This window comes from Larus michahellis, chromosome 1 (genome assembly GCF_964199755.1).
Source record: "Larus michahellis chromosome 1, bLarMic1.1, whole genome shotgun sequence".
Taxonomy (NCBI): Eukaryota; Metazoa; Chordata; class Aves; order Charadriiformes; family Laridae; genus Larus; species Larus michahellis.
In genome coordinates this window covers 192,720,224-192,862,987 of record NC_133896.1, presented here as the reverse complement: position 1 = coordinate 192,862,987, position 142,764 = coordinate 192,720,224, and the positions used below count along the sequence as shown (strand labels likewise).

Below are 142,764 nucleotides of genomic sequence, written 5' to 3'. Positions count from 1 at the left end.
CAAGGCTCGAGAGAGACATCAGTTCAGTATATCTTGGTTCTCAGCTTGAGCATCTGTTTTGGGAACAGGTAAATATTTATTCTCCATCAACTGCAATGGCAGTGGAGGACGCTGAGCCCCCCAAAGGAGGTATCGGTAGTCCCTGTTACCAGGACTGGCCAGACCTTGCCGTCACTCTGATTCTTGGTCTACACACATGCGTTTATTTAGTTAGTGCAACTGTGCTTAAAAGCAGGTCACTTCCATTTGCTTTAAAGTGTGATTTCAAAGTGGAATAAATTGACTCTCGCCACTGTTGAACTGATTTAAGATGTAACCAAACCTCCTTAAATATTTAGAAATAGGTTAAGTTAAATTGATACATTTTTGTACGTAAAATTTTAGGTGGTCAGCTAATAGATCTTTTCCATCTCTGACTTTTATTATTCTAGTTAGCTGTGTTTAAGCGCTGGCATATGAGAGGATCTGGAATAGATTTTATGCTGCATTTAAGATTAATTTATTCCATCTGTCCCAGGGAGGGAAAAAAGAAACATTCGAAGGAAATATATAATTAAGATAGTAAGTAAAGCTACCACAAACTCTAGGCTCTCTTATTTATATATTTGCCTCATTTAACTCTGTTTTATTCTGCTCTTTCACATAATTATGGTGAAAAGGAGACTTCTCTGCATTAAATTCCAAGAATTTCAGAGATTTTAATGAATGAGGTGTTAAGTCTTGGCCTTTATTTAGATTTTCTCTGTTACCTGAGATTCACATTAGCTCCTCTGTAGGGTTTGCTGAAGAGAGAAGGTAAGTTTTAATTACTTTCTTATACTTATGAGGCTGTGATACTGGTTTACAGATAAGGCTATAGTGAAAATATTCCTAGGATAAATTTCCCCAAATTTCAAGCCTTTAACTAAATAGCATTTAATAGCAGTGGTCACAAAGACTGTCAGACACAAAAGTATCAGGAGACATCTTCAAAGAAGTCAAACAAGTAAGCCGCTCTGTTGTCAAAACCAAACTAACGCTAGGACATGAAACTAATGCTAGTTCTGCGGGGAGTTCTCTCACTTCTAGTTGTCTAGGGCCAGATCTAAAGTAGGACTTAAGAAGAGGATGTAAAGTGAATTTTTATGACTGTTTTCAAACCTGTTAGCCTGATAAGTCCTACACGGCAGATAATTAGGAGGTGTCTACCTTCCAAAGGAAGCTTTACATGTGCCTGGTGCTGTACGTCCAGATTGTGTACAAGGTCAACCTTCTCAGCTCCTATCAGCAAGGTTAAGCACCCACCTCACTGCAGCCTCCAGCTGCTATAACCTCTGTCCTCGCAGAAGGAAATGCGGGCAGCAGGACCTCCTCCTCGTCCCTCACACAATGGTCTTAGTACCTGAGAACACGGGGCAGGAGGGTGATAGCTGCAGCCTCCAGCTGAAGAAAGGCAGAGTGGAAAGCTGAAAGCTGAACCGCATTGGATCATACATGTGCTAAAACAGAAGAGGAAAGAGAAGCATCGATCTCCCCGATGAATACACTCCTGGGTTCAAATTTCAATCTCTCTTCTGCTCCCTGAGTTCTGCCTGCTGGGCTATCATCTTTCCCGCACCAGCTGCGAGGAGGGGGTATGAGCAGAAGAGTGTGAGTCTGGCTCTCCAGCCCGAAGAGGAGTAAGCGAAAAGAAGTAGCTGTTTTGATCATTGCCCCCATGTGAACGTCCTACCGATTCTGGTATCACTTACGGGATATTTCTAGCCTCTCCCCTGTATTTCTTTCTATACAGTGGCGGAGCTTCACTGTAGGGTAGGGAGAGAGGAGGGAAATGTGTCCCTTTTCATGCAGCCGAAATTCTGGTGGTGGTAAGGTTGTGGTGCTGGGAAAAAAAAAAGTACTCAGTTCAGTTCTTTTCATGCAGCGTTTTGGATCTCTCCCTCTTTCTGCGCAATTCCAAAAGAAAAGGGGACAGATGCCACTGCAATTCCTTTTTGGCATTATACTGTAAGTGAAAGAGTCCTTCCAGTTTTTGAGGCAGAACATGAACCCAGCTTAGCAGAGGTTCAGGACTGCAGATGAAGAACAGACAAAGACATTAAAGGATGGGATTTTTTATTCTCGACTAAAACTTTGCAAAATGGACTATAATCATGCTGTCTCCATCCTCTGCTACCTGAGTCTGGAGGCAGAATCTCACCCCTAATAAGGGGTTCTGGATTCCATTCCTGGCACTTCCTGTCCCACTCTAGGTGTTGCAGTGATGAACTTCTCGGTTTACAGGATCTGGCATTTATAGAAAAGGTTCTCTCTTTTAGTGGTCCCGGAGGAAATTAGCACTCTGCAGGTCAAGACTTTGTTAACATTCACTACTGGACTTAAGACGCTGGGTTGTGGATTAAAAAAAATTGGAGACAATTGCAGTTTTGGAAGGAGGAGGGGAGTTACGGCTTGGCATGTGGTTCACTCTTCATGCTAGGTCAGCCCTAAAAGGCTGACTTTCAGACTGGTTAATGTTGCCAAAATATTTGTGGCAGTTTCTCACATAGACTGTTGGGTTGTTGGGGTTTTTTACGGGTTATGATGAGGTCAGCTTCATTTGTGGTAGGTCTCAAGCCAGACACCCAACCTCCTAAAATTCTACAATTTTGAGGTAAAATACAACTATGCAATAAAAAGCTGTTTCTTCAAAGCACTGAGGCGAGGGTTTTCAGTGGAGTTTCAAGGAGTTTGGTTCCCAGGTCCCACTCTTTTAAGTTTCATTTGAAAACCCGAGCATGCACAGTCCTACCAAAGTTCATGGTGCAGTGCAGCAAATATGTATTTTATAAGCAGATTGCTCTTTTTTACTTGAATTCTAGTATATTAAATTTTTTATTGAAAACTTCTAGCACTCAGTAACAACTGCTATAAAAACTTGAGTATTTGGAGTCCCTTTCTGTATCATCCTGAAGCCCTCAACTCAATGGGAGTACAAGGGGGAGCAGAGCTGCACACGATCTCTGTGCCACCATCTGGTTGGAGGCTCGACTAAGATGAGTGATGGAAAGCTCTTCTCAGGGGATGTGAAGTCAAGGTAACTCTGAAGGAATTCCTGTTGCCTTCACATTGCAAATGATCCCATTCACCCAGATCTTTTCAGCGGATGTGATCAATGAGTTTGCTGCCTGTAGGTGCCAGGATCAGCCCCCAGGCTTGGACTTTAGGACAATGGCTCTGTGCCAGTCAATAAGGAATCAATCCCCAGGCTCTGTGAGTGGACTGATAGGTACTTACATCCCAATTAAAGCACAAGAGGTGAGCCTTTGCTCCAAATCTTGACCTGGCCCTCACTGGTGTGAGGGAACCTAGAAGAGCTTAGCAGCAGTTTAGACAGACCTAAATGTGGAAAGACTGGTGTACGAGGGCTACATGCCGCAGTTATGTGAAGGGATGTGGAGGTCATGCAGGTGAATTCTCCTTTTTCTGGTCACCAGCTGCTGGTGTTACACTGCACCTCTCCTTTGGTGCCCTGCAAGAGCGAGTGCAACCAGCACAATCCAAACAATGCCATCTGGGACTCCATTGGGACTGGAGAGGTGCTTTCAAGGTCTTGGTGCCTGGATGGAGATCTGCAAATTTGCGTATATTTCCAGATACTTTTAGCCCACTTGGCTAGAGGCTACTCTGATCTGTGCTGGCTGATGGATGCAGAACGTAGTTGTCTTTTGTGGACTTGTTGAGTTGGGGAGGCAATGCTTGAGCCAGAGTGGGTGCTAGGTGATGCTGAAGTGTTTGCTTGGTTTCTCCCTTGATGGAAGTGTTAAGAGTGTATTGGCACAGATCCATTAAGCACAGTGGAAATGTTTCGATTGACACTTTAGGAGTGCTAGCAAGTGTCTTGTGGTGCCACCTGTGTGAAAAGTTTAACAGGAAAGCAAGTAACAGACTTGGTGTCACTTTTATGAGGTCAGTGAGACGGTTCTGGCTTCTGGTAAGCATCCCGAGCCCTTCGCATACACTCAGTGAATGATCATCATACTCACAAAAGCACTCCTATGACGGTAACCATGGCAACTCCTATTAAATTAAGTTTTTCATGAAATAGTGTGCTTTACAAGGAAGAGGAAACATTTATTTTCAAGGAACAATCCTGTACCCACTGGTGTTCAAAGAGGAACTCCTATGGCAGCAGCAGTAAACATTATAGCAGCTTTAATGTGTAGACTCTTCAGAAGGGGAAAAGGGCCTTCAGTTTTTTTCCTTTGCAGCTGGTCGTGACAGTAAAACATTTTACTCTGGAAAGCAGCTACCTTTAAAACACTGTTGGATCTCAAAGGGAGATTTTGTTTCTTAATTGTTCTACCACATTTTTTAAAATCCAGTTTTGAATTACCTGTGATATAATTTTTTAATCATAAGATTGACAGTCAGATGGTCCTATTAGGTTTAAATGTTTTTACTAAAAATCTTCATCCAGTAGTTGTGAGTTTTAGCAACGGATTTATCAAGCAAACAGCAGGAATGCCTGTTCTATGCATAATCTAACCCATGGTAAACATAGTGAAGTAGATCATAGAAATAAAACTTAAATATTTTTTGCTAGAAGAAATTTGATTCTGTTTCCACTTCTGATATCTGTAAACTAGAGCAGATTTACCGGTGTAGAGGGAGATGTTAATGTCCCATTTACTCTGGCTGGTGTAGAAACTCCTACGTAGAGTAGGTTTGTGCAGCCTTCCTTTCCCCTCCCTCGTTAGACTGAGGCTATATCTACTCCTTTTACTGATATGATGAGAGAAGAAAAGTTAAAATATCCCTTCTCTCATGTCAGGAGCGACCCTGTATACATGATGTCTCTGCCTGTGCTGAGAATGCTGGGAGGCAATGATTGCCAGTGAATTGTGAATCAAGAGTGTTTTGCTTCAGAGGCGTCACTGCTGATGATCAGCACGGGGAGAGGCGGATGCGAGACAGAAATTGTACTTGATATAAACGTGTGCTTCTGTTAAAAAATTGGCAAGGAATGAAAGCAGAGTCTGGTACAGGAACCACAGAAAGAACATCACTGGGACTTAAAAGGTGGAGAAACACTCTGCCCCGACATATGGGCCAGGCGGTTCTTTAATGTCCTCTCACAGCAGGCAAATTGCCGAAAGAATGTAAACCATCCCAGTTTTCTGGTTGATCCATTTGTACCAGGGTGGCCTCTTCTGAGAGCTTATGGATCAAATTAAAGGTCTCAACTAAACCTGCGAACTGCATCATCCAATGACCTGCAGAAGCAGGGTGTCTCATACTTTTGCTAGCAGCAGAGCTCCTCAGCGGCTAATACTCAGCTAACACGAGGCCGCAAATTCTGCCCTTCTCTCCTGTCCCTGACCATGCATGTCCACCTCCTCATCTCCGCACTACCTGGAGAATTTGAAGGAGCTGATCTGCCTGAAAACCAGCCCAGAGCAAGAAAGAAGCAGTCTGTCTTCAGCCAAATTAGTTTCCTGGAAAGATTCACCTTCTGCTTGCACAAATTCCAGCATCAAGAAAACACAGAGGGACAAAACAGCATGGCTGGCAGTGCCTGGATCCTCCAGGGCAGACGACAGGACCACAGCAGCCCAGATTCAATTTAACTTCAGCTGCTGTTCTCAAACTGCACTGAAAAAGCTGCAAAGCTGTAACTGGGCTATATAAAAGTATGAAGGGCAGAAACTTGGCCCAAAAATCCATTAGCCAGAAAGGATTATTAGGAAAAAGATTTGGATGCTATTTCTGTGGTCTGCAAGTTTTAACTGAAAATTACATAACTTCTTTTGGCTTGTGTAAATCAACTTTAAGAAAACAGCTTTGAAGTTTAAGAAGCTCAGACATGTAATAGCTGGCTCTGGCATTTTGTGAGAAGTTCATAAAATGGCTCGAGACCATTAGTATTTGTTGTTGTGAACTCGTTCTGTAGCTTGGGAGCCATCTGCTTATCTCCGGAGTTTATTGCCATCCATCTACCTTAGCGTTCTGGATGGCTGCCCATCACTGGAGCGTGTGAGTGCCTTCCCTTCGAACAGCAGTGCCTCCTGGAATCCCTGGCTGCTCTGCAGTCTTCTTTTGTTAGAGACTATAAGAATGGTTGTCCTAGCTCATGTCCAAGATCCATCTAGCCCAGTATCTGTCTCATTTAGTGGCCAAAAGCAGATGTTTAAGAAAAGCATAAGGACAAGGCAACTTCCCTGATTTATCTCAAGATGCAGCTTTGATATTTAAAAGGGCCAGGGATCATAGGAGCGTACAAAGCGGATCAGAGCAAAGGTACGCTTAGCCCACCTCTGTCTGGCTGTGGTAACAGTTTGACTACGAGAACATGCGTCTGATTTTGCGAACGCCACACATTCTAGTAGCATCCCATAGCTAGTGATGGGGAAAAAAGTCTTAATGAAACAGGAAAGCTGTCTTGGCAGCAGTTACACTCTAATTTAATTCTCCCTGGAAAGCGGCACCGTGTAGGTGACAGAGCATCTACTGGTTGTTGTCCTCAGCTCTGCTATGCCTCAGTCAGAGTTTTGTGATGTAGGAAAAGCTTCTTGGTGAATCTGCCAAAACCCCCACACTAGTGGCTGGCAGCACTACGGCCTGGAGCTGGCCTCTCGTGGTTTATAGGTTATCATCCTGCGCACAGCTGGGTGGTTATATCCTCTCTGAGTATGTTGGTTGGATTTGATGGGCATGGATTTGGTTTGCATGCCATGCAAAGCCAATAGAGGGGAAAAGGATTGTCTGGAAGAATAAAGGTAACAGTATCGATTATCATGGAAGACATGTCAAGAGATAATGTCCATCTATCAAAGTTGCTAATTGCACCTCTTAGCTCCAAGCTATTTGGTGCACAAATCAAAGCCCAGCTGCTCGCAAGTGCAAAGAAACCCAGCTGGATTTAAACATTCTGCCCTTCAGGAAGAAGAAGGTCCTGTTCATGACAATGAGCTTGAAATATATCTTCTCTCTGTCATGCTACAGCATTTGGCCTGGCCAAGCACAGCCCTACCTGGTCCCACTGGGCCTCTGCCTTGTTTCCCTTGGGCCACAGCTGGAATAATGGCATCAATCTGGCTTCTCTGTTGTGACAGAGGGGAGGAGGGGGGTCTAAACCCTCATTTCCCTCCTCCCCATTAATTTTACTCCTTCCCATAAAGTTCCACGTGGCCGATGTGCTGGCTGCACAGGGGCTGTGTGACTCAGGGCGGGAGGGGTGCGCTGCAGGAGGAAGCCCCATACCCCAGGAGAAAGCAGGAGCAAGCAAGCTGTCTTTAAACTTTAAGAACCCAACAGCTCTCAAAGATGAAAGGAAAAGGCCTAACTGCTATTGTACCCGCTGTTATACCTATTGTAAGAGATCTCTTGGGAAAACAGTCACTGCCATAGTATAGCAGGTAAAAACTTTATAGGATAAACCTAGAAATAATTATGCAAATAAAAGCATTTACTCTAGTGGCCGGGATCAGGTTTTGCAATGCAGATGGAAATGAAATGGAAACATTTCCTTCAAAACCTACTCTTTTTCTCTGTTGATTGCTGGATTTCCCCCCAGATTTGGGCCCATGCAGCTCACTGGCAAATAGATCCTTTCGAAGAGCCCAGATGGGCAATAAAAGGACCACTTGAGAAGAAGGTTTCCAAGAGCTATTCTCAAGGCACCTAACATGCAGCAGCTAAAAGAAAGACGATAACATGTGCAAGACACTCTTAATCCAAATCCCAGTAATGGAGTTACACGATAGGCTGCAGCCTCTTGCCTCTTAATAAAGGATCAAGTGGTATTAGAGCCAGTCAGCTATGCATCATAAAGTGCTCATCACAGCACGCTAGCGTGTAAAAAAATGCCACTCCACAGAGAATGGGGAAAAAATTCATCATTTCTCCTTTAACTAGCTATTCAAGGAAGCTGATCAGCATGTTCTTGCCTGTGAGTGAGGAATGTTGTTTATGCTCAAAGAAATGGTGTGTGACTTTCATGAAACTGTTTAGATACGGATTCTGGGCAAAACAGAAATGCGTGAAACCAATGAAACAGTTACATTCATTTTCTGAAAATGCACTGTTAATCTTAACTCTAAGGCAACACGATTCATTATTTTTATCTGTTCAGCTAATGGCACTACTATGTAAAAATGTTACATTTCATTTTGGATGTGTACATCCTTTATACCCTTAAAATTGTGTGTGCATGTCGGCATTTTTGGGACTATTTACTATGGCCTATTACTTTATAGTATAATATGGATCTACACAGTCTTTTTGGAATATGTACTGTGGGCAGTATTCTGTATTTGCAGGACTGATCTCATAAATAGTTCCTTTTCAGCTATTTTCCACAATAATGCTATAGCTATAACAGCCACAAAAACTCTTAAGAAAAACTTAAGAGAAAAAAAAAAGTCTAAAAACTTGTAAAAATTTTATTCCAAGGCTGTCAAAGCAAGAAGCAAAATACATGATTTTAAGCACTTGTCTTTCCTCAAAGAATGTGAAAAGAAGTTTTACAAGTTACTACTTCTTGCCCAGAAGTTGCTCCCATAACTGCTCTCCAGAAGTTCTGTGCATGGAGTAATGATTCAGATGCCAAGTTTATTCACCTGGGATTTATCAAATAAAAAAGTCATCCTACATTTAGACAATCACTTTCAAGCCTATCCATTTAAAGTTAGGTATCTACATCTGTGTTTAGATTCCTACATAAAACTGACAAGGTTTTTAGAGCTTACTGTCCATGGAAAATGCAGATACACACTCTTCAAAATCTACCTCTCTGTTGTTGCTCTGAATATGAGCCATTAGTTCAAATGTTGGTTGCAGAGGGTAAGGAAGCTCTCAAGCACGTAAGAAAGGGATGGAGTGATTAATAGAAAAGCAGAGGATCCTCTTATCCCATCCAAGGTTACACCATCCCTTTATTTTGTTCCGATTTTTGTATAAATTGCCATCTTCCATCCTTTCTTTTTGGCTCATGTACCTAAGGGGATTATTTTTTTTTTTACAAGTATCTTTTTTTAAACTGCCATGGCTGGACCTCCTTTAGCTCATCTTCAGGGTCCCTACCCTATTTCTTTGTCTTGCTCAAAAGTCCACTTTTTTCCTGCTGCTGTCAGGAAACCACAGTGAAAATGCCTCTTACTATTAAGTTCCAGGATCTGCCTATTGTCCTTAGACAGTCAGCTAAGTTTGGAGAATATTTAGGATAAGGCAGTGCTGGAATACAGGAAGATCTGTACTACTATAAACAACGGCTATGTCATCTTCTCCTTCCACTCTCACTCTACACAAGTCTGCACTGAACATATGAGAGAAACAGATTTTTTGCCCTGAGAACTCAGTAGTGCTAACTTCTAGGTAAAAAAAGCCAGAGGCATTAGTCACCGGCCCCGAGTACAGGCGCAGGATAGAGGAAAAGTCTCCACTTGGGGAAAAGTTTAAAGGAAATTATTTGCCTGAAAGAAGAATTGAAAGAGAATAATGGAGATTGGCTATGCGTGAAAGCAGGGAGCAGTTCGTTGAGTGAAGACCTGTGTGCAGCTCCATTTTGTCTTCCAGGGGAACGGTGAGCATACCAAACAGGTATCGGACAGAATGAATTTTCCTTAATATTAGGCACTCTTCTGAGCAGTGTTCCGTGAGGAGCTTTGCTGACCTAGTCATCTGCCTGCCTTAGTCCATGGAAAAAGACAGGCATCCTCAGGGTGATTCACATTGCATGGTGTCTCTCTTCATTGTTAAAGAAGAAGCCTACACGTGGGTGGTAGGGAAACTGTGTCCAGGCTTATGATAGTATTCTCCTCTATAGACAGATGCCTCCAAATTCCTCATTCTTGAAGGAGCTTTGTGATACTAACCAATAAACTGCAGATAATGTAACTGTCTCAGTGTACTGCCTATTTCTGCTAGACAAACATTTCTTGTGGGATAAGATCATTTATCTGGGGTAGAAAAGTTTCTTTTAGTAACTATTATAGTTACTGTGGTTGCTGTATCGTGAGATCACCCACATGAAGAAAATGTTTATTGGATTGTTTGAGTGATTGCTTCCTTTCTTGCATTTTTGGCAAAGCTTTTGGGCACTGGAAGAAGTAAATGGACCAAAAAAGTCTTATTCACCTCCCCACCCACATTGTCAGCCATGATTATATCAGCCATGATATAATAACATATGTTTAAACATTCTGTAAGTAAGGAAGAATTTTAATGGGTGATAATAGTGGAAGCTTATGGTATAGCTTGTGACTAACTTTGCAATGGCTGTGGAAAGGGTTTTAGGTGGCTCAGGGAACTGAGTGTGGGCTCTGGATCATTTCACCAGCCAACAAAAAATAGCAGTGGTTTATAGTCCAATAGCTGTATGGTGATGTATCTGCTGCAGGTTTCTCTTCTCGTGGGAGTGACAGAAGACCGCAGCCATATCTAGCCAGCTTGTAGGGGAGGCAAATGGTTGGACACATAGAGAAGCCAGCCTTCCCACAGAGCAGGTGTCTGGTTAAAGCTTGGTCTTGCTGGGCTATTGAGAAGATGTGGGGGTTTGTTGAGGTATATGCCTAGATAGGGTTTACACCTTACTGTGTGCTATGAAGATGTGAAGTGCTGTAAGAGTTTTGTCTTTGTTGTTTTGCATATGTTAGTAAATATAAAAGGCTATGAATCCTGCTGCTAATCTGATCTCTTTATTTGCCAAGTGCAAGCTGAACTTTCAACAGCATCCTCAGTAGCATAATATTTATTTAGTCTGGAACAGAGAGGCTTTGCTATTTGCTTTTCTCACTATTTGTACAGATCTGGTTATAAGAGGAAACCTTTCCGTGATATTCATCACACTGTTTTTTGAACTAATTTTAGGGCTGCTCCTCAATTACAGCTTGGCTTTCTCTTCTTTTTCCACGCAGTTAAGAAGTGTGCGAGGACCAGCCCTCACCCCTTTGCATTGCAGGTTAGCAAAAAACCCTTGCACAGAAGGGAGCTGCCCTGATTTTGAGTGCGCTGCCTAGGAGACAGGGGTTGGGGTGTCACTACAGCTGTTGCAGTAAGGTCCTTGTCATGAACTGCCTGTCTGCTGCCCTCCACAGCACTGGGGACATTGTGCTGGAGGACTGTGGCTGTGCTCCAGGAGATGTCCCTCGCTCCCACGTAGGAAAGGTTCTTGCAGAAGATTCATGAGCAAGTGGTCCAGCTGCTGAAGCTGCTGAAGTTTAGACACCCAGGCTGGGAAACTTATCTCTCTGGACTCCTTTCAAAGCCAATGAAGAGAAATAGGTCACTTCCAGAGGAATTTGTTTTCTTCAAAGTACTAGGCAGCACACTTTTCGCATGTAGACAAACACCTACTTAAATGCCTAATTTCACTTATTTCGTCAATACCCCATGTATGTACCTGCAAGGGGATTTTGTGCCCTTGTCTGACCTCTCCCCATCCATCTCTGTGGAAGTGAGATGTCAGAAGGGATGTCCGTACCGGGGAATGGCGCGCAATACTGAGATTCCCCAAATGGGGATGCTCCCAAGCCGTGCAGACTTGACAGTTCATGTCCCAAACCACGCTGACTGAATTCACAGAATGGTGCATGTGGGACAAGGGCTGTGAAACTGGGTGCAGTGCCATGTGAACACAGACTGCTTTGGGACCTGAGCGGTGTCGTAGACAGGTACCTTCCTTACACCTCCACAGCGCTTCTGGTTTGTATTAAGGGGTCCTCTCCAGGCATCGCTAGCACCTTTAAAGCTCTGGTTGACTTTTTATCATGCTTATGCAGCATAGGACATCCCTAACAGACTGGATAATCTGGCACTCAGGGCCAGGGAGAAATCAGAGTCTGACCCTTGCATGGGTGGTTGCATGATGATCATTCATCTGACTAATGAGAATGTTCCATCTAATCTGCTCTGCGTTTTCTAGTCCCTCCTAGTCACCTCCTTTTCCACATTAGACAAGAACAGGATTGTGACTGAGAGTTTCTTGTTCGGTTGGTTGGTTTTGGTTTTTTTCTGCGTAGAAAATAAAAATCTAGAACCAGTCTATAAATAAGAAAAATCTGACTGCCCTAATGAAAGTAGGCTTCATGTCTCTACAAACTAGGCTCTTTTTCAATAATACTTAGTAATAGTTTCCATATAGTCCACAGGTAAGTCCACATGACAGAGGGTATTGTTCAAGGCGGAAATTGCCTGTATCTACACCTCTGCAGAAGAGAAACAGTTGTGGGAGGAGTGTATAGATGTGACATCAAACTTGGCATCTTTGGTCTTGATCACAAACTTGAAAAGTGAGTAAGGTAAGCCATTATGTAGCCAGAACAATGGGCAAGGAGGACAGTACGCCACTCATTCCAGTATTGACTTTGTACAGCTGACCTAAAACACAACTTGGAAGCAGGCTGATAGGAACTAGGAAAGAAACGCCACAAAAATGAAGGCAAGGAGCAGGAAGAAAATGGGCAGAAAAATCCTATACTTGGGAAGCTGCTGCAAGAAGCTTAACAAGTTAGGGGCTTTTCTAGGGCTGTTCAAGTAATTTGAGATGAATTCTCGCTTGCAGAGAGACCTCGTTCTGATCTCTCCTTATGTTCCCATGCTACTGCCTACATGAGGAGCACAGCAGTTCACATCTTTCACTAGACCAAGTTGTTGGAGGCTTTTTTTTTTTTGTGAAAAGTTCTCTGTCCCTGCCCAGGAAAAACTACTGAAATTTCTAGGAAGTGGGAGTACTTTGTAGGACAGCTGCCTACGGGCGTGAGAATGCGAGGAGAGCCTGACAGTTTTTATTTCTAGAAAGATCCTTCTAGCCACTATTGTCAGTGCTGTTATCTTCTCTTTGACAGCAAGGGCAAATATGACCGTGGCTCTGACTCGTGGACAGAAAGCACTCTGCCTGCATCTCCACACTTCACTGGCTTCACGCCATTAACCTAATTGTGTCAGACATCAGAACCGGTGCAGCCTTTGACTTATATCTCTGACTAGTAAAACTACATTAAACTCCGTAAAATTGAGCAATCCAAAAAAGTTTTCTGTGGAGACCTTTATTAGTAATTAGATTAAGGAACAGATTGTGAATCTACTGAATTCGGTGAACGTGTAGGCAGCAGCTGGCTCATTAAAGGAAGAAAAGTTTTAAGCAGTTTGGCCCATAAAATGAACATTCACATGATTGTGTTATAACTATAGATTAAAATAAAACTCAAATCAAATATTAATTCAAATTTTAGCCATCAGACTGGGATTCTCACCTCTTCCTATAAAGCAGGGTCCACTCTGTGTATGTGCTTTTTCTCCTTGCAAAACCCGAGGCACCTGCAAATCACAGAAATCTGAAAATTATTAATATTAGAAAAAGGTGCTATTTATAGAAGCTTACCACATATTTATTATTTACAGTTTTTCTTTCAATAAACACAAGCTCTACCACAGAAGGCAGTGATGAAACACAATGACATTGTCCTTCATTTCAGGCCGATATCAATGAGACTTTTGCTTCTTTTCTCCAAATGGCTTTCACATTAAATGGCACTTCTTAAAGGGACACTGGCCACCTGAAATGTATTTGGTTTCAGAAACAAATTCAAAGTATTTTCAGATAGTACAGCCATTCCTGATTCCTGCTACCTGGTGCTTTTGTTGTTTTGGTTTTTTTGCATTCAACTGTACCTTCTTCCCTTTTTCATTACTACATAGGAGATGCATACAAGCTGAATATTGTTAGTTCAGGTTGTCATCCTGTAATGTTAAAGTTGAGGTGAGCTTAACCAGAAACTCCAGCTGGTACAGGACCATGCTGTAGCCCATGTTGTATGCTCCACCAGGACTGAAGAGGAATGTGTACACAAAAAAACCATGCCCAAGCCCAAGATTTTCTGTTCCTTTCAATTACAATAATCTCCAGTGTTACTTGTGGTAACACCAAACAAACAATTTTCCAGGAAAAGTAGATTTTTTACAGCATCTTTTTGAAGTTCAGACGCACTACATTTAGACTTTTAAGTAGTTTGTCCCACTGAGATAATATGTATATGGTGTGGACTAGCTCATACACATAAGGCATAACCCTTTTTGTAAACAGCAATAGAATTGCATGCTACGATGCAATTGCTTCACAGGGATGGTACATCTTCCCCTTCCCACCCCAATCCACAACAAAACACACCCAATGAAACCAAGCAGGACTAAGAAACAGATTGCTTCAAATGAACAGAAGGGACTAATGACATCCAGAGCAATGACAGCACAATCCTAACCCCAAGCAGAGCCTGAGAGAAAAGAGCTGCCTTTGAAACCCATCACAGCCTTGGGTTTGCTATCTGTGTTCCAAGAAAAGCATTTGCAATGGCAAATAGCAATGTGAAATTCAATGATGAAAACAAACCTATAGATTTTTTTTCCTAACCTGTACTGATCTGTGATAGTGTATGCCAAATTCTTGACCACACTGAATGTGTGTAAGTCCATTGAATTAGTTTATCTATACCAGCTCAGGGCCTAGACTTTAAGATCTATGCTTATCCCAGTAGATGAAACAGGTCCACGGTGCCATGGATTCATGACTAGCCTGCAATTGTCCACGCTGGCTACATGCTTTTCAGCCGTTTTAGCTTGTATCATCTAGCCCTCCATAAAACACTGCCCATCACAATTTGGGCAACAGCACGGACTAAAGATCTTTCTCTCTGGTATTAAAGACAAACCCAGATATTCTGGGGGAAAAAGAGAACTTATTTAGGTAGACATAATCCATGCTATGTCTGTTGCCCTCAGAGCCAGAGGAATGACTTTTCACTATCTGTCGTACCTGTGCAGATGTAGCCTCACGTGTCACTTGTCACGTACACCATCTAATCTACACTGTCCTGCAGTTTAGTATCACTACAGAAATAACAGTTGCAGTGCGAGCGTGAAAGCGTGAGAACAACCGCAGGGATGAACAGCAAGATTACATCAGATTTTTGCACTATTACTCAAAAAGTAGTTGAAGAGCAAGCAACAAGGAACTGCACCCAAAAGGCAAAAGCCCCTGGAGCTTGCTATTGGCTTATAAAAGTAAGGACTAAAGATGCATGAGCATCAGAAATTCTCTTCAGGAATAGCCTTCTGAGTTTCTAAGCAAATTTTTATAAACTGTGTTTCCTGTTTGCTTTGTCTAAGTATTGAAATGAATTTGCTGTCTGCTGAAACAGTAGAGTTCTCAGCATCTGACTTGGCGCTCGGGAGCAGAAATATCTCCCATTGATCTCACTGGTGTTGGCTAACAGCCAACATGAGTTTTCTTCAAAAGCAAATTCTGAGCTCATAATCGTGAGTATTCATCAGTTCGTATCCCATTACTAAGAGCTACCAACCCAGTCAGAGAATGATCCCTTGAGAGCCATATGTCCTAAACACCTTGAATGCTGAACATAAAAATTCACAGGATACCGCTCGGAAATAAGATGTAAAAAATATTCATTCACAGGAAGTATTTGGTGAGTAATTTCTTATAGTAAAAACTGAAAACTCATGTGGTGCTTGCAACTAGAAATGCTGTAGGAAACTCAGACTATGTAGCCACTCTTTATGCTACTGAGGTCCTGGGACCTCAGTACTGTGCTGGGGAGCTTGGTGCTGCTGAAGGGAATAGCCTTCAACAGGCTTTGCAAGCCCAACGATATACCACCAGTGACTACCCCCTGTGCTGAGACTGGTGGGAGGCAGCAAATCCCACTGTTTTCCCCTTTCTTACCCGTGGCCGATGCAATCTAGCTCCATATCATTAGTAAAGATTTACATAGCCCTAATAGTCTCTGCATTTTTATCTGAGGGTGCCACCACACCTGGGAGGGTTAATACGGTTTTATACCTTCCATGTACGAATCAGCTACAGAAATGCCAAAGCCCAGCGAATTGTTACCTAAATATCTGACTCAGTGCAGATCAACAGCTCACCAAGAAGCTCGGCTGTGCAATTGGATGGTCAGGAATCTAACGGAGTAACTCTGGAGGTCAAGGCTTCCATCTAGTGGTAAAACTTAAAGGTGCAAAAGGAACAGATCACGGGAATGGGGATGGCTGAGGTCCTTGCGAGCATCCTTCTTGTTCCAAACTGTATCTGACTGAGGAGAAGAGCAAGAAAATGAAAGGAGGAAAAAATACAAAAAGCCGTCAGGTAAACCACAACATCTCCGAGGTATGGGAGGAGCAATGTAGTACAGGCGAGGAGGGAATAGAGTTCACTGGGGTGGGTGTTGTCCTTTACCTAAAGCCAGGCGTGACATTCTGCAGACATACTAGCAGTAGTTGGGTGTGCTGCGTGAGCTGTGAGCCCAACCCAGGGCCTCAGGCATGGCAGAAAGCGTAGCCTGGTCTCTGCACCGTAATCTGTATTTTCACATTTCATTATTTTCAGAAAAAAAAAAAAGTGACTGTTATGGAGCATGAGGAGAATGACATTTTCCAGGTTGTGATCATCCTGTCAAGAGGTCTGGATAATCTTTTTTCTCTCACATGGTTTAGAACTGTAATCTGGCTCATTGTCACTTCTGCAAGGTTATGTCGAAGAGGTGGAGCAAACAGAGCCCTTCTTGGAAACTGTAATGACATTACAGTCTCTGCAACAACAGTGAACTCTGTAAAGAACGAGGTCTGTGACCTTGTGGAAGTTGCTTTTGCAAGATTAGCCTACCTCTTTTCCCCCCTACCCCAACCCCCAAAAAACCCAAAACAAACCCCAAACCAAACACCCAGCTACCGCAGATCAATTCTTGATATCCACAGGCACAAATCCAGACACACTGTGAAGGAATCTAAGTACATATTTCATAAGTACATCAATAGCCATAACCATATTCACTATGCAAAAAATGAAGAATGGTGACACTTGAGTGATAAAAGATAGTGTTCTGCATACTGTCGAAGTCAATAAGGTGAACTGAAGTGAATTAAATTGAAATATCAACTCAGTTTGCGCTGCCTCATGTTTTCAGACAATTGGATTTCTCTTGGTGCAGGAAGAATTATGGTTGATAGATAGCAGCTCATTTCCACTGTAGCAAATTCTTACGGATGGTCCTGTTGTGTCTGCTTAGCTCCAGTGGATGTGTGGAAGATCCTCCATGGAGTCCTTGCTGACTGTGTTTTGACTCAGAAATGCAGTGACCTTTGCTTGCGGCCAGCTGTGGCCACAATTTGATCTGTTATTTTGGCTTGTGCACTTCTGTAACTACCACAGTTTCCTGGAGACACATTTTCTTAATAACGGCTTTAAAAAAAGTCACAAGAGGAATGCTGGCTACCTCAATCCTTTCCATTCTGACGGTCCCTTTCAGTTTGTGCTGATGCCCAGATTACAGGCCTGTAAGACTCAGCTATTTCAGTTCACCAGAGTTCCCATAAATATTTCCTTCCGTTTCAGTTAACCTAGCTTCGCTTCCCTCTTACCTGACCTGGAGGTCTCAGACAAAAATGTATTTAGCACCTCTGTATTTTGTCCACCTTGGGTCAAAGGTATATGTTCTGCCCGAATTCAGGGTGCAGACGTAAATCCCCATGTTCCTTTGAGCCCAGCCTAACCTGACTTGCAAACTTTGTGAATTTAATGAGTACTTTAGCCTGGAAAGTGTCATTTGGCTTTGCAGATTACTGCAAACATCTTGCTAAGCTGCAAACCCAGTTCAGCATACATGCCCACCTGCACCTATGTCTCCTTGTGTTTTTTCTGACCTGACTGAAGTCTTACCCAGGTACCTTTCCCGGGATTTTTCAGGTTGCTCTAAGAACATTGAGTAACATTTAGTTATTTTTGTCTTACTTCCTTTACTGTTGTTAGTGAGCCATCTCCAAGTTTCTTAAAACTTCTAAACCCACTGCAAGCAGTGTCTGTTCCAGGGACACCTTGTGTCCACCTTTGCAAGTTGCCAAAGGGCTTCATGCGGCCTTTTTGAATCCAGATATTCCAGCAGCAGCTACACTGTGCCCTACAGGCTGATGGCAGATCTCTTTACAACTTCTGTGCAGCCACTGCGTTAGAACGATATTTTTTTTCCTTCTGTTTAGATCCCACATAGGTCAGCTATTATGGAGGGTGACGTTAATTAGTTGAAAATTCCCGTGAGGATGTAAATGAACTCTCTTTGCCTCTGCAAATAGCCACAGCTCTAAGGAATGGAGGATTTGTCAGTTCACAGTGGTATAGGGGAAATGCTTTTTGAAGTTTGGCTTGAAAGCGGTAGGCAAGGCTGGATAGCCACTTTTTCCTCTCCTTCCCCCATCCTTTAGATGTGCCTTATTGAAAACAGACTAGCAGGACTTCTTTACAAGGGTAGTGGGAGGGTAGGTGGGAAGTGAGTAGAGGCAGAAGATCAAACTAGCCTAGGAGAAAGAATTAATGTTTATCAGCAGCAGTGTTTTCTGTTAAAACTGGTGAATGAGCAAGGACAATGTGGAATCTGAATTCCCTCGCTTCTTTACTGACCACTCAGGCAACAAAAACCACTCCTGCCAATCCTGGTTAATAATCATCCTGCGTATTTTGGTTGCTCCCCTTCAGAGACCTACTTGTTATCAGTAAAAACCGTTTCCATTCCAACAGCGCATGGAGTGATAACAGCGGTTGTTGGAGCAGACAGCTGGCAGCGTGCCCTCCTAGTAGTGATGGTATTGTAGGGCTCAGTCCTTGCAGGGTGTCGTTGCAGGTGCAGCTGGTGTGTGCTGAAAGGGTCCTGACTGGCTCCTTGTATTCCTTTGCATGACCAGAGTTCCTCCAACTGGAAACTGCTTTTGCAGGTGCTGAAGGAGATATGATCAAGAAATAGGTAGGAAAGAGAATAATTCCTTTTTATTAGTTATGTCGTGGCAGCAGGGTCAGGGTCAGGGCAGGACCATTGTGTGTTAGGCTGTATACAGATATCTTTTTCCCCAGACACATTGTGGTCTGAGCAGAACAATAGTTACTATGCTCAAAAACACTACGGGGAAGTGCTCAAGATGTATTTCTTCTGTTTCTTTCCATCCTCCCTAGTGCTCATATCTCATTTGCACTGAGTCTCTCCTTCTCAGATATCCCAGCCAAACTGCTCCTTCTTTGCTGCTCCGGTTTAACTAGTCTTTGCCTGTTTCACTGGGTTAGGAGAACCCAGATAGAGATAGAAATGGGAGGTAGGGATCCAAGGGTGCTGCTGAAAACGTCTCTAGGTATTGTGAGTGGGCCTTGCCTGGATATGACTGATATAGTTTGACAACTCTGTGACTTACCAAAAGATCCGGACTGTCCCCTCTCATAAATCCTCCTATGGGCTTCCTTTGTGGGAAGGATAAATAATGTATTAGAATTTAATTGGAATGAGAAACAGATGATCCGATTAAAGACTAAGACAGACAAGTCATTTAAATGTTTGTCTTACATAAACTAATTTGAAGAACTGCTGCTTGCAACATCCATTCCTCATTGAGCTATCATGACAGAATCTTAGCTATTTATCACATTTTCCTGGCAAAGACTTTATCAATGGGTGATGGATGTGACAGGCAACAAGCTAGACATCACGATAATTCTTCAGCCATCTTTGGAACAAAAGACTCAAGAGGCAAGACAATAACTAATTCAACAAAGACTAACAAAGCTTTGAAAGATCCTAACAATGTTTCTACTAAAAGAACATGAATTCTTCCAATGAAACAAGCAAGGCCAACTGGTTGTCCCTTGACCCTGTGTGACAGAAGACAAGACAAAGTTCCCTTGTCAAGCTTGTCACAGAGATGGAGTTTTTAATGACAGCAGGGTTATGTGAGGAAACAAAGGGAAAGAGGAGGCTAGATGCAGCAGGGGACAAGTGTGGTAACCTCTCACCCTCTGAAAATGCTGCCAGGCAACAGCTCTGGCTCTAAAGCAGGGGGCGTTTCACTAGAGTGCATTTTATTGCTTTGTCATAGGATGCACACAAAACTTTTCCCAACAGTGATGTCAGGGTAACAAATAAAAAAAATAAAAATTGTCTGATATCACATTTGTGTAATCGTTTCCTAAGCATTTCTCTGTGCATGAATGGCATTTCTTTATCTTCTCATGCCTGATAGGAATGTAGTCACTGCTTTGGTTGGTTGTAATCAGTGCTTATGCTGCAACAAAACCTACTCAATGAATGCAAATTTTGCATGTGGTAAAAATTTATGGAGAATATGCAGGGTCTAAGTCAAATGGAGATACTTAGATTCACATTTAGATTAGATGGAAAGATGATGCTCCACATTTACAAAAAATTCTATTCATCCTCTGACAGGAGCCTTGATTTCCTGACTCAGCTGCTTTTGCACGTCGGTGTTGCCTGGGTGACAGCACGACTCAAGCATGCACCCTTAAAAAAAAAGATCACTGTTAAATCTGACATGGGCAACACATCTTGATTCACTGCATTTACATCTAAATCAGTTCAAATGAAAATCTTTATCTTCATTCTTGGGAAACTGATTTCTCCCATTTCATGCCTCAGAGAAGCAATCGTAGCTATTTCAAATGCATAGTATTAGAATTGCTCTCCTTTCCCATATTTTGAGAACTTCCTGAAAGAGGAAGAATATCAAGCAGTTGCTCATAGCAGTTGTGGGGATGCAGAACTCCTCCAGGCTGTTGCCTTCATAGGCTGAAAGAGAAGAAACAACCATTCCTGAGGATTATTCTTTGATTGATAACAAGGTCCATTCTTCTACCATCTTTTAGTCAATAAAAGGTAGGTGTCCTGTGGTATTTCATCTCTAATAGTGGATATTTCTTGCCACTCACCAAAAGCACTGACATTCAGCACCTGATCTATGAGTTGGGAATGCCCCACCATCTAATCTCTTCAAGTATGTATGGCCTTTGAAATGGTGTCATGATAACAGTGTCATGATAACAGCGTCGTGATAAGTGTCATGAGCTGACAGTATGCACTTGCAGCCCAGAAGCTCAACTGTATCCTGGGCTGCATCAAAATAAGCCTGGCCAGCAGGTTGAGGGAGGTGATTCTGCCCCTCTACTCCACTCTGATGAGACCCCACCTGGAGTACTGCGTCCAGCTCTGGAGCCCTCAGCACCGGAAAGACATGGACCTGTTGGAGTAGGTCCAGAGGAGAGCCACAAAAATGATGGGAGGGCTGGAGCACCTCTCCTGTGAGGACGGGTTGAGAGAGTTGGGGTTGTTCATCCTGGAGAAGAGAAGGCTTCAGGGAAACCTTATTACAGCCTTTCAGTACTAAAAGCAAGCCTACAGGAAAGGTGGGGACAAACTTTTTGTCAGGGTCTGTTGTGATAGGACAAGGGGTAATGGTTTTAAACTGAAAGAGGTAAGATTTAGACTAGATATAAGGAAGAAATTGATTACAATGAGGGTGGCAAAATACTGGAATAGGTTTCCCAGGGAGGTAGTACATGCACCACTCCTGGAAACATTCAAGGTCAGGTTGGATGGGGCTCTGAGCAACCTGATCTAGTTGAAGGTGCATCGCAGGGTAGGTTGGACTAGATGACCTTTGAAGGTCCCTTCCAACCTGAACTGTTCTAAGATTCTATGATAATCACCATAAACAGGTATCAAACCTTGGGTTGTTATTTTTCTTTAGTGTTGAGCTGTGGCTTCAGCATTCCTGCATTTTTTTGAATTTCTGTTAAATCTGCAGGAGATTGTGTATTTGTGTGTGTGTCTTTGCAGAACTTCAAGTGACTATATGAAAAGGTAAATAGTAAGAGACTAGGGACCAAAGTATAGATACAGTAGAAACCTGTTGAGGTGAATGGTTTGCTCTGTTTTCCTTTGTTTTGTACTGTTTCAATTATTTCTCTCCAAACAATATACTCTTTTATGTAGCTATATAGACATAGCAGAGTTCAACAGAGATTGACAACTGCACTTTAGTTTCTGAATTATCTGAAATAATAGAAGGCTCAATGACTTTACTATCCACTTGCATAATTTATGTGTGGATTTTTTTCTTTAAAAGCAGAGAATTATATATGTATATATATATGTATTATATATATATAAAAAAATGAAATATATTATCCTGAAGAGATAAAACAGCGTGATAACTTTATGATACAGCTTGGTACAAATTTATCATAAAGAAAGAATACCTTGTCATCTGCAGTCTGTCAAAGGTTTTCTTCCTTGGCATCAGAGCCTTACTTTGTTTCAAGGATTTGACATTTCTTTCTATCAGTGTTATCACTCGGGTGAAATATAGCGATCAAGTAGAGAGATTTGTATGCATGATATCATGTTATTCCAGAGATAACAATCCATTTTGACAAATAAGTTAATTTGAAAAAATTAAAAGATGTGTGATTTTCTATTAATTGTATTTATCTAGAAATTTGATTTTATGGGGTTTTGTTCAACTGTATACTTAATATAGTTAAAGAGAACACATACCTTGGATTTTCTAACTTGGTTTTCCTACCCAGTCATGATGGCTCAGGAATTAGCAGAAGGCCAGGGCTAGATAACAAAATCAGTTTTGCGAGTGATTGAGTGGTTGTCTATGGAGCTTAGAACATTCTGCTAACTACAAAGGAAACAGTAACATTGAAAGCAGTAATAGTAATAGAAAAAAAAAGTCGCATAAAATAAAAAATACTGAGTAAGCGATGTCAGATTCAAGTAGCCAAATGAACAAACAAGGTGTGAGCATTGCCTTGTCAAAGTTAGTAATCTTAGATGCCGTTAAATATTTAGTGTGGTCTATTTGATTAGTGTGGTCTATTTGATCTGCTTCTCACAAGCTCCTTCTTTGGGAGGTCTTTATTTATGATTTAAGAGCCGCCCGTGAATTTGGTACTTTGAATTAACAAACTAAATATTCTTCTTCAACCATATTTGCCATTTGATGAGTGTCTTTGTGCAGAAGGAAATCATTCTTGAATAAGACCCTGGTTTTTAATTACCAGCCATCTTAGGAAACGGTAGCATATTCAGTCCCCGGCAGTAACACTGGGGAAAAGACCTGTGGTCTGTGGTGGCTGAATTATAATTGCCCTGCTATTTACTTAAATGGGGACACTTACAGGTACAAGGAGACCAGAATTAGACGATAAATAAATACAGCACTATTCAGGAAACATGTTTCAATGCAAATGCCTTATAGGAAAATATTTTGAAAAGACATAGGGCATTCCTCTTCTCACAAAACACACTAGAGACATATGTGACCTTTAAATATATCCATTATTTTGTCCTTTCTAAATCCATGAAGCTGTTTAAATTACAGTGGGTACTCTGAAGCAAACAAATTATTATTAATTTTTACAATAGGAGAGGAAGACCGTGTATTCCCACTGCCCATAACCAATGCATAGAAAAAATATTTTTGTCTGATATAATTGTAAATGACCCTTTATTACACCAAATGAAATCCTGGTATGTAATGCAGCTACTTTATTGTCTCACGTCTTTATTAATCCTTCCTTATTTGAACACCACCATGAACAATGGGAATCACATATATGTTGGCACAGAATGACTGTGGCCCAGCAAGCTTTATTAAAAATTAGGAAATAACATGCTTGAAATTGAGAACCCTCTTAGGAGCTTGAAAGCTTTTTTAAAATCGGTGAGATGTCAGCATATGTTTTAAGTACTTAATTGAAGCAGGGTAAGAAAATCTATGGCCCATATGAAATGTTTTTCAAATCACAGTGTATATCATCAGATTTACTCTTAACAGGTATATCTTTTTCTGTGGTTTCATGAACAGAATCTTGGTGTTTGGTGGGGGGGTTTTTTGTGTGTTTTTTTTTTGTTTGTTTTGCCTTTTTTTTTCTTTACCCTGTAGCTCTTTGTAAGTCCAGATGAGCTTAGAAATCAAGCTGGTATTGAAAGGTAATGTCTGATCATATAAGCAGTTGGTCAGTGAAGTTCCTGTTGACCTTGCTGACTCAAGTCTTTGTCAATAATTCCTTGAGCTCCCACTGATTTTCTTGAATCACATGTTTTGTGACTATGAGGTCACTTAGAGTGCCTCTCGAGGCTCACTGGTTTTATATCATGTCTATAACCAAAGACCAGTATCCCATGTAGCAAATCTAAGTAATTTTTAATAGGATTACTCTGGAACAATCTCACTTTCATAACTTACTTAGTGACTAGAATGACTATGACAGATATTTACCTCACTCATTCAGGACAATAAATTAAAATCCCCTTGCAGCCTTTTGCTTTGAAAATCAAATCAATCTGTAGATGGAATTATTATTATTCTATGCTTGTGTTGTTAAGCAGAAACTTTCTCCATCTGAGACATGTAATTATGGGGAGAGATCTCATCTTTTTTTCATAGTTCTAATGGTTTATGCTAGCATAGCTGTGAGATTGAATAGGACTTTGGAGATAATCAATAATGGAATACCTCTATACAGGTACTAGATCTCAAGCAGCTGTTTCAGAACGATCTCTAGGCTGCTCTCAGCTGCAGTGGGAATCATGTCTATGACAGTATTAGAAAGCTGAACAAGTGGCAAAAAAATGTAGTTTGTCACAATTTTTATTTATAAGGACATTTCAACTTTAGCTATAAGTAAAAGGAACAAAATGCATGTTTTAAGATGGTTGTAGTATATGTTTAGTATCCAGTAAATCAGAGTTACTGAGGGAATGGATGCAAATTTATATTAGAACCTATCTTTCTTGTGGAGATCCTACAGCTCTTAGGATGCCTAAACCTTCAACTGGCACTTCCAGTGGCAAGAGCATAAATTTGCTCAGTGGAGCCTGCAGGGTGATATCCATGGGCTTTCAAAAGAATTATCTTCTCAAGGACTCAATGCTTGAGCAGGGTGAATTGTGAAAACTCTTTTGAATATGGTAAATCTGGACATTCCTACTTGCTTTTAAAAAGTTGTTGACTGTCTTAGTGGTGAGAACTGACCAAATTCGCTATCTACTTATCTATAAAGTATGTATTATGTTGTCACACAGTCACAAATACTAAAAATGCTCAAATATGCCAATAATAGTCAATGTTCTCAGTAGCTCTCAGCTAAAAAACAGTCATCAAAACCACTGTATTAAATGTTCTTGCATTAATCTATAAGAACTACTGTGGAAAGATACAAATGCATTAGTTTCTGTCTGCTATGTTTTGCCAGATGAGTACTTTGGAAGAGTGTTTTATTTTACAGCATCCCTTACACAGGGCATCTTTGTACTGAGTGTAACAGAGCCTGACATCTGAATCGGCTTTGTTCCTAGTAGTGCCGTGGTATCGGGTAGCTGTAGCCATCTCCTGGTTACCGTCGGGTGAAACCCAGAGCGACTTCTTTCAGCAGCTGAACTCCACCCGACAGAAACTATTCTCCCCACTCAGACTTTTGTCCCTGTCGAGGCTGATCTCAACCAGCTCTTCCCCAAAAAAAGCATCCGGCAGAGGCCTGCGGGGCTGCCGGCCCTCGCCCCGGGGAAGCGGGTGGATGCCGGCTGGAGAGCGGGAGAGGTTCAGCACCACGGTCAGCGCCCGGGCGGCGGCGGCGGGGCCCGCGGGGGCGGCACGGCGGGGACAGAGCAGCGCGGGGGAGGAAGCGCGGGAGAGGGAACTTCTGCCTCCATGCTGATGTTTTTTGGGGGGAGCGGCAGTCAAGTAAAAGGTCAAAGCATGGTACTGGACGTCCTGTGCTCTATTTTAAACGGAGGAAAGGAGAAAGCTATTTCCCTGACACAAATGGAGTAGAAAACACGCTTCTGCGATACCATCATCTTCTTCACAATGTGTTAGGCTGAAAGCAATTTTTGCAGCAATAGGGGCTTTTTTACTGCTCATTACAGTAAGTGGCAAAATTTTCCAACTGTCGAGGGCAAGAGTAACAGCTGCCGATTACCAGATCTAGGGTTAAATTAAGGACCTGAAAGAGAAAAGGTATAAAGGGGAGGAAGTGACACACTATGTTCAAAAAGATCCATTCTATATTTCACCCTAACTCCCACCGAAGAAATGTGACAGATGACATCCCTTACTGTGATGGCACAGGTTCTGCAGTGAGATTGATCCGCAGCACTTCTATGTACGTCCTTGGAGGTGAGCAGGAAAAAGTTAGTGAACCACTAAAAAAATGCAAAAGTACAACCAGCATCGACTCTTGTTTCCAGCCAAAAGAGGAGGACAGAGACTGGATGTACTCTAAGACTCAGGACTGCTTGAAGTACTTACAGGATCTGTTAGCCTTGAGGAAAAAATATCTTGACAACATCAATAACTTGAAATCGATGCATATGGCTGCAGATTCCCCAATGTCCACAAAATCATCCAAAACTGGAAAGAAGTCATTTCTTCCACCTCCTTCCAAAGAGTCTTCTAAGGTAATTCCTAAGAGCTTTTGCCATGTGCTTGGTCTTAAGCCATGAAGCAATTAACTGTATGACCTATGTTGTTTTTCTGCTTTATTGGTCTCAGCTGGTTGTCTTTTTACTGTTAGATCATTTGAAATGCTGCTACATACCTTAAGATTCTTTCTGAGTGGTGTGAAATTAACTGTGAATGACTGCTCATGGAAAGAAATGTATATATCTATGTTTGTGTGGGGGGAGAGAAAATAGGAGAAGGAAAGAGGTATAAGAGTATGGGAAGTATCTAAAAACATGTTATGAAAGAGAGCGCTGTTCTCAGTACTCTGACAGGCTACTTAAGGGCCTCAGAATTCTCCACTATGGTTAATTATAGCTGTTAATGACTGACAAGCACAGTAATCTCCAGATTTACTGGCAGCCTTTTTATAGGCATAAAATTACTTACACAAAATAACTGTAAATTCATTGAAACAAATAGCATTTTTTCTGACTGGTCAGATAGCTTGTCAGTGCTACATTTAGCAAGCTCTACTGATAGGATGTAGAGCATGAGGAATTCTTAAGTGTTCCTTTCTCTGTTAATTAATAAGTTGGCAGGTCATTTTGAGGCAGTAAAATTCCTCACCCTTTACTGTAATAATACCACAAAAATAAAATTGAAATATCATCTTTGGTGCAGACTATTTCTATGTATCCTAGAGAGAAAAACATTGCAAAGCTTCCTCCTGGTTGCAGTTTATAGATTGCATGTCACTAGAAGTTCAGTCATTAATATGACTTTAGGCTTGATTCAGAGAGGATAAAGGAAAGGATTGCAGCAGGTGGGGGGATCCGTTTAGGTAACTTGACCACGAACATGAATTTGACAGCAGACTCACAGATTACCCAGTGGAGTCTTTAAACTGGATACTAATGGGCATGGTGGGAAGAAGGGATGTATGGCTGACTTACTGATTAGGCCAGGTAGACTTTACCAAAAAAGTTATTGCCACATTTGGATATTCTGTCACAGCAGAATGTCAATGGCTGAAGCTGAGCTCTGTTGCAGGCATTGCGTAACCAAAGGACAAGGCTCACGTGTTTAGGACTAGATACCACATTTTCTAATTTTACATTTTGACGCAATACCCATTCAGTCAGTGGGAATTTTTCATTTGCTTTTATTGGGCTTTATGTTGTCTTTTTAAGGCTTTGAATGGTGACTCTCAGAAGCTAGGAGTAATAGTAGGAAACAATACTCAGCTCAGTGGGCTGGAGAAGATAGATTTTATAAAGACATTACTATTTAAGGCCAGGGAAACATCCAAAGGGAATAACTTAGGTATAGGAGAGTGGCCTGGTGGTGCCAGGTGCCAGGAGATGAATCTCAACACTATAGATACAGTCTGTGAACTGACTTTGTGCACCGTCACACCAGGATTGGCTTGAGGCAGGGGAGATTTACAGCAGAGCAGTACACGACTAACCATTATCAGGTTGGAAAAAATGAATGCAAAAGGGTACTAAGACCATGGACCAGGAGGGTGGGAGATAGATTCTGCACAACTAGGCTTCGTGTAGAGTTGTGAATTTCTGAGATTTGCCACTGAAAATACTGCTTAAGAAAAATGCCAAAAGCTCAACTTAGGTTTGGCAAACAAGTCAATCTCCCACAGGCTGAGGCTAAGAGTGCTGTCATCTGACTGTGGCCAGCTAGGTCTTATGTATGAACAGCCCTGGTACTGGCTGGCATGCTATCTCCACAAGCCATTGTCCCCTCAGGAGCAGGCAGGAATGTCAGCAGGATATGCCACCCGTATGAGTCATTCTTGCCGACACAAATGGCAGGGTCACAGCCGCACAGCCCTGGCTTTGCAAAAATTAAGGAGAGGACAAGAAGACTTCTAGAATAGCCAGAATACTCTGCTTCCTAACTACAAATTTTATGTTCACAGATTGCAGGGTTCGTCTTATCACCAGGCTTGAATGGTTTTGTCCCTAACTACCCATTTGTGTTAAATTATCTGTCAGTGGAAATTCACTTCTTTCTCCTACCTGCTGCATGATTAATGGGAAGGTACTTTGTCCAGGCAACCCTGTCCCCATGGGAGGTTTAATCCAAAGATCCCTAGGACCTGGACTACATGTTGATTGTGGATTCAAAATTTGCCAGTTGGGTCTAGTGAGAGAAAAGAGAGGCGTGTCAGATGCTGGAAGTACACAGGCATTTCTTTAAAACGCCTTTTAACCAATAAGGGCTTAGTCATGATAGCAATCATTATTTTCAGTAGATGTGTGGTAGCAGCTATCCTTTAGCACACTTCGGAGGATGTCAGTCAACCCATAATGTCAGGAGGGGGATAAGCTAGCTCATCTCTCTGCCTCCACAGAACAGGGAGCAAGCCGGTCCTTCAGAGGTGTGGTACAGCATGTATCCTTTGCTTGCACGTTTGAAACCCAAGGTAGCAATTTTCTGACTTGGTATTGCTGCCTGGCAATACACCTAGCTTGGACTGGCAGGGAGAATATATGGCCCTTTATTAGGTAGAGCCTGGCAGGAAGTATTCATCCCACATGGACCTACAGAATTGCTCACCGAGGCTTTATGACTGCTTCAGCATTTATAGACAGGCATTTGCTTTTTTATCAAGACAGGCTCCTAATTTTAAACCCTGTGGCTTTCCTGTGGGAATTATCACAGTGTTGAATGACTCATATTTTAGCACACACAGTCCTTTTCCATTTCAAAAAGACTTCAGCAATTTAGATTTGGATTCGTTTCACCTAACCTAGGCATTTTAATAAGATGCTTAAATTAGTAACCGAGTTACCCCACAATCCCTCTTCAGCTAAGAGAAAGAGCTGCCTGCAGAGGGGAATTCAGCCTACCTAGGGTCTGACTCATCTTCTGAAGGTACTGGAGCCCTGCATTAATTACAGAAGGAACCCCTCATGACTACATTTCTAATGTGCGTCTCATTAGGTGCCTACTGCTAGGTAGAATAAATTTGAGTACAAAGCCCAGCTGTCACTTAGCCACCTAATTAAATGGCCTGATACAGGGATTCTGAGGGATTTTATAATACCTGGCTAGCAGTGCCCAAGCGGAAGATGTTTGGTGTTGAGCATGTAACAAGATGGATGTTTGTTAGACTGCTGTCCTGCTTTCTTTGACGACTGCAAACTGTGGAGTCGTCTGGACCTGTGTCCTTTTCTGACAGCTTGAATTATGGAATCAAATACAATTTTTGCAGCTTCCTTACACAGTTTGTTCATTAAGAAGTCATTGTGCCCACCCCCTCGCTAACTCCTTTTTCCCCCTATCTGATCAACAGGCATCCATGGAGAGAAAAGGCCCACAGTCCAGTTCAGACGTAAGAGAAGCAATAGCTTACTTCGACTCAATTATTGCGGACCTGGATTCAGAGAGGTGGCGGAGAGTTCCTGATGTGGATCTGCCAAATGTGGATGTTGATTTTGATGGTGCAGTATAAACCAGCCAAAATATGATTATTTTTGGTGTGCAGAGGATAGAGGGAGGAGTGGCATTGTAAGAATGTGTTTGTTTATTTAATGGGCACAGTTTTCCTCCAAGTTTTGCTTCCCAAATCTAGGACCATTACATGCAATATGTGAAACTACAGTAATACATTGCTTGTTCCCCATTGAAAGGATGCAACTATTTTATGCGTGGCCATTACATGAGCAAATGTAGCGTGTGTTGTGCTGGAATAGTGGTTGCCTTCTGCTCAGAGCTGAATTTTACCCTTTCATCCCTACCACGAACTGTATTTGGAGAACTGTAAAAAATATAAAGATATTTTTTTCTTCATCTGTTTTTCATTTTTCTCATTGAGAAATAGCTGGATGTTTTCTCTCCAACCAGAAAAAAAGAAGTCATTTAGAGATTAGGCTAAATAATGGTATGTTTCCACCAGAATGGATGGGATTGCACAACTAAATGAAGATGTGCCCATCTGAGCTCATCATTTATCCTGTATAATCGGTGGAGAGAAATAGACATTTCTCTTCTTTGGTTTAGGCTAAGGTGGATACCTGAAACAGGTGAAATTAGCTGTGCCTTAAAAGTGTGTATAAAGGGACTAGCTCTGACATATGTATTTACACTGCAGGCATTGAAATACTAGATAAGATAAATCCCATCCCAGGCAACATCCTGCAGAGAAACCACATTGGTTTCTCAGCATTACCTCCAGGAAGGACCCAGCAGGAACCCTGTTCTCTCACTGTGCGTGTAAAAATATCATTGGCAAACTGTTAACACCAGATTATCTTCTGTCTTTCAGTTGCTACCAGCACAAGTGAACACAGTTTGCATTCAAACTGGATCCTTCGTGCTCCCCGGAGATACTCACAAGACACTGCCCAATCAGCAAAGGCTGCAAACCAGTCTCAAAGAAACAGCCAGCGGAGAACCACTGGCTCTAGGAAGAGGTTGGAAAGACATCCCATGTACTTGCCCAAAGCTGTGGAAGGGGCATATAGCACTTTAAAATTTAAGCCCAAAACACGTAAGAAAGAATATTGAAAGAATATTCCCTCTTCAGCTGAAGACAGGATGTATGAAATAAGGAATGTAAGACTTGCTTTTTTTTTTACCTCTGACCCATCTGTCACACTCTGGAAATGACATGTGCAGTCACTGAAGGTTCTTTGTGTCGGACATATTTTGAGCCATGGCTATTCCAATGTTGGACTCTTAACTCATTGAGTTCATTGTGCCTAACAATACTGCTTTGTCATTCAGCTTGGGGGGGAACTCCAACTTGACAAGCCTTTCTTCTAGTGCTGTTATTGAAAGCAATGATTCAGATATTGCCTGGTGCAGTAATTTTTCTTCTGACTCCAGCACTACAAAGTAATTCGGGCTGTTCAGCTAATACGGTGGAGCTTTTTGTACCAGTGCTTCAACTTGGGAGCAGTGAAACAGAATTTTCTCATTTTTTTGGTTGTGAAAATTTGTGTGTGCCATCACTGTCACTGTGATCTGAGAGTAAACAGCAGCACTGAGGTACAAGCAGGCTGCGGTACAAGCACATAAAGCCGCAATGAAGGAATCAGCATTAGAAACCTCTGTTTTGAGGAATTGCTGCAGTGTGTTTTGAAAAAACAAACTTATCTTGTACTCTGCTTGCTAATGGGAATGGTTCTGTTCTGGGATACAACATCAAGAGACTCACTGAATGCAAAAACGTATCCAATTTTTTTTATATGGTTACACCGCCTGCTAGTTTTCATCTATTTTAACACCCAGTTGCCGAATCTAGACATCCCAGTGTACATTAGGAAAGCTTAATGTATTGGAGTAGAACGCGTCATGAATGAATTGGAGCAAAGGTTGTTCTCAAGGGCAGAAGGCAATTAGCAGACAAATCCACTGCATCAGCATTAGATTATACCTAGTATTTGGAATTCTGCTACTTCATCGTTAAAGACTACATATTACGAAGAACAGAGCCTAGAAGTGCTCTTAGAGGTGATATGCTTTCCAGGTGATACTTGGAATGGCTAAGACCCATACTCTGACTGTTTCCCACTTGTACAGCAACGTAAAAGTGCATAGAAAGTGACAAGAAGCTAGCACCCTGTGGAAATACTAGCCTATGGCCCTTCAGATAGGGCAATATAATTTTGTGTCACAGCCATCAGTCTGAGTCACATCTCCCAGCTCATGCTGTGTCTTAAGAATTTGCGAAGATGTTTGGGATCAAGCCTTTGCTTTCTCTGATTGTTTTCATCTGGTGTTCCATCAGTGGTTCACCGTGACAGGTGGATCACGGAAGCACTGGTATAACCAGCTGGTGATTCACTGGTGGTTTCTCGTTTCTGTGTTCAGTAGTTTTTGTGTCCACAGGCTTGGATAAATTTCCTAAGGCACTGGCCATCAGTATAACCCGTCTGATATATCATAACCTCCATGAGCCTTGTGCCCACAACACAGAACATTTGACGGGTGGCAATTCTTGCTGATTTGTGTTCCTAGTCTTTGGGACTGAGTTATTCCATTTCTGTCACGAGGTGGAAGTACCTCTCTCAGATCTCACTGATCCAGGACACTCTGTCATGAGATAGGAGAGTGCCAAAACCCCCATATGTTCCTCCATTCAGAGCTGGCATCTCCTGTTTGATTAAAACATTTTGTTTCTTTTTCTAGTGGTGTTCCTGAAGGGGAGGGAAGAATTGTTTCTGTAGCACTTTAATTCTGGAGGTGCTTTGCCACTCTTCGTCTCGGCTGTATCCTCTTGAAAATGACCAGTTTAACCGACATCATTGGTACATCTTCCTGAAGAGTTTAAATTAAGGTCTAGGTTTTGCTTCCCTGCTGTTGGTGCTTCTCACAATTAATCTGTATTCTGTATACAGACAGTGTTGCTGCCTTTGTACCTCCGCAGTCCTGTCCTGACTGGCCTGATCTGAACATCCTGTCTTTAAAACTGCTCTGCCTTTGACTTATCATCATTTAAGGCCAAAACCTGCACATTTTTGGCAACTGTGTCACCTTGAAACCCCTCTCCAAGCAGAATCTCACGCTGAAGTTGCCGAGGAACACTTTTCCTGATTGTGTGGTCACCTTTTTACTACTAGAACCTGCAACATGGATGGATGCTGGCAGAAAACCTCACCGTCTTTTTCAGTTACTATACCAGAATTAGGCTTGTGCATAATTAAAATACTGATGAAAGAAGAAGAAAAGAATTCCAACGGTGTTCTACGCTGGGCTGTGCTTCATGTTCATAGTGCCAAGGTTTTCCTTATTGGAGTAATTGAGCTTTTTGCTGTTGTTTTGAGCATGCACCGTGATGTGCAGAACCAGACTGCTTCAGCGTGTTTGACCTTCCCTGTGACTTCTTGTCTGTCTTGTAAAATGGAGATACCTCTGGTCATCTGCTGTGACAGAGGGTAAGGGTCCCCCTGCTGTCCAGCACACAAACTCCAATGTGAAATATGTGCTTGCTTTTATGAGTAAGAGACAGAGGTTGGAAAAAAAGCTTTGTAATTTTGGTATGGGTTCTGTGATTTATTTTTTCCCCCTGTTCTTAAAGTTCATTTCAAGCCTGTTATCATCTTAGGAAATTTTAATTAAGCAAGTGAAATAAAGCAGTTTTTCTCTGAGAACATTTTCTATCTCCTATCCCATAAATGCAGGCATCTTCCTTCTCCTAGCATATTAGCCCTTGTGAGCTCCTCACTGGACACGGCTCAGGTCCAACAGAGCTATGGCGAGTGGCCCAGCATCTTAGGGCGCTCTCTGGGGAGATGGGAGCTGAGTGTTCAAGCTCAAAAGCTGGGTGTTGTGCTACCTGTGCCAGAACAGGGCAGTTGAGCAGAAAGGGAGCAGGAGACAGGAAAGGGAAGCATTTCCACCCCCTCTGTTGGCTGCCTCCTCAGAGAAGGGTTTAGTATGGATGGCAGCACACTCTATATTGCCCCGAGACAGAAGCGTGCCCCTGCCTAACACCGACTCACTCTAGGCAGCTTTCCTCGCAGTTTCCAGAAGCGGTTGGTTGCCCTACAAAGGTGCTCCTTGGCTGCTCTGAATTATTCCCCCAAGGCCTTTGGAGGCAGAGCTCTCTGCACTGACGCTAAAGGGACTCTATCTGCTTTGGGTAGGCCCTCTAAATGACCTTGCTGCACCATGCAGTTATTTTCAGGCATTGCAATGTTGAAATTATGCACCTACAATAGGTGCTCTGACAATGCAAATCGTACAGAAGAATTATTCATGACGAGCAGAGCTCTGTATGACCTAGATCCCTTGCAGAGATTATTAGTGAGCTCTCCCAGTCATGTCCCCAGGCCCTGATAATGAAGTGCGTCAACTAGGAGATCTATCAATCAAGGCTGCTGTGTGCGAGCGTTCCCCGCAGCACTGATCCCCAAAAACTCTTTTCCAGAGTGCACTGGATTAATAGGGAGGACTTTCAGGAGAGCACCTGTTATTTTGTTGTTTCGACTCTGGCTCAGCTGACGTACCGGGGCATTTCAAGTTCCTTTAGCGAGTGTCATTGCTGAGCACTAGCTCTGATGGGGCTCTGGCTATTAATTTCTGTGCTGTCACATCCACAGCTGTCCATGAGAAACTAAAGACACTGTACAAGAATCCAGTAACCAAAGAGAGATGAAGTCCATTGAAGAAATCATGTCCCGGGGGACTCAAAATCATTTTGTCCTTTTACGTTGAGCACCTCGGTGTAATCATGATGCACAAAAGTGAGCTGAAATTGTAAGCATCTTTAGCAGAAACAGAAGAAATATAGGCAGCTAATGGAAAGTTGGCAGCTGGACAAGGCGTTCACTCTGGTTTGAATCTTCCAGTGCCATAAAGTTAGAATGAAGGCAGCAGGTGTCAGCACCGCATTAAGTAATGCAGGAAGTCCCCCAAGGTAATGCATAGCAAAGATATATAGTTACCTGCTGCTTTGGATTGAATGGGGTGTATGAAAAATATTCAATTAGCACCAGTGGTTGTCTTCAAAATTTTCACAGGGGTAGGGACAGTTTGTAGCTCTGCTTGGGCAAATTCAGGAGAGCATCTGTTGTGCTTTTGTGGCAGAGCAGGTCCACAAGGAGACGAAAGCAGCGTGAAGCTGGCCAGTCACAGCAGGCTGTGTTTAGGGGACTTTTGCCACCTTTTGGCCCTATAGCTCTGGGTTATGCCCATGATAAAGTGGAACCAAGTTGCATCAAGTTAGTGGAATGACTCTTGACTTATTTTGAGTTTAATGGCTAGAAAATCGTGTTGTTCTGAAAGAATTTGAGGTCGAATCAGAACGTATGAACCCAGCTGCTTTAGAACGGCCTGAGAAGGCAGAGGGTAAAGTCTGTTACTTGATTAGCAGTAATTTAGTGCATGGTAAAAAGTATTCTACTAACAGGCTTGTCATATTAAAAAATCAGCCATCTTTTTAAAGGCAAGACCAGGCATCATCACCTCAATGGCTCATGCTGATTATGATACCCTGACCCCTTTCAGAAGATGAGGTGACCTGCTAGAGAAAATATGAAAAAAAACCTTATGGAATGAAAAGTGATGTGTTCCACCCTTTTATTAAAGTGAGGCTGAGAAGGGAGCAAGACCTCACCAAGAAGCCTACGGCCACTGCTAGTGAGGCGCTGCAAGTGCCACCAAAGTGAAATGTGTGAGTGAGCAGAAAACTTTCACGAGTAAGTGATGGGGACTGTCACATAGAGCAACAGCTCTTGAAGGAGATTTCTAGAAAGGTAGCTAAAACTGTCCCTTGGCCACACGGTGGCAGTTCATTCCTAGCTATTCTGCAGCCCTCCTATTTCTCTGATGAGCAAAAGAGAACTGAGGATAAAAGGGAAAGGGAAGTGTTTTGTCCTGCTTCATCAACAGACGGTCAGTCTGTGTGTGTATCTTTTATCCACTTCTAGGGTCCTTAATTCACAAGCATTTTTTTGGAAGTTTCCAATTAACATTAGTTATTTAAATGAGTTTATTCTTCCAGGGAGATTATTTCCTTAGGAAATAAATAACCGTGACATCATAGGAGACACTGAGACCTCGGTAAATCGTGTCTGAGACGCTGACCACTTGCCTCTGACTATGTCTGGAAACAAATGGACAAAGTATTGTCATCGCCAGAAACAATACACTCTTAGGCACAGAAAATACGAAGATGTATTAAAAATAATAAGCAGAGGATCTGAAGATTCAGAAGTTCAATCTTGAGATAGGCCTGAGCTAAGAGTTTCTGACCTGATTCTGAAGTTCCTTCCAAGGCCCAGGAGAATCAATATATGAGATTTCCAGCTTCTTGGGGCCTGTAATGCTGTTATTCCAGAATTTGCTAATCTAACCAGCTCAGTTAGTCAAAAAATAACCTACTCCTGCATCAGCTGCTCCTGTGTCTTCCAGGGGTATGTTTATATTTAGTGCATGCACACTAAACTTCTTGGGTTTTTTTTTCCTTTGTTTTATGCCAAAATACTCATTTACAGAAAAAAAAAAAAAGGAATATGTCTTTGCACTGGTTATGACTACACATCAGCAACAGGCGCTTGCATTAATTCAGATGATTGTATGGTCCCAAAGTGTTCAGATTCATGAGGTTCTCTGCATTAATAAGGCCCAGGTATAACATCAGCGCTGGGACTGCTCAAATGCAGGCTCTTAGTCTGGGCTTGTTTGTGGTTTGATATATGACACTGTGTCCTTGTTAACTGACCAATGCAGTACTGTTGTCTTCAGAGACTTACATGGGGAACAGCAAAGGGAGAGGAGGGTTGATCAACAATAAAATACTCCGTGCTGTTCCTAAGTTAGAGCTAGCTTTAGTATCACTTCACTGTAGAGAACTGATTCATCACATTCTTACCCTTCAATAGATTCACTTTTCAGTTTCCAATATGCAGAATTAATTTTTGCCCCCCTCATCTCAACCCTATAGGCCTTTGCTGTGCCAGGAAAGTGAGCAGTTCAGTGGAAGGGCTCCAGTGTGAGCAGAGCTGACCCATAATTACAGCTGAATAAACTGAAGCGAGCATACTCAGGGCCAGATTTGCAGTCGCCCTTAGTGGGATTTTCAAAAGGCACGTAACTAGCATCAGTGGGAGTTAGGTGAGTCTGACAATTGCACTGGTGCCTGACTGCTTTTGGAAAAGATGGTCTGGAGCCAAGCTTGAGCAGACACAGCTCCATTTCTAAGAATTAAATTAAACTCACAAGAAGGCCAGAATCAGCCCATTCTGGCTGCTTCTGAGCCCACCAATGTTAAATCCTTGAGTGGTGTAATTCTGAAAGAAAGGGTTGTCCCACACCTCTGTCAGGTTTCTGCAGCCCTTGCCGCTGTCTTCCTGCAGGGCTGCTGGTGGTTACTGATGCTCCCATGTGACTCGGGCCCTGAGGATTTGTTGATAATGTTCCTGGAAGTGCAATTACTCACAAAACCAGAATTTCTATGCATGCTGTGTGAATACGAGAAATGCTGCTGCTGTCATATTCACACAAGTATGTCCCAAGGCTCGTGCAAAAGTGCCCCTCTGCCAGGGGATACTTGCACATGACAACATGACATTTTCCGCAGACAAGCTCTTACGGCAACATCCCACCACACTTACCGTTCCTCAGGAGAAGATTTCAGACTTGTTCTACTCTGAAGTGAGATATGAAAGATCAGAGTCTGATCTGCTTCACTATGGTGGATCTGGAGCTCGTCTGTCGAATTCAAGGGGCTGAAGGGGAACAGAAGGTGGGAAGAAATGAAATAACCTAGGCGTGAACCCAGGACGAAAAGATTCAGTGCAAGTATTGTCTTTTTAAATACAGTATTTTGTCTTTCTACTTCTTGTATGTTATGATGGCAGGACTTGCCAGGTGCAGTTGGTATGCAACTTGTGGACAGTATGTGGGCAGCTGAGAGGCTGGTCAGGCAATGGACTGCACTTGGCTGGCTAGACATACCCTGGGACACCTACAGATGGACGGCATCTGAGCTGGCTTAACAGCAGCACTCAAAGAAGTCAGCAGTCTACTCCCAGAATCTGTAGATTTCAAAACTGAGGCTACTCTACCAGAAATATCCCCCCCCACCTCCCCACCCTCACCTCCCATCTCCTGTGCAACTTCACGTTTTCTCCTTGAAACACTCCGATTCAGACTCAGGCTGACAAAAATACTTTTCTCTTTCTTTTCTTCAGAGCAGTGTGCCCCGCTCTCCTGGGAAAGGATATATAGAAAAGCAAACGCTGGGGCTTACATTTGGGTCTCAGTCCTGTGTACCATGGCTTCTAGACATTCAAAACTGATGTACTATAAAAAAAGAAACGAAGAAGAAAAGAAACTCACAGTTGGTGTGCCAGAACAGCAACAAGCAGGAGCAACTTGGTTGCTGCAAAGAGACAAGAGCACCTGCCTTGCAGAAGCTGTAAGCAGACAGCCAAACATGGTAAGCTTCTTTCAGTATCACTGTTTAAAATGAAAATATGCGGCGAGAGAACACTTTAAAAAAAAATTCAATAGCAAGCTTTATAAGTCAGATTTAAATGCCAATTGCTGCGTGGTTTTCCCAAACAAAACAGTTGCCTTTCACTCAAGGATATGAGTGAATGGATATGAGATCCATTAATTTCCCTTCTTTATTCTGTCAATAGTTTAGCCGTATTAGTTCTAAAAGGATTCAGATTACCCAGAGATGATTTTCTTGTTACTGTCTTTAATTACACTCTGGCTTCAAAATTTACTATGTTTTCTTTATCGAAACTTGAATTACTGATGTGAAGAATTCAGGACCAGGGGTCAAAATGAGCAGAGCTATTAAAAAACCAAATATACACAAAATAAGGGCATTGTTGTTTTCTTTAGAGGCTTGCTATTACATCTTAACTAGCATTTTGAGAGCTCTATTTTTCCCCTTTTATTCCATGAGGTATAATATGTTAATGTTTTTCCTCCCTTTAGTACGTATTTATCAATTCCTGTCTGAAATCTCTTACTATAGAGAATTTTGGTAGAGACCTGCGAAAAAACTAGAGTAGGTATTTTATTCTCTAGAAGAGGAGTACTGGTTGTGGTTGGGGACTTTTGCAATGGGGCCGAAGGGGGTTAAAATCTGATTGCGTGGTGAGGAGGATTATCAATAGAATTGAGGCCCCCATAGCTCTGCGCCTCACCATTATAATTAATGCTGAGCAGCCTGTGCCAAAATTCCGTGCTGAGTCATATCCCTGTAGAAGTTGTGTGGCTTGTGCTCAGTGCAAATCAGGAAACAACTCAGAAAAGGCAAAGGCATCCCACATCAGCAGTGGCAGATGCATTTGCCTGTGAGATTAATAATGCCTTTACCTATTGCCAGGTTCATCTTTCCCCTCTGGGATTTCATTTGTTGCGTATCATAAACCAGACTCCTTCCTTTGGACCCGCTCCTTTGCAACATGCATTAGAAAGCGCTGAATGGCTAACAGAGGCCCTCTTGGCTCGCTGGTGACCCACCACCCCTCTCTTGGCTGGAGGAGAACAGCGAGCCAAGGCCATACCAAATCCCAACGACCCTTTCAAAGGAGGTGGCCGTTGACTGGAAGGATTTCCTGACCCAGTGAAGGGGCCTCTGTGCAAATAACCCCGCGCTGGCGTGTGGGCTGGGAAAACCTCCATTGGAGGAAACTCATGCAACTTGCCTCTCCGTGGCCCTGTTTCATTAAGAGGAAGGATGATTTTGTTAACAGACCACAGAAAGTACATTTACAGCTCAAAAAAACCTCATAAATTTCACAGCATGCTATTAACCAAGCCCATTACTTTTTGGGCATGGTCTTGTTCAGCAGAAATTTTAAATAACAGGCGCATGGCAATGGACGACTTAGAAATGCCAATACTTATGGAAAAATGTGTAGTGAGCTCTCTCACTAGTAATTTTTGAAACAACGGTTTCAGCGGCTGCTGGGTGGCTTGCATGGCACACAGCTCTGTTCCTCAGGAAAGAATTTCCATCCCAATCTGCATTGCTTGCCTTAATTATTAATATGAAGACTAAACACAGACAGATGGCAAAATAAACTCTGTTAGGTTGGTGTGAATCTGAAGTTCCTTCCACCAACATAACTGGGAGCAGATCTTGAGCCAAAACATATAGAAAGCTCTTGATGTGAGTCTGAGATGTCACAGTTCGCACAAAAAAGATCCGAGAGTCAAGTTCTTGGCCTCTGGGGCCCGTATATCAACCCAGAGTGGATGGTGACATTTGTAGAGATTTTCTGGCTCTCTTCAGCATGCACACACATGCTTAGGTTGGGCCTCACACTCATTTTTGTCTGGATCTGGCAGCTTGCTTTCTATGCTGAGCCGATAGTAGTTTTGTCTTTCAGATGTTTACGTGTGTTGTGCCTGCAAGCACGCCAGAAACACTCAGGCTGTTCTGCCTGGGCTCTGATTTTCTGCTCTCAGCCTCTGAAATGGGTTTGCACACAGTGTGTCGTATTCCTCCTTTTCCCCCCAGTATAACTGCATTTCTTCGGTAGTACCTTATTGCATTAATGTCAGGAGAACAGGAAGAAAAATTTAATGATAGATGTAGCCACAATACAAGAGGATACAGGGAAAGGGGACTGACTGATTTAAGCATTTGCTATTAGATATAAAGAAATGCACACATGTGAACACCCTGGACAGGGTGCATACGCTCATATTCAATCTGTATAACTCTAGCTGGGATGATTCTTACCAGCTGAAGTCTTATGCATCTAGTATAAGCCATGCCTTGGCTCCCTGCACGGTCACCAGAGGCTGACAGCCGTTCATCCAGGCTATTCCTCTCGGGGGTAGGATGGGTAGGATGAATCACCTTCTGAAAATACCTTTCTCTCACAGCCTGTAAAAGGCCTCCAGGTAATTAGCCCCTGACTACATGCATGACTTTTAGCAATTCAAAGGCAGGTGAAATGAATCACGAATCTTTTCTTTGCAACATGTATGACATCTTAGAGCAATGTGCCATTCAGCCTGCCTGCTACCCAGAGCTGCTCAAATCCAGTGCTCTTGATTGTAGGTGGAAAGGAGTCATATACTTAAGCACACTGTGGGTAGCCTGAATATACCTCTGTCCCTTCCTCTGCAGTTTTTTATGCTGCTTTGATGATGCTTACAGGGCCATCAGAAAAGAATTGCAAATTAGATCAACCTCAGTAGCTGCACCGGGAAGATATTTGAATTTACTACTGTCTGCTTTATGCCGTTAGCATCTCAGATCTAGAAAGCAATCATGACAGGACCTGTCTCTATCAGGAATTTCACTAGGTAGGTAAGAGTGACATTTAATGTAGGGAAGGGCACTAAGAGATGAGCATTCAATCTTGAATGTTCCTTGTGTAGAGGGAAATATTGCCTATCATAATAGAGAGGGAAATATTGCCTATCATAATGGAGTAAGTCAAGGTTTTCCAAAACTTGTAGTGATTTTAGGTGTTCAGCTTAAAATAGAATCATAAAATCATAGAATGGTTTAGGCTAGAAGAGACCTTAAAGATCATCTAGTTCCATCTGCCCATGGGCAGGGACACGTCCCACTAGACCAGGCTGCTCAAAGCCCCATCCAGCCTGGCCTTGAACACTTCCAGGGACGGGGCATTGACAACCTCTCTGTGCAACCTGTTCTACTGTGTCACCACCCTCATAGTGAAACATCTCTTCCTGAACATACCAAAATATACCAAATACTTCGTGGACACATCCTTTGAAGTATTTCAAACTAGGTATCCAAAAACTACTTTTGAAGCCTTGGTGGTAGCCACTCCTCTAAACTGATGCCATCTTTCTTTCTTTCTTTCTCAGTCTTTCCCTGCTCCCACTGGGCCAGAGATTCTTTCTTATGCAGGTTTTTGTAGCATCTGACACACGAGGACCAGGGTCTTGTCTGTGACCTCTGGAAGTTGCCCAAGTACAGAAGATGCAGAGGGAAGCAGGCTACACACACACTCTGAGGAACAATTGTTTGTGGCCTTCTGGCTAATTTTCTTATCTAGAGCATCTGTGGATGTTCTTTTTCAACAGGAGAGGAGAGCTCTGCACTGACTTGAAAATGCTTAGGATAAACAAACATAAGAGATAAGACCCTCTAAAGAGATAAGGCTAAAGAACTACATTTTGTTTTCTCACATGGCTTTTTTTCCCACTTGTGTTTCTGTTTGAGGAACCATACCTCCTGGAGAGAGCACAGAAGAACCCCTGCACGCCCCTGTATTCCCCTCAGCCCACCACTCCAAAGACCTCCCTTGACAGGGGTTGATTCAATTTCTTTATTCTTCTGTGGAAATTGCTTTTATAAAATCAAAAAGTTTAGAGACTGCTGTGCCCTGCTTTCTGGTTCTCCTGCGTTCAGCCCTATTCTCTGATTCGAGAAGCCTATGGCACGCTAAATAAAGACAGTTTGTTACTTCTCTATAGCTTAGAGAGCACTGGCATCTTTCCCAGTGCCTCCTGGCAGACCTTGCTGTCATACCAAGATGTCGGCTTGTGGCAGATCTGCCCGTAACCTCTCTCTGAGGGCAAGAGGGAATCATTTCCCATCCCAGGGTAATCCCCGTGACTATTTGTCCTGCAGTGTGTAAGTGGAAGTGTTTAAGCCGGGTTGGATGGGGCTCTGAGTAACCTGATCAAGTTGAACATGTCCCTGCTCATTGAAGGGGGTTTGGACTAGATGAAGGTCCCTTCCAATCCAAACTGTTCTATGATTCTATGGTTCTGTGATCTTCTTTGGTGTTTAAGACCTATCCACTCGCAAAGAGGCAGCATTGGTTGTTCGTTTGAAGATCGGGATCTATTTTCTGTACAGGCGTGCGTATTTCTGTGAACATCCCAGAAGTACACTGTCACAGAAATGCCCACTGTTGTGGGCAGTGGGAATCATAATAGAAATTAATGGTTGCTACTCTTAGTCTTATAGCTTTAACTTGGTCACATCCAAATAGCTGTGGTTATGCAGCTGGTGCCTGTATGCAATGACAGATACTCTATAAATACCATAGACAGCAAATAATTGAGATAGCATTTAAAGTGTCAGGTGAACATCATATTTTGGGGTTTATAATTTTATAGTGGGTGTGGAGGCACAACTTGCTTTCCCAGCTTTTAGTAATATAATTATAAAATTGCCCGGTGTTTCCATTTCAGAAAGACACCCGTTTTCTTGCACTTTCCGCCCCCCACCAGCACATGCACACGGAACCTTCACAGTTTGAATCATTTCTACTCTGTATGAAATTCTGAGCCAGATGTTGAATGCAATTCTTCTGGTGTAAATCTGGAATTGGTATGCCTTGACTAAAATTTTTGAGATTTACAAAGTTGCAGGAACATAAATCATTATTAAATCTGGTTGTAATTGTCCCTTATATGGCATATTTTATATAAAATAGTCCTGTTGATGAGCTAGGTAACAGCAGAAATGCAGGTTGAGCCGGAGGGAGAAAAGATGCTTCATCAATAAATTTAAAAAATGTAAGGATATCATATAGAATAATTTACTTAAGCCATTAGGCCACAATATGAAGCTGTGACTGCTTTTAAATCAGGTAACCTAGAGTCTGGTGCCAAAATTCTTCAGTAGTGAAGTGACAATGGAAATTTTTAATCAAGAAGTGGAGTGTAAAGGGGGAGAGAAGCATGTAGTATTGTTTGTGCTGCACGAGTTTAACAGCCCAAAGAGGAAAAAAAGGATGGACACAAATCCAGAAAATGGAGCCTTTCATAAAGATAATGAGGTGCATTCAATGATTTACGGAAATGAGGAAAATTGCTTACAATTTTCTCTGCCAGTTTGGAGGTTTTTTTCATCTACCAGAAATATTTTAGAGATAACACACGTTACAGTCGTGAAGCTTAAAGAGGGATGGAGATGGATGAGTTGGATTGTCCTTTATCTTGCCATTCACGCAGGGCAATTGTCTGTGGGCTAAATCACGCCAAGTGGCTGTATTTTATACAGGTGTAAATGACTGAAGGGTACTTCTCAAGTGTGATTCAGCTGTCATATTTTAGATGTCTATTTTCAGATGAGATGAATTGCACTGCAGAAATGCCCGTTTCTTCTTATTGCCTATAAAGGGAGCCTGGGGTGACCAACTCAGATAATGGGAAAACATAACAAAAATGTGTAAGAGAGCATTTGAGAAAGAGTGTATGAGCATGTAATGAAAGAACGCATCATCACTCTTTCACAGACTGAAGCAAAATGAATATTGCATGCACCACTACCATCTCATGTTTAGTAAGTGCTTATCTTTCAGCCTTCATGTTATCTGAGTGTATCATGTTAAAACAGTCTACCAAGATGATTCATGTCATACACAGGAACATGAGCACACTCACATATGTTCTTCTCTATGCTATTCCCTAGACAGCACAAGATGAAGCTTCTCAGGAGACAAAGAACTGTTCAACGCTGACGTGAAATTGAGAAAAGAAATCCTATTGGGATATCATGCAAAGTGTGTGAAATTAAGGCAAGGTGGGAGAACATCCTCTTTACCTCCTGTAGAAGGACCAGAATGAGCTATGGGTCTCAGCAGCACAGACACTTTCCCACGAGGGAGGCAGCCTGCTGAATATAAATATTGTAGGCAGTGAGTCACTGAAGATGATGTCATTGATTTATGCAAGGATTGCAGAGTTTGGATTTGGTGGGAGAGGTTTTCTTGTCTAAATGCAGCCAGACCATGATATGCAGTGAGTTTATTTTCTTCTGATTTTAGTAGAGCTGTTGCTTAACTTTCGTCTGTATGGTGGAGCGCGTTGGGTTATCTGCTCAGGAAAAATATGTATTCTGGGTCTCCTTTTGTTTCTTTCAATTATTTTGTGTACATTTTGTCCTGAAAGGAGGTTGGTTTTTCAGCAGTTATATAATTGCTGCGGTTGCTTATACAACCAGAGGAGGAGGAGGCAAGAATTGTTTTCAGCTAGCTTTCCAGAGAAGTGTCTGGAGAGAAAAAAATGCAACACATCTTTGATAGATGGCGTCAGATGGGACACTGATGTTTGGAAGGACGATGAAGAGGAGGAAACAGTTCATTCTCTGTCAGAATGATAACTCCTCAGATTTTAGATGTATTTGTACACACACACACACATATATGTATACTGGCTAAAACAGGATCTCAGTTTTAAGGATCGTGGTTCTAGAACATGACAGAATTCATACGCAGTATGTATTCATATACATTCCCAGATGTGCCGCAGTTCAGCGGGTTTTTTTGGGACTGTCTTTGGCTTCTTTTTGAACTCTTCCCCTGGCAATTAGAAAATAACTGCACTTTGGTCAGCCACAGAATTTCAATAGGCTGAAGCAGCCAAGTTACTGCCATTTCTACCAAGCCACATGAACTCCTACTATTGCTTTTCTGGGTTCATAAGAATATTTGTAATGAAGAAAACGTCATCTCGCAAGTCACTGAGGTAGCCTCCAGCACTATACAAAGGAGTTTTGTACAGCAATAAAAAACATGTTTGCATTATTATGTGCAGGATCTTTTTCTGGCTGCATTTTCACAAAACTTGTTTTCTGGACTTACTACAGTCTCCGTAAAACCGTGTTGTGGGCAGAAGTTTGGCATTGGAGAGCAGCTTCAACATGATAACTAAGGTTTCCTGATGTTTTGCTTTTGTATTTACTTTGGGAAATTAAAATAAATTTGATCATTGCTAAGTTACATGTGACAATACCTGGGTTCAGGCAGGCAGATTTCATCTTCCTTGTGCTGCTTCATGGCTCTCCCTCGGCACACCAGTATGAACTTGTTGCTTTCACTTTGTTAAGGTTGCATTCACCAAGAACAGGACAACGTATGTGCATATTGTCACAAGAACTGAAAAAAATCACTTAAAAAAATCACTTCCAGCCTTCTTCATAGAAATATTTGAAACCACTGCATTAGCTTATGTTTCTTTCCTTACCAGAATAAAATAGCTAGCCACATTTTCAATTCATTCTTTTGGTGAAAGGTGTAACAAAAGCATTTCTGCAGGCAAGGTAAAATGAAGGTTCACTGAAATAGTTCAGATTTCCTAGAAAATCTGAAAACAAAACTGTTTTCTATTTTCCCATAGAAATCACCTCATGGAAAAGTTTGACAAGTTTCTACAAATCAATTTTGTTAAGATATTTTGTTTCGTGGAAAATAAAAATAATTCTTTATTAATTGACTGGTGCTCTGGGACCAGTTTATTATAGATAAATAAGGCTTCTGAGGGTACAAAGTGCAGAAAGGCATCCAACACCTTCAGTAAGATTTTTTTATATCAGCACCACTTACACCTCTCAAAATCCTCTCCTTGTGCTTAGTGTCTCTATTGGTTAAGACCTGTAAGGTCTTAACCTTAAGACCTCTACAGGTTAAGACCTGTAACTTATTTTTGGTCCTGTTTATCCAGAGAAGCTTTGGGCTGAAGACAGAAGATTCTGCTGTGCATTTCCTTCCCATGCCGTGTTCGACAAAGCGGTAAGGCAGCGTACTCGGTTTGAACATGGAACTCAACCTTTATTTCAGAGAAATAAGTCTATGGGCTGGCTCTTTACCTGGCACAAATTGCCCCAGCCTACTCTGAAATTGATGCAGATAGATAGACTGACTTTCTTTTTTTGCAGATTTTTTCTTACCTAATGTTGGAAAGCAAGGAACACCACATTGTTGACTTGATGCCTGTTTTAATATACCTGGGAAATGAAAACCAGCTCACTCAGTATCCCCAGAGTGAGATGTGCTTCAGGACTGGGAGGCTGGAGCTCTGTGATCTTCATCATTAGTGTTTAACAAGGGCAGATGCTGAGACTGAAGCAGAAGCCTGGCATCTGTGGAGTCACAAATCTGTCTGAAAGTAGAACAGAAGTTTGGTCAACTGAGGACCCATCCTATAGTCAGTGGGGAGAAGGAGATCTCCAGAATACCCTCTTCAGAGGTTCAGAGTTTGGAGCACATGTCAGGCTCTTACAGTACCTGTCTTATCCCTTGACTACAAAGGAACTTAGAGTGATGGTGTCCTTACATTAAGTGTGATGATGCCCCTACATTAAGTGCCTTAATCTGGCATCAACAGTGCTTATATAAACATTGCCCACCTGAGACCTTTCCCCAAGACAATAGTAGCAGCAGGGCCTTCTCCCACGGTGGGAATGAGAAACAGCGTTGCATATCATACAGTGTGTCTTTCAAAAAATGTTTTCTTTTCCTTTTGCACCAGGATATCAGTCTTCCCTTGTCTCCTCCATCCACACACATCTGCAGACATACATTGTGGCATTATCTTACATTTCTTTTGGAAGAGGGCTTTTTTAATCTTTATTCATATTTTTCCTTCCTTCCTTCAGCTGTAGATCAAACAAGCAGATATGAATATTCAGAAGTTCATATTAGGAATATGGAACCCAGTGACCTGATTAGATAAATATTTTGGCATCATCCATATACCATTTACCTTCCCTGTTTTCAGCAGGAGAAAATGCATCATCAACTTTTGTTCTCAAAGCAAAAGGAGAAAATTCATTTAAATCATGGAGAAACCAGTCCATGATGAAGCTCAGAGTTATCTTTTTACTTCTTTCTTTGTGGAATGAAAGCAGGGAGAGGAGAAGATAAACAAATAAACCAACCAAAAACTAACAAACAAAAAGTGAGCAACTTAAGCTTTTGTGAATATATGCTTTATAGATAAAGAAATGTGATACAGAGTATCAGCTCTTCTGGAGATTTTTTTCTTGTTGGTGCCCTCCATTCCCAAGCACCCAAGATCCTAAATATCATGTTCTAGTATGATCAGATTCTCTTTGCATTGTCATAGCTGCTCACAGTGAGAGCTTTAGTGCTGACTTCAGTGGGAGCGAAGATGGCTTACCAATGACACATTCATTAATGCATCATTACAAAGATGTTAGCTCCATCCTTGTTCATAACAGTTTCTTTTGACACACCTTGTCCATCTCTCCATGAAGATAACAGTTGTTTATTAAAATGTCTGGAAAACCTTCCAAGTGTCTTTGCTTCTGCTCCATGAAACAAGTCCTGCATTTCTTGTGTCATAGTGTGGGGACTGGAGATGATGGGTTGCAGTAAGGGCAGGATATGTTTCCTAGCAAGCCTTTAGGGTGTACGGAGCTCTTCCTAGATGGCTAGTGGTGGTCTCCTCCTACTCCGTGGCCAGATGCAATAGCCAAATTCATAAGCGAGCTGATTGTCTGCATCTAGGGCATGGAAACAAGGAGAGAACATAATGTGGCTGATGAATGAGATATACCTCTCTTTCTGGGGGATTGTGATAAGAAGAAGCCATGGTTGTATCTCAGCCTGTGCCGGAGGCTTTACTCAGTTGTTTACACTAGCCTATTATTGCAGCCTTCCTTCCCAAGTGTATCCGTCTGTTGGGACAAGTACTACTAGACGTGTCTGAAAAATATTAAGTGTTGCAAGATTGTGCTGTTTCTATCACAGACTGTGGACTGGGAAAGTGTAAAGGAGAAAAATGTGTGCGTTGGTAGTGTCATTGGCCCACGCTTTTGTTTAAAGGATGGATGATCTGGTTGGAGTCCATGAAATACATGATGTACTTGTTCTCCACCAAGCTTTGCAGCGTGGCATAACTAGAGGAGCTGAAGGTGCAACTCCCTGACATTGCACCCCATGATGTGACAAGGAACCTTATCCTGATGAACCAGTGGCACCTGGCAGAGACAGAGCTTTCAAACTAGCTGGAGCGGTAAAGGGAAGAGCTCAGGATATTTTCCAAGAATTCAGAGGCAGAAAAGACAGATAACTTGATGTATGCCATGCTGCCGAAACACATCAGCTTAAGGAATCAGCTTAAAGAAGGGGAAAAGGTGGATGCAGATACTGCAGGTTCCTTTCTTTTCCTCTGCTTATGGATTTTCTAGTATATTTGGTCTTAAACTTTGCAGCTCCCACTGTTACAGAGCAGTCCCAAGTATCAGAGCAGTCCCAGAGCAGTCCCAAGGTATCCTTTTCCTCTACATGATGAATTACAACACCCAGAGCATACAAGCATCATCAGGGACCCTTACATGATGATGGGGAACAGATGGCTGCACATGAAGAACAGGCCTTGCCTGGGATCTCCAGCTATGAGTCGCATCATAAAATCATGCCTGAGTACCACTGATACAAAGCTTTTCAAAAGCAAACCCTGTTACCAAGAAGTAGAAGTAGTTCGCAGCAGGAAAGGAGGGCATTTGTGGCATGTGCACTGTTTTGGTTTCCATCTGGAATATGCCAACTCAGCAAAGTCCCACCCAACACTTGCTGAGCAAAAGCTTTTTAACTACTCCAGCCGGAGGTGTCTTTACTCAGTAAACATACTATGCTGACTACTTTGCATGTGTTTGTTTGTATTAGAACTCTGAGCTTCAAAACTTGACTGCACAAAATGGTGACCGTGAATTTGGCGTTACTTCTACAAATTTATGCCTTTATTTGTTCACTTGAAAATAGGGGTTCAGAGAGATTCTGTGATTACAGCTAAACTGGGAGGCACAAGGGTGCTCCTAAATTCCTGGGTGCAGATCTATATCCAATTCCACAACACGTCATCTCCCTCAGCTCCTCACCCCGCCCCAGCTCACTGCTTTCCATAGGCAGGAAAAATCACTGAGTGGGAAAGGAGTTGAGGTATCTTCTTAGCAGGTCCCCAAGTTGTCAGTCCATGACACCACAGCACACCACAACACAGCATATAAATTTCCTTTGGTTCCATCCTGCTGTTTAGCATGAGCTCTGCTCTGTGGCTCTGGGCACTTGCACTCCAGAAAAATCCTGTCTGAAGAAAAGACTTTGAAAACAGATGCAAATTAGAAAGGGCTCAAATTCTGCCCAACTTGGTTGAGTATATTAGCTTACTCAGGCTTGGAAGTCAAAAGCAACTTGGACATGAGGTGTCCACACCACAAGTCACTGTAATTCAGCTCCCAAACAGAGAAAGATGTGAATCTTTCCTGTGCTTACAGGGAGCTTTTCTTCAGCTATTAAAACAATTAATAGGATTTTGGCAAGTTACAGAAATCTGTTGTCAAAGTCTTTTACTGACTTAGTCAAATAAGAATAGAAACCTTTATGAAGAAATATACGTCTAAGAGCTGACTTCTTCCTCCGGAGAATTTGATTCCTGCACAGTACTCTTCAGTGATGTTGTGACATTCACAAATGTCTGCTCTGCCTGTGAGCCCATCCAAACGGTGAACATACTGAATTCAATGTGTTCTAAGTTTGATTCATAAGGAAATGTCCACAGAGTTTATGAAGTAAGTGTTTCTATTATTGTTTTCTTTGGTGTTTGACTTTTTTTTGGTGGGGTTTATTTGTTTGTTTGTTTGGTTCATTGGTTTGTTTTGTTTTTATGATGAGCTTTCTTCTGTCTAGCCAAACAGAACCTGTGGTGACCACAGAGAGTGAAACTGGCTGAAAATTTGGGGTGGACAGAGTTCCTTCAGAACTTCAACCATCAGTTCTTGTAAAGTGACACACTCTCACTCTTTTCAATGCTTTGAGATAAGAATTTAGAGGTGTTTTCAATTTGCCTTTCACTCATCTATGTGAAAAAACCCAAACTAAAAATTTGTCACTGGGCAATGTTTGAAATTATAAAAAAATTATTTGCTTATCCATGATAAGGGTCACTATTTGTCCTTTCAATGGGTGAACATCCATGCCTTCAATGGAAATGGAAGCACTTAGCACCTCATAAAACTGGGCCATTTCACATCTATGGGAGCTTTTCCATTGACTTCAGTGAGTTGCAGGGATTGGGCATTTTCTGACTGTAGGATTTCCTCCTGTCAGACTGAAACAATAGGAGATGAATACCTGGTGGTTGGAGGCGTCACAGTCCCCATCACTAGCCATGCACTAAGAATAGCCAATCTTTGATGTGAGATTTGCCCTCCAAGGGATCATAAACCCCATGACTGAGGAACTCATTCAGGTAGGGATGAATGAATTCTTGCTTTGAATTAGATGTTATCTATCAGTAGATATTTAAGCAAGACCTCAAGTTCCAGTGAAGGTCAACCTATTTGCACTTCAGGTTAATATTCGTGTTAAATTATATGCTGAATTCAGGCTGTGGGACTTTAATTTTGAAGCAGGAAGAACATTGCAGTCCGTGCATTTAACAATAGCCAAGTAGTCCATTCACTGACAATTCAGAGATGATTATTCAGAAACAAACTCTATCTCTATTTGTGTTTGTATTTAGGGATAAACAGAAAGTAACTTGTGCACAGACACACAAAAAAATGATTTATTTTGCACTTGCTTCTTGCTTGTGAGAGGTGCTTATACAAGGGCATGTAATAAATTGTTTGTTCAAATTATGGAATTTTACAGCTCTTTATTGGCTAGCTGTAAAAGCGTTACATCAATTGTATATACACACAGCGCTGAATTTAGGGTGCTGGGTTGTGAGAACAGTCCGGTGGAGAGGTGTCCAAAGTGATGTTTGCCATGGGTACAATGGAGCTGTCATCCCTTCTTCTTTTCTGCCAATCGCCATCACCAGTGTGGCAGTCATAAGACAGGAAAGTAGCTAAACTGGTACACACCATCACTCTCTTCTCTTTACAAACAATGCATTCCCTTGTCATCAGCCCAAGGCACAGGTTCCTGCGGAGGAGTAAGTTGTTATTTAGTCCCTAGAAAGGGGAGGTGGGGAACAGCCTGTTCAAGGTTGTGCATGCCGTGCTTGTTCAAGAAGGATGGCTAAATATTCTAGGTAATGACAATGAGAAGCTGATATGATACATCAGATTTCCTTTTTGATTCGTACCAACTGATGGGAGTTGGGATCCACTCTGGACCAGTGCTGGCTGGGGCTGTTGAGAAAATTCCAAAGTACTGCTTGTTTGGAGACGCTGTCAACACAGCTTCACAGACGGAGAGTCACAGTCTTCACAGGAGCATCCACCTCAGCTCAGTAGCTTTTAGGTAGGGAACAAGAAGTACCAAATGGAACAAGCCAAGCTGAGTATTTTCTTTCTCACCATTTCTGGCTAGAGCATTCATACAAGGAACGTTTGGTATTATCTTCAACAGTCTGCTTTGGAGGTTTCACTTAGGGGTTGTTCCTAGGATCAGTCAGTTCAACATGTGAGTCAGTGGAAAAAGGTAGGTGCTTCAGGAGGACAATCCAGCATGTCTAAGAGAGACATCAAGGGAAGCTGTAAGCAGAGGTGTGAACAGTGCCACCCACAGACACACATCATGTGAACAGAATTATTTTTGCATTACTTAATATTTCCATCCACCACCTAAAATCCAGGTGCTTAAATGGAGGAGCAAGATTGTCCTAACCCTCACCTTGTAAAAATCCTAGCAAATGCTTTACTCGCACAAGAGTCAATTGTTGGCAGACAGATCCAGACCTCTCGGCAGTAGCGTGCTTCCCTGCCTGGACAGATTTCCATGGACTCAAGGCCTCTCAGAGCAACGGGGTGCACTGAGTGAAGTAATAACTTGGAAAGGGTATAACATCCACTGCCTTCTGTGTTTGGACTTTTTTGCTGGCAGGCTCTCCTTCTTTTTCGATTCAGGCTTTTACCTGGCGAAAGTTGAGCTGCAGAGGTTCTACAGAGTCCTTGAGCATCTCAGTCTTGTTCTCTCTAGGGCAGCTCGGAATGAGCTCTGCAAGATCGGTGCATTACAGCAGTGCTAAATGTGGGACAAATAAGCTGGAACCAGGCTTTCTGTGGACACGCAATAAACTGAGAGCACAGAATAGAGGGGAGAAGAAAGCAAAAGGGGATGCAGAGGAGTTGCTTAGGTATATAAACATGATTTTTTTTGAGGGTACCTATAGATTTTGCGGATTAATGAAAATTTAGACTTGGTATTTACAGTTACCTGTACCTGCAGAATTAAAAGGAATCTGTTTCCTGGTAGTCCTGATTCTGGTTTCCTATTTTATACTCAGGTTCTCCAGCAGGGACGTGTTGGCTCTGATTTATGATTCGCACATTTTTATTGGTCATGGTCTTTCAGAATAATTCACAGCTAAAGCAATTTTTGGGGCATCCAAAAGAGCAATGCTTAAAAATAAAATTTCCATGACCTGCAGTGATTTAGTACTTGGCGCAAGTCCTAACCAACCCCAAACTCAGCAATAAATAACTTACAAGAACAGTTTTCTTACTGTGGCATTTCTTCCTCCCCTAGTGAACAAATAAAGACTCCTACTCTGCATTCCACACTCAGGCAAAAGTTCTGATGGTGTTAACGGGACTTTTGCCCCAGTGGTCTAAAAGCTGCTCTGCAGTTGTCACTCATAGTGGTGACATGGTGCATTGAAGCTAGTCTGCTCTTGCCCCTGTGTGCAACTGAGGTTCTCAGCTGGCTATCTTACCTCCTAGTCACTTTGGGCATCACTTCGTATCATGCAACCCAGAATGATTCAGGTTTTATTTGCAGGAAAAACAATGCCCAGTTTGTGAGATCAAGACATTCACATGTTGTTACATAAAGCAGGCAAAAATGCTCTTGTAATGCACTTTAAGAGTTGAGCACCACGGAGTCTTTTTGACTTGCATTGTGCGTTACCAACACATGCTCCCACGAGAACAGACAGAAATACTCATTAAATAGAGTCACGAAATGCCACTTGCTGTGCTCTACAGATAACACCTTCACATATTTCACACCATCAATAACTACTGTAAAGTGCAATAACAAACAGCAAAATAAGTGTGCAAATGAAGTCTTAAATACCTAGAGCAGATCCCTTTCTGAGAAGTCTTGCAAAGCTCTTTTCTGCTCAAAAAAATTGCTAGCAACAAATAATTTTTATTAGCACTGCAGAGCTAATGGAGCTGTAGGAGAGAACTCTGGATTCCTTTCTGATTCATGCCTCGCAGTGGAATTGTTAAGTTCCAGTTGTAGGATTTTTTATTTCTGGTGATGATGCATGAGCCAGAAAAGAGCAGAGGCCGAATGGTTGCAGAGCTGGCACTCATGAAAAAGATTTCCTGGTAAAAACTGAACAAATCAGATCAGACGCCACAAGTGCGGACCCTCACACTCTTTTTTTTTTTACAGGCTCATTTTTCCGGTTTTCTTGTTTTGTTTTGTGTGTGAAATTTGCACGCTTATATGAAATTTGCCATTACAGAAGGCTCCCCTGAGCCCCAGTCCTGCCACAAGACATTCTTGGGCGCCTATGTACAGGGCGGGAGGCAGGAGAGCTCCATGTGGTTTAGCTGTCTACCCATGTGCTGTACATTATGAACTAGGTTTTGGGGGGTTTTCTGTTTGAATTCATTTGTACGGCTATTTAATATCTAGAGAACCCACCCTCCATCCAGCTTTTTAAAAATTGTCTCCTTTCTTAAAATAAATGAGCTTTTGATATCTTTTCCAGTCCAGGTAGATCCTTATCAAAAGTAGCAACCTGTGGTATATTGACTGCTTGGATGATTGGGGCTGACACCATTAGGTGCTTTTGTATAATGCTATGTAAAAGGACATAGTACACCGGGAGCTGTTTACACCCAGAACCAACTACAGCACAAGTGAGCCCACTTAGAACAATAACCTATTGCTTAGGGTAATGTTGTTCTGGCCACCAAAATGTACCCAGCGATGCTGCACTGTCATTTCAGTTTTTAGTTTCCTTTTCAGACTTCTCCGTCACGTTGTTGCTATACGCCTTTGTCCTGACTTCCACATCTTGTCCTGTGCAGAGCTCTGCCAAATCAAAACTTCAAAATAGATGAAGGAAGAGAAACCAAAGAGGAAGTGAAAAGGGAAAAGGGCCACATCCTTTTTGAGGAAGAATCTGCATGCAACTGAGGGTAAAATCAAAGACTCACTGCAGCCGGGCTGAGCAGAAAAGCACGTGCAGGGGCCTTGCTGGCCCAGTACAAAGCAGATAAAACAACATTGCTCTGAATTCTGGGAAAAGGTAGCGAGCTCAATTTATTTTGAAGTGTCAAGTAATTTAGCCATTCTTCATTTAAATCCCAAAGAAAATCCTTCAAGAAATTCAATTTACATCACACTGCCCAGTTACACCTTCTTTTCCCCTTCCCTGTTGGCTGTCAGTGAGCACACTGGATGACATGAAAATGAGATAGTAGGAAGTCTGTTGAAAGTAGGTAGGTAGAGAGGAAAATTTAAGCCGTAGACACAGAATTAGACCTATGCCTCCCCATGCTTGGGAAACCATACACGTAAAACAGGGAAACACTGTCCTGGCTCACAAGAGATAGCAACCAAGTACTTGGAACGGGAGAACACAACACAAGACCTATCTAAATAGGATATCAAATGACATAAGGGCTAAAGTTTTCTTTGTCTCAGCTATTTTAATGTTTTTGGAGAGTGTCAGTAGAAAGGGGAAAGGAAAGCGAACAAGCACCTGGAGGCAGGAGTAGGGGAACATGTCTTGAAACGGTCTGGGTAGACCAGGAGACAGACACGCGGAAGGACGAGGGAGCAGGGGGGAAGCATTCCAAAGGGTCAGAGCACAAATAGAAGCTCTCTCTGGGGTATCAAAAAGGGAAGTTTGAGGGGTGGCTTATGTTTAGAAAGGTGACTCAAATGGCTGTTTTTGAGCCCTGTTTATGAACAAAATACCCGTCTACATGGAACATGGGCTGCCCCCTTCCTTCACATGCAGCAGCCCATGCTTGCACAGAAAGGTGTGTCTCCTTGGGCCATGGCCGCAGCCCAGAAAGCCAACCGCATCCTGGGCTGCATCAAAAAAGCATGGCCAGCAGGTCAAGGGAGGTGATTCTGCCCCTCTACTCCACTCTCGTGAGACCCCAGCTGGAGTACTGCATCCAGCTCTGGGGCCCTCAGCACAGGAAAGACATGGACCTGTTGGAGTGAGTGCAGAAGAGGGCCACAAAAACGATCAGAAGAATGGAGCACCTCTACCATGAAGACAGGCTGAGAGAGTTGTGGTTGTTCTTCCTGGAGAAGATGAACCTTATAGCGGCCTTCCAGTACCTGAAGGGGGCTTACAGTGGAGAGGGACTCTTTATCAGGGAGTGTAGTGATAGGATGAGGGGTAATGGTTTCAAACTGGAAGAGGGTAGATTTAGGTTAGATATTAGGAAGAAATTCTTTACTGTGAGGGTGGTGAGACGCTGGAACAGGTCGCCCAGGGAAGTTATGGATGACCCATCCCTGGAAGTGTTCAAGGCCAGGTTGGATGGGACTTTGAGCAGCCTGGTCTAGAGGAAGGTGTCCCTGCCCATGGCAGGAGAGTTGCAACTAGACGATCATTAAGGCCCCTTTCCAACTCTAACCACTCTATGATTCTATGATTCTATGTACCACCCTACCTTCTGCGAGCAGGAGCCAGACACAATCTGTTACTAACACAGCTCTGCCCCCGAGAGGAGGGGATTTCACTGCAACATGCGCTTACCTGCTTCTCTGTGAAATGCCCATGGATGGGGTGTTTGCTCCTACCCTGCAGTAAACAAAGAAAACAAATGTCAGCAACATACCATGAAGTGGCCCATGAACCTCAGTCCAGACGCAAATGCTTTGCCTGTTTGTTGGCTCATATATCACTCCACGCAGGGATGGGACCTCACCACAGAGAAGGAGTGAAATACTGACAGAGCGGGAGCATCCGAGGCAGAAAGCGAGTCAGCAGGATCCCGCTTCCCATCTAGCAAGACGAAAAAAGCTATTGTTTCTGGCAAAGACAACGTTTCGAACCTCAGGAGTGTGAAAACGGCAACAGATTTATGAATTCCTCCTTGATGCATGTAGCCGCCAGCCTTTAGCCAGCACACCCTAGGAGTGCAGAGCCTGCATGTGCTGGGGATGGTGTTGGGATCAAGGAGCACAGCTAAGCTCATTTCCCGCTTTTGTGCCCAAATTACATATGGGAGTAACAACATGAAGGCGGAGGAACATGGCCAGATCAAAGCACGTCTAGCTCAGCATCCTAGCGGGGGCCAGTAGAAAATCCTTAGGGAAGATCCTTAAGAATGGGAAATGCAGAGACTGAGGCTCTGCTTGGCATCCTCTCTTGGCTTCCAACAACCAGCAACTTAAAGGCTCTCTAGGCCCGGGGTTGTGTCCAGACCACCAAGTTTAACAGCCAACACAGACTTACGCTGTCTGAATTTGTCTAATCCCTTTTTTGGACCCATTACTCCATAGCTCTGTGATAGCTGCACAAACAAAAGCAGCTTGGCAACTACACACACCCTTGTGTGGATGTGAGGATTCAAGCAAGCCCGTACTCATTAAAGGAAAATAAAATGTAAGAAAGCCTGGCCCTTAAAAGCCTTCCTTCCCTCCCACTCCTCTTTTGAGTCCTTGGTTTCCAGGCTCCTCGGGGAACAGGTATTGTTACCTCTGTTTTCTTCCTCCTCTAACTCCTTCCGGAGGCAGATGCTGTAGGAAGCCTGGGCAGCGAGGTGGTCACTGCTGTGGAGTACACTGATGACGAGGAGCTGCTCACCACAAGCGGCATTGCTGGCGGTGAGCATGTCAAAGGCTCATTTTGAAATGGTCCTGACAATGCATTTCACAGAAGGGGAGGTGGACTGAGGATCATCCAGACGAGGCTAGTAAAGCCAGGTCATACCTCATCTGGTTCCTATGGCAAATAGCACCCTGAGGGACAGACTTTTTTTTTTTTTCCACAGCATTTGTGCTTCACTCTTTCTGATTGCCCTGGGAGCAAGGCAACAAGGACCCTTTAAAATCTATTCCTTTGGCTTTGCCACTGGAGTCCCCACCTTCCCTAATGACATACCTCTGCTTGTTGCTGGTGGAAGCTGTGGCTTTGTTTGCTGACCTGGGTTTACACCTGGTCCCTGGTTGTTCTTAGGGCAAAGGCTCGTGATGGCCAGTGCCAGTGGAAAGTTATGCTCCAGCCTGGTGGACCTGCACAGCAGCAATAGGATTTGGCAGCAGGGATTTGTGTTAGTGCTAAACCCAACCATAGGTAAAGGGCATCACCACTAGGTTCCCACCACAGCAAACCACGCTAAAATCCAAATTTCAAATTCCACACTAAGTGGGTCCCTTTAAGACAAGTTGAAGCAGTTTTATAACCTGGTTTGGCCTTATTCACTCCGAACACTGTTGCCATGTACTAATCTGGTCTGGTCACAGCAGAGTTCACACTTTTATGGATTGATGATGAGTTACTTTGAGGGTCATTTACTTTGTGTAGAACAAGCCATCACCTCCCAAGCTGTTTTGGCAACCAGTCCTGCTGATGCCAAATCACCTGCCTCTCCAAGAGCCATTTGCCCTGCAGCAGCCTCACTTCAAAATCACAAATCACCTTCATCAGTCAGTTTTCCAGAGTGTTTTGGGGGAGTTTGGAATCTCCTAGGGACATCGTAAAATTGCTATTGGCTTCATGGGGAAATGAAGGTAGATGATTCAGTACAGCTCCAAGGAGGAAAAGTGGATATAAGAGTGCAGACACCCTGTGCTTCTACAATGTCGCGCCCTCAGCCCATCATCCTCACCTCTGGTCTGTTGGGTAACAGTCGCAAAGCAGAAGAGGATTGTTCCCACGGCTTTGCGCTCCACTCCTTTGGTTTGACATGTTTCTTCAAGCCATATCATGTGCGTTTGCTGTGCCCTGTTATGCTCCACCCCGCCTGCCTTCCTCCGTCTCCCATAAGCAAGCTTCTAGCCACACTTTTGTTGTGAGGTTTTTGGTTTTGCTGCTTTTTCTACATGACCTGTAGAACTTGAGGTATGGCAGATGACAAAAGGAGTCAGAAGAAAAGCAGCAGCTCTGTCAGACAGAGATGGATGAAACGCACCAGCCCTGCCCAGGAGAACAAGCGAATCTCACGGGACAGCACAGGCATCTAAGAAAGGGGCTTCTCAACTTCGCCAGAGGTTTCTCCTGGGGTGGCTAACAAGCTAGATCTGTTCACACTGAGGACTGCTTGGAGATTTTCCTGGCACTTTTTTTTAACACCTCTTTTTGTTCTCACTTGTTATCTGCCAGCAGCTGAAGCCAGTTGGCTTAATGGAGAGTGTACAAAAGGGAACAGTGAAGAGTGGCTTTCCAATCAGACAAGGATGCAGCGCTTTAGCAATGGCAACGGACATCCTAGGCTTAGTGTTTTGTCGTAATACATGGAAAATAAGGAACAATAAATTGCAGAAAGTCTGATATTGAGCACTTTAATGAAAAAAGATGATGAGTTTTCAGTCCAGACTTTGAGAATGCCAATATTGTGTAATAAAAAAGGTAAACAGAAGTGTTTGGTGCTTTTGCTATCGAGTCCCAAAATGAAAAAAAGATGAAGTTTTATTACTTACTTTTAAAAAATCAAATACAGTCTAGAGCCTTTCTCTTTGGCTGCTAATATAAAGATGATGATGAGATATAATGTCATGACACAGGGACTGCCCTTTAAAACAGGAAAGAGCCCCCAAACTTTGGTTTGCTAATATGACATTCGCTGAGAGACTATTTTAATAAAAAATACACAGGATGAGGGCAGGTATCTACAAGCCGGATCTGGAGCCATAATTCAAATCCTCTGTGCTATACAGAAGATTCAGAGGGAACATTGACCAAGGACTTTGGCTCCCCATGCTTGATTTCATTCACAAGTGAAGCGCAGCACAAAGTTAAGCACTGGGAGCCAGAGATCCGGTAGTAGGAGGCCCATGTAATACTTTGGCTAAGAAACCGAGATTGTGTTGTCCTCTAAGGTCTGGAACAGCCAGTACCTAAGAGTTATTACTTACAGCTATAGGAGATATTTTCAACATGGGGTCTCTGTGACCTATGGAGACCAGGAATGCCTCTTGTTAGTGGACTTAAACTCACTAAACAGCAAGGTGTCCTTCCCTTAGAAAAGCTTTCAAGGGTCTGCAAACAGGGAAGAAAAATTTTGGAAATCATAAATTTACAGAATTGAGTAAAACTGTGATTTCTGGCCTTCACACCTGCTTGATTCTCATGGTGATGGGCTCTGTCCCTCCTTGATGTCTGCATAGAACCACCTGAATATTTTGCCTGTGATTTCTTCCTTTTCTGCTGCAGGCATTTCCCAAAGTTAGACCCCATAAACAGATGACAGTTGTGGTTACTCCTTGACACAATTTAGCCCCTTCACTATAGGAGCACCAGATGCCTCATCGAGCCGTGTAAGCATCATTTGATATTGCTCAAGGGGAAGCAGACACAGAAAGACAAAACGACTTGGCAAAGGTCAGGATGTGAGCAAGAGAAAGCTGGGGCTCTCATCCTCCACAATCCCTTCTTTTCTGTTAGGTCATCCATAGAAAAGGTCCCACAAGCACTCCCGGGCCTGTCCCCGGGAGACATAAGAGCACAAAAGTGTTCGTGGCTCCCCCAGAGCTGGCAAACATTAACTCATGTTGTCCTTTCTCCATGAGTGGACTTCTACTCTCCCTGACTGGAAACCAAGTGAAGGCAGTGCTGAGCTGTGGTTATTATTATGGCCTGTTTTAGCTGGCTGCGTTAACTGCATTCACACAACTTCCAGAGTTGTGTGCCCCAGCAATGGTGTGCTGAGCCAGGTGGCCCCAGCCCACAACAGGTCACATAGATGTACCCTCATAGATGTCATGGCCTACGCTAGGCTGGACATTCAGCAGCAAGACCTTTTCCTGGCCCAGGTGAAGGATACAGAGAATAGGGGACAGAGGGAAATTCCTGATGCCATCTCATCCCTTTATGCTTCTGGGAGATGCAGAGATGAGCTAAGAGAGGAAAAGGGCAACAGCAGGGGGGCTTATGAGCTCTTATGGGGCTGGAGAAATAAGAGACCTGTCAATAGCATTATAGTGGGTCACAGCAATTCCCACGTCATGGACCAGCTCAATGGGCCAGGGGAGGAAGGGGTTTGGAAGGAGGCTTTCTGAGATGCCCCAGCTGGCCCAGCACAAGCAGTTTGTTCATTTGTTTGGATTCTTCAGGGCTACTCAGTGTTATCACATCTCACAGGCTTCCTCTGGAAAGGAACAGCAAATGGGACCAGGTGTGGTCGGATGGCCACAGCCATATGGTGAATAAGCAGCCAGCGACAGGAAGGAAGCAATGGACTCTGAGCTTTAGAGAGACGTTCAGCTCTAGTAGCCCAGAGCTTCTAGCTCTTTGTTAGGTTTTATGCCTGGCTGTGCCATTTCACATGTGTGTTAAATGAAGCGGAAGCATTTGTGTCTTCTGGCATCTGGTGTTGAGACTATAGTACCTTTGAAGGATATTCCAAGGAAGTTCTTCAAGCTATTCCATGATCTATGAAAAAAGAGCCTGGCCTCCTATCCTTGGAGGAATGTTGTCTGTGTCCAAACGACACAAGGGGAGAAGATGAGGATTTCGTATTCACCAAATCATTCACTTCTTCCTAAAGGGAAGAACTTTCAACCCCAGGGTTGAAGAGGGACATTGATTTTGAAGCTTAGGGGTATTTTACCTTCTTGGCTACCCCATTTCTATTTCCTGCTCACTGCCACTATGTGCCACTATGTTACTGGTGCCACTATGAACAGAGAATTAGTGATTAAATGCTTGTATTATTTCTGCTAATTATAAGAGTGGGCAGCTAAGCCGCATTTCCTTGCAATGTTAAATCACCTGGGATCGTGATCATGAAACCTCTCCCATAGGACATCCAAGCACCTTCTCCAGTGATCAAAGACAGCACATCAGATGGTCAGGCGACAGGGCAAAGGCTGAAGCCTTAGAATGCAGGAGGACTCCTTTGAGAGTCCTCCAACTCTCTGTTGGACCCACCAACAGGACACCTCTCCGCTGTTTTGTGGCCATCGGGTGATGAGTGAGCTGCTGACAGATGAGGCCAGCTAATTGTCCTTTGAAAGAGAGGTCAGCGAGTACTATAGAGTGGAACTGCAGATGTATGACTGCAGAATGACAAAGCCCCGGGGGGGAAGCCAGATGTGGGATTTCCCTGCTCAGTAAATGAGATACTGTATGTGTGCACCCAGCAAATGTACTCTTGACCTTTCTGTGATGGTCTTAATCAAGCCAGGCCCTGCATGGAGGTGAGGGCTACAAACTTTCTGGGCAGAAAGGAGTCGCCTGTGTGCCTTGGGACGTTCTCTCCTCAGGAGACCAGAACGACCTCCTTCCAGCTATCTCCCTCCTCCATCTTATGGACCATGTCCGATCTTAAAAGGCCTGGTAATGAGTGTGCTTTGATTAAGGCCTCTGAGAATTATTGATTTTCCATTTGGGGAGGAGACTATGCATTGAACTGAAACAGAAAGAAAAAATTTCCCAATATTCAGCAGAATGAAACAATTAATTCTGGCTGACTGAAGTATTTAAGTGACCCCAAACAAATGCTTTCCTTCCATTGCCTTGGGGCTTTAAAAAGAGCCAAGAGGCAAAGACAGACAGTCAGATGGAGAGGCTAGGTGTTCCAGCCAAACCCATTGAAAGAAATGCTGCCTTTCTCCTCTTCTTGCTTTGTGGCTGAGGGTCTCAAGCAATAGTCAGTGGGGGCTCTTGCTTTGGATCTGTACAAATGGGCTTCAAACCCAGTTCAGACTAATGGAGTTGCATCTTATGAGAGGGTGAGAGGATGGAGACGTGCTCTGGGTGTTGGTGTTGTACCAATTTCTAAAAGTGCTAACTGTGCGGGCAAGAGGAAGTAAATGTGTGATGGGGAGGACTTGAAGCTGGAGTTGAAGGAAACAAGCTCCAGCTGCAGGTCGTGAGCACCCATCTTCCTGCGCCTGACATTGAGAGTGACTGAAACGCACAAATTAGTCAGGACAGCTTTAATCAGGATGCTGGGGAGAGCATCCTGATGGTGGGGTGATTTAGTTGGGGACCCCCTGCAGAGAGCCGCGAATCAGGCAGCAGGCATGTTTGAACTCAGGTCAAAAGTATTTGAACAGATTGCCTGTGTACTAGGTAGTTAGAGGAAGCTCCAAAAACAATCTCTCTTTGCAAAAGGGGCCCAAGTCCCCCTGAGAAACCAGCCCCTCCAGATGGAAATCGTTTGTATCAGAAATGTCAGCACTGAGCATAAATAATGCTAGTGGCCACCCAATGTTGGCTTTTGGCAAATTAAAGGTGTGTCCAACCCCTCGTCTCTGAACGCATTCCTTTTATCAGCATTGCCACAGGTACAAAATGAAGGACAAGCATAACATGGGAATTTACCGAGCCTTTGAATACACAGCATGATGGCGCATTCGTTACCTAGACTCACTGGCTGCTAACCGTGTCATTTACTTGGGTTGCTCGTTCTGCCAAGTCCACATAAGTCATCAGGAGAAATGCAAACACATTTCCAATTTTTTACATGAATTAGAGTCACGGCACAGGCTTTCTTATATTTTGCTTCTATGGAAAATACTTTTTTTTTTTTTTTTGTCATTTTGTACCCGGCAGTTTTCCTCCTACACATCGTGCAGACAAATAAACAGCCCCACAATCTAGCCAGGGAGGTTAGCAGGCTTGAAACTGTGCTGTGTCTAACCGAGCCAGTCTTTTACATATGTTATATATTCACCTTTTCTCTGGCATCTGCATTGCACTTGGGAAAACACTCGCACGCAAAGGGATGGGCTCTGGGGAATGGAGAAACATTATCTAGCACGGGAATACTCAATTAATTTTCAGCAAGCAGCTTTTATAATACATAACATACACTTAACATAATACACTTTGGTCTTGTGCCAGAGATTCTAAATGATTAGGCTGTATCAATTTACTCTTGAAACACTGATTAAAATCTCAAAACTTTCATAGCAAATGATGCATGAACCAGAATCTGAAATGTGATGATTGAAATATTGCAATGTCACGGATTCATCACACAGCCTTTCCAAATCCACTCTCGGTTTCAGCTGGCCCCTTAAATGTTCTACTCACACGTCCTAGTGATCAGCTTTTTTCTCCTGCTCCGTCACCCCCTCCCCAACCCTCTGCCTCTTGGAAAGATAATAGCCAGGCCTTAATTGAAGCAAACAGGTCATTAAAATAGTAATTTTGTAGACATTCGCAATGACAGACATTCATTCACTGCCAAAGACAAGCAAAGAACCAAGGACTGGATATTCCATGCACATTAATTCTACCATAGACCCAATCAAAGTTAAACATCCTCCTCCCTTCTTACTGTGAGAAATTTACAGTGGGTACAGAATTTAAACAAAGAAAAACAAAAAATAACTGTTCAGCTCTTGCCCTGTGAATCGTGCCCTGGCCTCGAAGCAGGTTGTGACAAACGGTGTCACACCTTCTCCTATGAGAAAGAGGACTCTCATCTCCTGTTTCTTGGTGCACAGTCACATCTCATCATTTGTTGCAGATAAAAGAGGTCAAATCACCCCGATTACTTTTACAACTTCTCTGTAAGATGACTCTCATCACAGTGTCACTAAAATGCACTTAATTCTCAGTGGAATCCAGAAACTCCAAGCCAAATTGCCTGCTGGATGAAGCAACTTGTCCAAAGAAGATGCCTGACCATCGTACAAGAGTTTTCTTGAAATGATACTTTAGCAGCAAGCCATTGCTATAAATCTAGTATTGGGTCTCAAAAGTCTGTAAAGATAAGTACACTTGGCCTTCTTCAAACTGCCAGTTACACGTCCCATACGTAGCTGTCAAACTGCAGTGTCTCCAGGGAGAAAGGATGTGCAAGTCAGATAGTCTGCTGGTGAAGATTTCCTGACCTGCTCCAGCAAAGGAGAGCAGTCATTGTCCTGAAGGCAGGCATATGAGCCTGGACTCATCCCATTTAACTTCAGAGTTGAGAGTCTTATTACGTAGGATTTTTCCCCATAATCTATAGAGAGAGGCACCACCAGACCCTTTGCGGGCACTTAAGCGAAGACACGTTTCTGTCTCTAGTGACTCTGGAGGAAACTCCTCCTAACAAAGCGTTCAGTTAAATGTCTAAAATAAGGTGAGGCGATCTGGACCAGACAGTAGCCCAGTGTAGTTGCCTTCACATAAACTGCCTGTGTGCTCTGTTGCCAAGTCCATGGGCAGGTTGGGACCAAGATGCCTGGCCATGACTGGCATCACATTAGCATCTAAGGATGCTAGGAAACTAGGGCCTGAGGACGTGGCCTCTGCTCCAGACATTTTAGGGGCCATACAAGGGAGGGAGAAGTCAGAGGAAAAAGCACACCATCATTTCAAGGTGCAGCGTAGATGCCTGGCTAGAATCAGCGGCAGTCCCCGAGGGCTCCCCTCCTCCCAGCTGGCAGTGCTCGCCGCTATGCTTTCTGCATGCTTGAACCCACGTCCATGAGCCCTCCTGGTCCATCACATGCCACCGTTAGGGGACAATTTCTGTGTTCTTTTCAGAGCTTTTACTCTGCTCCAGCTTAAGCTGTATGTATGCAAGAAGGAAAAAAAAAACCCAACCCCAACTGAATGAGATCATTTTTCTCTTCTCATCTCAGACATTCAGCCTGCTAGCCAGGGTTACTGGAATAAAGCAGGGAAGCTCTTTTTCCATAGCAAGCCATCTGGTTGACATAGACTCACACTGATGCTAATCTGTTGGTTTCTTTCTTTTTTTTTTTTTTCTTTTTTTTTTTTTTCCTGAGGAACACTTCATCTGCAGCTGTAAATTCAGACCTGCTCCCTCTGTGTGCGGAGCATTCATTTTGCACACATATTTATTACCGCATTATGCCCCATTGTAGGTGTCAGGAAATCATTGTTATCCTTGGTGTGTCTACGTTGTTCTAATGTCAGGGATGTACTTTCAAATGGAAATTAAGCAATTATGTTTCACATGGGGAAACCTGACAGACGCATAGATTTTTACACCACTGGCAATGTCGCTGTCACAAAAGCAGACATTGTTCTCGGCGGACTGTCAAAGAAATATAATGTATTTCAAGAGCGAAGCAGGGCGGGGGAGGGGAGCAAGGAGGGGGAATGCGGGGTAATTAACTGTGTGATTTGAGTTCATAGATCACGGAGCTGTTTAACTTCAAAATGCAATAACGACATGACAATGAGGCTACTTAACTCATCCTTGAAAATGAGGTTTTGAGTAGTCTTTTAAAACACAAATAAATGCTTTCCACCCTATCTTCACCTCCAGCCTGATTCAACCGGGATGCTACTGTCTGTTTACTATTTGCGCTGTTTATTTAGGAATTGGTGTCAGTAGCCACCAGGACAAGTGCTATAGGAACGAAGAGCCATGCTGCTTCCCAGTTTGTTAAACATCAGCCCTCCAGCCGAGCTGGCCGGGCAGTGTCCTTGGGGACACCAGGCTGGGGGATCCTTCGCCCGGCGAGAACCGTGTGCCGCAGGTTGGCTCCACACATGAAATAGGGACAGGGACCTTCTGCTTGGTCCCCGTGGCTCCATCGTTGTAATGCAGCACACAGCGCCCGTCTAGAGCCTCGTGCAGCACAACCCGCCTTCCCTCCGCCTCGCCTTCCCCCCGGTTATTTTCGGTTTGTTACAGGCTTTATTCAGCAGCCTTTTGTGTAACTCTCCTCTGCCCTTGGTCATTAGCTTCATACTTACTCCCCCGGGTGTAATAGACCCACAGCAGTCCAAAGCCGGCAGCCAGCGAGCGCAGGCGAAGGGCTGTACTTGTGCCCAGTTGAAAACAACAGGAATCTGGGGCCCAAGGAAGAGAATATCTTAAAAAAATGAAGTCTTTTAAAAATGTTTCAGTCAAATATTCACCAGTAAACACACATGTTTTACAGCAAGGGCTGTAAAGAGGTACAGCGGTGTACACCGAAAACTAAGCACCCAGTGAAATGGATTTCTAGACAGGATCAAAAAGCACTTAGCACCGTTCAGGGAGAATTTATTTGTTTAATGGATATTTTAGATGGGCAAATCCTGTAGTCTTCACTAAGGCAAAACTCTTACGATTGAGATTACAGAGGAACAACCAAAGATCAGGACTCCTGCAAGCCAAGCGCTGCATGAACGTGGATGAGAAAATGGGCCTTGCCTCAAGGAGCTCACGGTAAAAATACAAGGCATCACAAAACCACTGACAGGGGGGAAAAAGCAGAGATTTATATCCTTCCTCCCCTCCATGAGGCAAAAAAAGGTATATATCTCACCCCAGGTCTCAGTGGAGTTTTTAAGCAAGCCAAGAACTGAACCCAGACCACTCAGATTCCAGTCTGCGCTTTTAAGCTCCTCCTCTGGTCAGTCAGGTCACCTTCACAGCTGTCGGTTTGGGTCCAGCTGGGTGCAGGTGTCCAGGGTCTGCTGCTCCTAGAGATGCAGAGCAGAAGGACTTGTTGGCACCTGGACACATCTGCTGACCGTGAGGGTGCCCCCACCCCATCCCCAAGGAGCCTCGCTGTGAAACTGTGCCTACTGCTACCCATAGATCTCAGGCTGGGAACCAGTGTTGATGTCATTGGCTTCAGGACATGAACCCTTCTGTTCCTGTTTTTTACAACTCCCTGCTTGCTGTTCCTACCTACTCGCCAACCCTAGTTGCAGGCTCTGGTTTTAATTCTTTTTCTGGTCCCCCAGAGAGGACATCACTTGTTCATTAAGACACGTCCCTCGTGACCCTTCCTCCTGTCTCATTTATTTCATTCTCAGCCCCTTGCAGAAGATAAACCACATGAAACCAGAAAGTGCTCCTTGAGGAGATTAAAGATCACTGGACAAACAAGTGCTGCTGTAACACTAGGAGATTAGCACCACATGGCTTCTTCAACAAGAGAGAAAACCCAATGCCCCACAGATCAGGTGGGTAAAATGAACAAATAAGTGCAAATGACGGAGGTCCCTGGAAGTTCAGAAGGGACATCAGTATCAGCATCAGCTGGGCTTCTTACAAGCAAGGCTGGGAAGGAGGGAGATGACTTTTTTTGGCCCTCTGCAAACACATATTTTACAACTTGGCAAAACGTGCAAAATCTTTCCTAGGAATATGTGCAGCTGGTAGGGTGCTAAAGGAGAAAAGTTAGTGACACTGTCAGGACAGTGGGCCACAAGCAAGCCATATGCATGGCAGCGCTGTCATGCCTTGGGGCAAAGAGAACAGCCCATCCCAGGAAGCAATGACTCTGAGAAAAAAGCATGCTGTGGTTCCAGTGTTCTTCTGATGGACCACCCACACCATGTGCAACATTCTGGTCAAAAGGGAGAATGTGATCCTTGGATAGCAAATTGCAAAATCCCAAGTAGAATCCAGGTTTTGAAAAATTCAGACTTGAACCAAGAGAACGGGAAAGTAAGTCTTATGATCAAAGACTCCAATATATTCAGCTTCCACCAAATAAGCTGAAGGGTGACAACTCATGGTACAGAGGATGGTTATGTTCTCCACACCACAATGGAGGAAGAAATACAGTGGCTAAAAGGTGAAGCCCAACGTACTTTGGATAAAAATAAAGTACATGCTTTCAATCAGGACGATACTTAAGCACAAACACCTTGCCAAGGTCTGGATGAGCAAATCAGGGTTGAGTGTTTCTTATTCACCTGAGAATGGTGGTCTGCTTTATATGGGAGTTCATCTAGGTCCTCTGTTGTCATAGGACAGTAGAATAATTTGGGTTGGAAGGGACCTCAGGAGGTCACTATACAACCTCCTGCTTAAAGCAGGGTCAGATATGAGATCAGGCCAGGCTGTTCAGGGCTTTATTCAGTCAGATCTTGAAACTTTCAGTAGTGGAGACATTACAACTTCTTTACTGTTACACTGCTGGACTGTTCTCATGGGGAAAAAGCTTTTCCTTATTTGCAGTCAGAACGTCTCTTGTTTCCACTTTGATATGTTTTCTCTTCTATTGTACTGCTGTGGAGAGCTTGGGTCCATCTTCTCTGTGGCCTTCCTATAGGCTGCTGATGGGTCCCCTCAAGGACGTCTTTTCTCCATACTGAAAAAGCTTATCTCTCCCACTCTTTCCCACAAGGAAACATGCTCCATACGCCAACCATCTCAGTGGCTTTCCCTGTGCTCCCTCCAGTTTATCAATGTCTTTCTTGTACCAGGAGCCCAAAAACAGATGCAGTATTGAGATGTGACATCATGTGTGCTGATCAGAGTGAGATGACCACTTTCCTAGACATACTGGCTCTGCTCCTGTCAATGCAGCCCAGGAGGCTGGTGCCCATCATTGCCGCCAGGTCATGCTGCTGGCTGCTGTGCAGCTCACTGTCCCCAGGCCTGCAGGTCCTTTCTGCAGAGCTTCTCCCTGGCCAGTCAACCTCTGGCTTGTGTCACTGCAGGGCTCTTTCCTTTCCCGGTGTAGGACTTGGCATTTGTCCTTGTTGAATTTCATAAGGTTCCAGTCGTCCCATTCCTCCAGCCTGTCACAGTCATAGAATCATAGAATAGTTTAGGTTGGAAGGGACCTTAAAGATCATCTAGTTCCAACTCCCCTGCCATGGACAGGGACACAGTCCCTGTGGATGGCAGCCCTACCCCTCAGTATATTGACTGATCCCGCTAACTTGGTGTCATCTGCAAACTTGATGAGAACACACTCCTCACCTCATCCAGGTTGCTGATAAAGCTGTCAAAAAGGACAGATTCCAGGACAGACCTGCAATACCCCACATATGCATCCAGGAAGGGTCTGATCAGTAATCATAGAATCATAGGGTTGGAAGGGACCTCTGGAGATCATCTAGTCCAACCCCCCTGCCAGAGCAGGGTCACCTACAGGAGGTTGCACAGGAACGCATCCAGGCAGGTTTTGAATGTCTCCAGAGACGGAGACTCCACCACCTCTCTGGGCAGCCTCTTCCAGTGCTCTGCCACCCTCAGGGTAAAGCAGTTCCTCCTCATGTTTAGGTGGAACTTCCTATGCTCAAGTTTGTGCCCATTACCTCTTGTCCTGTCCCCGGGCACCACTGAAAAGAGCCTGGCCCCATCCTCCTGACACCCACCCTTTAAGTATTTATAAGTGTTGATAAGGTCCCCCCTCAGTTGTCTTTTTTCCAGACTGAAGAGACCCAAATCTCTCAGCCTTTCTTCATAAGAGAGGTGTTCCAGTCCCCTAATCATCTTGGTAGCTCTCTGCTGCACCCTCTCCAGCAGTTCCCTGTCCTTCTTGAACCGGGGAGCCCAGAACTGGACACAGTACTCCAGGTGCGGCCTCACCAAGGCAGAGTAGAGGGGGAGGATGACCTCCCTCGACCTGCTGGCCACACTCTTCTTGATGCACCCCAGGATGCCATTGGCCTTCTTGGCCACAAGGGCACATTGCTGGCTCATGGTCATCCTGTTGTCCACCAGGACTCCCAGGTCTCTTTCAGCTGAGCTGCTCTCCAGCAGGTCAGCCCCTGCTGGAGAGCATGACCCTTCAAACCCGGCTATCCAACCAGGCTTTTACCCATCTGGTTGCCCGCCCATCAAGACCGTAATGTCCCAACCTGGCTACAAGAATATTATGGGAAAGTGTGTCAAAAGCCTTCCTAAAAATCAGTGCAAATGACATCCACCGCTCTTGCCTCAACCACAAATCCAGACACTTTATCATAGAAACCCATCAAGTAGGTCAGATGTGATTTACCTTGTCTTAAACCTGTGCTGTTCTTCTCCTTCATCTGCCTGGAAATGTGCTCCAAAAAGACTTGTTCCATGCTTTTCTCAGGCATTGCAGTGAGGCCAGCTGTACTTTTGTTCCCTAGATTACTCTTTTGGCTTTTTTTTGCAGATGGGTGCAACGTTCACCTTTCTCCAGTCATCAGAGACCTCCCTCAGTCTCAACAAACTTTCAGAAATGATAGAGCAACCTAGCAAGGGTGTTGGCCTGAACTCTCATCAACCTTGGATGTAGCCTGTCCATCCCATGGACTTGTACAGGTGGATTCACTCAAGTAGTCCCTGACTCAGTCCTGCACTGCTAGTTGTTCTCTTTGAACCCTTTCAACATGCACAGATGTCTGGGACACCTTCTTTGGTGAAAACTGAAGCAAAAGAAGGCATTGAGCACCTCAGCCCCGTAGGCGTCCACGGTCAATATATCACCCGCCCTATTCAGCAACAGGCCCATGTATTTCTTGTTCAGCCTATTACTACTAACATAGAAGCTCTTCATGTTGTCCTTCATGTCCCTTGCAAACCTCAATTCCAGTTGTGCTTCAGGCTTTCTGACACCATTCCCTCATGCCTGGGAAATAACTCTAAATTCCTCCTCTGTCATCTGGCTGTGCTTCCACCTCCTGTATGCTGCCTTTTTGTACTGGAGCTCTACCATGAGTCCTCTGCTTTACCAAGCTGATCTCCTGGTCTACTTTTTCATGAATTTTGGGGTGACCTGTTCCTGTGCTTGGAGGATGCTGTCCTTACAGACATGTCAGCTTTCATGAGGTTCTTTGCCTTCCAGAGCAGCCTCTGTGAGATCCCATCTACCAGTTCCCTGACTAAACTGAATTCTGCTCACTTGAAGTCCAGGGTCTGCATTCTGCTGCACTCCTTTCTCGCTCCCATCAGGATCTTAAACTTCACTATTTCATGGTCATTGTAGCTAAGGCCACCATTATCACATCCCCAACCAGTTCTTGTTAGAGAGTAGCAGATCCAGCTATGCATCACTCCTGGTTGGTTTGTCCAGCTACCTGAGCAAAGGAATTATCTCTGACACCATCCAGAAATCTTCTTGACTGCTTGGGTCCAGCTGAATTGCCCTTCCAGCAGATGTTGTGTAGATCAAATTTCCCTGAGTCACCAGGGTCTGTGACTCAGACACTTCCTCAAACCATTTAAAGACTTCATATGCTTCCTCACCTTGGTTGTGACACAGTTTCACCCTCATGTCACACTCACAGTCTTCTCTTCTGGTCCCTTCCCACAAGCTTTCAACCAGGCTGTTGTTGGTCCTGTAAAGGATCTCCATACAACCAAACCACTCCTTCACATAGACAATAATCCCTCTTTTCATCTTCTCTGCCTCTTTCCTGAGCTTGTATCAGTCCATCATAACTCTCCACTTGGGCAAACTGTTCCACTATGTCTGTTATACCAGGGATGTTCTAGTGTTGTGGCTCCATGCAGAGCTCTAGTTCATAGAATCATGGAATCATAGAACAGTTTGGGTTGGAAGGGACCTTAAAGATCATCTAGTTCCAACCCACCTGCCATGGGCAGGGTTACCTCTAGGTAACTAGACCAGGTTGCTCAAAGCCCGATCCAGCCTGGTTTTGAACACTTCCAGGGATGGGGCATCCACAGCTTCTCTGGGCAACCTGTTCCAGTGCCTCACCACCCTCACAGTAAAGAATTTCTTCCCAAGATCTAATCTAAATCTCCCCTCTTTCAGTTTGAAACTGTTACCCCTCATCCTATCGCTACACTCCCTGACAAAGAGTCCCTCCCCAGCTTTCCTGTAGGCTCCCTTTAGGTACTGGAAGGCTGCTATAAGGTCTCCCCAGTTCCTCCTTCTTGTTTCACTGCCTGTGTAATTATACTTCTGGCAAGTGTCCCTTTGCCCTGCTTTATCATTTATGAAGCCTTTCTTTCATCCAACATGCTGCAGCCTCTGCTTTTGACCTTGTACACTGCTACCTTACTTAACGGGGTCATCATCGCTGCCTCCCTCCCTTGTCCTTCCTAGATCAGCTCTGCATAGCAGGTTGGTCAGCCTATTGGCAAAGATGCTTTTGCTCTGCTTTTTCAGGTGGATCCTATCTCTCCCTATCAGGGCTCAATTCTCAGAGTCCCATGGTCATAAATGCCCGATTCCCATTAACACCAGGTGTGCAAACAGGTGTTGACCCACTGGAGCTATCAGTTCCTCCTCAAGTCCTTCCCTTCACTCATGGAGACTAGGTATTGTAAGCATAACGGCTTAGGCTCTGCCAACCTATAAACATAAGAATGTTAATACACAGTGTTCATTTAAACTCAGTGCTTCCAAACCCCAGGACAGAATTAAGCTACACAACTCCCATTCTGCTTGGTAGGATTTGTGTGGTTACACTTTGGCAGGGTTGAAAATACACACACATAGAGCAGAACACATGGACATAAGCATGAGGACATCTGAGCATGTCACTGTTTGTAGTTATTCTGCAAGTCCTCTGGGACAGATACCTCATCTCTCAGTGGTCTTCAAAGCCAAGTAGGACTTTTTTGTATACTGTAAAAATAAACAGTCCTCTATAAAGAACTGCTGAAAAAAGCCCTGGAAAACTCTGGACCCAGAATCTCTCTGATCCTTGTAAGTGCTACTGGCAAACGCATTTCTGTGGTGGTTTTCTCTTAAAAAGATCCAGTAACATTTTCTTCTTGCCGCCATGGAGCAGCATGTCCATTCTAATGACTTACTGCCTTTTAGTAGTTGCCTGCAACCTAGTGGTTTTCACATACCACTGGCACAAGTAAAGAAGAACACTTACTGCACAACTCCCAGACAAAATGAGAGGATGGAAAAGCGCTGAACCACGATCCTCTTTGCTCCCCAGTGCTGTCCAAGCTCCCTCTCTTCTCTCTGCCCTTCCTACCTCTGCTCCTTTGTTTCCCATCTTGAGACTTTTTTCACCCATAAGCTCAAGAAAAAAAAAAAGTTCTGATCCCCTGTAGGAGATCATTTGGCCCGCGCTGCTGGACACTAAGAGGTAGCCCTGGAAGGGAAATGTCAATCTCTTCAAGCCTGATGTATGCACACAGGGACAACTTGCCTTGGAAATAGAAAACACAGCAGACAATCCTGCCTGAAGGTCTCCCCTCCGCCAAAGCTGCACTCTCTAACCAACTGTCTGGGAAAAAAAGGACATAGCATACTCGCTGCAGTTCTGTGGCATGCACATTCATTACAGATTTCATAGAATCATAGAGTAGCCCAGGTTGGAAGGCACCTCGAAAGATCACCTGGTCCAACCTTTTGTAGGAAAGGGAGCCTAGATGAGATTGTCTAGCACCCTGTCCAATTGCATCTTGAAAACCTCCAGTGATGAGAACTCTTCCACATCCCTGGAGAGGTTGTTCAAGTGAAGGATTGTTCCTACTGTAAAAAAATCTCTTTCTTTTGTTGAGATTAAGCCTTTGCCATTGCAACTTATTCCTGTTGCCCCTTGTCTTCTCCATGTGACTCCTCATGAAGAGAGAGCCTCATTTCTCTTTGTAGCTGGCCTTTAACTACTGGAATACTGTGATGAGGCCCCTCCTGAGCCTTCTCTTCTCCAGGGAGAAAAGACATAACTCCTTCAGTCTTTCCTCAAAGGGCAGGTTCTCCAGCCCTTTGATCAGCTTTGTGGCCCTCTCCAGTCTGTCCACCTCCTTCTTGAATTGTGGGGACCAGAAATGGACACAGTTCCCCGGGTGCATCCTGACAAACGCTGAGCAGAGTGGGATGATCATGTCTCTATCTCTGCTAGATTTCCCCACTACATTCAAACTTATTTCCTCATCTCTATCTCACTCCAGTTCTGCCACTGCTCCAGCTGCTGAGAGCTGGAGCAGAGCATGTGCTTGTTCCTGTGCTGGCTGTGGAGCACTTGCAAAGGTTAAAATCCAGTCCTGCCCGGGAGGAGTGTACATGGGGAATCTCTCCCTGCCTTCACAGATCTTACAAGATGCCCAAATAACCTGTCATTCAATAAGTTATCTCGGGAGCAACTATCCTGCTAAAACCCCATGAACATGTTTTTTTCCTAGGCTTATGGTATATCCAGACTTCAAGGAGGCCAGAAGTTACAATTTGTGCTTACTAAGGGCAAAATCAGGCTAAAGCAGCACAAAAACTGTAGGGGCTTTTGTCTGTGGGAACAAATGGCAGCATTAAATCCTCCACAAAGCTTCTATTCCCCAGAGCCCAGCCGAAATGAACAACTCATGATGCGGGCCTAGAGAAGAACTTGCCTCCATCAAGATTTGGGAACCTGGGTCAGGGCCCAGTTAGTCTGCAGCAGGTTGTCTGCCTCACACGGTGTTACAGACCAAGCGGTAATCTCACATTGCTTTTCCTGAAATCAGAGCAGATCAGCGTCTCTGTGTAGCTCCGGTCTCCAAAGAGGTATTCCTGCTTGCGGTAGGCACATGGGAATTCAAAGAAGTTCAGGTCGAGTTCACCGGATTCAGTTTAAAACGTATTTTTATTTAAACTGTAATCCTGTGAGCTAGTAACTGTCGCAGTTTACTGTGACGAGGTAGGGAGACATAATTCACAGTTTATAGATTGAAGGCTGAGGGACAGAGAGCTGAAGTCCACTTGGATACGCTCTTGTCAGTTGAGCCTTAACAGCTTAAACAGTTACGACCCTCTGGCTGTCGGTTGCTGTTTTAATTCACCCTGAAAGGCTGCATGTGCCTCGCACAATAAGTCACAGCATCGCAGCCAAAGGGGCAGGGGGCAGTTAACAGCTGAGAAACAATAACTGGAAATTAAGGGGCTAAAACTCCTTAAAATCAGTCACAAGAGTACATCTGGAAAGGGGGGGGACGGGACGGGTGAGAGGCCCAGATCAACTTACCTACCTTCATTGCCTGCAGATAAAGCAGATAGTCCAGGCCAATTCCTCAGTGCTTCCTTGTGGGCTGAAGGGAATGCATTAGGCACCAGAGAGCGGACTGCAAAATTATTACAAACAAATTTTCCCCCCTCAAACATAGAACAGCAATTGGGGTGGGCTGGGGGGCGGGGAGGGAGGAGAAATGGGACAAAATTTCAATGATTGTTTTGGTGGGTTTCAGGAAAACAATATAGTAACACTGCAGAATATAATCTGTAAGGTGGAGAGGGGAGGTTTCCCCTCCCAACAGAACAGGTTAAAAATCAAGTTTTTATGTACTTATAAAATGAGGAGAGAGAAGAGAGACAGAAACAATACTCACTGGGAAGCTAAAGAGATCCTGAGAGCCCGACCTATCCTGTCTAGCCTGGAGGCTAAATTCAATTCCCCAAGCACAGGACTGCCTCCAATTCTTGAGGGCACTACAGTCACGCTGAGGACAGCCACCCACAAACCTCGTGTGCAGGCACACACAGCGTCCAGGCTGCATGAGAGAAAGCCACAGCTCCAGTGGACGATTCTTCCTGGAGTACAAAAGTTACCTTTTCAGGATGCTCTCTGTTAATGCCAGAGAAGCTGTATAGAGCTGCCTAGAGACCTAACTTTCTGGCACTTGCAGCCCAGAAGGCCAATCGCGTCCTGGGTTGCGTCAAAAGAACCGTGGCCAGCAGATCCAGAGAGGTGATTATCCCCCTCCGCTCTGCTCTTGTGAGACCTCACCTGGAGTACTGCGTCTAGCTCTGGAGCTCTCAGCACAAAAAGGACATGGACCTGTTGGAGAGGGTCCAGAGGAGGGCCATGAAGATGATCCGAGGGCTGGAGCACCTCTCCTGTGAGGACAGGCTGAGAGAGTTGGGGTTGTTCAGCCTGGAGAAGAGAAGGCTCTGGGGAGACCTTACAGCGCCCTTCCAGTACCTAAAGGGGGCCTACAAGAAAGCTGGGGAGGGGCTGTTTGCAAGGGCATGTAATGATAGGACGAGGGGCAATGGTTTTAAACTAGAGCAGGGCAGGTTTAGATCAGACATTAGGAAGAAGTTCTTTACAATGAGGGTGGTGAGGCACTGGCACAGGTTGCCCAGAGAGGTGGTGGAGGCCCCACCCCTGGAGACATTCAAGGCCAGGCTTGATGAGGCTCTGAGCAACCTGATCTAGTTGAAGATGTCCCTGCTTACTGCAGGGGGGTTGGACTAGATGACCTTTAAGGGTCCCTTCCAAACCAACACATTCTATGATTCTATGTGGTTAAAATGAGGTGGAATGACTCCTTGATGACTTGCTTCAAGGAAACTTCAGTAATCTCTAGCTACCAACCCTTGTAACCATTCTGCTGAGTTTCTCCGATGTAGGACTGACTACAAGCTCAGAAAGCATACCAGCTATTTTTTTTTTTTACTTTCATTCCTACTAAATCAAGTTTGAACTGTTTATGAAGGACCTCTAGCAATGCCAGCTGCACAGGGAATTCGAGAGGAAGCAGCTGGTGGTTCCATTCCCAACCAGGACCAGCTTCGCTCATCTGTAGGGCTGCAGAAAGCTTTGATTTTGGTGCCTTCATGAACGTGGGTGCCTGTTCTGAAACAGTTTGCTTGGCTGGCCTGAAATCAAGGGGAGGTGGAGCTGTATCAAGGTAGCATCTTTTGAACAAGAACTTTTGAAAAAGAATCAGGCCCTCAGAGTGAAAAGACAAAGGGTGAACACAAGAATGAACAGAACCCCAAATGAGAAGCCAGATTTTAAAGCACAGCTTGTCACTTTTCTATTAGCTTCCCTTTTTTTAAAACTGATGAGCTGCACTGAGGCATTGCTTTACCTGTGATAACGTGGCTTGCTTTGCAACTATCTCAGCGTACCAAATGCACTTTAAAAGGGAGCTCTGGAAAAATTAGGGCAGTTTGCAACGTGACAGAGCCCGAGAGACACAACATTTCTGCACACAGAGGGTACTGGAGAGCTCAGCTTAGACACCTGAGCAATGGCAGTTCTTGAAAGACATAAAGCGATGTGCCATTTTCTTTAGTCCCTGCGTTACTTTGCGAGTTGACTTTATTGAGCTAAGCAGTGTAAATGCTATTTCATATTTAAATAGAAGCTGCCTTAGCGTTCTGTCTTTAGCAGTGGTAATTCTGTTCCTACAGATAAGCGCTGGTGAGTGATGGGTTTATGACATGGTAAAAATCTTACTGCTTTCCTTGCTTGGTTCTCATTAATACCAATAAACCAACTTGACCGCCAAACAGAAACCCCACCACCTTTGTATTGACCCTTATTCTTCGGATTTTACAAATGAAATGGCAGTAACTCTCCTAACAGCCTTGAAGCCTCATGTCAGCACTTAGCACAGCATCATGGTGATACCAGGATAATGCTTTAGCAGAGGAACAGCTTTTCCCTTGAGTTTGATTAACTGCCTGCTACAGAAAACGTCAAGAACTGCCTGTCAGTTGTGTGTAAGCCTGTGATGGAGCACCTATATACTACATATGTGACGGCAAAGAATGCCATGTAAGAAATGACATGAACGTCACGTCACTCTCTTTACCGCGACTCTCCTCATCCCACCATCACTCAGAAATTCACCACCACGTTCACGAAAATCAAACTGGCCGGAGTACTTAGGCAAACAACTTTGCATACCCAGAAATGGGTTTTCACTAGAACATCTGTACAGCAAGGTCTTCAAGGATGAGCCTAATTGCTTCGCTGAATCTGTCTTAATGAACTTTTAGATTCGCATCTATCTCAGGATTCATCATTTCCTTCCACTCAGCCTAAGGATTACCGACGAGCTCATGGAGGCTAGCAGTATTAGTAGTCCGATTGCACTGCATGCTCTTTGCATTTCTCTCTGAAATTAATGAAGTAATAATCAAGAAATTATTCCAAAGGTATTTATTTCTTTCTTGTACATGAATCAAAAATAAAATCATACAAAAAACACTTTACTGAAATATATAATCTTATTCATACATCAAGCATTTTTTTTTAATATAAGATAGAAAAATAGAAATTTCATCTTGGACCCACATAATATTTTTGCAGTACTATCTAGAAAACTATGTTAAAATAATTTTTGTTCCTTGAAAAGGGACAGTGCACATCGCTTAACCAGATACACGTAAAAGTAACAAAAAGAACTCAGTGCAAATTTCTAAAATAAGCATTAATTTCCTTTCATACATGATTTCTAAATGATTAACAGTTCAGGTTTTTCATATTCTGAAACAAGAGCTGATAAAAATCAGTTGAAAAGAAAGCTGAAGAAGCTATTGACTCTTTGTCTTGGAACTTAGTTTTCAGCACTGTCCTAAGAAACTCCTCTTGGAGTTCTCGTTTGATTTGAATTTGCCAGAGTGGAAGCAAAATATCTTTGAACTTCTTACCTAGAATGCTTCAAATACATTTGAGCTTCACACACATTTTAGCCATTTGCTGTAGGTGTCTATGAACTGGGGTCATAGTTAAAAATTACAGAAGTACACATTCATTATGTTCAATATCTTGCCAATTAAAACTTTTTAAAACTTTTGTAGCGAAGAGTTAGATATTAATGGGAATTTGATAAACACGTATTTCAGTTAAAAACATGACACTGCATCGGACACAGATCAGGACCTCATTAGCATCCATCTTTTGTGTGTTTTACGTAGACTCAAGTTGACATTATCATTGAAGTTCACTCCACAAAAAGTGTCTTTTACATGACTAAAAAAAATAATAAATAATTAGGTCTTTTTTTATTACTTGGAGGATTCAATAGGTTTGGTTTAGTTCTCAACACAAAATGTACATGTTATTTCATACATGTTTCTAAGGCTTCAACCCCTTAGAAAAAAAAAAAAGAAGTAAACTCACAATACAACTTCTCCATCTGCCCTTCTGAACACACATCCTACCTCAAGCTTTAGGACTTCAAGAGTCAAACCGTCCACACAACCAGAGCCAGGTGACATCTTCTGGGTAAAAGGTCAGGGTTGGGCAAAACCATTTAAATCACACTCAGTGAAATAATTTCCAAAAATGCAAATGTATTAAAAAATAGAGTTAACTTTTTTTTTTCATTTTGGATGATTTTAAGTCTGAACATCGGACTCCAAGTCCAAAAAGGCCATCTTGCTGAATTTGGCTAGATTTTGAAGAAGAAAGGAGAAAATTGCAGACAACATATTTTGCTATGCACCTTCTAAAACTTGTAACTATGGCCACTAAAATCATATACTGTTAAAAAACGAGTACAAAAAAGGAAAGTTCATACAAAATCAAGTAATTATTTAAGACTTGCTCAAGGATGCTGTTGGTCTGACCTTGCAAAATACTTAGGCAGGTGCTTAATTTTAAGCATGTGAGTCATTGTGCCAAGAGAGATTTTATGGTGAACACTAATGCACAAATATTAGTTAAGACTGGCTCTTCCACTTCAAGATAAGCATGGACTTAAGTGCTTTGCTGGATATGGATCAGGATGCTCAGCACCTAACAGGACTTTAGGCGCTGATCCAGCAAAGCACTTATCCACACGAACACCACTGCTGACTTTAAGATCACTGCTCATGTGCTTAACATTAGGCATGCTCGTAAGTGCTTTCCTGGAAGGGCCCGATAGACCAATAGTGTATAAGCTATAAAATTTGAAGCAGTGTATGTTTAACACACCGCATATTTAACAATGTTAATCTGCTGAGATTTGCTTTTTCTTGGAACAGGGCATGTCTAACTTCAAGCATTTATTTTCAGAAAGTGCGTAAAAAAAGCCTTTAAAAGCTGCTTTGAGATTATGGCAAGTTAAAATAATATTAGCAAGTCTCCTTATGCTCCTTTCATTTCTTTTTTGCACGTCTTTGCGCAGGCATCTGAAAAGGAAAGAGAAAACCCAAGTCATAAACAGTAATCTATTCAAATAAGCATCCATACATTTAGTTTCCCCTCTAAAAAGCATCATCAGATGCAAGTCAACACCTGAAAACAAGCATCACTAAACTTCTAAAAATTTCAGATCTGAATGCAAATCCTGCCAACTATGCCTTTTCCACTGCAAATATTCAAATCACCAATTGTCACTTCTACAAATAGAACTAAGTTTATTACTTAAGACTGAAAATGATGTGTAAGTCCAACCCTTACACATCCCTAAGTCAGTGCTGGTATTTCCATATTAAGTTTTCCGTGCCCACTGCTGTCAATCCGTTTGCAATGTGAAGTCTAAAAAAGGGGAAACGTAAGAGCTGCTTAATCCCAAAACAACAACTATAAATGCATCACAACTTGTCAGATATTTACATGAACATGTAGAGATGGCATGTTAATGCCAAAAAGAAGTAAAGTAAGACCACATTTCTACAACGGTGCTGGCATATTGTTTCATACTAAGCTAACCAAGGAAGAAATAGCAAAGCAGCACTTCATAATGACCTACTGCTACTGCTGGCCAGGCATAGTAACTATATTTAAATCCTCGTTGTGGTAGGAAATATTGTTTTATGTATTTGGCACCACATGCTCTTCATAACTTCTTACAGCTACATGTTGAGGAAGTTTCAAAGTTACTAAATGTATTTCATTCTTTCCTAAAGGGAAAAGAGTTTTTGTTTTCATGTGAAAGCTCTAATGGCTTTTGGAAATGGCTTATTTTTTTTTGTCATGCACCAATTCCTGCTCAAGCAAAAGCCCAGTCACTAATAAAATTACTATTGTTGTAAGTTACGGCATAGCTAACAGATGAAGTCGAGATGCGACACACAAAAGCACACTGCATCTATGCACAGAGGAAGAACTCTAGACTTAGTCCTTGAGTGCAGCGGCAGATGTGAAAATCATGTACAGAGAAGGAAAAAAAAAAAGTCAGTATCCCAGACCAGAAGTCAGCAGAAAGGCCTCCCATCTTGATCAGAATTGTCCTCCTCCTGTCCTAAATTCTGACCAGAGAAACTGGGACGTTTTCTTAGAAGAAAGGTTCTTGAACTGTTCAGTCAATGAAAAGACGCATTTCCAAAATTTATTTCACAAAACTTTTGAACTACTAAAAACCACAGCCCTAAAACTAACAGATGTAAATATCCAGAAGAAGAGCTTCTGCCATGCATCTGTCCTACCCCATAGTTCCTGTTTCTAATGTAACCCTCTCCCACTCTTGGTTTTCCACTCAAATATCCATCCCATGCTTGTCTGCCCTCACATCTTCTTGGAATTAAGAGATACACAATTCCTTTCCTCTTATTTACCAAAATACTCCCCAAGATGGTGCTGACTGCACAAAACTTCTCCATTGACATGATAGTACGTGCCTGTTCTTTCTTTTTTCCATAACATTATCCTGCACTTTGAGTGGTGGTTTTCAAAAGTTGCCATCATTGGTGCATCCCTTCTCCTACTGATATGAAGCTGGGAGTTGTCTTTGCCTGTCAAACTGCTGGGCTAGGCTGAATATTTTTCAAAATCTAACCCTTCACTTCATGACTGCAATTGCTCATTCTGGGCTCACCAAATGCTAGCTCTTTCCAATCATAGAATTGTAGAATTGTCTCGCATGGAAGAGATCTTTCAGATCATCGAGTCCAACCAACCAACTGTCCAACCACCATAGCAAGGACCCATTGGATAAACCAACTGGTGCTGCTACAGGGCTGGTCTTCCTTTACAGCCCAGACAAGTAAGGTAGGAAAAAACCAAGACGGCAATTCTAAAGGTGGTGCCCATAGAAATTGTCACGTACATTGACACCTACTATTAATTTTTAAACTTGTCTGATAGTTGATGTCAGAAAAGGAAAGTTTACTGATAGGGCTGGTGAAATTCTGCCAAAGACAGCTGAACAACAAGGCAGTGTGGTATAACAGGAATTTCTCCACGTAGCAATTACTGGGTTTTTTCCTGTGTCCCCTATTGCTCCCCATCTCCTTATACTGTCTCAGAAAGTTGACATTCATTACTGGAATTTTATTAAAGCACCAAATGGCCTGGGATAATAGATTCTAACTGAAAAAATCAATGAAGTCTCTTCATCTCAATCACACACGTCTCAACCTACATTCAAACACTGGTACTATGGGTTGATTTTCAGATAATCCGCTTCAGACAAACATTTTTAGAACAGGGGAACATTAACTGCACGCTATTGGGAGGCCATTCACATTTGTTAAATTAATATCTCTGTAATTAGGGATAATAATTCCATATATTTCAGAATATTTTCCTCTATGTGGAATTCCAACCATACTGACTTCCCCATTTACAAACTATGCCCGACACTTTGAAAAAACCACTGGTCTGAAAGGCACACAAACCCCAACAACAATTGCAAAACTACAAATTGCAAAAAAACTACAACTACAATGACAACTGCAACACAGAGCAAGGCTTCTCATTCATTTCTGGTTGGAAGAGAATGCCACAGAGCTCGATAACCTAACAGACACCCCTGTAATCCACGGGTTGTAAGCAGCAGCAAGTAAGTCTGAAGTGGAAAAATGGCATAGTTACCAAAAATGAAGAAACTCCTAGTTTCTCTGAAACTCCCCTTTATCAAGAGATACAGGTAGATTCGCAGATTCTCTACTGAGCTGAAGTAGCAAAGAATGGCGTATATTAAATTGTGTCTTTCTAAAACACACATTGCAGCTGATTCACAGTAATGGCTCAGCGCAACAACTGGTGGATGAAACTATGAGTCAGTGTTGTCCAGAACTGGCTAGACCTACACAAACCTATACAACTAGACCTATACACCTATGCAGTGACTCCATCTCTTTTTCAATTCTGTGAATCAGGGAAACTGCAACATAGCAGATAGCTATCCCTCTGAATATATAGCAATACTCTGTAATGAGGGAAGAACACACCCAAGAGTGAGTAGTGTGTTTTAAGTAACAGTACTACCTTGTGCAAAACTTCATAAAACTAAACCTTATCCAAGACACTCATACTTAAGCTTTTGAATTACGCATCCAGCTGAAAATAAGCTTCTTTAAAAGCCCCAGTTTTGCCTTTAAACAAATGTTTCGCTAATTTTTTTTCGTAAGGACCTATTGACCTTGGAATTGAACCGAAAAATACCCCTATATTGCTATGTGTTAAGAGATTTATCATGTAAGCCCAAAGTGATGTTGTAATTCTTTAAGGATTAAAATTTACACACAGGAAAATACCAAACCCCCTTAAGAAATGTCCTGAAGCCTAATCTAACTCTTGAAACATACAGCAAATACAACAAGCATAAATTTGTTACACAAAGCACTTTATTGCATTACATGCACATTGACATTTATTGCAATTTGTTTCCAGCATATTCAAAACAACCAAAATCCCAATATAGTCACTATCTTTGCCTCTATAAATTGCCACCAACGGCAATGCTTACATCAGCAATTAGATTTGGGTCAACATAAAAATCCAACGATGTCATCCTACTCTGGTGTTATACCAGGTAAAAATCTCCAGAAAGTCTCAAAAAAATAATGCTCCTTACGAACAAAAAAACCTCTCCTTAAAAACCTCAAAGGAGGGCATGTTTCCAGCCCAGAATGGAGTGCAATGGAGAAAACTCTGTGGTGGCCCTGACTGAGCTTGCTCTAGAACAAGCAGCGGTACGGTATGGTACTATGCTAAACCTTGCTTCTCAGCTGACAGGACCATGCTAATGCAGCTCGGCTACCTTCCTGACCCAGGCTGGAACATCTGCACGGTACCGCCTCGCCCCACTGAGGCATAATAGCTTTGTCTCACACCCACTCACAGATCTCTTCATCACCCTCCACCACATACGCAAACATGCCCTGCAGATACTATACTAACAAATAACACCAGGAGACATCTTTATCTTAACATAAAAATAACCATTGTTCAAGTACAAGTCTTTATTTTGATGCTTTAGGTTTGGAGCTGAAGAACATAGAAATGGATTTCATTCCACTCTTATCAACTTTGGCCAGAGCCTTCTGTGCTGCAGACATCTTGCTGTTTGCCTGTCAGTGAAATGATAAACAGAATAAGTTAAGCAGCATCTCCATAGGAAGGGAGTATAAGATACAAACTCCTAAATACAGAAGTCAAGCAAGAAGCTGAATTGCTTTTTTAGTACACAGCAGTAAAGATAATGTTATGCAGGCTTTAAATTGTAGGAGAAAAACCTTACTAAACAAATTTGAGATTATTCAAACAGAAAAATACTTGTCACGAATTACTTAACTTCAGACAAAGACAGTGAATCAATTACAAGGACAAGGAGATGAAACATCTTTCCTTTCTGCAGAATGAGGTATCCCAACTCAAACGTTTACTTTGGGATAATCCCTGAGTGTACATTAAGAGGAATAATGCATGCAATGTAACAGATGCATACTGTACCCTCCAACTCAATCGCATGATTATGCTGTCAAGCAGGTTGAATTACAACCTTGCATTACAGATGATGAATAATTCACACAGATTTATTATGAAAGTCTCTATGCACAGTGAAATAAAGGGAAAATAGATGGAAGAACTAAGAATGAAGAAGGTAACTAACATTTGCAAAGCACTTCGAGGCCACTGGGAAAACTTCCCAGACTTTTACACCTAAAACACATTTTATGAGCCATGTTTTATAGAGCTGACCTCTTTTCTTTCTTACATTTTAAAATGTTATGTTTTAAATCTCTAGCTGTTTTCCCTATTAAGAAAACTTTGCATTGACCTTTATTTATGATACTCCTCAGTCTGCGGGACTTCACAATTACAATACTTGAGATCGGCTAGAAAGTAATGGATAGGATGGAGATATGCAACAACAGTATGATTGTCTGTGTTACTATACAAACAAAAACACTGCCAAGGTATTTAAAAAAGTGTAGTATACTGTACAGAGTCCAAGAGCTATCTTTTCTTTCCCAGATTCTCTCATCAATGTGCTTCATTATTTCAGAAGTATATCATATTTAATGCTAAAATGAATTATTTCTCCTCAGTCTATTTCTATCTTTAGGCTCAGTTCAAAAGCTATAGGTACATAATGGGGGAAAAAGGGAAAGATGCGTATTTTAAACTATTTATCACCTTCACTTAGGGGGCAATCCTCCTCTTACCGCAAAACTAGCATGTGCCCTGAATACAAAAAATTCTGCATGTTTTGGGGGGAGGAAGGAATGCATCTGTCACCAGCTGCTTCTCTTTGCAAAGGGATAAAGAGTAGTCAGCATTAGTCTGGAGGTCACAAGACCAGCACAGAGGGCCTTTTCAGTTCCCAATGGACTGGAGAAGGATTCATTCTCTTTTAGTGTTCAGAGAAATAAGCCAGTGCAATCTCACAACTTTGGCACACACAGAATCTATTTCTTTTCACATCTCTGTTGCTCTCCTAGGAATAGTACAGTGGCAGGCACCACTGGACACAGATTTGAATTGGCCTCCAAACTTGCATTGCAGCTGGCAATCAGCAAGCTCTGTGTTGATTTAACTTCATTAAGCTGACATAAGTAAGTGCACAAGCAATACTTCTAGGTAACAATAAAGACTGTCTTAGCATCCCTTGGAATTTAAGTGAATGCTGCCATCTTTGTCTCCTTTTCAAATAATTGAAATTCAACAGCTGCTATCACTAAGCCATAGGATTTCTCATCTAAAGATCTCAAAGAGCTTTGCAAACATTAGCTGAGCACCTTAACACGTGTCCAAGTCTATGAGGTTCACTGATAAAATACAGTCAAACAGTAACAGTAGAGAAGAGTTCAGAATGGGACATTAAGACTATGAAAATTAAATTAAACTTGAACGAAAAGTTCAAGGAGATATAACTACAGACATCTGCCATCTTGTATTTGTTTTTCTGGTGTGTTTTGGTAGAGAAGAATAGTCAGTTTGTGCTAATGTTGGATATTAATCTATGCTTTAGTAAAACATGAATGAATGCAAGGCTTGCTTACCTTTTTGGGTTTCGGATTGCTGGTGTTAAACTTAGTATAGTCGTCTTCTGCTTCCACAGGGACATCTGATAATTTCCTTTTCTGAAATATTAGAGTGAGGAAGTTGCTCTGTCAACCACTTTTATGATGTACACACATCGAAGTTTAAGGCTTTGGCTTTATAACATAACCATAGCAGCAAAATAGGACTGGCAATCAACTGAAGAATCTGCAGTAACAGTGGAAGATTTCTCTTTGTAATTGTCTTCTTTACATGGGAATATATACCATGTCTACAGTATTTGAAGAGATCATTCAGTGTCATGGGAAGCATTTTCTTCTTCCTAGCCTTCTGAAGAATGACTTCTAGAAATCACTTGAATCCTGCTTTTAACTTCCATGATTGTGACTTTGGTGTCAGAGTCTATTTAGAGAACTTTTACGGAGCAGACCAGACTCTGGTCCCCATGGTGTCATGGAACTGCGCAGCAACTGCAGTGTAATTGCTATCTGCCAACACAAGTGGATCGTCATCTAGTCTATTATCTGTTTGTGCACAAGCTTTAGAAGTAATTAGTTTCTACAGTTTGGCAACAGTGAAACACTGACATAGTTCTGCTGACTGCTTCATCGCTTGAATCCAACAGTGTGTTAAGAAGCTTGATTCTGCGTGTGCTGGGTGCCTTCTAACTTCAGAAATAATGTAAGTGAATGGTTCTCAGCACTTCACATGATCAGGCCGTAAGAATGAATATTTCTTTCCATAAACTGTGAGCATGTGTTTAGTTTAAAGGTGAAAACTTCCTGGTATGTTTCCAAAAGGGAAAAAAAAGTATATAGTATTTTACAACACTGTATTTTTATTATTATTATATATCTGATATTACTGCCCTGTCCTTAATATCCTGTGAAATCTAAACTGCGGCCTTCCTAGTTTTTGTGCCAAAGAGAGTGATTTTGCAAGCAACTTGGATGGTACCACACATTTTAAGATCCTGTTTTATTCATTTTGTTTATGGTGCTTGTGATCTCTCTCTCTCCCCCCCACCCCCTTCTCTTTGGCACAGAAGCCAGGTCTGCAGCTTAGATTTCTCAGCTCTTAGAACGAGATCCAACAGCAGCCTTTTCTTTTGATTTCAATGGGATCTGGATCAGCCTCTCTAGGAGGCTGTTTACTGTGCTGTGATAACATTTTCAAATGACAATCTAATGAATAATTACTATTCTCCTCTTTTTGGAATTTGATAAACAAGTTTTTAAAACTTATTAACAAGATGTCTGCATTTCAGCAAAACATTTGCTGTTTAATTGTAGCAGAGCCTACATATTCTTTGTAGATGTCTGTCATCATCTGCCAATGGCCAGACTCCCTATGCTGACAAACTGGACAGTATGACAATTACAACACAAGATCAATGGCTTACAATTATACAAAGAATACGTAGTTTTGATTTAATCATTAAATCACAGAGTCCAGACTGTACCCAGTTTACTCTTGTACTAAAAGAGAGAGAATCTGTCGTAGCTTTTCTGTTAACCACTGAAGTTTCTAAATCTCTCCTCCCTTCAGAATTTATTTTAATATAATTTCTAAATATGTGATACATAGGAATATGTGTTAGGAAATACATGTTAGACCCTTCTTTATTTGCAATAATCCTGTACTATGTCTGTCAATACACCTTGCCCTCATGAAAAGAAATGTCAATGCAAGTGAATAAAAATGGTCTGAAGGAGACTAGAGGTTCCAGTGCACAAGCCTGCCTTGCTCCTCTGAGATTGTGAAATATAGGAGCATTTCAATCTTTGAAGTTGCTAAGACTTAAACACAGAAACATCACACACACCCTGGTCAGTGCTCTGGAAATTAATCAGATCCTCAGCAAGATTTCACTGCCCAACAGCTGAACAGTTCTAAGCCTCATTTCCTCTGTAACCAAACTGCCGAAATAAAACTATTTTTAAAAATAGATTCTCAGAACTATCCCAATGGTATAAAAGCTATTCGTACATAATATGTAATGTACATCACATGTAGTTTAATATAGTTGTTGTAACATGCTTATATGGCTAATGAATATCAGTTGGCTCCTGATGTGTGTTTAATATTTCTTACAATGCATAAAGATAATTCTTAACTGAATCAAAGGGCCAAGTAACTGTGCAGCCAGAAAAACTGTCCAACCACATGGAAATAACTTATATCCATGGATATACTTTGGAGAACAAATGCTATTAATAACAGTAGGGCCCAATTATTCCTCCATGTGCTAGCTGACATACTGCTTAAAAGAACAGTCACTGAACCAGCCAGAAATGAGGTTATTTTAGACTTTGCTTCGGTAAGTAACAGGGACGTTGCAGGAAAGGTCAGTGTCGTAAGTAACCTAGTTTCAGTAGACTGAGGTGTGCGCCTCAGTTTAAATTAAATTAAATGGAAAGGACAATCAAAAGTGGGGTTCTTGATTCTAGAGGGGCAAACTTTGCAGACCATATGCCTTACTTCTCTAAGCCAAAGCAAAAGGACTTGATGTGTGAGGAGGACACTTGGAATGTAAAAGAAAAATATGGAAGAAGTGATTTTGGATCTTTTACTTCAAACAAGGTGAAAAATCTTGAAGGAAAAAGCTTTTCAGACTAAACTACATGAATGCTCCCCCTTGCTCACACAGACGCACACATACCTAAATAAAGATACTAGGAGTAAGCAGAATTCTACAATGAACAGGGAAAAAAAGACTGCCAAAAAAAAAAAAAAGATTTGTTTTAGGGGTCAGGTAATACTGGGATAAAGTGAGAACTGCCAAAAAGTCAAGCTGAGTTAGACCTTGGAAAGGAAATTAAAACAAATAATAGAAGGTTGTTTAGCCACAGAGGCAAAAAGGGAATCAAAAAAGAAAAAGTGAAGCTGCTATACAGTAAGGATTGGATAGATATTAAAGCTAATCTATGTGTAGCCCCAAAATGGAATAAATCCTTTGCCTCAGTAAATTGTTTTCAATAAAGATGAAGAGGTTAAACACAGGGTCAGAAAAGAGACTAGAAATCACTCTATTCAAGATAGAAGTAAAACTCAGTATGCTGACACTGTTGGGAGACTGTCTCAGAAATCACAAGCCCAGAGGCAAAACCTGGCAACTGTTCTATCAGGTAGGGACCATATTGCCGCAGAATAGCCAAACACCCATCTATATTTAAGGAGGAAAACGTGAAAGAAGGAAGAATAGTTAAAGATACAGAGTAAACGAAAACTAAACATAGGTAGCGCCTACTGACTTATCTTTTTTTTTCTCAAAGATAACAGAAAATGTGTTATCAGACAGAAAATGTGAAGCATTGCCAGAGCACTTTTTATGGTGCCGCTTAAGCAACTGAAATCATAGAAAACAAAGATTGCATAAGAATTTTAAGGTAGGTAAGAAATTGGCTAAAAGGGAAACAAAGGTAAATAATGCAGAAAGGGATATCATTGGATTGGATGGAGATGATTACTGGAGCATCATGATCAATATCTATTCAAAATGTTCATTCATTGTTAAATAAAGATAACAGCATGCTAACATTTGCTGAACGTACACCACTGAGTAGCAGTATGAACACCTAAAGAGCTTTTAACACTGGGAAGGAAAAGCCAGAGAACTTTCAAGACTGGAAACATTACAAACAGATGAAATTTACAGAAGTGCAAGGTCATGTACACAGCAGCTAACTGCATGAATTTCTCGTAAATCTGAATGCTGATCAACTAAAAACTGCAGTGGAGAAAAACAAACAACTGTGTGTCCTAACCGTTCAGAGCATGACTATCTGGTACATCACACTGTAATAGAGGTAAATGGGATTCTAAGATGTAATGAGATAAAGTACTTCCACTTAAGACAAGAAGGGAAGAATACCATCACATTGTACCGGTGAAGGTTTTATCATGAATAATTACATATGATTCTGGTCACCTGCTTTGAAACAATTGAACTCATTTTGGAATAGGTGTAAAGAAATGTTCCTGCAATGATGAGGGAATGGAGAACCCATCTTACACAACCAACTTTGGCTTCACAAAATGAAAACAGGAAGGATATATGTTTTCCCTTTACACATTGAGAGAACAAATGTTAGGGAGGGAAAAGAGCCACTTCAATTAAAAAAAACCCAAAATAATAATGTTAGTAGAAAAGCGCAAGGGAATAAATTGGCCACGAATAAATTCAAGGTGGAATTTACAGGAAGGTTTCCGAGCATCAGAGGAATGAGGTTATAGAACAGTCTTCCAAGAGAAGTAATGGAAATAAAAAATCCTAATGAGACTTACAGTGAAGAATGGTCAGTGTATAAGAGATTATCCAACATGGTTGTCTGGGAATCCATGACCCAGGAGGTCCCTTTCAGGGTCCTCATAAATTACATATGAAAAAAACCCTATGAGGTCATATTGTCTCATCAACCTCAATAAAACTAAATAAGCAAAATACGTATGAAAACACTGCTGACCAAAACCATAAAATATGTCTCTCTCTTTCCCTCCCCTTTTCAAACAGGAACACCAACCAAAATATTTCTTATTGAAAAATATGAAGTACCCTGTAAATTTCTTGCGTTATTTCAGACTGGCTTTTCTCAAGGCCAACTTACTTTTTGTACTGGTTCCCAGTGCTTGGCCTAGCCTAGTTTTAATTATAATTCGGAGAAATTAGCTTACAACACAATGTATCTGTCAATATCTTAATGTTCTCCTACCTTCAGCGGTGGCTCTGGTGCTGGGCTTTTAAGTTCTGGGAGTCTGTAGAACAAAATATTTTAAGTTATAAATTAAGGCAGCCGGATTGTGCAACTTAAAGCTTGTTAATTCCTTCCCCACAAAGGCTGCTTTGGTTATCAGCTGCTCACACATGGCATGCGTTTGCAAAAAAAGCAGTTCATGGACTCTGTATTTCTGACTTAGATAAGTAAAACAGCCAGGCACCATACAGAAACATTGTCTCTTTTAAAAAAGTTCTTCGATCTGGCAACAAAACAGGAGAACTCCACCTTGCTTTTGAAAACCTTGGCTATTTGTAAGACGATATTATAAAGCACATAACATCTCTTCAATGAAACTGTTAAGCTATGGGACTTCAAGCTGCAAATTGCATGTTTTTCCATAGTCCATCATAACAGAACCCTTTGAAAAGAACTGAACTGAGGGGCAGGTGCAGGGTCCCAGTGATGCTCCAAGCAAAGTCTGACGCTGGCAGGGAACACCAGGATGAGTATGATGGCTTATCTTCCAGATTTAAACATAAACTAATACAGGTTAGATATGTGAAATCAAATCCCAGCAGCACTGAGTGAATAGGGAAAAAAAAAGGGGACTGGGGATGAGGATTCTACTCCTGGCTCTGCTGCTTATGCTTGACAATTCTGGACAAACTGCTTTAACTCTTTGGATTTCCTTCCCTGCCTTGCTCTAAAATGGGATACATTGCTCACGGTTTCATAATGCAACTGTGGTAACAGATGTATCAGACTTTTATATTAAATCTCTCCTCCAGCCCAGGGTCCTTAGCATCATAGGAATACCAGAAAGACATAATCTACATTTGAAATACTCAAATTTAAAGTGTGGCAAATATAATCTCATTGTGTCATTCATTGCAACCTTGACAAACAAATCGCAGTATTCAACAGAAATGGCCACAAGGACATTAACGCATTCCATATAAAACTAGCAGCTAGCAGGAACAATACTTACCCTAAGTATTTTAGTAAGTCCTTACTCAGATCTTCAGGAATATATTCTGATATTAACCCATGGGCATACCGTACATAGTCTTCAGAAACAGGGCACGGAGTGGAAATGAGAAGAAAAAGAACATTCTCATGATACAGTCACGTTGCCTTAGCCATGTTGCATGCGCTACCATAAATCATAAGGTTGAATTAATAGTAAGAGACTTCTAATGGATACACTGTGATGGTTCTCTGTGTTGAGTAGTTTATGTTATATGACACTTGTAGGTTTATTTAAAAAGTAAAGACTTACTACACTCACTTTGTCAGCACATGTTATTAATATCGGCTGTATGTACTTTACAAAAGCTGTTCACTTTCTGAGAATACTAGATATCATGTATTTTTCCAAAGAAATTAAATTTTAAAAACCTGCAAAAGTAAAAAGCTGACTCAACAGAACACGCAATCATTAATTTTAAAGCATCTGGATCTTACAATTATTTGGCAAGGCCTTCAGTACTAAAGTACATTTTCTGGCTTCAACTGAAAACAATTAGATGAGACAATGAGTCTATTTCAAAGTCTTGTACTTAATTTCAGTACTTTACAGAAAATGCCAAGGCCTATCTAAACATCACTGGCAAGACGGGATAATGATCTGTGGAAATATGAACTACTAGAAGCTGTTTTCAGTACAGGGCATTCCTGCTATAAACATCGTTCTGAGAGACTGGGGAAAAAAAAGTGACCCTTTTATAACATGAAGCCCTAAACCAGATCTTTTCTGTTCACGTTCTACACAAGCACTTACTGATCATGGGCTGGATCTTTTAAACTTGCCGTTATTGGGACTGCTAGGGAGAAACTGCACCCATGAACGGGAAGTATTTGACAGACAGACAATAAGCTAAAATCTCGCCTCTGAATTCCAGCTACAACAGGTCAGCTTTATCTGTTCACAAGGCTGCACACTTAGACAGTTCAGAAGCATGTGGTAAACTAGCTTCAGGGTGGTAAAGAACTGTCTTTTGTACCAGAGATAGTCTCCTCTTTTTTTTTTTTTTAAAAAAAACACCAAAACTTAACCTATAAAGCCCAATGCAAACTGGCACCGAAGCAGAAAGCATTAAGAAACTGACACCAGCATGTGCATTTCAACTATACTGACATCAAATTCTTAGTATCTCTTATCTGCACTTCTTCCTCCAGTGCCTAGATTCATCAAGGATTTGTCACTCCCTAAGCCCACTTTAGGGTCAGGAGAGAACAAGAAATAATTCCAATCCAAGATAATTTCACCTCAGCACTTAATATGTCCAATTCATCGCTTAAGAAAAATATTCCCATCTTTCACTGCTTGCATTATAACACTGAATGGTGAGTCCAACCCAACTGCTATGATTTTGTACTAAATACAAAATCCATTCTCTTTGCATTTCTGCCTTGAAGCAATCTTCACTGACTTCCTTTACCAATTTTAAAATACCACTGTTTGCCTTCTAGGGAGTCTCTGTTCTCACCCTAGCCTCGCTTTGTTATTAACCTCCTGTCAAACATCAGGAATACTTGTGCACCTCCCTTCTTTGTCTTCTGAATGAAATATTCAGGTCTTACATGTTAAACCTCCCCTCCTTCTCCATTTGCCCTCATTATATCCTCACAGATTTTTGCCCTACAACATCTGTAGATGCTAACTACATACACCCATCTATTTATAAGGTACTGAAATTTCACAATACCCCTATGAAAGCAGTTCTCCACAGAAATAAATTGCACTGTCATGGCAGTGAAAGGATCAGACAAGAAAATTAGTCTTATTAAAAATAAGTGTTGAGTAAGGTCCATTTGACTTCCTGTCATTCACCTTGCTACATACAGTGGGACTGCTTCCAAAACTTACCTACTTTTAACCCCCAGTATTCCCTCTTTCAATCGTGCTCTTTTAAATCTAAAAAAGGTTTTTTAAAGGACTATTATATCCATGTTACTATAAGTAGGGAGGAAGGTGGAAAAAACACTGCAGATAAGCTATTTAATTACAAATTTCAGAGATAAGTCAAAATGGTTGCTGTCAGGACAATTTTCCCTTTCTTGAAAAAAATAGGAGCAGGGAAAAGGATGAAAAGCTACTGTAAAGTTAAAGTCACTTTCAACTTTTGCAGCTTTGCCTCTTTTTAAAAACCATATTTTACAATCTCTGTTCTATAAAACTGTCTAGTTGCCTCTTAAATCTCATTTATGTTGTTTCCTTTGATATCATTACTTGGTAACTCATTTTCCACTTCGTCAGCAAGTTGCTTTGTTTCTCCTTATTTTTCAACGGCATGCAGACTTCTGAATGTCTTTGTAATAAGAAACAATTTGCTTTTGTTCATCTTGTTCTCAACTTTTCTTAATTTTCATTAACATTCAAAGAATTTATTCCACATTTTCAGGTTTCTCTACACAACTTCATATCCCAGTAATATTCAGGACATTGCCCTCCCCAGGGAAAAGGGGACTAGAAGCAAAGAGGATCACTCCAGACCTTTTGGTACCAGGGCTGTCAATTTCAGGGCAATTTAATACACATATAATTAAAGTTTTTGCCCTTATTAAGAATAGAATACACTTAAGTATTCTATAAATTTGTCACAGACGGTAATGTTTGGACCAGGAGCTTTTACTCTCTGACTATGACTTCCTAAGATCCCTTCCCTTTTTGGAGAATTCTATGAAGAACATTTGCATGCTAATAAAAATAATAATAAAGAAGAAGTCTGTTCTAATACAGAGACACTTATTGGGTGGATACTCATATTTTATAAGCATGCATCCTATTGTCCAAGCCAGTCTCAGTTCAGCAAAGCACTTCAGCATATATTTTGCTGAGAAAAGTATCTTCTCCTTGAACTAAGGAGAAGCTAAAAGAAACCCATCTGAGACCTACTGTTAATTACAATGTCATCTGATGAAGATACCGAAGAACTCAGAAAAGTCCAGGCATACAGTCACAACACATATGGAATTTTCTGCACAAGGAAAATTTACTGCGAAGGCCAATTTCAATACACTTTAGATTCTAATCATGTGTTCTATCTCCACATATGAGATTTCACAAAAATGGAATTCATTGCAATGTTTAGTTTTCTTACCTTCTTTAGTATCTGTGATCTGTTTACCGCTGATAAATGTAGCTGCACGTACCCTTTCACCTACAGATATATCGTTGCCTTTAAGTGCTTTCACTGTTTGATTGACCTATAGGAAACCACAGAATGAAATGTCTGCCTCAGTGTTGTTATGCACATGTTAATGCAGTGACAAAGCTCTTGTAATTTTGTTTCAAGCATATAAAACACTCAAGTTATGGACTGTGGTGAAATTTAATATACATTTGTAATGACTAGCATATGAGCTCAAAAAACCCAAAGAAACTAGCATGTCTTTGAACATGTTGCCTTGGCAACACAGCACCAGCTTTGCAGCACCCTAAGATGAGCTACTCAGATGCAACAACCGTGATTATACAGGTGAGAAATACACCTGCTTGGAGAACAGAGAATGCCTGAGCTCAGCTGGATTGCAAAGGCAATCCTGATGGAAATCAAAGATTAAGGACTTTATAGGGCACTGCTATACTGGATCTAACAGAGAGGTAACTGGCAGAAGAAGATATTTTCAACACCACAAAGAGGTTCCTGTTCAAATGTAAATATGCAGGTATTCATTGCAAAACAGATATCCTCATGCCTCATCAGAAAGTAGACCAGATTTTGTGCTTGGGTTGACTAATTTAAATGATGAGGCTTCTTTGTATCACGTGATGAACTTTTTCTTCAAAGTGGCATCATAGTAGGGGCACGTGTGTGTGTAAAATTAGATTCATCTTCTTTATACCAGAACACAGACCACATCAAGCTCAACTATAACACTAGTTTATTTTCTGAATACTGTACACACCACTTGAACAGCATGATTGGATCAAGATAGCAGCAACCATACCAGGACCATTCTGGGAGACTGCCAAAACTTCACAAGGAAACCCACTTGTAGCACAAACCCAAGCATTTCTGTCCAGCTTTAAAGCACGGCAGAATTTAACAGTTGCAACAGCAAAACCTCTCGTCTAGCCCATCTGTGAAGTGGACAAAAGACGAGCCCCTCACCTTATGCAAAGCCTACACAACACAGAAATAAGCTGAACTTCAGCTTCTTCTTCCTCCCCACACTCCATGAATCCCTTTCATGCCAGCCCCATCAGAAAGAGGAATGGAACAAACATGTCATTTTGCTAATGCCCCATCTCATTCCCAAGTGCAACTTTACTGTGACATCTGTACTTCTTGGACAGGACACATACCTTGAACTGAAAGACACTACATGGCTCAAATGCAGATATGGACAAGCTAATAAGCATTTTCATTTTAAAAATAAAGCAATTTTGAAAGCAAAAGAGAAATCCAATACCTTTTTCTTTAACCACTTCAGTGTCTTCTCTTGGCTGTATTTGTGGAATTTCTGAGTGCCAATCTCTGAGAAAAAAAAAGTAAGGGGAAGAAAGCCATGACTGGTTTGGACTTCACTTTCAATACGTTTACAATCTTTTAAGTTGTAGATACAGTATGAAAGTTAATTTGCGGCTTGCACATGTTTGATATCAGGGCAATACTTTTCAAAAATATTGGAAATGTGGAAAAATAAACAGACTGAGCTGATATGCACAAGTCTGAACAACTTGACAATTCTTTGATTAGGCCCTAATCCAGCAAAGCACATATTTTATTTATTTATGTGTAATATTGGGCTGCCTAAATTCACTAAGACTCTTCTCAAGCCCTTGTACTTTGCCAAACGTTCACTGCCCTGTATCACCAGACTGGTCATTTTAACTACATAGCTCACAACACAAAATGTTGGTTCCAGAACTGCCTTTTTTAAAAAAAAACAAAACAAAACCAAACCAAACCAAATATCTTAAATCTTTACTTACTGAATTCTAGCAACTAGTAAGGGGCCAGGACAGAGAGTTGCTTAGTGAAGACAAACCATCCACCCTTTCAATAAACCCTTTTCCTATCAGTTCTCACAGTTCTCCCCTCTCGCTTCACAGGGTGACTAAAGCAAAAGTTTTACTTCTACCCCTGTTTTATGTAGTTTAATATACCATCAAAAGAAAATAAAAAATCCAAAATACTGAAACACACTCCTTCTGGGAGGAAGTGCATGATTCACTTATGATTTACTGAGCAACATAAATTAACTCCATGATATAAGAATTTCAGAAAGTGTTTCCCCTGTGATAACTAGGGTATCATGAACACTTGTTATTCACATGTGATCAGTTATCTGGAGATACATGAGTTCACAATGCTGAGGCAAAAGAGAGAGAAAATTTTAAAAGTTCATGGAAATTTCAGTATAAAAATTCAGTATTAATTTACAGAAAGCTACATGTTGGAAATGGAATGAAACGTCTTGTAAGACTTCACCAGAGATTTTAGAGCCCACTGTGTTTCAGTCTTTTTCTTAAACAGGTATTTCAATAACTTTCAATCTCCTGTATACCATTCCCATAAATACCTACATCTGTTTCATGTCATTTACTGATCCAGTATCATATTCAAACACTCAGTTCCTGGAGTTTCCTTCCCCCCTTGCAAACAACAACATATTATTTATGATTCCTTCAGCATTTCCTTCTTTGGGGTTTATCTTGGCTCTTTCAAATTGCATACAAATAGCTAGCTATTATGTGCTCTTTGTGTGTGCATGGTAGGGGGTATGGAGAGTTCGAGGAAAGCAGTTTACAAGATAAAGTTTAAATCTATCTCAACAGTTGTAGAGGAGTAAAATGCAAAAATTCTTCAGAGCAAAAAGGAGAAAATACCGCTAATATACACTTTGCTTCATGAAGTTGATGCGTTGCAGGTAAAGTAATTAGCTGTGACATTGCCGGCTGCACCCTTTAGGACTTAGAAGCTTCTAAATGGCTCTGAAAGAAAAGCAGCAGAAAATGGGGCAGACACTCTGGATACTTGAACCTGCTTCTCTAAAAGCTAACATGGTTTGGGTCCAAGTACAGTGAGTACAATTCATGGATTCCTCTCTTATCTAAGAAAGTTCGAGGAAGGGACATCCTCCGGCCACCATCCCCCAACCCATGCTGAAAAGTAATTCTAGTCCGGATTCCCAGGCAGACTCCCCCACAACAGCATGATTCAGAGTGACTCAGTTAGGGAAAGGAAACGTAGAACTGTGAAGCCATTTTCATTAAAACATGTGAAAAATAATTACACTGAACCCTTCAGAGATCACTTTGTTTGAAAATATTTTGTGTGCTTGACAGTTTTGACTATTAAACTTTAGAAACTGACAATATTTGAGACCTCTGAAGAATTAAAGTGAGTTATGAAAGTCACAAACTGCTGACAAAAGGATTCAATATTGGAACGTGGATTTAACATGTGATGCACATTTGATATTGGTGAGAGTTAGTGACTATGTTTGATAATATGAGTATATATTGGAAAGCCTTTTGTTCCCTAATGTGTCTGGTGCCTATAAAACTGGTCTGAGACATCTGGAAAGATTGGGTTTGAGAAATACAGATGGAATATAAGTGGTTCTACAATTAAATAATATGTTCAGCGATCGGGTAATCGCTATGTAGACTTGGAAGTTTCCCTGATGTATTGTTGAGCAAACTGCCTAAAGCACATTTTAACATCCATTTTCTCAGTGTTTTCCATAACTCTGAAACTCATATGGCCTCTTTTTTCCTACCTTCTGGGAATACAAGCTTGGCAATATTACTTAGTTATTCTAATCAGGTAAGTTTTCTTGGCTCTTCATGTTAATCACATCAGACAAGATCACAGTGCAGTTTTTGCCTTACAAAATGAAACAGAGTAACACTCTAGAACTGGAATTCATAACCCTTTCTTAAACCTCCTCTGTTGTACTTTCTATATGATTTTGAATTTATTAGCAAACAACCTGCTGCACCCAGATTTAGCGAGCTGTAACACACCCTTTCCCCAACTACTAAAGCAGGTAACTGGGAATTTAATCCTGTAAAATGAATTTTCAGTGCCCTTCAACACTGAGGCCAAGTAAGGTAGACTTTCTGCTAATTCAGTAAGTGTAAACTGTGAGCGCTCTAGGGTAAGAATTTGTTAGACAGATGTTAAATGCCTCAAGATTAAATTAAGAGTGAAATAATTACGTTGTTAGGTTCTGCCAAACAGATCAGAGCTGCAGAAGACTCAACACAACAGATGCTTCTTGCCCTAAAGCCTTACTCCTTTAAACAAGAAAGGCTACAAAGTGGACAACAGGTCTTAGAGCTAGAAAAAGAGTACCTTAGTCATAATATTGGTATTTTTTACAGGCAATAAAAGACACGAGAATATGAAACACATAGAAGTGGATTGAACAGAAAGGTGATCTGTGCATGACAGGCAAGCAAGCGCCAATGTGCTTGTTGCATAACAGTATGCTTGGTGTTCTCAAAAAAGGAAGAAATCCTAAGAACAAGCCCCACTGTTACTTTCTACCCAACCTGAACAAGAAAAGAAGCAGCAAGTACACGCCTAGGGACATCCAAGAACATCACATATAGCTGGTGTGTGCATGTGTGTACAGCTTTAATGACAAAAGCAACTTTTACCTTACATTTCAAAACAAAAACCAAAAAGTGAACATAACTTCTTTAACAGTTAGTATCATTTGCTGGCAAAATGACACAGACTTATGTCATTTTACACATTCTAAAAAACATCAATGCAAAAAACCAAGCAGTAAAGCATCTTCACTACTGCCTAACAGCATGCAATTTATCAGAGGATGCTCTGATGGATAACAACTGCAAATACAATTTCAGAATGGATACAGAGGTTAGAGACCAAGATATAAGACCTTGTCTATAGCAAATACATTTAATAAACATTTTATTTTGCTGTTAAGAAGGGAACATAAATACTGCCCAAAGGCAGCACTGTGCCCCTTCAGAAAAATAATCCAAGACTTCTTAGTTTGACAGCCAAGAGGATCTGGCATGATTTTTCACCTTCTCAGACGGGTGCACATAAGTTGAGTATCCCTTTTCTCACCCTTAGCCAGTGTTAGACAAGTTGTAGGGCACAGTAATTACCTAAACGCTTAATAATATTTTTCACTGGTGGTATTTATCACTTCATGGGAAGGCAAAAGCAGTTCAGGTGCACCTGTCTTAAAGAAGCCTTCTCACGAGTCAGAACTCACCCAAAGAAAAAGGTTGCCTGCTCCTAATGATACTGAATGTAACGAAATGTTTTCCAAAGGTTCTTTCGAAATCCAGGAGTACCACAACAGCACATAATTCCAACTACCTCAGTCGCAGTAAGACTGTAACAACGGTCTTGCTGCCCAGATTTCCTCCTCTCTTGTTAAAGTGACCATTTTCAATGGAAACATGTTCTGTCCTAAAGTCAAATTGATCTCCTGGGGGAGGCAAGTACCCTACATTACTGCTTATGCACCATATTATACAGCAAATATTTAAACTTGTCCATCAGTATCTTTCAGGAAAAAAATTTCAGAGCTCTCCCACCCCTTGATGTTCTGTGCAGCAATAAAGAGGTCTGATGTTTTACTTCTTAGCAGAGTTTTCATTCTTCCATCACCTTTCCTTAGCCACTTCCCAAGTATCTCTAGATCACGTAAATATTTCTTCTTACATAGAATCATAGAATAGTTTGGGTTGGAAAGGACCTTTAAAGATCCAACCCGCCCTGCAATAAGCAGGGCCATCTTCAACTAGATCAACCTGACCTTGAATGTTTCCAGGGATGAGGCATCTACCACCTCTCTGGGAGACCTGTTCGAGTGTTTCACCACCCTCACAGTAAAGAATTTCTGCCTTATCAATGGCAAGGGCAGAGTGCTTTGTGAAAGCAAATTCCCAGTATTTCTGGCTTTTAACCTCAACTTCTTGGAGGAGCTCTCCATGCATTAAGGGTCAGACAGCGTAGGCTTTTTGCTCCTGGTGGAAGATTCCATGCTCTCAGACTCCTGTATCTCCTCCTGTAGATCTCCATCTGTGTGTAGGTAAATCTCCACTCACTATGAAGAAGTCAGCAAGCATAAGGAGAATGCTTTTTAAAGGGCTGAATACAAAAACTGAGATCTCGCATCTTTTGTGGGTCTGCCAAGCTGCAAAAATTAAGTAGTGATCCTTCTTCTTCCCTAGAAAGCATACACTGTCCTCAAATAAAATAAAAGCCCCCAGACCAAAGGGAATTCTGGGCAAAGGTTGAGGACACCATGCACAGAATTAATGCTTTGCTATTTTTTTTCTGTGTAGGTTCTCTCTCTCATACACTTATGCATCCCAATAAAGGTTTTTATTAAAAAAAAAAAATTAAGTCTTTGAACTTAAACCCACAACACTAAATTATGCAAGGCTAGCAGAATTGTGCTCTCCTTTCTCAGCAGCATATTCTCTCTTTTCCAGCTTTTTCCTACTTATTGTTTGAATGCTTTGTGACAAAGGGAGGAAATATAGCCAAATGGAAAACAGTTAACTTCCACACCAGACCATCCTACATTAAATAAAGAATTTAGAGAGATGTAAAACTTTCATCAAAAGGCAAAGAGAGTTCACAACACATACAATAATGTCAAGAAGCCAGATCTGATCAATTTATCATTTTTATGACACGTAGCAACAAGACTGCACAAATACTTTAGACTTCCAGCAGATAATCTGAGATCCACACATTACTATTCACAATAATGCAACGACAACTTCTTAGCCTAAGCTTCTGTTTTTAAAGTACAACTTCATCCAGCACCTTGAGTGTTTGGTAAAGCAAAAAACAGTATTTAAATCTATCTTGTAATGAAGTGGCACTAACAAATCAAGTCCTTTTTTGCCCCCCAGCCCCTTTTTTCACCTTTTTCTTCTGTTACATGATGTATGTACTGTTTAACATCTGCACACTTCAGCAGCAATGGGCAGTTCGGGTAGTCTGAGTCTAGCACAACTTGATCGAGTGGCTGGAACTTTCCCTGCTGCTGAAAATACATCAAAGAGATTATAAAAGCGTTATTATAATGTTAAGACACATATACACACTACACATATATAGAAGTATACATACAATTGCCATAGCTTTAAAATAAAGGATTTAAAGATCGTATTTTGAATGGTAACACATGACATATTCAGAAACTGATTACAAAGCAAACTATAAATATTTATTTCAAACCAGTAAATACCTGCAAAATGCTGAACTCTTCAATTACTGCACTTAAAAGACCAAATTTAATACAACGTGGGGAGAAACTAATGTGAAGTACAGTGGGATTTTTTGGAAGATGACATAAGACATAGTAGTCAGTACGTGCCAATACTGTTTTAGACCAAAACCTGTTGGATTAAACCCAGTGTCATAACTTCCGTTCAAATTTTGCTTTTCCTTCCATAAAGATAAATCTCAAAGGAGCAGGGCAGCTTCTGGAACACAGTATTAACCTTTCACCTCTGCAAAGTCAATTCCACTTTGGCCAGAGTATGTATATAAAGTGATCTTGGCACAACTTTAATAGCCCCACACATGACAGAACCATCAAATAAATTTTGCCGTTGCCAAACAATGCATAATCATTCAGCATGGTTTGGCACAACTGGCAGCATTCCCTCTGGAAAGATCCTTTAGCGCATCAGTACAAAGACTCAGTGAGCTCTCCATCCTTAGAGAGTGCATGGTCTCAGGAGCCAAAGCTAAAGTCATTACACCGGTCAGCATGAAAAAAAGCACTTGGGTATAGTGCTTTCATTATTAATTAATCCTCTTGATAGACAGTCAGAGGCTTAATAAAAGTAGCCATTCTTTGTTAAACCACAATAAGAAAAAGCAAAGAACCCAAACAAAAAAACCCTGAAAGGATCTGAAGCTTTTTTCTCCTGAAAAAGAAAAGGCACAATAGCAAAAAGGTTACGAGAGGCAGAAATAAAGCTGCAATAAACTGTTCCCTATAGATAACTCACCTGCACAAACCCGCTTGTGTCCTGAAGCAAGACAGTCACATTTACATTGTGCAGGGGCACAGAGTCTAAGCCAAGAAAGAGATGGCTCTGCTCAGAAGACAGATTAAGCAACCCTGCATCACACTACCAAAACCAAACGGTGGGGCAAAGGATGATCCTAAGATACCCAGTGGGTACCTTCATAGTCAGTAGTTCAAGCCAGAAGCGATTGTGCTGCATTCAAGCTGGCCTTGCATGAGGTATCTGCAACACAACCCTCAAGACTTCCCTTCACTGAAGAATATGCTAACTTAGGCAGGGCGCTGCAAGAAGGCATTTGCCCCATTATAGGACCCAGAACAGCTCTATGCATTTATCTGGCACCATGCCTTGCCTAGGAAACAAGAAAACCTAGAAAGCAACATACTGAGAAAGTAAAGGGCAGTACAGGACTCTTCCCATGCACAGAAACAGCAGCAATAATTGTCCTTTATTCAGGCTACCTCAACTGTCTACCATGTAGACAGAGCAGATTTACTGTCTCCCTAATTTAAGTTTGGTATAAAGCTTTCAAAGGGATGCTGAATTCAAACAAAGCACAGTGCCTAGAGAGCAAGCTAAACTATTCCTTGTGAAATGACTTCTGATGGGCCACCTTGAAGCAGGAACAGACCACAGAAATACAGAATACGTTTGTACATCCTATAACAAATAATTTCAAATAATTGCAGAACAATCGGATACTGTTACAAATGTCTAGTTGGACTTCATTTTTTCACCACACAAAAATTGTTCTTCTGCATTCTCCACTTGCAATCTAAAGCAGAAAATAGCAAGCAGCCTTATAGGAAATGCTGTTACAGCAAAAACTCTTACGATGCATAAAGTGAAATTATTGACTCCATGAAACAAAACCCAATGATCAACATTTATATTTTATTTTATGCCCTTTTTTCCACAGCCAGGTTATAAACAATAAATCAATAACTTTGCCTATGACTTTTGATACACTTCAGAAATCTAAGTGAGGTTTTGCCACACCCATGATAAATCAATTAAGCCATTAATTAATTATCCAACTTTTGGATACCTGATCATCCTGCTGCTGTTCTACGCATCTCTACAAACACTGCTTCTAAAAAGGCAATGTTTCCTTTCAAGTTCAAACTGCTACAGAAACATTCTTCTTCCTCCCCCATAGCATCCAAATTCTTCTCTCTTTTTCCCTTCTTTCCCAAAATGAATCATTCACTGATGCCTCAGAAAGGGTATGAATTTTTTTTTTCTCTGATGACATCTCATCATTTTAAATTCAATAGTTCTGTGACACGGTCTCACGAAAGGACAAAAGAGATTCTCTGCTTCTTTTGAAAGGAGGAGATTAGAGTTTGTTGAGATTGTAAACCAACTCCTGGAATATACTTCACTGACAAAATCTTGATGCAAACAAAAATACTCCTAGGGTGGACATCTCTGCTTTAAACGCAAATTACAATTCCACTATTATGGAAGCCCCTCTTTGTAAAATTTACATAACTTCTGCAAAAAATGAAGTCAGAATGCTTTCTCCTGAGAATTCCAGTGAAAAAAATAAAGCAGGCTTACCTCCTTGTCTGCCTTTATGAGGTAGTAAAGGATCAGAAATAAAGGGTCCATTGGTGTAACAAACAGCAGGCGCCCATCTAAGTGACAGATATGTAAAAGTAAGCTTCGTACCAAGAGGCACAATATATTGAACTTTTTCTTTTTGGATGCTTTTCAGGAGTGTGGGCAGAAGAGGAAAATCTTTTTTTTCCAGCAATTATCCCAATATTTTAATAAAATGGGCAGAAAAAAGTTATTTGTGATTTTATATTAAAAAAACAGAAAGAGCTCCATTCTCGACCCTGCCAAACCAAAGCATGAGGTCTGCTGCAGGTCTGCTGGCTTCAAGCACTTAGTTTTGCCTTTTTCTGGAAAAAACAGCAAAATTGAAGCTGCCCTCTGTTGGCAGGTTTGGGTGTAACAGAAACTTTTTTTGGGATACCAATATACTGCACCTCAAACACTGGGCAAGGTAACACCATGCTGGCAAAAGAGGCAGTAGGCAGGGCAAGAAAGAATTTCAAGACCTAGTTAAGTTAGAGCTGCCTCTCATCTGCAGGGGGAGAATCTGCATGCAGTCTCCTAATAGAACAAAATAAACTTAAATAGATCAGAAAATATCACTCAGTATGTTGTATTCAAAGTTACACACAAAGGAAGAACTTGGTCTCCCATTGAAACGGACACCTCTGCCCATCTGGAGCTCATTGCAGGACAATGGCTTAGTCAGGCTTTTTGTGTAATTGTAGATAATTGGAAACGATGTAACATCAAGGAAATTCACTAATGAGACCCAATAATTGATGACAATTTGACATTAATTAGCAAACCAAAAGCAAATAAATGCATTTTTTTTTGTTTCAACTCACATGATTAAGATAATTAAAGAAAAGGAAATCGTACTGCGATGGCCCTAAAACTAACAAAAGATGGGGTGGGAAGAACGTGGTTTGGACAAAGCTGATAGCCAATCTAACAACTGTACCACTGACATGATGCATTGCATGAGGCAAAGCAAGCACCAGGACTACTTACAAACATGAAAGCTTTGATAATAAAACTGGAGGGAAAAAAAATACTAGCCACTTTCTCAAAGCTTCCATTTAAATGCTTTCCACTGTACCTCCAGGAAGAGTTATTTTTATTTGTTCCAAAGGCATAAAAAGACCTCTGCCCTTCTTTGAGGATAACAAGATAATTTGCTTTAACTGCAAACACATAGCTTTCTTGTGTTGTTCTTCCCCTGACCATTTCAGAAATGCAGCAGCCCTAACATTCAGGAACAATTTTTCTCACTGTATCTTTTAAAGAAAGCTGAGGCGATGATTCCTTAAGGCAACTATTTCCCAAGGGCAAAAATAGAGGTTAGAAAGGGAGGGGGAGAACACAATGCGGACATAATTGGGAGCAGGGAGCAGACCCAGTCTTTTGGCTCACCCCCAGATGGAGCAAGGAAAAGCTCACAGACATACTGCTTGCATTGCTATATGCACCTGCAGAGGATGTTTAAAAGTTAACGCACACCTTGGGATATTACTATTAAAGAAGGCATATGTCTGAGGGAGTTGCTTTGTTACTATAAATGGTCTTTTTTCCAGTTAAAAAAGGATGAAGTAAATATACCTTCATCTCCTGAATTAATAATTATTGCTTGGACTACGGACATGCTGGCAAAGAAACACTACTCCAGTGACATCCTTACCAATAAAGGATTGTTAAAGCCGTCACAAGCAATTAGGTAAGTTTCCTCCTCATTTTCAGAAAGCCGAGGTAGGATCAGGGAATGACTGGGATGGTATAGACGAGCTCGCTTCAGACAAAACACTGAAACAGCACCTTCTGACAGCAGGCCTATCCTGGGATCCCAGCACTCACACAGGGGACTACAGAGGTAATTAAAAGAAAGCAAGACTGTACATTCCAACGCTTGGAGCTCTAACACACTGTTCTCTGCTTAGCTAGCTAAGGCCTTCCAGCCCTTTTTCCCTCCCGTAGGATAACACATATTTAACTTAAACTGAAGACTTGCTGGTCTGATTGACAAGGCAAGCTAAGTATTTTATGGCACTTCAGTTTAAATACAATTGAATGTCTTCCCCCTCCCCCTCCACCCCCCCCCTTCCTCAAAGACAAATGAACATCTGTCTAATTGAGGCTGCCAAAGGCAGCCTTTTAAAGAGAGACCACAAAGCCCCTAGCCCTGGTTAAATCCAGATGGCAAACGAGAGTGTCAGAAGGTGGGGATGTGATGCAGCATGCCTCAAACAACTAGGAAAAACACCTGTAAATTTACTAGAAGAGAGAGGGAAGGTCTGTGTATGAACATTAGTTACAGTTGGGGGAAGGATACATTGTATTACTCACCTTGTTGAACAGTCTGACCTATAAACCAGGAACGATATTCCTCATGAAAAGCTTTTACTTCAAACAGCTGCTGTGCACCACTATTGAATAAGTAAAGGGTTGCTTCCCCTGTTGAAAAGAAATCTGGTTTGTGTTTGTAAGCTTTCACAAAAATCAAAAGAATACCCAGTACATCTGAAGAATGTGCCTTATATACATACAGACACACAAACATACACACATCCTACATAAACTCACTACAAAGAAAGCTCAGACAAAGAAAAGTATTATATACAGATGTTCATTTACCAGCTCTATAAACCAAACTGAATTTGAATCAATAAATAAGATGTGTGAATAGTTCATCTTACAACACAAAGCCTTTGATCCAAACCCAAATCAAAATCGCTCAAGACATCAGCTTTTGTCTGTACTGAAGGGGGAAGGTGGAAAACAAGAAATTTCCCTGTCCTTCTATCATGTTTGTCTCCAAGATATCAGACTCTGGGTTAGGGGAACAAACGTCTCAAACCTTCAAGTGACAATTTGAAATAATTTTGGTTTTGTGCATCAAAATGGATTGCTGACGACTCAGTATGGGTAGACAAATAAGGTGAACAAGGAAGCTAAAAGAAGTTACTTCGAAGTGCCCACCAGAATCTTTATAGTTTGGAAAGGAAAAGGAAAGCTTTATTTCAGGTTACCCCATAACACAGCTCTGCCATTTCACATTAGTTCTGGGTTATAATGAAAGGGTGATGAATATGTTGCAAACAGGACTGGGATTTTCCACATCTAAAACAGGAACTTGACAGAACTACACAAGGGGCCACAGAAATTTGATCAGTTCAGTCTGTTGGCTGGACTGGTCCTGTCTTGGTTATCAATCCATCTCCAAGAGACAAGAGCAACTACAACATGGCAGTCTTGCTCAAAACATGTAAATTGCAAAGCTGCACTGACCTACAGATCATGGGCTGGCGCAGAAAAGTCTCAGCGTAAGCCCCTGCAAGCTGACATCAGCACCGCTGTTCTCAGTCTGCAGAGATCCCTAGGTGCGCGGGGAGGTCAGTGAAAATGGGCAGACACAACTCTTCCCCAAAATGACTGATAATGCATTTTTCCCCCCCCTTTATTCAAAAGGCTGACCAGATGTTTAACCTCACCTAAGGATATCGTTTCAGTTCTCTGATAATAATTTTTCTTTTGGGGAGGAGAGGAGTGAAGAGTAGATATAAGGGGGAGTAGAGGTCTCTGTCACTACCATGTCCTTCTCAGCAAGGGTCTACACCATAGCCTGATCAACACCATACGTCAAACTACTCGTAGAAGTGCTCACTGAACAACTTGAGACCCCCACCAGTGAGCGTGCTAGCCAAATGCCGTGGTGAGCTACGAAATCTTGGGAAAGATTCCTGTTGTCTAACTCCAGCTCCTTAATTTATTTGCTTATGTTAAAAAGACAGTCACCACAGGTTCCTAACAGTGTCATTAGGCAGAAACTCTAGTGGATGGAGAGAGAACCTAGGCAGCTTTGCTCACAACTTTACCACTTGAGTTAGTTGTTATGTTTTGCAGCATGGTTATTTCCCTTCTTTTAGTTCAGCACTTTGAAAATTGCTTCTTGTGGTACTTCTGGATTGCAGGCTAAACCGTAGTTTATAGTCTTTGTAAGGGATAGAAATTTTGCCCTTTCTACCTGTCTATAAAAGGGACCATGCACACTTTCATTTAATAAAGTGGTTAGCATGAATTCCATAGTGCTCTGAGTCCTTCAGTGCGTATTTATACAATATCTGGCATCAATAATTCATCTGTTAGACTCAAATGTAAGGAAAATACATTAATAGGGTGTTCTCAGTCCTTCCATTTTCAGACCCTATGTTTATAATAGGCTACATAACTGAAAGTTTATGCAGGTCTATAAATAAGTTCCTGTAAATTCTAAAGGAACATACCCAGGCAATCACTGTACTTCAGGTTTTCTCCAGAAATCTTTCCCAAGATCTCTGATTCTACAAAGTAAACAGATCTCTTCTTCCACTGAGAAAAGCATATTAATATCTACGCTTTTAAAAACATAACAAATTAGAAAGCCAATATAATAGGGCAGGTGGAAAATATCCACGGCTATATACTCCCACTGTAAATCTGATCAATCAAAAAACAGGTATCATGATGAGTAAGTGATTTCACATTCTGTATCTATTGTTTTTAATTATTTTCTTCTGTTGAGAACAAGTAGCAATTACTATATTGCGACATTAAAATGTACCTGAAGACTTTATTTACAAACACACATAAATACTAGCAATGAATTTCAAAACAAAAACATACAACTTAAATCCATAGAAAACAAACAAGTTTACGAAAGGAAAGAAAAGCAGCATGAAATGTGTTTTTCAAACAAAATATGTTAACCCTAACAAAGGCTTACTGCAAATTAGTGCTGCAGTATCTCATACTCCAATTATTACATTACTCATATAATAACAAAACCTTGACAAAAAGAACAATCTGACTAGAAGAAAATAACTGTGGGATGGTGGTATCATTATATTGCCTGCATTTGCTGGTCTTTCCAATGTATTGAATTCATAGTGCCTCATCATCTATTAAGGAGAAAAGAGACAACACCAGCTGAATGAGGGGAAGAAGAAAATTAGATTTAAAAATGAGAAGACTCAAACAGCTCGGTAAGTGTAACCGAATCACTTCTTCTAACTCTAACTATTTATTTTATAGCATATGATGAATGCTATGAAGCCTAAATCTGGATTAAAAAAAAGCTCAGGCTCAACACCCAACACTGTAAGCTCCCCAAACTAATGTACTTAAAAACAGAACTTAAATTACACCTCTTTTTTGTGCTGCCAATATTCCTGATGAATAAACAGTTCAACCAATTAAAATTATAAAAGAAATCCTAAATGTTTGCACAGCATTAACTATCTGGCATTACCAGCACTATTTTTGGCACGTAAGACTTACACTATCATCATTATTTCAGCATGCAAAATATGAATCTTTTGGTGATGGTGGGAGTCAACCAAAACATTAAGAATGTCAGAATTCCAAAACTTGCCTGTACTTGGATTGCGCAGTTTTGTAAACAAAGGTTCGCTGTCAGGTGTCTTGGAGGGGTCAGTAGCAGCCTCTGTAGGGGGAGAGGAAAAAGTTATGAGCTTGTAAATTGAGAAGTATTTAACTTTCTGCCATGCTTCTCCAAGATATTCAAAATTAATTGGATTGACAATTTTTGAAAACTCACATATTTTCTGCATAAAAGTTATGTGCCTCAGCCCAAATTCATCTTACCTGATCAAGGCACCTAAATTATGATTCCAGACTTCCTGACATGCTCTATCTGCCACAGAAAAGGTATGCACCTGGGGATGATTTAGATTTTGAAAACCACTTCCCCCTAGAGAGCCTCAGGCAACTGAGCTACTAAGTCTGACATCTCAGTTAAGTGAGATGAACTTATATGTTGTCCTGATTAGTCACAAAGACAATGAGAATGCTTTGGTAAGTTAGGCCAAGCACAGTGTGGACACTGAAAAGTTAAAAGTGTAAAAGGTAAATATCTGTGGGAAGCAACAGTGGTCCTCTAAAGTTTTCAGGAAGTCAGATTATGCAGGAATATGGGGCAGGAATTCTCTGAGTGGTTGTTACTGCTGTGAAAAACATCCACACTTGTTTATCTGTTACGTATAGTCTTGAAAAATAAAGAGTGCATTTAATTCCCCTCACAGGAAAAAGAAGCTGAGAGAATACAGCAGCTCTGGCTTAAGCCTCTGACAGTTCCCTTTTCTGTGTCTTTAGCAAAAAAAAAAAAAAAAAGACAAAAAGCAGAACCACAAAAGTACGATTTCTCTGTGAAATTAAAAAAAAAAATTAGAAAAGAAACAGCTCCCACAAGGATGCTGATTCAGGTCTGAAAAAACATCTATAAGGGTCCCCAGCTAGTTATATTCTATCCAAGTTCTCTTTGTAGGGAAAGTCCAACTTATATTTATGAAAACAACTTCCTACACGTGAGCGAAGAGCAACGTGACAGCATCATCTTTCTTAGCTTGCACACTGCCAGTTCTGTCCCAATTCCTTTCATATAGGCATTCATCAGAGCAAGGAAAATTACTAAAGCATTTCACATACATAACCTGGATACTCCAGACCCCAGAGAATGGACTGACAGGGATCAGGCTGATGTTTATGTTATGGTGCTGCTGAGGAAAGCAGAGAGGAGCAGCAGAGGCAGGCTGCACAGCTATTCACAAGGGAGACGGCTGGAAGGAACAGAAGTGCCATATTGTCCTTCCCCTTTCGGTAGCATCCAGGAGGTTCATGGAGAGGGAGGCAGCACAGTTGTTTTCTATGGAAAACAGGGAAGTACGAACCTCAGGTACAGCCAAAAATAGCTGTCCTCCACTCTGGCTGAAAGTCTATCCCCAACACATCCAAAGAGGACAGGTGGACTTCTCACAGGCCATTCACTGACACCTCAGTGACATGAAAAGCCCCAAACAACCCTCATCTTTCACATTCACTCCTGGCTATTCAGTTTTGTCACAAACAGAAATTGCCCAGATAAAGATATAAGCAGGGTTTAAAAAGCAAGTGCATTTGTGATAAAGTGCTGGAGGATAATAGTTCTCAGAGTGGTTCGGAGAACTTAGTCATTTTCTTCCCCTGCATTTTTAGCTGAGTCCTCAGGTGCCTTGAAAAAGCGCTTTGAAAAAGTTTCAATATAAGTTGAGGATTTTTAATGGAAAAAGTCCGTATTTGCTAATCACACTTGCTTCATATGCTGATACATAAACACACACGGTTGTCAAGCTACATTTGCCCTGGCAAAGGCAAACTTCAAATTTCTGGAGCTATGTATATTTCAATTCTTGACCACAGTTTAACATTAGTGTATTTTTTGTTACTTTTTAAAACACTACAGTGATTAATGACAGTGAAAGAAACACAGTGCATGTGTTTACTTTGATGTGTTTCACATGAACATTTTAAAATATACACACTAAATGTGAGTTTCAAAATTTAAAACAAAAAGCAAAATAACAAAAAACCCCAAAGGAACTTTTAGCGCTCACTTGCTCCACTTTCTTCATACATAGATTTATGAACGCTGGGAATGAGTCCAGCTGAATGCTAAGTTGCATCTTGTATAACGTGAACAATTAAGTAGACAATCCTTCCTAATGTAGCTGTTTTTAATGAAGTTCACATCTTTATTTAGTTGATATGTACTTTTCCTAACCTTCTAGTAACACTCTGAATTTATCCATCCCTGCTAAGCCTGGGAGACACCTGCACGTAGGGAGTGCTCAGTGTAACAAACCCAAGGGATATAGTGTCCCATCTCTTCCTCATCAATCTTCTGCCTTCCCAACCCACATAATGGCCCTCCATCACTAAGGCTTGCTCCATGCTATCCCAGGCTCAGCATCATCTACTCGTCCCCTTTGGATACACAGCCTGGTCCTGTAGCTGCCTTGGCTCAGCCAGTTGCTCTTCCCCATGCGAACAGCAGCACAGCTCTGCCCGTATAGTTATTTGGTTCTCCCCAAGCTCCATGGGATTCATCACTGCACAGAGGACAGAAGCGATCATACCCTAATGAACAGTCTGAGTTGCAGCCTTCAGTCCCAGTATCTCATGCTGATGTGATCAGAGTGTATGTCATGTTCTCCACACAGCTGCCACAGAAGATGGTTGATCAGAAGGGACACGCACATGCACGCACACACAAGAAGAAGGGAAGGAGTGGGTAAAGGCAAAAGTGGTTTCTTTTGAGTTTCTTTCACCTTCAGTTTCCTCAAAACATAGGCAATACCCTACTCCATTTCCAGGAGCATCTGAAGTATATTTTTGTTACAGATTGGCTCTACTACATGTCAAGTTGGCAGATAAAAAGAGGCAATTGGGAGAATGCCTGCTTGGAAAACTGCATGCAATATTAACATGGCCTTAAGGTTGGAGAAGGCCCTATTTATCTGAATTTAAACACTTCATGACTAGAAAAATGCTGAGCAACGGATTTTTGAAGTTAGGTGTCCAAATCTAACTTGTGTGTGTTCTGGCCTGAAGCCAGGAAAGGTAACTGGATTTCTTTAATGTCATTAACATTTATCAATCCTCGTATATGGGCAAGGTTCTCTTACAGCTAAATAAAGAAAGACTTCTTAAAAAGCAGTATTGTAGCAATTTTCTAGCAAAACTAAGACTTAAAATAGGTCTTTTTTTTTTTTAGTTTTAAGATTCACGTCCAGATATTAAATAATCTTACAGAAAATAAGCAGATGAAAGGGACGCTACAGGAAGAGCTTTTTTGTTGAAACCTAAAGGAAAACATCAGATGATTGCCACTACACCTACTACAACAGTTTCTATAGCTCAGCCCTGAGAAACTTTTTCATCTACAAGAATAACAAGTGAGAGGTAAGACCTTTCTGACTGAATATTATACTCTCTACCAATTGTCTTGCAGCTGTAAGCTGCAGGTAACACACAGTCAGTACAGGTCAGCTCACTAACAGATATGCCAGCACAGCTTGCTATTCTCCTAGGACAACATTCACTACAAGGATACAAAACAATGACACAAGGGTACAGAGGGGCACAATTAATTCTGTCCCAGGGAAGCATCTCAGTTAGCAAACCCCTCTCTAAATTGCCAGAGAGACAGATGACAGGCACTCCCAGGAGGCAGCTGAACCCACCTAAAGCCTAAACCCACCTGTACCATCCCCTGCAAGTATATGCCTCTGTCTCCATTGAGCTGACAGACACCTCCAGCAATGCAGAGTGAATCCAGGTACAGTACCCTTACAGCTACACCACAGGAGGGAGTTCTGAGGTAAACACAATGCAGGACAATTAAATGCCAACACTGGGTTGATAAGCGTGACTACTTTGCTTAAGTTATAGTCTACTGTTCATTCACTATTAACCAAATCACACAAAGTTCATCTAAAAATGTGGGTGATGTGTCCATCAGTCATACTGGAGTCTACAGATGGAACCTCAGAATCCTGAAGCTGAGCAAAAGAGACTGTAAAAGCTTAAATGAAGCTTTCCATTACAGAAAAAGAGAAAAGCCTATCATATTTTGTGGAGGTCAGACATACAACGAGGCAAATTCTATAAAATATATAAACAGAACAAAGTGAAAATGAACCAGCTGTCAAAGGATTTCTGGCAATAATTTCTTCCACAATGGACAGATATGAGGCACTAATGAATCTGGCCGTTAAAAAAAAAAAAAAGTGTTCACTGGTACAGCAACATGAATAAATTGGAAAAAAACATAAAACTCCCACTAAAATCTATGAAACTGTTAGGGACGATGCAAGGTCTATTCACCCTTTTTTTTTTTTTTAAATTGCTTATGGAATACTATATATAACAGGCTAATATCAAGTTATATGGAATTCCCACGCAAAAAGCTGCCAGCCAAGCAAGCAAAAAAGTTGTAAATATCTGTCAATTGCGTAAGAGGAAAAAACCCTCTGAGAGCACAAATTTCTCTACCACCATCATCCTGCAAAAAACAGGATTATTTAAAAGTCTGGAAATATAAAGTTAAGATTTCATTTAAAAACAGCTATTAAACCATACGTCACCTACACAAGTCTTTTCCATTCCCTCCTTAACTTCTAACCATGCACGAAAGGTGTGTCAGTTGGAGACATTATGATGGAGCCCATTAAAAGGACATTTTATGGAAGACTTTAAACTATGTATCCTAAGGGTACAGATATGTCAGATCTAATAATCACTTTATTTATGTTCTTTTTAGAATCAGTCAACCCTGAAGTAAATGGTTTCAATTCAGTGCCTGTGTCCTCTGTTCTGCAGCATGCTCTGAGAAGAGCCCAGTAAAAATTAATTGATAAATCCAGTACTTTGTACCACCCAAACTTTTGACAAATTTTGTAAGCTACAAGGTAATTAACTATTAGCATAATGAATGAATTCAGGTATGCACAGACTGAGGATACAGTTTCATGAATGGCTTCATGACCAAAGATCACAGGCCACTGAAAAGTGCAATCCTGAGGTCCCCACTCCTGCTCCCTCCCTGTTGCACATCTCTGCTGCTTTTTTTCCATCACAACTAGCAATCTCGTGGCCACACAACAAGCCAGCTCAGTTCACTGATCCCGTTGAGAAATAACCAGTCACAAAAAAGTAGTATTAATTTTCACCCAGATCAGTAAGCTATTCTCACTCACCATATGGTTACACGATCACCGGAACAAAGGGACAGAACCCATGGCAGAAGCAGATGGCATAGAAACAACATAGAAAATATATGACACTGGAGTCTTTGACCAGTGTAAGCTAACTAGAAAACTAGATCCTATGTCACTTTACAGAGGTGGGAAAGCAAGAGATGAGCCACAAGACTACCATGTTTCTTCCCTAGCTTACAATACTCTCAGGGGAGTACTAAATGGCACACAGCTCTATTCACCTCTGCAAACAGATTCTTTTGCAGGTGCTTACATATAAGGTATGGCTTTACACTTGCATACATTTGATTTTTGGAAATATCTTCTTAGTTGTTACTCAGTTATGTTAACTTGATGTTATTTCACCACTTTATCCTCTCCTTGATCATACATAGTACTAACTTCAGTGAGGGGACTTTTGCCATGCCTGTTGTAAAAGACAGAATGGTTATCAGTTTGGTAATCACAGCATTTATTATTTCATGCCCTAAGGAAATAATGTTTAATGTGACATAATTTACGCCCCTTAAAATCTTTCTGGATCCCATTTCACCTGAAAATCCTACAATAAAACACAATGATATCTAAAAAGGGCGCTGTTTTCTATCTCCAGCAAAACTTCACATGGAAATGCTACTAGATGGTTTGAGTGGTCTTTTGCTCCAGTACACAGCTATGCAATACAGATAAATATTAAGACTTCTGCCTGAGAGCATCTTTTGGCTTCCCTTTATGCTGGCACAGTTGACTTTGGCCAAAAAAACACGTTCATAGACTCACTGGCAGCAATGGACAGCACTAATTCATCCATTACTGAAACCTAGATGCAAGGCAGACCATGCAGGGGTTCAAGCTGAATGAAGGAGAGGTCAATCTTGAGAAGTTCAAGAACAGGTTATCACTTGAAAGGATAAAAACTTCAGACTTCCCTTCTCAATATTTATAGGGTCAACACTGGTGCAGCTGTATTACTGGCTGAATCAGCCCTATTCCCATGTGCAGAGAGGCCTAAGTTGGCATAAGTTGGTCTCTTCCAAGCCAGATGGCAGACAGGAGAAGTAGGAGATGGTGTTACACATTAAAACATCTCTTTTCAGTTATTTTATTTGCTATGCTTCCTTCTGGCTCCTTAGCTTGCCAGTTATATCTGCTTTATACACAGCTGAGCTCAGTATGTCTTTTAAGAGATGACATGTAAGAAATGGTGCAAATTACCTGCAGGCAAAAGGCTTTGTTCAGGAGATGCAAATGCCAATTTAGGGGGGGGATTAAGTAAAATATGCCCACATAGTGCTAACTTCTAAAATATGCATATTCACATTCACCTTATTAAAAAGGTATATAAATACGTGCATATATTTTATATATTATTTCTAATGTTTTAAGTCAGCTGTTAAAAAACATACATATTTGTTTACTGTAAACATTATTTCCAAGTTCTTTATCTAAATTATTCTGGAAGTATTAATGTTCAAGTATCCTGCTCAGTTTCGATATTCATTATAATTCTGAATCAAACTCCCTAACAGTCCAGCACTGTTTTGTATTTTGTAGCAGATAAATTGAACTGAATGGAGAAAAAAAAAACAAACCTAAACCTGCCTACTTCAGATTTTAAAGCAAACTACTTTTATGCATTAAGTATTCCACAGCTGCTTTTGCTATGACATCTTCTCTCAATATGACCCAAAATTTTCAAGTCAAACGCTTCCTCTGTTGTTGCACAGAGACAAAGGTTCCTTAGTCTCATTTGAAAGAACGAAGGATTAATTTAATGTGTGCTGATGCCCTATGGTTTGGCATCACAGTCCATTTATTTCTGCCTCCATCTGACTTTTGGCATATATAAGATTTGTTCAAACAACTTGCCAAGTCTAATGTGAAACTGCTCCTTTTATTTTTAAATAAGTAATTCCTAAAAATAATAGGATTGTTAAATTTCCCTCCCCCCTCACAATCCTTCCAGTGCTATTCATATGGCAGTTCCCATAAAAAAATAAAAAAGCTAATCAATTTACGGTTTAAGAAAACAGCAGACTGAAAAAATGTAGTCAACTAAACTTATCTAGTTCAGAAAAATAAAGGTTGAAAATAATTTTCATCTTGCAGCTAACCCCTACTTCTTTTCCTAAGACAGACAAACACAGAACAAATTAAACACAGCAGTCTTAACTTCAGGTGTAGAGTGCAACACCAGACTCAGAAAACTGCCTTCAATTCCTGACCTCTTTGCTAAAACCAGTGAAAGATATAAATAGTTCCAGTTCTGACATAACACCTATCCCTGAGAAAGTGTACTGAAGACACTGCCCTTCACACCCACCCTGTTAAGCAGCTAGTGTGATTTTGGTTGCTATTGGTAAGACCAGTTCAAAGCCATTACGTAAGAATGTTTATTTGTTACATGCAGCCAGATCAGATCTATGTCACCCACAGCGACTCTACTGCAGTATTTGAGGGTCTTCCATAGTCCTGCGCTTACAACCCTACAATCAGGTGGGGTCTCAGTATTATTTCTCTGTCTAGAAAATAATTCTAGTTCTCATGATTTTCAGAGAAAACATTAAAAATGGAAGTTCCATGGGCCCAACTCATAAAGAAAGTAGAAATCTCCTATATGCACACACACAAAAAATTCTCAGTGGTTCGGGAAGTAGAATTTTAAAAAAATGTATATGAATACCCAGTAAACACAGACAGAATCTCCTCTACTAAATACATCATTAGCAGCTTTCTAGCTGTGAGATGGCCAGATCTTAATCCTCAGAAGCTACTTCTTTGCCCTTGTACCTATTCAGTAGCTAGACCAGTACAACAGAAAGCCTGTCTAGCAAGCTCTATGTTCTCAGGCGAGGCTTGGACACATGGATAATATAACATCCCTGACTATCCAACTACTACGAGAAATGCAGAAAAGCACAATCTGGAAATTCAGCCACCCACCAATGAAGTCCATGTGGGTCATTCAGGACTTATTACCACTTTGGTGCCTCTGTACTATGATTCCTCCAGAACTCCAGATTCGGGAGGTCTTCTTAACAATTGACGTCAACTATCCTGCACAAAGCAAGTTCAGATCCGCATTTCCAGCCAAGCTAATAAAATCCCCTGGAACGTGGAGAACAGCACAGAAACACCCAAGTGGGTCTGCACAGAGCCAGCTTGGGTCCATCAGGACTTATTAGTTCAGACACTGTCTGAAAGCAGCTGCGCTGCAAAGCTGGTCCTGGAAATAGCAGAGATGTGTTAACATGGCACAGCACTTCAACTAATAAACTGTTAGTGCTGAGCTGAGTCTGCTCTAGGCCAAATCTGGTGCCTGTATAGCACAGCATAGTTAATCTGCAACTGGAGAAACTGCCCAAAGACTCTATTTTGAGTCCAGCATGCACAGTTCTACCCCTACCCACATGCCCAAGTTTTCTGTCCTCATTGCCTCCCTCCATATGACCAATCTCTCCATCTACGTTCATCCTATTTGTTCATCTTTTTCTCACTTGACTCTGCACATCCATTTCTCAAGCTTCCTCTAAATGTCTGTGATAAGGCTGCACAATGTACACGAGTGGCTTCCAGCCTTTCAGGAATGATTATCATGGTTACCACCCTCTCCTCATCCTACCTTCATCAGACCAACACTTCCTAACTCCTCTCCCCTTGACTTCTGGCTTCCCCCTTTGTCCTGCCCTTGGTGTTTCAATTCCTAACATAGGAACAATTATACTTATAAAAACAAAACAAAAAACTGATTGTATTGGCACATCAAATCATCCTGCCTCCATGGAAAAAAATAAGTATCAGCAGAAACACCATCATCAGAGCTTTCACCAGGACAGGGATAGGCTACCATTTCTAAAAGTAAAGTTTGCTACCTCATCTAGAAGTTACTTACCAGCGAGCCCAGATATGACTGACTGAGGCTCTCCTTTTCCCTGGTGTGACTCTCCCATGCCAAACAGCCTGGGTGTCTTGGTGTGAGAAAGGGCTGGTGAGAGCAAAGACTTCTCATTGGGCTGCTGATAACAACAAATGAGGAAAGAAAGCCATAGGAAAGACTAACTGAAATGAAGCACAGGGTGACTGGCCTGCTGACTGAACATCACCTTTGCCTCTCAGCTCAGGCAACTCTGCTCCTTCTTCCCACCTTCACCCACCTCTATAATCCATACAAACTACTCGCTGAGCTATACAGTTTGTAGCTTTGTCCTATGATCAGCAGGCATGAGATGGGCACTAATGATCAAAATTTTACAGTACTGGAAATACAATGATAGAGTTAACCACTTGCAACGGAAAGTGACAGAGGCAGGCTGCCTAGAACAGTTCAAGAGGGCTGGGATAACACACACAATTGGTAAAACACACGCTCCAACTGCATTACTCTTCTAGCCATAATCATGACTTCAACAAAGAACATGGGCAGTTCTACCCAACTGAGGAAATTCCTTGTTTCTGAGCTGTTTCCAGAACACTGAAATCAATACAAAAAATTAAGAGCAGAAACAAAATTGAAATTTACCTCTTCAGTCTTCAAACGTGCTCTGAACAGCAGAGCAGGAATTTATTGTCTATGCAATATAACAAAGTGTATAAACGTGTACTGAAACAAGGAGATCAGTAATAATTTTATAACCTCCAATACTAAAGCAGACAAGCATACTCTGCTCACTTTCTATGGCAATTAGAAAATTAAATCTGCCGGCTTTTTAGCTGCTGTATTCCAGATACCAACCCAATGCTGTCAGTTGCTGAAGTCCAAATTAGAAAGAATCTCACCTTTCAATTACACGTGCTTTTTACAGTTAAGTGTTCCTACATGTCACATAAGCAGCAAAACCATGGTCAGAGACTTGTGCAAAATCAGACAGATTCCCAGAATGACATAATAACTACGGAATCAGAGGAACACATGCATCATCGTTCAGAACTCCAGCCCTGTCTTTGCCTTGTTCTAAGAAGCTATTGTTGAAACTCTAACAGTATGAATGATTGAAAAAAAAAAAAACCACGATGCTTAAGAAAGCAAGTTTCAGTTCTCATTGTTTTGCTTCCATACTTCTGACCGACCTCATTCTTTTTCAGACTAAGGAATCTAGCCTCTTTGCAGAACTAGTCACTATCTCCACCCATACAGGAACTTCTAAGATGTCACAATCAAAACAAGATGAACAGCATATATCCAAGTGGAGATACTATTAGGTTGTGTAGGCTGGTATAAATTATTAACCTTACAAGCTGTCCTAGGAGGCAGACTACCCAGGTGAGCAGTTCAAACTAACTTAAGCACTTGACACCGGGACCTTAGAAACAGCCTTTATTACAAAACAAGTATTGGAGCTTCTTACATAGCATTAAAACACACCTTGCTCCTTCCTTCCACTATGCACAGGATAATGGCCACAGATACAAGTAGATAAATAGGCTATTTACACCTAGAAGGTGTTGGAAGACTTATTAACGAATGGTATTAAACTCACATCCAGAACCAAGTCCTGCAATTATTTACACAGCCATTTTTACGCATGTATGTTGCATAATGCCATGCGGGGTATTACAAAGATACGTACTGCCATATGAATAAAATTTAACAGTCAAATAAAAAGCATTTTTTGCTATAAATCCAACTGCATCCATCTTCGTTCCTAAAAGTGGTCAGGTCTTCCCACTAAATATTCTGCTAAATGGACAACAAAGAACTTCTGAGATCCATTTAACAAAGCAGTTAAGAAATACAAAACTTCGAAAAGTGATAGCCGTCACCTTTAAAAATCTCTTTCCGGAAAAAAATGTTCAAACTAAAATCATTAAATGTATTTCATTTCAGCAGTCCTATTCATACAATTGGCAAGTCCCATCAGTCATGGATTTCTGAAATTATCAGCCACACTTTTTCTAAAATCACTATGTGCTTTGGGGCTCTACTAAGGCTTAATAAACTTTCTTACAGGTCTGGAGTACTATATAAATCTTGTCAGAGCACTGCTGGCATAATTGGTAATACAAACTGTCTGGCTTCATGAAAGTTACAAGCTCTGGCTCCAATCCTGCAAACACTTACTGAAGAATTTAACTTACTGCACAGAACTGACTACTCATGCATAAGTTAAGCATATTTGTAAATATTTGCACAGTATGGACATCTGTTGGCATAGCCAGTCATCTGATACAAGATTCAGCTTTAAATCCTAGTCTGCAGAGAGTCAATATTAAAAAAAAAGGAATTCCTCACTCTTAAATTCCTTTCTTAGGCATCAAGCATGTCAGATAACATAGGGTGGTATTGAAAAGTTAAAACCAGAGGAACAGAGGAATCAGTGAAATCATAACAACTGGTTCTGTTTCTCATGTAACTAGAGAAGCTTGATTTCTTATGGATGCATGTCTGAAGACTGAGCTCCTGCCTTCTTTTCAACTTTTGCTGAACTAAGCTCTTGCTATACCTTTCCTTCAGCAGTGCCATTTACAGCATTTCTCACATCATCGCAGACATTTTCACAAAGCTCATAAAATTACTCCAAATAGCTCCTCCTTTTTCTCAGGTTTAGTTGAAATTAACACTCAAAAGTTTTGAGTGGGGTAAGAAACAGGCACAGTACAAAGCTGGCCCACATATAGTTATGGAAGCTGCATTTCCTTAGGAAATCAAACTAAAAAAAAAAGCACTTACAAAATGCCTCCTTTCTCTTAGTGTCTTGGAGTTTGAGCACATCCTGTTTCACTCATACTCTTTAACATAAAAACCTTTTGTAATCTGTGAATTTAAAATTTTAAAACCTGAGACTAGGCAGAAATAAACGTAAAGGGGGAAAGGCATCTTCCCATTTATTCAGTGCTAAGAAAGACAAACTAAGCCTACAGAGTGTTTAAGGCCTTGTATATATTGCATCTGCAGAGCTGCCATGTGGAGGTCTGTGTCTTTAGCCTATAGAGAGGAGGAGCTGAGGGGATCTCACTCTGGCTTCCAAGGAGTTTGTTTTAAAGCTGAGCCTTAGGTCACAAAACCGCTTCCTTCAAAAAAACGCAGGAAAGGACTAAGGGGATGGAGGCAAGGTGGGCTGCCAGCAGCAGGGAGATGACGGCAAGGCTCCATCAGGGACCTCAGTGACAAGATCTCTGTTTTACAGCTCCTCTGTTTGCAAACCAGGGGTGAGCTGACCTTTGGAAAACCCTAATGACACACAAAAATAAAACGGACAGATGCAGTGAGGGAAAGAGGGTCCCTCGAGAGGGGAAGGCGGGGGGGGGATGCTCTGTCGGGCCTTGGGTAAAGGCTGTATCTCAAACCATCCTTAACCACACCAGGGCTAGGGCTGGCTGCGCACAGCAGCCCAGAGACCTGCCCCACGCCCTCACAGAAGGGCGCCCGTCTCCTGCCCATCCCCGCCGCGATGCGGGCAAGCGCCGCCAACAACACTCAGCGGGGCGCGGTGGAAGACGAGAAACCGGAGCTGCGGCGGGGCCTGTCCCACCTCGGGGCCCCGCTGAGTTACCTGGCGCAAGGAGCACCCACTGGCCCGGGTGCGCGTCCGCGGGACGCTGCTTGGCGCCGTGCATGCTCCGTACGCCCCGGCGGCGGCCGTCGCCCGCGCTCCCGCCGCCTCTCCCGCCGCCGCCGCCGCAACATGGCGGCCAAGGCGGGGCCACCAGAGGCGGGAGCGGAGAGGCGGGAAAAGACGCCGCGCGCTCCCGCAGCCCCGCGCGCCGCGGCAGGACGGCGCCACCCCGCGGGCGTGAGGAGGGGGGCGCGGGCGGCAGCAGGGCACGGAGGTGACTGGGGCTGGGCGGCTGCTTCCCCTCCGCTCCCCCCTTCCCGCCTGGAGGGAATGGTACAAGCCACTGTACGGCAAAGCCGCTCCTCTCCGCCCGCCCCGCCAGTGGCCTGCGGGCTGTGGGGCGGGGGGGGAGGAGGAAAGGGGGGGAGGAAAGGGGAGGAGGAAAGGGGAGGAGGAAAGGGGGGGAGGGCGGGCAGCCGGTCGGACGCGTCCCAGGAGCGGACGGGCGTTGGCGGCCTGCCACCAGCGGTGTTCCCCAGGGCTCAGTGTTGAGGTCCGTTCTCTTTAATATCTTTATCAACGACCCGGGCGAGGGGATTGAGTGTGCCCTCAGTAAGTTTGCAAACAACACCGAGTTGGGTGGGAGTGTTGATCTGCCTGAGGGTAGGAAGGCTCCACGGAGGGATCAGGACCATGTGGTGGGGTGGATCAATGGGTGGATCACAGGGTGGATCAATGGGCTGAGGCCAATGGCATGAGGTTCAACAAGGCCAAGTGCTGGGTCCTGCATTTGGGTCACAACACCCCCATGCAGCGCTACAGGCTTGGGGAAGAGTGGCTGGAAAGCTGCCCGGCAGAAAAGGACCTGGGGGTGTTTGTCAACTGCTGACTGAATATGAGCCAGCAGTGTGCCCAGGTGACCATGAAGGCCAAGAGCATCCTGGCCTGTATCAGGAGCAGTGTGGTGAGCAGGACTAGGGAAGTGACTGTCCCCCTGGACTCAGCACTGGGGAGGCCCCACCTCAAGTGCAGTGTCCAGTTTTGGGCCCCTCGCCACAAAAAAGACATTGAATCACAGAATGTGTTGGGTTGGAAGGGACCCTTAAAGGTCATCTAGTCCAACCCCCTGCAATAAGCAGGGACATCTTTAACTAGATCAGGTTGCTCAGAGCCTCATCAAGCCTGGCCTTGAATATCTCCAGGAATGGGGCCTCCACCGCCTCTCTGGGCAACCTGTTCAAACACATTGAGGTGCTGGAGCGGCTCCAGAGAAGGGCAACAAAGCTGGTGAGGGGTCTGGAGAGCAAGTCTTATGAGGAGCAGCTGAGGGAACTGGGGTTGTTTAGCCTAGAGAAAAGGACGTTGAGGGGAGACCTTGTCACTTTCTACAACTACCTGAAAGGATGTTGTAGAGAGGTGGGGGTTGGTCTCTTCTCCCAAGTAACAAGCTATAGGACAAGAGGAAATGGCCTCAGGTTGCACCAGGGAAGGTTTAGACTAGATATTAGGAAAAATTTCTTCCCTGAAAGGGTTATCAAACATTGGCACAGGCTGCCCAGGGAAGTGGTTGAATCACCATCCCTGGAGGTAAGCAGCTCGGGTAGACGTGATGCTTAGACATATGGTTTAGTGATGGTTCTTGTCAGTGTTGGGTTGATGGTTGAACTCGATGATCTGAAAGGTCCCTTCCAACATAGACAATTCTATGATTCTACACGCCTTCCCCCTCACACCCTGACAGCTGTCAGGCAGAGGCTTCTTTTTAACCCTGTCCCATCGCAGGCCGGGAGGGGACTTGTTTTGCAGCGGTCTGTGGCAGGTGCTCAGGTGGCCATGGCTGAGCGGTGCCCACCACTGCCCCATTGCCACTGGCCCCTGGCAGGAGGCAGCACTTCTGCCAAAAGCTTTGTCTTGAGGGGAGCACCGCTTTGATAAGGCGCGATGCGTTTGGACCTAAAGGCAGAAGTGCAGAGCTGTAGAGGTGATTAATGGATTTGAATATCTGACGTGAGGAAAGGCCGAAAGCTGGGGCTGTTCAGCCTGGAGAAGGGAAAGCCTGGGGGGGTATCTTAATCCACATACATAAATACCTCATGGGGGGAGTAAAGAGGATGTAGCTGGGCTCTTCTCAGTGGTGCCGACTCACAGGGCTCAAGGCAAAGGGCACAAACTGAAATGCAGTAAATTCCATTTAAACATTAGAAAAAATGCCTTTAGCGTGTTGTTGGTCAAACACTGGAGCAGGTTGTCTTGGACAACCGCAGAGTCTCCATCCATGGAGATGTTAAAAACCTGACATTGCCCTGAGTACCCAAGTAGCTGGCCCAGCCCAGAGCAGGGAGCTGGACTAGACCCTTTCCAGAGGTACCTGACAGCCTCTGCCATTCTGTGGAACTTCAGTCCTCCAAGGCTAGGTGTGGGCAGAGCTGGAGTCGTCTCACAACAGTCGTCCTCCCCGGTGTATAATATGATCTTGTTATATAGGTCCTATACCCACAGCTCACACCAAGGAGCCACAGTCATGAAATGAGACCCATGCTTATGTGTATTTTCATATACATGTCCATAAGTACATAAACTTAGTTTTACCAACACAAGAATGGGTTGATGGCCACCGTCCCAGAGGATTTAGGAGACAAATATTATATGTTATCAAAAGTATTAAAGTGTACGTATCAATTGTAAATCTCAGAGATATGAAACAAATATTAAAAACATACTAATATCTATGCCCGAAACCAGAGCAGAACTAACCAAGGCCAACATATGCAAAACAGCTGAGTTGATGTAAGGCTGAAAAAAATAATTTCCTGAAGTTTGAGCATATACATTCATTACTCTGAGATTACAGTAATCTAAATTTGTTTTATTTTAATTTTCCTGATTTTTTCCCTGCTTGAAGTAGGGCAAGATCTGAGTGCCAAAGACCACACCACACCATGTGTTTTGAAGAAGTCCCCACTGAAATCGCTTGCTTTCAAAGTGATTGCAATTTGCCATAGCATATGCCTGGATTGCAACATTCACTGATGGGTCTTGTAAAACCCTCCTCAGTACTTGTGTTAGCAAAGAGAGAAAGAGGCTCCCAACTGTTCTGCTGTAATCCCTACATGAGCACTGGAAGAGCAGAACAGAGCTGGTTGCTGTGTTTGATACCTTCCTAGAAGGAAAGCCTTCCATATGGAGAAAAGGTTCTCCATAAATAACAACATCTATTTGGCCTCCAGTCCTAAAAATGACAATGAGTTGCAGGCTGTTGTACATCCCTGAGCTTAACAAAGCTCTGGAAAAGCCAGGAATCCAGCCCTGCAAGCCTCCAGATGCAGTGTGTGTCAGGGTCAAGTCTAGAGGCATAACCTGCAGTTGTTCCAGGCATTTTATTTCCTCCCTGACTGTAGTGTGTGATGGAAATGTTATAGCAAACATTGCTATATGTTTGCAAAACTGACTTATTAAGTTCACATTTTTCAAAGCATTGATCCGTCCTTATGTAGACACCTGGTAAGCAAGCTAATTTTCAGAGGTGCTGAGTGCTCCTAACACCAATTGAACTGAATGAATGTTCCAGATATTTATTTCTTTCGATTTATGAGTGTTTACCACAATCTCTGGATGCATATTGGTCCTGAGATATATAATGTCCTTTTCCAGGAACTTTCAGATAGAAATGATTTTTTCAGATACTTCAAAATGCCCCAAACGGAAATTCTCAAATGGGCCTGAATAAGGCTGTAGAATGACATCCGTTCTGGAATAAAAATAATGCAGTAATTTACTCATATTAAATATTTAAAACTTTCTGTTGTTACTCATGCACATTTGAGATATACTATCTGTCTTTATAAACAGAGGATATACTATATCATTATAAACAAAAGATACACTAATTAGGGATTTCTGTCAGGAGCTGATGATACTAAAATCTTATTTGCTTAAAAATGAAATACTTTCCCTCCAGGCTTGCCAACACTTTTAAGCCTTAGTGATCTCTCCCAGAAAGAAAATGCTGAAGTTTAAAACACTAGGCTGATCTGAACTGCTGCGGTGATATCATTGTAAATACTCAAATCTTAATTTTACACACATGGGTATTCTCATTTGGGTCTGCATGACTCATCACATACAGAAAGCTAAATGCATGCAATATGGGACCGCTTCCTATCTGAGGACCATCGTTTTACGCGTATCAGAGACATTTGACGTGCACTCAGACTTCACCTGCACGCTCTCCATTCATTTGTTTCTGCCAGGGCTGCTTCTCATAAACCAAATGTCTGTGCAGACACAAGCATCCCTTTTTTGCCAAACAAAAATGACTTACTTTCTGCTGCCAAAGAAATGTTACCTTTGTGCACCTTCAGCTGCGGAATTTACCCCTTCCTTCTCCCCTACACCAGCTTTTCAGTGAAGCAACTTTTAAATCTTGCTCCGAGCAAGAAGCGAAACAATGTTTAGAAAGAAATGTGATTCATTGTTAAGTCAAGGTTGTCATTTAGAAGACAAAAATGGTTTCACTTATTATGTTTCATTTTACACTGTTTCAACAAATTATATTTACAGGCCAAGTTCATCTATTTTATGCTTCAGTGGTTCAAACATTTACATGGATAACTTTAAATCCACTGATCTGCACATTTAAGGGTCAGCTGTATGTATGCAAGTATTACATTTCATCCCAGTAAAAGCCCTATTGATACATGTAACTTCAGCTGATGTACGAAGATAATTATGATTCATTTTGATTTCATTTACCTAGTTTGAAATACTGTTCTCTGTTCATCACAGGTCAAATTATTGTTTTGTTTGGTTTTACTCAAAACAAAATATGTGTGGCATTGAAACAAATTGAAAATATTTTATTCGGTCTTTTTTTTCCCTTATTTTTCTTCCTGTTAGATAAAAATCACTCCCCTTTATCCTCATGACTAATGGTGGATACGCACAAAAGAAGAAAAACAACAAATAAATATGAAAACCGGAAAGCCTAATAAAACTGTATAAGGGAACAAGAATCATGCTTCATTATACATTAAAATAAGCTCATTTAAATGACAAATGGCATATTCTTAGAATACTTTAACAGATCATAAAACAGTGATGAAGTATCCGTGTTCTGACCCACCAGTGCAAATCATGGTGCTTCCTCATTGTGTGACCAAAAATACTCCCTGATTTCACTGAAATGCAACAGCTGTCTCCCTCAGTTCAAGTGATGGGATCATCTCGTCACGCGTGCCTTGACACAGTCTCATTCTGTGGCAAGAAAAATTGCCATTTTGGTCACATGAAACACACATGTGTTGGCATGTAGAAGGGAACAGGTCCAGGTGTGAAGTCTTCTTGTCCTCCAGATAGGATTGCTTGCCTCACAAAACGGTTTCCCAATCTCAGTTTAATTCAAAAACACTTAAGAGCTGATTAATCCCTATATTTAAATCCTACTGACCTTGGTTCTGCTGTGACTCAGAAGAACATATGGAGGCCTAACACAGAGATGGCATGGACCAGAAATAACACATGCAGGACTGCAAATTATAAAACAACTTTCAAAACCATGTTTGAATTTCCAACTGAAGTCCCAAGTCAATTTTTCAAGCTGAGGAATAATTATTTTAAATAGTTCTTTATGACAGTATTCATCTAAGCAGGTTCTTCTCTTATTGAAAATAGTCCATTTTAAGGAAAATAACAGTACTCATTTAAAAGCATTCAAGCAATGATGAAAAAGATTCTAACCAGCTCTGAGCAGAAATCACGTTGTCCTTTGCACTGAACAAGGTTGTGTCACACGTATAGGTAACAATTATCAATTTTTGCCTTAGCAGAAATAACCTACTGGTTTCCAAAATTTGCTTATATGTCAGGTCAAATAGGAGTAAGAGAGAGAAAAGGAAAGAAATCAGAATTAGATGGGCAAATAGAGGCACACCCACGGAAACCATGGGATTCATATTGCCTGATTTTATACTGTAAATATCTAACTTCAAGCTGATTATTTAGTGTCTTTTTATAGTTAGTGGAGAGAAACACAGTAGCATTCTTCTGACCTACTTTGTAATTTTATCTCAGAGTTAGCCCATGTATATCTAGAGGTATATATCCAAATTGCAGATACCTCAGATGAGCAGGTAAGAACCTTTCTCCAGTATTTTTTTTTTTTTTCTGTCCTGGGACAGGCCCCAGTTTACATCCACTTGTTATCATTATCTCTTACTTTTTCCTTCCGTTTTTTTTTTTTTGCATCAGTCACACCCTAAGGATGGATGAGGACCTTATTGTGGGGTTGGCACAACCAGATATTTATTGACGCAAGTATGCTGGATCTCCCAATTTTCTTTTAGAGCACCTCAGAATTATTATTTTTCCTCTCTTTAATCAACCAGAAAATTCACTTATTAGAGGTGGGTTGCTATAGCGAGCAGAACTTGGTCTGTTTATAGAAGCTGCTCAGAATGATGTATATTGTTTGGAGAAAAAAGTTGAATGAGTATACAGATTGTGAGCTGGCTTAAAGTGAACAGTAGCAACGCTTGTTTAATGTGCATGATACATTCATCCACAACAGTAAGTTACAGCAAAATATCCTCCAGATTATGACTCAGACACTGGCAAAAAAGAAAAAGACACTAACATATTTCTAAAAAAAACCCCACCAAGCATATGGAGACTTTTCTGAATATTTTCAGGTTAAAAGCTGTTGCATCAAAAGTGTTATAGTGGCCGTATTAACCCCGCCTTCCTGCACTGTGGGTTTCAATGGATTTCTCAGCCCCATCCGGACAGTCTCAGAAAGCAAGGGTTCACTTGAAATGCAGAGCGTGAAAAAAAACCCTGTGCAAACAAAATGTCCATCTTGGTGAGAAGGAAGACAATACTTCAGTCTGGATGTTATAGTGAACCTCGTAAGTGCCATGTGGTGGTATTATTACTGTTATTATAAACCAACAGTACTTTGGTGGTCTTGGTGCTGTACTTTCCTTCCACGGTATCAATGGTTAGAAATGTAGTATCCGTAAGGTAGAAAAAACTGAAATAATACCTTTCTACCACAGTTCATACACACTGACACAGATGCATATATATCTGTGTACGCAGACACAACCATTTAAAATATGTATAGATATTTTCCATATAAAATATGTATATATCTATCTGTGTGTGTTTGTGTGCACCAAAATGTTTCGTAAGTCTATGTACCAGTCTATCAGACCTGAGGCTTCATCCCTTTGATGTTGAAGAATAGAAGTCTAGATTTCTCAGACAAATCAGTACTATTTATCCTAGAATGCTACCCCTGTAGTCCAGAAAATGCCTCTTCTTCTCCTCATCCATCTTTAAACACCTATAAGTCCCTTTGATCTTCCATGTTCCCATTTTTCCCCTCTGAGGAATTCTCTCTGAACCACCACTCTGTGTTTAATGGTTTAATTTCTGCTAATTTTTTTCCTCCTTGCTTTTTACTAACAGCAATCCTGTTACTAAAGCAACACATTCATAATCCTAATACCCAGCAATAACTAAGACAGCATCCCATGTTCAGAAATCATTACACAGGTCCATCACGGTTAATTGTGAAACCTAAATAGTTAACTTCTGCTTCCATTCATGCAAGTGTAAACTAACAGATTTACCCTCTTGCAGAAAACCCTCCAGGTGGGATCCCAAAGAACAGAACTGTTTATAGTGCTGTCTTCAGAGAGATCCTCACATACAGGTTCAGTTTCTTTTCTAGCAAATACTGTATGTCAATCTACCAAGAACAATTTTCACCAACGATTCATGTGCTTCAAACCCAGACTTAGTCCCCCAGAAGACCCAATGAATTTCTGTCACTGGGGCTGGTATAACAGTCGTCTAGATGAGGTAGAAAGTCTTTGTCGTTTACAGTGGATAGAAAGGGATAAGGAACTAACAGCAACAGAGAAGTAATTATGGAAGCTCAGAGTGGTGTTTATAGCCCAGTCTCCTAAGGAAGCAGGGCTTAGGGGAGCATATTGTATCTGAGTCCTCCCTCAGTAAGTGGTCACTGACTTCAGCCACCTTTGATGCAGGTTTGTATTTTATGAGAACACACAGCTAGGTCGATATGAGAAACACCCTTCAGGTGGCATTCAGCTCCTCCTAAAACAGATGCCCATCTCTGGACAGCCCAGCAGCTCTCTAAGATCCATGGCATTTATTGACTGCAGGCTTGACTTTGTTCCCGAGTGGGAACGCCTGGCCACTCACTTCTAGTCCGGTGGAGCATTGGTCTCATGTAGGTCTTCTGTCATATCCTCTAGCTCCATATGCATGTATCACATATCTTAAGGTATCTTAGATGGCATTATTGACTTTTCTGGGGGAGAAAAGGGTTGTGAGATGAAGAAACACAAATTTTAAACACCTTAGGCGTGAGTATTTTGATCTTCAGGCCCAAAAGGCAGTGGAGTATCAATACAATAGCCAAGATTTCTCTCTTCTAAGAATTCTTTCATGTCAAACTAGGTGTGAATATTCCTGAAGGCTTCCCAGCTATGAACAATAGCGTTCATAAAATGGCTAGCATCTGCATGGGTTATCTGATGTCTAATAAGAGCTTGAGCTCATGCCACAATTCAAAGGAAAGTTCGATTAGCTGTGGGACAGAAATTCATTAGAAACCCATCTTCACTGGTGAACTTGGAACTATTGTTTCATTGTCGTTACTCCAAAAGCCAAATACTGTACTACTTGTATCCCATCTGTGGTCATGCATAAAAATACCTCCACAGGGCCAGAAATATGGGCTCCATCGTGGTCTTGGGAGAGCTGAGCATTGCTTACAGGGTGATCTGTAAGCAGAGGGCACTTGCATGAGTGGATTTAGAAAGAACAACCAGGTCTACAGCAGTTTGAGACACCTGAGTTTTAAATACAATGAGCCTAATGTAAAGCAGAACACAAACACTGCCCTCACAGACAAAGAAATGTATTTGAAACAAGTTGTTGTTTCCTCATTGGGTTCCATGCAATTCTGAGGCCACAATTGGTATTTCCACTGTTAGAGTGGCCCAGTCCCCCAGGACACAGATGGCTTTGCTGCCTCTTCTGTAATTCCTGGTTATGGCTTCTTTACTGTAACTGCGAGTGACATCAGGAGAAGTAAAATAAACAGGGTTAAAGCATGGCCTCAAACACTGTCCAGAAACTATCTGTATCATCTAACTGGTAGCAACTCCCAGCGTAGTCCTGCACCAACTAGTAAGCCCCAGCATAATGTAGGGGACAACATGGCCGTTACCAATAAACAGTATGAACAGGGCCACCCTGTTTTGGGGAAAGACTACAGCATCAGCGTCATGCTTCTTCCCTTGGGGCCATGGAAGGCACCCTGGCCTGATTTGTTTACTAGTGTAGACACAGCCATGCTTCAGTAGGGCTCACAATGTGGCCTGTGAGAATTTTTGCCAAAGAGGTCTACTGCAAGCAGGCACAAGAGGTCAATATTCAAATAAATGTTGTAAGGCTCATCTATTTCTAGGAGATGGGGCTGAGGATTGCGTAGAGATGGCCAGTTCATGCACTGTGAGCCTGACATTTCGGGAAGTAAAGGGCTTATTGCACAGGCAGAACACATACTGTACATCTGCATCTCTAAAGTGTGCAAATAGGCTGTGTAACGAGTGCAGGCGAGTGCAGGTACTGGTGCGTGCATGGTGGCCATTTGCCCAGAACTGACGGCCCAGGCAAAGCTATTGCCATGGCTCCAAATGGACAGCTAGACATGCAGGAATCCTAGAAAAAAGATCATGTTTTTCTTTTTTCTGACAATACGAAATTTTGAGGTGAAAAAATGGGTCTATTCTGTGGAATTATGGAGGTATACCTAAGGTTATTTTTTTTTTTATACCTAAGAATTTAAGATTTTCAATTGCTTGTGAGTTAACGGTTTCAGCTCCCATACTATGTAAAACTTTTAATTTCACAGCAGTTTTTCATTTATCTTTCAAAAGTCTTCTGAATTCATGCGCAAAATGAATCTTACTGGTAATTAGGTATTTGGTGAATTCTTAGCTTGCTGCATGTGTTAATCATTTGAAACTAGCTGTACTCTAAGGTTACTTTTAAATCAGGCTGAAAATCAGAATTCTCAGTTGAATTATATGTTGGCTTATGAAGTGTTGTGTCTTCAGTAATGCAAGTAAGTCTATTATTTTGTGAGTGCTGCAAAGAGGTTATATTGTTAATATACACAAAAATTGGTTTCAGCCAAGTATGTTCTCAAGGGGAATTCTAGAAGGCAAAGGGTCCTTGTTATTTGGAACATCATTAACAGTATTTTGTGACCTTCAAAGCAGATCATTAGAAAAACGACTTGTTAAGTTATATGTACCATCCATAGCTTTATAGAAACAAAGGGCCTGTGTGAGATACTGTATCAAAGATTCTGCACAGATCAAGAAGTGTTGTCTTTGACATAACCCTTATCAAGAACATCATACCAGAAATGAGGAATTGGCAATAAAACATCTCCTGTACTGGGTTTGGGAAGTAACCAAACTGATTACAAAGAAAGATTGTAAATTGATTTAAAATGTGAAAGGGTAGTATTAAACTTAAAGACTGCTGTACTTGTTCCATGTCTTTAGAAGTGACTGGCTGAAGAGTGACTTGCCTGTAGTCTGAAACAGACTTTTTATCATCTGTCTGCTGGACGGAACAATACAGGCATGTTTCATTTATTTAGAAAATGGCCAGGGGCCAAAGAAAGATTAAAAATGTAAGCAAGAGTCAGTGCAATGGTTGTTCCTGTAAGAGTTAGGCATTTGGACTGCAATATCAGCAAATCCTCCTACAAAAGATGTATTCCTACAACACAGGATTTGCATTTGATGTCCTGGAAAAGCAATTGGTACGGTAAGGACAGGCTTACCCGTTGCTCCAGCAGTTGAATTTGAAATGCAATTGCATTTACAAGAGTAAACAAAGGCAGTTGACATACTTGAATAAGTTGTTTTGTGAGCAGCAGAACTAATGAATGCAAACAAATTCTAAAAGGAACAAATTGTTTCTTACGAATGTCTATCTTTGTTCTTCAGCGTCCCCCATCCTAACCCCAGCTGCCCTGCCCAGGTCTTCTTCACCCTTTCAGCCAGCTGAAGTTCATCATATGCCGCAGGAGCTTATCTAGAGTTCTGGTTGCCCCCTGGCCACGGCCAGACAGACCATGCCATAGCTGAGCTCAGTGGGGGCCAATTGGCTGAGGACCTCTATCCTCCAGAAGATCCTAATTGATCTATACATCCCGATGAGGCCTTGAGCAGCCTGGTCTAGTGGGAGGTGTCCCTGCCCATGGCAGGGGGGTTGGAACTAGATGATCTTTAAGGTCCCTTCCAACCCGAACCATTCTGTCATTCTGTGAGTCTATAAGATGGGATCAAGTTTGCCTAACTGAGGCACCTGACGAGCTTAAATTCAAGAAAGCTAGGGAAACAGCCTTCTTTCACTGTTTCTGCCCCTACCACAAGCAAAAGAAGATCTTCGCTGCCTTTCTGAGACTATGCATCTAAATTTCACATACAAGGTCTGCCTTCAGAGACATCCAAGGGCATTTACGTGTCCCCACTAACAGAGTGGAGTTTCCCAGTAGAGGGAAACTTTGTTCTAGGAGGGCTTCCCTGAAATGTTTCTTCGAGTTAAGAACCTAAGATAAGATACCAGTTTGAGCCTTACTCCTCCTAATTTCATTGAAACTGGCCATGGAGGTCAGGAAAGGAGGACAGACTGCCTCATTGCAGGAATTATGGGAAACCAGGCTAAAAATAATAGCAATTGGGGAACATGTGTATTTAATATAGTGATTTATCTACTATAATATTGCTATAGATAATGTTGAAAAATCTTGCAAAGACTACAGTAAATTTTCATTTACTTCCATTAAAACTTTTTATGAATAGGTGAATACCAGTCCAAAACTTGTGTCTACCTGGAACAATTTAATTCAAGAAATGTAGAAGAGTTCAGTCCAAGATTTCATTTCGGGTAAGGGAACTGATTCTGCTACGTACATCATAATTGAGTTGAACAAAAGACTAAAACTTTTTGAACACAAACTCCTGTAGAAAAGCCGTATATTACCAGTTGAACTCAGGTTTACTGAGTCTTCTGAATGTACCCAGACTGGTGGCTGATGGGATTCCTTAGGCTTTCTCCAAAATATGTTTTTAATTTTTCCTTGACACTCAGGTTCAGCAGAGATCCATTGTTTTATGATTTAACTTCACTCAACTGTTTTGGAACACGTACAGCTCATTACACAAAGAGAGCTGGAGAACAGCTAGTTCAAAAGGACAGTAACAGAACTTGAAACAAGTCAGTTTGAATAAAATAAGAAACAGGCTCAGCCTGTATGCAAAAATCTGACTGATTTCAAGCTGAAATCCTTTCACATCTGGATAAACAAAGAATATACTATGAAACTGAGTTCTGTGCCTTCTCGCTCTGTTGGGGTGAAGCTGGAATGAGGAGATGCTCCGATAGCACTTCCACTGCTGTGCTAGCTTGACTGCAAATGTGACTGAGACGTGGAAGAAATCTCACAGGAAGCCTGTTTGGAGCTCCGTTGCACAGACAGAAGAATTGAGCTGTCTGGGAGTGAGTGTACCTTGTTTTCTTCAGTGAATGTCTGAAGACTTTACTATCAGACCCTGAAATTCACAGTAGAGAATATTTGTCTATTTGTCCATCCATGCTCACTTTTTTTTTTAAAATTAAATTGAGTGCCATTTTGGCCAGGCTATGCATTCATGAAAAGTGCTAACGGATCTCTAATCACCTGGACTGGCTTTGTCTCAGAGACAGCATCAGCAGCAGTGCTGAGTCCTCTTCTATGAGCGGTGGCATCGGCACAACGAAGAGCAGTTCTTCCTGCTACCAATAACCAACCTCCTTCGGCTTCTTCCATTTACATCCAAAGAGCTCTTCCTTCTTCTCTTCTCTATTGTGCAAATACACTCAGAATCTGCCATGGGCTGGCTCTAGACCCATCTGCAGTCCCATTTCTCTTCACAGAGATGAAATAAAACTTTCCAAGTCAGTTTTGCTTAAGCAGCAGAAAGACTGGGGAATCATCCTGCACTCAGACAGAGGTATTTCCACTGAGGCACTGAAGATACTAAAGTACTAAACCCATTATCTCAATGTTTCTGAAAAAGAAGAAAACTTAAGTAACATGGTTTTATTTGTGCACTATGTAATTTGTGAATTATATAAAACACATCTAGAACAGTATCAATCCTTAGGAGGATGTCTTAGTTCTGCCTCACAGGATTTCCACATTCGATGCACTTAGAAGTAGAGTGGTATACAAAAGCTAACACCTTTTTTTTTGTTAAACTGAGACTTTTATTCTCTACTTTTACATGATTTAATGTGGAAATCCTGAGGGACAAAAAGCAAAAGAAGGAAAAAGCATCTGGAAATAAAAACACAAGAAACAAGGGGGACTTTGGCAAAGGAGGATAAAAAGATATAGAAAGAAAAAAAGAAGTGAAATATGTCTAGTGAGAGAGAAAGAAAAAGTAACTGCAGGGAACACCAGAAATGTCGTACCTGTGGGACCATATCAGCAGCTCGGAAGGAAGCAGCTGTACCCAACGGAGACTCAGATTTGTCAGAGACCCTGGGGCCCTCTTGCCAGAAACCGGACCCAACTTCCAAATGCCAAGGAAAACAGGGGTAGAGACCAAGAGAGCTTTTTGCCTTAAATGAAAAGCTTTGCCTTAAATAAAAACTTTGAAAGGACTGTCTCCCGTTCTCCTCTACTGTATGAAAAATAGCAAACTTTAGCAATGGCTGCTGGGCTCCATTGTCAAGGCCTGGGTTATAACACGGCTTGGACAGCCACGGTGGATGAGGCCAGAGGGTGACACAAATGGAATGACTTTTTTTAGTTGTGTTTTGGTGTTTAGTTTTTATTAGAAAAAAGCTCTTTAGCTTAGATCTCTACCTAGGCTTTTTTCTTAACCTAGATATAAAACAGTTTGGCTCCATCCTAACTGGCCAGCCAAACTGTGTTATAAGGTCAGGCCATAAACAAATTTAACAACTGTTGTTAATTAAATAGTTATTGTAGTATAGATGGGGTCAAACAAAGGGTATGTGTGGGAGGGGAGGGGAAGAGAGGGCCTAAGTGGCAAAAGGTGGGGGGAATCTTGGCTCCTGATTTAGAAGGCGTGAACAAGCAAGAACTCTGTGGAAAAGACCTCCGGGACATAACAATAATAGTTAACGTTTCAAATTTTGGTGCAAATATTAAGCAATTAATAGCAAAGGACAGCTCATGTTCCCTCTTTTACGCTTTCCTATGTTCTGAAACCATGTTGGTAAGTAAGACTTGGCTTTCCTCAAGCAGAAATCCTGTATCTACCTCTATCAGTTGTATCACTTTAACAACAGCGCTTCATTGGCATATTAATGCCTCCCTGTGCCAGGATGTTTTCCAAGTTCCAGCTGCTTAAAAGAGTTGTTACGGAATGGGAATTCCAGTTGGAGATTTATAGAAGAGCAACAGGGGAAAAAAAAAATAAAAGAAGAAGAAAAAAAAGGATTACATTTAATTTCAATTCTCAGAAATGTGCTTTCCTTGTCATGAAAGTGGAACCCTGCCTGCACGTCTGCAGCCTGCCTTGCATACTGATTTTGTGTGTGCCTAGCTAAAACCGGTGCCTGTGATATGATCCGATTCTGATTCTACAGAGGAAAGCAGGAGGAGCAAAATTTATGTTTCAGGTCTGTAAGGCATTTTAAAGTTAATCGGGTCCTTTGGGTCTGATATAATTTGCGTAAGATTGCTGTTGATGATTAGAATAGCTATTTAAGATTTTTGTTAATAGTCTGTTACATGGACCCAGTGGAAAGATTCCAATAGCAGTCTGTTAGTTTTTCCCTGTCACATTCAGGTTACAGACCCTTCACAGATGTTGTAAATAGACATCAATACTAAAAGGGAATATTACACAAATTAAAATCATAAGTGTGCTCAAACTGCCAACACAGACATTTTGTTAAAAACATCTGTCACATAAAAGCAAACATTTAAGGCCATTATATTTATAACAATTGTTTTCATTTTTAATATCTACTACATATTTTTCTTTTCTTCTGCTGTTATTGACTTGAATATTTTTTCTTAGACTTTAATACTTATTTTTCCAACATTACTTATGTTCTTGACCATATAAATAATAATGTGGACTTTTAATGAAAAGAAATAAATCTCAGTGGTTGGAAATCTAATAGATACTTGCACAATGAATGAGTCAACTGAGAATCCAACACTGTGTTCTCCAAAAAATATATAGTTATGAGATACTATAGAGACAAGTATTAAGCTGGATGTCTGTTCAATTACATCCAGTTATTTCATTTGTTCTGAAATTAATTTCTTAAGTGAAAAGGATAAATGACACATAAATGTCCTATTCTGGGCCTTTTTGTTGCATTACTGCTGATGCAGCTGTTTTAGTCGTACCAGTATTCACCATGACACCGTGCAATAGAGCCCTCCGATGCTGGACACCCCTGGGGTGCTTTCTTCCTGGCACACCTACTGCACTGGTATTATCCATCCCTTCCTTCTCCCCTTCCACTGCTGCTTCCTGTTTCTGGGTACAGCCTCTGTGATATCTCTTAGCCCAAGGAGCTCTAGGCGTCTCCCACCAGTGTTGACCTCTTAGGCTGTTTCTACTGCAAAGTAAAAGAGGATTAGGAACCATCAGTGCCCCCATTTACCCTGCTTACAACTCTTCTCTCTCTCGTAGGTTTGCTTTGGGGGGAGCTATGTGCAGCTAAGGCAGGAAGGAGCTAACAGTGAAGAAGTGGGGACAACTGAGACTTTGTGCTAAAGCTCACATCCTTGTCCCCTCCCATTAGTAGCAGCCCACCTTCATGCTTCCTAACAGCTCAAACAGACAATCATAGAATCATAGAATGGTTTAGGTTGAAAGGGACCTTAAAGATCTTCTAGTTCCAACCCCCCTGCCATTGGAAGGGACACTTCCCACTAGACCAGGTTGCTCAAAGCCCTATTAGGCCTGGTCTTGAACACCTCCAGGGATGGAGCATCCACAGCTTCTCTGGGCAACCTGTTCCAGTGCCTCACCACCCTCACAGTAAAGAATTTCTTCCTGATCTAATCTAAATCTACCCCTCCCAATTTGAAGCCTTGTGCTATCACTATCACCCTTTGTCCTATCACTACATGCCCTTGTAAAAAGTCCCTCTCCAGCTTTCACGTCATAAGATTACATACATTCAATGAATTGCCACAATCAGGAAGGCTTTGCTGCTCATAGAAGAGTCTTGGTCTGGTTAAAATCAATACTACTTGTTTTCTTTATTAACTGTGCTCTGAAAACTGCTTAAATATATGATCAGCTTTAAGTTAACACTTAACTTTTCCTTAAGTGACATATTTGTTGATATAAGGCCTCCATATAGTTAGACACAGTGGAAGAACAGTTTCAGTCCCTTGAGGCACTGTGTTTTGCGTGGCTGAGGGTGTGCTGGACCCTTCACAAATGTAAATAGAGACATGGCCCATGGCCTGGGGAACTGTTGAACCAACTCAGACTCACACAGAAAAGCCATGAAAAATGTAAATACTGGCTTCTGGTTCAACTCAAGAATGGTGCAGACCTCATGAAGAGATTAGGAATATGCTCTGTTGTGTAGGACTGAATAAGCCAGGCCCATAGCATCATAGAAAAGTCGGTTGGAAGAGATGTCTGGAGGTCACCTGGTCATCCAGTCCAACCTCCTGCTCAAAGCAGGACCGCCACCAGTGCCAGGGCAGCCTTTAGTCTGAAGGAACATTGTGAAATATTTTTTCATTGCTGTGCATCACAAAGTATCATTACCCTTTAAAAATCTTATGTACAGCTTCTTTAGAATTATCCTGCATGTCAGGATCAGGCCCAATAAAGGCACTATACATTAAAAAGTGCCATTATTAAGTTCAGAGTAAAGCCCAAACCAGAAGTCACTGGGCTTCAATGAGTTGCTGAAACACAATCAAGAATAATTTTAGATAGTAAAGGGTGTCCCTGTAGCATCCCACTGCTGCTGCAGCGGGGTTCTGGTTTGCCGTAAGTCACAGAATCACAGAATGGTTTGGGTTGGAAAGGACCTTAAAGATCATCTAGTTCCAACCCCCTGCCATCGGGGTGGGGGGGTTGTCCCATCAGCAGGTCCCATCATAATTGTCTGTCATATCTGCCGGCCTTGTATAGATGCCTCTGTATGGTACTAGGGAATCTCAACTATCATCACCCATCTTTATTGTGGAGATACATATCCCATATCCTTGAGGTTTCAAAGGTAATAGGAGGCCATGCTGTATGAGCCTGAACTCTCAGTCTATGCAGTAAACTGGCCTTACTCAGACAAAAGTATCAGAATTTAAGCTTCTCTCATGTATTCTTCAGGGCTTCGGTGCTGTCTAACTAACACCTAGCTGTATAAAAAATTCATTGTATTTTTTTATTTGAGTACTTAATAATATTTGTTCAATTGTATTCTGTTATTTTTCATTAAACAGAAGACGCCTGAGAGAAACATATAAGAAACAATAAGAAAAGATAGCGACCGTGCCCAAAAAGGGTGAGCGATCACAATCTCCCCCACTAAAATGACATAATGTATTTTTAGGCTTTTTCGGTGGGAAAATGGGAACACAATGGGTCACAAATAAAATGTTGCACTCAGCGTTACTGCTTTTATGAACTGCAAACCAGAACCACCAGGCGTTCCGGCGGTGTGTAGATAAGAACCATCAGTGTCAAGGCACTAAACTGACAGATTCCTCTAAAGCACGTAGCCCCTAGGTACGTGACCTGCATGGGATCCTGCACTGGAAAATATACAATTCCTGCAACATGTCAGCTCCTCTGTTTTCTGCTCATCTTAATTTTTGTGTGTGTCTTACTTTGAGATGCCTTATTTGCCGTGCTCTGCATTAGTTTAGGCAATCATTTCTCAGCCTGCGTGTGTGCCTAGTTCCTTTATTTCCGTTATTTTGCTCTGTGAACATAGTTACTGCTGCTTGCAGCGTGAGTTCTGGTAGCATTGTTCATCCCTGTTCTTTATAAGCTTGAAAGTGCATGAATTCAGGCATTTCTCTACTTGTCTTTCTAATTTAATGCCAAATTAAGCTATTCTTTAAAATTCACTGGGTATGGCAGTAGAGATTTCAGAGGAGTGGTTTAGGGTGCACGTAGATCAAAAATATTTATTTACAGCTAAAGCAAAGGAGTTTTTCTTTTCTGGGGTGAACTGGAAGGTTTAGCAGGAAACAAAATGTGGGAATCAAACTGCTAGGCTATTTTTTTCAGACAGAATGAAGCCAATAGTCTAAATTGAGAGACTGTGGGACTGCGTAATATGTGTATGGTTTGGGAGGGATTTTTCTCCCCTAAGTGATTTTATGTTTAATTGCATTGCAGCTTTGCATCGCAACTAGAGTCTGCTGAAACAGAGGTAAACTACCACAGGGAAGAGCCAGCATGCAGGTATTAGCTGCAAATCCACTGGCACATCACCTCTTAGTAACTCCATGTGTTTTCTTGCCTCGTAGAAAAGCGGTCATTTGAAATCTCTTGCCTCTCAGTCAAAGGCAGGTTGACAGGTCAACAGTCCCTCGCTGCCAATGGGAAGGGCTGTGCCGGGCCAGCAGACTGGCAAACCACGTGTGGCAACTGCGTGCAAGACCTGACAGGTTGGGAAAACGCAATCTCTTGACTTTGGGGCTTGTTCTAGGTCTTTCCAAAGCTCACCAGGAACTTTCATTGCTTATTCTGAGTGCTGGCTGAGATCATCCGTGTATAGATTTTCCCAGTACCCCGTTCAGATCCTACTTCATGCACTTGCCAACGAACATCGTTCAGTAAACACTCGGTAGCATGCTGCCTTTGTGCTTAATGTTGCACCTGTGGCTGGTCTCCTCCTTCGAGCATGCAGCTGCACAGGAACCTGTATTTATCCTCGTATTCGTTGTGCTTTCAACTGTGTTCAGCTCTTACAAGTGTCTTCTATTTATTATCTTTCTGTTGAAGCCTTTGTCCACCTAAATCTTTGGTCTCACATGTCCAAATATAAATATTCTCTCAAACACCGTAGTCAGATGGCCAGAGGAAGGAATAGTCTTTACAAATATGCATTGTATCAGTATCTCAAAAATCAGGGAAAGTCACACGCATAAGGCCAAGATTTATCCTCTGTTTATAAGACAGTAAGATGTAGGGAAGCTTCTTATCACTGCACAGAGGGTCGGTCCTGTGCTGGTGCAGTGTTGCGGTGATACGGTGAGGATGAACGGATATGTGTGAGGGCGAGAAAGTCATGGAACCCTTCCCTGTTCCAGACTCTTTCCCAGCAGAAGGCTGAGGATCCTTATAATGCCCATACTGTGGCCTTGGGGTGAGCATGGAGGGTGAGTTCAGGCCGGGCAGGTGTGGCTGGGGAGCGCTGCGTCTCTCAGGTACTCTTCATGGTTTCTACAAGGGTGGCTCTTAGAGCCAGCAAGGTCTTCGGTCTCCCCCACAGCACAGTTCCCACGTGGAGCGGGAAGGTAGAGATGTGGCTAGTGCCACTCACTTTTATGCTATAAACTCTCTTGAGTGAGAGACAGACTTACAACTTGTCTTTAAAATGCCTGGACACCCTGGGAGCTATGTAAATGGTACCACTGAGCTGTCACTTCATAAGGAAGATTCAGAGGATGGGCTATTCCAGCGTCATGAATTCTGCTGTGGCACATTTGTGCTTTCCAGAAGAGTGTCTCCTACAGAAATGACCTCCAAGTTACTTTGGAATAAACAGAACATCAAATGTGACTAAAAGCCCACAAAATGTTACCTGATTGCTTCTGATACGATAAGAAATTAAATGTTTAACAAAACTAATATTTGAATTAATATTTTAAGTTTCATGTATGTGGTTTTTCACATCCCGAAGCATAAGATGAGATCTGTTTTGTTAAGGATCTCTTTAAAACAGCTCAAATTCTAGACCCAGTCCCTCTGGCATGAAGGTGTCCCTGCCCAGGGCACGGGGGTTGGAAGGAGATGATCTTTAAAGTCCATTCCAACTGTAACCATTCTATGATTCTATGATCCCCACAGATGCTTCTGCAAGTATGTCTGTTTCCATAAACTGTGGATCTGGCCCTGGCATTTTAAAAGATAAGTCTTAATTGTGGATGGATTAGAATGCCTGTCCTCTCTGGGGAGGTCCTAAGTCCCTAGGTTTTATACGTTTTCAACACCTACAGATTCTTTGTTATCCATGCCCCCGTAAAAGGTGAGGGGGCTCAGTGGCTGTGGTCAGAAAGCAGTGTTTGTGTTAACGACATTCTAGTGATTTTATTTTAGTTAAAAAAATGC

The 142,764-nt window shown here is 41.9% G+C and overlaps 2 protein-coding genes across 4 annotated transcripts; one reads left to right on the top strand and one right to left on the bottom strand.

The window, feature by feature from the left end:
• The first annotated feature begins 25,853 nt into the window (after nucleotides 1-25,853).
• C1H13orf42 (chromosome 1 C13orf42 homolog) lies at nucleotides 25,854-30,783 on the top strand. Its single transcript, XM_074573030.1, has 3 exons — nucleotides 25,854-26,267; nucleotides 29,570-29,717; nucleotides 30,542-30,783. Exons 1-3 carry the CDS (start codon nucleotides 25,854-25,856, stop codon nucleotides 30,781-30,783), a joined length of 804 nt encoding a protein of 267 aa, XP_074429131.1.
• Nucleotides 30,784-78,005: 47,222 nt separating this feature from the next.
• RNASEH2B (ribonuclease H2 subunit B) lies at nucleotides 78,006-122,568 on the bottom strand. 3 transcript variants are annotated; one of them, XM_074566370.1, is made up of 11 exons: nucleotides 122,360-122,568; nucleotides 109,709-109,780; nucleotides 106,645-106,752; nucleotides 104,302-104,378; nucleotides 101,621-101,741; nucleotides 96,153-96,217; nucleotides 94,838-94,943; nucleotides 91,723-91,801; nucleotides 90,729-90,771; nucleotides 86,016-86,096; nucleotides 83,337-84,080 (listed from the first exon to the last, which is right to left on the bottom strand). In XM_074566370.1, the coding sequence occupies exons 1-11, from the start codon at nucleotides 122,421-122,423 to the stop codon at nucleotides 83,973-83,975; spliced, it is 924 nt and encodes a 307-aa protein (XP_074422471.1). In that variant the 5' UTR covers nucleotides 122,424-122,568; the 3' UTR covers nucleotides 83,337-83,972. The 3 variants fall into 3 exon arrangements, with proteins under 3 accessions (XP_074422479.1, XP_074422471.1, XP_074422474.1); XM_074566373.1 differs by having other exon boundaries at nucleotides 101,621-101,738; nucleotides 122,360-122,502; XM_074566378.1 differs by lacking the exons at nucleotides 83,337-84,080; nucleotides 86,016-86,096 and adding an exon at nucleotides 78,006-79,973 and having other exon boundaries at nucleotides 122,360-122,502.
• Between the last annotated feature and the right edge of the window lie 20,196 nt (nucleotides 122,569-142,764).

Bases quoted from the DNA above. Each gene is read 5' to 3' on its own strand.
- C1H13orf42 (XM_074573030.1), top strand. From the start codon at position 25,854: ATGTTCAAAAAGATCCATTCTATATTTCACCCTAACTCCCACCGAAGA. The intron at 26,268-29,569 runs GTAATTCCTAAG...TCTGATCAACAG, and splicing joins CTTCCAAAGAGTCTTCTAAG to GCATCCATGGAGAGAAAAGG. The intron at 29,718-30,541 runs GTGCAGTATAAA...TCTGTCTTTCAG, and splicing joins TGTGGATGTTGATTTTGATG to TTGCTACCAGCACAAGTGAA.
- RNASEH2B (XM_074566370.1), bottom strand. From the start codon at position 122,423: ATGCACGGCGCCAAGCAGCGTCCCGCGGACGCGCACCCGGGCCAGTGG. The intron at 106,753-109,708 runs GCAAGTTTTGGA...TCTTTTCAACAG, and splicing joins ACTGCGCAATCCAAGTACAG to GGGAAGCAACCCTTTACTTA. The intron at 96,218-101,620 runs GTGAAAAAAGGG...TTTTTTTCTCAG, and splicing joins TCATGTAACAGAAGAAAAAG to AGATTGGCACTCAGAAATTC.